This window comes from Solea senegalensis, linkage group LG11, assembly GCF_019176455.1.
Source record: "Solea senegalensis isolate Sse05_10M linkage group LG11, IFAPA_SoseM_1, whole genome shotgun sequence".
Taxonomy (NCBI): Eukaryota; Metazoa; Chordata; class Actinopteri; order Pleuronectiformes; family Soleidae; genus Solea; species Solea senegalensis.
The window spans coordinates 5749019-5872793 of NC_058031.1; the positions used below are offsets into that span (position 1 = coordinate 5749019).

At 40.8% G+C, this 123775-nt stretch overlaps 10 protein-coding genes across 15 annotated transcripts in view; 5 read left to right on the forward strand and 5 right to left on the reverse strand.

Moving 5' to 3' along the window:
- Positions 1–4946, forward strand: part of wdr13 (WD repeat domain 13) — a 10108-nt gene extending 5162 nt beyond the window's left edge. Inside the window, exons 8-10 of the mRNA XM_044037508.1 lie at positions 1183–1324; positions 1488–1606; positions 4062–4946. Of these exons, the coding sequence (XP_043893443.1) occupies positions 1183–1324; positions 1488–1606; positions 4062–4246 (446 nt within the window). The 3' untranslated portion in view covers positions 4247–4946. The remainder of the gene's footprint in view (positions 1–1182; positions 1325–1487; positions 1607–4061) is intronic.
- Positions 4947–10456: 5510 nt separating this feature from the next.
- Positions 10457–13559, reverse strand: LOC122777766 (probable G-protein coupled receptor 173). The gene is made up of 2 exons (XM_044039220.1): positions 13466–13559; positions 10457–12499 (listed from the first exon to the last, which is right to left on the reverse strand). Exon 2 carries the CDS (start codon positions 12333–12335, stop codon positions 11124–11126), a length of 1212 nt encoding a protein of 403 aa, XP_043895155.1. The 5' UTR covers positions 12336–12499; positions 13466–13559; the 3' UTR covers positions 10457–11123.
- Positions 13560–18258: 4699 nt separating this feature from the next.
- Positions 18259–29012, reverse strand: si:ch211-167b20.8 (protein phosphatase 1 regulatory subunit 3A). Its single transcript, XM_044038984.1, has 5 exons — positions 28938–29012; positions 27915–28762; positions 22988–23034; positions 22549–22628; positions 18259–20356 (listed from the first exon to the last, which is right to left on the reverse strand). The coding sequence occupies exons 1-5, from the start codon at positions 28947–28949 to the stop codon at positions 19421–19423; spliced, it is 1923 nt and encodes a 640-aa protein (XP_043894919.1). The 5' UTR covers positions 28950–29012; the 3' UTR covers positions 18259–19420.
- An 886-nt stretch (positions 29013–29898) lies between these two features.
- tspy (testis specific protein Y-linked) lies at positions 29899–36047 on the forward strand. 3 transcript variants are annotated; one of them, XM_044039131.1, is made up of 8 exons: positions 29899–31414; positions 32191–32277; positions 32384–32495; positions 32622–32776; positions 33574–33650; positions 33781–34034; positions 34211–34276; positions 34569–36047. In XM_044039131.1, exons 1-8 carry the CDS (start codon positions 30473–30475, stop codon positions 34643–34645), a joined length of 1770 nt encoding a protein of 589 aa, XP_043895066.1. In that variant the 5' UTR covers positions 29899–30472; the 3' UTR covers positions 34646–36047. The 3 variants fall into 3 exon arrangements, with proteins under 3 accessions (XP_043895066.1, XP_043895068.1, XP_043895067.1); XM_044039133.1 differs by having other exon boundaries at positions 34229–34276; XM_044039132.1 differs by having other exon boundaries at positions 29900–31414; positions 32191–32268.
- Positions 36048–43164: 7117 nt separating this feature from the next.
- On the forward strand, positions 43165–57746 carry LOC122777708 (semaphorin-3F-like). Its single transcript, XM_044039113.1, has 18 exons — positions 43165–43650; positions 46142–46278; positions 49841–50001; positions 50131–50193; positions 50317–50436; positions 50634–50727; positions 52138–52257; positions 52380–52525; positions 52635–52749; positions 52864–52933; positions 53517–53661; positions 53756–53978; positions 54063–54151; positions 54235–54276; positions 54373–54530; positions 54635–54702; positions 55999–56126; positions 56368–57746. The coding sequence occupies exons 2-18, from the start codon at positions 46167–46169 to the stop codon at positions 56743–56745; spliced, it is 2232 nt and encodes a 743-aa protein (XP_043895048.1). The 5' UTR covers positions 43165–43650; positions 46142–46166; the 3' UTR covers positions 56746–57746.
- Positions 57747–58074: 328 nt separating this feature from the next.
- On the reverse strand, positions 58075–62487 carry LOC122777001 (wiskott-Aldrich syndrome protein-like). 2 transcript variants are annotated; one of them, XM_044037869.1, is made up of 11 exons: positions 62273–62487; positions 61386–61526; positions 61122–61208; positions 60886–60982; positions 60636–60674; positions 60507–60542; positions 60192–60393; positions 59920–60098; positions 59235–59812; positions 59026–59137; positions 58075–58271 (listed from the first exon to the last, which is right to left on the reverse strand). In XM_044037869.1, the coding sequence occupies exons 1-11, from the start codon at positions 62372–62374 to the stop codon at positions 58213–58215; spliced, it is 1632 nt and encodes a 543-aa protein (XP_043893804.1). In that variant the 5' UTR covers positions 62375–62487; the 3' UTR covers positions 58075–58212. The 2 variants fall into 2 exon arrangements, with proteins under 2 accessions (XP_043893804.1, XP_043893805.1); XM_044037870.1 differs by having other exon boundaries at positions 62280–62344.
- Positions 62488–62695: 208 nt separating this feature from the next.
- LOC122777002 (sodium-coupled neutral amino acid transporter 3-like) lies at positions 62696–74586 on the reverse strand. Of its 3 annotated transcripts, none has more exons than XM_044037871.1 (17): positions 74436–74586; positions 72830–72962; positions 71052–71164; positions 70874–70958; positions 69401–69516; positions 68145–68218; positions 67958–68050; positions 67763–67844; positions 67570–67652; positions 67347–67405; positions 67099–67236; positions 66856–66935; positions 66662–66762; positions 66360–66484; positions 64309–64453; positions 64099–64202; positions 62696–64006 (listed from the first exon to the last, which is right to left on the reverse strand). In XM_044037871.1, the coding sequence occupies exons 3-17, from the start codon at positions 71090–71092 to the stop codon at positions 63902–63904; spliced, it is 1431 nt and encodes a 476-aa protein (XP_043893806.1). In that variant the 5' UTR covers positions 71093–71164; positions 72830–72962; positions 74436–74586; the 3' UTR covers positions 62696–63901. The 3 variants fall into 3 exon arrangements, with proteins under 3 accessions (XP_043893806.1, XP_043893807.1, XP_043893808.1); XM_044037872.1 differs by lacking the exon at positions 74436–74586 and adding an exon at positions 73109–73313; XM_044037873.1 differs by lacking the exons at positions 71052–71164; positions 72830–72962; positions 74436–74586 and adding an exon at positions 69605–69634 and having other exon boundaries at positions 70874–70909.
- Positions 74587–75498: 912 nt separating this feature from the next.
- On the reverse strand, positions 75499–79505 carry apex2 (APEX nuclease (apurinic/apyrimidinic endonuclease) 2). The gene is made up of 6 exons (XM_044037661.1): positions 79246–79505; positions 79040–79123; positions 77597–77777; positions 77203–77346; positions 76888–76957; positions 75499–76743 (listed from the first exon to the last, which is right to left on the reverse strand). The coding sequence occupies exons 1-6, from the start codon at positions 79358–79360 to the stop codon at positions 75616–75618; spliced, it is 1722 nt and encodes a 573-aa protein (XP_043893596.1). The 5' UTR covers positions 79361–79505; the 3' UTR covers positions 75499–75615.
- Positions 79506–79628: 123 nt separating this feature from the next.
- zgc:162200 (uncharacterized protein LOC558638 homolog) lies at positions 79629–96348 on the forward strand. The gene is made up of 10 exons (XM_044037660.1): positions 79629–79836; positions 81288–81620; positions 83502–83714; positions 83911–84063; positions 84862–85377; positions 86325–87176; positions 87794–87976; positions 88758–88909; positions 91388–91748; positions 93758–96348. Exons 2-10 carry the CDS (start codon positions 81369–81371, stop codon positions 93761–93763), a joined length of 2688 nt encoding a protein of 895 aa, XP_043893595.1. The 5' UTR covers positions 79629–79836; positions 81288–81368; the 3' UTR covers positions 93764–96348.
- Positions 96349–99076: 2728 nt separating this feature from the next.
- Positions 99077–108169, forward strand: nt5dc2 (5'-nucleotidase domain containing 2). Its single transcript, XM_044039164.1, has 14 exons — positions 99077–99497; positions 102104–102288; positions 102379–102453; positions 102546–102601; positions 102734–102827; positions 103501–103629; positions 104256–104316; positions 104411–104513; positions 104616–104717; positions 104796–104877; positions 105006–105092; positions 106039–106179; positions 106352–106416; positions 107565–108169. Exons 1-14 carry the CDS (start codon positions 99146–99148, stop codon positions 107824–107826), a joined length of 1794 nt encoding a protein of 597 aa, XP_043895099.1. The 5' UTR covers positions 99077–99145; the 3' UTR covers positions 107827–108169.
- The last annotated feature ends 15606 nt before the right edge of the window (positions 108170–123775 follow it).

Consider the following 123775-nt stretch of genomic DNA (forward strand, 5'->3'; position numbering starts at 1 on the left):
TTATTTAGCCGATATCCTTAATTTTCTGACTTATAACTCATTGATTGTTGCTTACAGGTTATAGCAATGGACACAATATTAAAGAAGCAACCCTCATTTATTGTCTTCAAACACAAGCTTTAAATTAAAAAACGTCCTTGATATAAATAAAATCCCCAATTTTCAGTCAAATGGAAAAGAATACTATCATTATATACTGTATGCATCTATTAGGACTGTCAGTTTTTCCAAGAATTAAGTTTGAACTCATTTATAATGACTCTTAATTTGTTCAATAAATTCAACACTGAATCCTGCTGCTGTGTTCACTGCTGCGAATGTGTGGAGTTTACGTGTGTGTCTCAATCGGCTTTTGTAAAGTCATTTATGTACTCGACATTGTCAATCTGCACATCGTTAAAACACAAATGACGATGCTACCGCAGACGATGTATATCGCACCACCTCTAGCCACACCACAGATACTAAGGCTCAATCCCATTTCACTCCTTGCAACCACTTAGCCCTTACCCCTGTTTTGTGTGTTGAGGCGGAGATTAAGCTAATGTGACGTTAGCATGTTGTTTAGGGTTAGACTTTTTATCAGACTCTCATACATGGCATAAACTGGTCCATCAGTATTCCCATTGGCTGAAGACTAATATTTTTAATAGTGCCCATAGTCCACAATAATGTTATAACAACAGATGACAGTGGCGTTTTTGTGATGATATTTAGCAAACACTCATATTGTGTTCTTGAAGGAGTAGATTTTAATCACCACCCCTTGTAACTAAGCCAGGGGTTAGGTGTAAGAAATAGAAATGGGATTGGACCTAATAGTCTACGTCTTTTTCCACTATGATCCCTGCATTATTCTGTGAGAAACTGTTAAAAAACGTTAAAGGAATTGTGAAGATAAAATCCTTGTATTCCCCAGAATTGAATCTCCTCCATAAGTTAATGGGCTCCTCCTTGGCTTTTACACTGTCCTCCCATTCATTTGGAAAAAAATCGCTTCAGTAGTTTTCGCGTAATCCCGCTAATGCATAGAGAGACTGATAAACGGCACCAAAAACATGACCTACTTTTGTGGATGTAATTATAAAGATGTAATTCTTTTTTGGTTTTTGCACTGAATGAGAGAGAAAGCTGTTGATGTGTCTCTGCCGGTCTCTGCTGTTTCTGCCCGCCCTCCCACAGGGAAGCTGACCAAAGCCAAGCGCCTGGTGGTGAACGAAGGCAGCTCCATCTGCAGCATATCTGCTCGGTCCTGGATCAGCCGAGAGGCCAGAGACCCCTCTCTGCTGGTCAACGCCTGTGTCAATAAGCTGCTTCTGTACAGGTCAGTCTGTAAAGTCACTGCTTATTAATAGGCATTTCTTGCCTTCAGCTGTGAAGAGATTTAGTTCAAACGCAAAACATTTTAATTCCTCTAATGTGTCTGTGGAGATGCGTTTACACCGCTGTCTTGAATTTAATCTCTTATGCCACATTTTCGCTGGCAGGGTGGTGGACAACGAGGGCACACTACAGCTAAAGAGAAGCTTCCCAATCCAACACGGTTCCCAGCTGGTTCACAGCATCTTCTGCCCCCTCATGTCTTTCAGACAGGGGGCTTGTGTGGGTAAGACTTTGCTCAGCGCTCCCGCTGTGGTATGTGAATAGAAAATTAGACCACAGTTCATTAATTGCAGGCTGCCCAGTGTGGCGAAAAAAGGAAATGTAGGAAAAAAAACCTTACTGCTGCTTTTGGATACAAAAAAAACATGACTAAATTCGAAAAACCTCCCAGCAACATTATTTTCCTACCCGGGTTTGAAGCGTGTGTTTATCTAACTAAGAGGTTGATACATTTTTCATAGATGTAATAAATTCTACGGCAAGTTGTTTACATGAGAGCAGTAATATTTGACATTACTCCATCCCAGAGCTCCAATTAACAGGGTTTTCCTACTCGTGAAAATAACCTTGCAGAATCTTCAGCACGGTTTCTTACGTTATGTTCAAAAAAAGACATGGAAGTGATGAATGACAAACAGGCAGCATGTCCACACTCTTTTAAAATATGTTAATAATATAAATCTTGTGTCCATAGATAAAAATGAGTGATTTTACCTAACGTCGCAGGGGAGTTATCAGTGCAGGGCTCCATTCATCAGCGAGAAAAAGCAGCAAACGTATAACATAAACTAATACAGGCATACACTTCAATAGGTCAGCCTTTTGTTAAATGGCTAAAATCTGTTTGTGCCTCTTTCCCTGCTGGCAGCCGCGTTAGTGACCGTGTCCAGGCTGGTTCACAGAAACGGCAGCATGCTCGGCAATGTCAGTGTCGATGGATGAGTCATTTTCGAAGGGAAAAAAACCCTAAACTATCCCTTTTAAAACCTACTGTCAGTGAAGTATTTGTTACAGTAAGACTTAAGTAGCTCTATATTCTTACATCTATCGCTGATCTTTTTGTGGTTCTCTCATTATTATTATTATTATAATAGAACTTTATCCATTCAGAAGCCAGAACTCCACAAACGGGTAGTCTTCTTTGCTTCATTGCTTTATTCGTCACCACTGTCACAATATTAAGTCGAATGAACACCTCATTTCTTTTTCTAATTGTTCAACACGAGTAGTGGAACTTTTTCTGCTCTTTTTCAGGCAAAATATAGTGGGAATAATGTGGCGTTTAGACCCAAGTCGCATTCGTCATAATCAGATTATTGTGTCCTATTGGAGCTTTGGCAGCGGCGAATTATCATTACTGGACTATGAATAACGTCTCATTCCAAATAAGGTTAGGTGTCAGATTACTGGTTTACATCGTCTTTGACTAGAGACGGCGAGATTTTCATTTTCAATACAAAATGAAATGACCAGTGAACCTTCAGTTATGTTTTCTTTTAACTTCTGGTCCTTTGAGTCAATAGACAATGACTGTAATTAACTACTGTGCCATAACCACTGTGCAATATGGACGTCCACTGTACTTGTGTGTTTATAACTTGGTACCTTCTGTACCATTGTTGCATACCTCCACACTTCTCTGTACATACCAGGTTATACACAGTTCACTGTGTATAACCTGAAAAATACTTTCTAACACTATTCATACACTGTGTATATGTAAGTATTTGTTCACTTCTTGTATATTTGACACAGAAGTATTCTTTTTAATATAATTTTTATTCTCTTTTTAGTATATCATACCTTACTTCACATACTGATGTCATAAAAACGAGAGAAAACGTAAATATTTTAGAAATCTTTTGTTATTTATTTGGCAAATAACAAACTGGATTCACCTTTTTATACCCAAGTTTGGGTATAACTGGGCTTCTTCTCTGAGAAATCAGAAATGTATCAAGCAAACATTCGACCACTAAAACTCATTTTCCTGTTCAGGAATGAAAGTAAGTAACTACACATTTTAACATCTTAATTGTTCTTTTTCCTGTTTTTTTTCGTGGATAACAATAATAATTATATTTTAGCATTAAAAATATCATTTTGATTAAAGAGCTTCTGCGCACTGGTGTAATAACCATTAGAAAAACGTAAAAAATGATTTTGATAATTACCAATGCTGTTAGGGCTGCCACCAACGATTATATTCATAATCGATTAATCTGTCGATTGTTTTTTCCTCGATTAATCGTTTGGTCCATAAAAAAGTCTGATCAGCCTTTTTCAAACCTAGAAAGGCTGATGTTCTTAAATGTCTTGTTTTGTTGGAAAACCAAAAAATGATTCAGTGTAAATGATTTCTTTGTTACTTGGAGCAAAGAAACCCAGGAAATATTCACATTGACGAAGCTAAAAAATCAGGAAACTTGTTTTAATTCCTTTAAAAACACTCAAACCGATTAATCGATTATCAAAACAGTTGACAATTAATTTAGTAATCGATTAATTGAGTAATTGTTTCAGCCCTAAATGCTATTAAGTTAGTGCAGCTGTGGCTTTGGGTGGTGGTCTTATACATGTGTTAACTGTATGTTAGTATAGGCTGTGAATCTCTGTTTCTTTGTAGTTCCTCGGGATCACTAAAGTATTTTCTGATTCTTCTTTACTGTCTGATACAGTGACGGGCAGCGAGGACGCCTGCGTCTACTTCTTTGACGTCGAGCGCAACACCAAGGCAATAGTGAACAAGTTGCAGGGTCACGGTGGACCGGTGCTGGACGTCAGCTTCAACTGTGACGAGAGTTTACTGGCGTCTGCCGATTCCACCGGTATGGTCATCATCTGGAGGCGGGAGCAAAAGTGATCCTTCCATCTCCCACACACACACACACACACACACAGACACAGAAAAAAAAGCCTGCTGTATCCGTCCAATACGACTTTCACTGGAATGTAAGAGGCGGCGTTAAATGTTTAATTTAATGATACTAAAGTGCAATCAGATATGCTGTGTAGGTGGTAGGGATTGTCTTAAAGAATGGGTGGGTAATGTGTGTGTGTGTACTTGTACAGCTGCAGCTGAGACATTGCTTTTAATCAAAATAAGACGGAAACACTTCTCCCATGCATGTGTCGTGGCTTCAACACTGACTCGCACAGAAATGACTGACTGACACGACGAGAACACAACACAACGCAACCTTCCTGAGAAAACTGTAGCACACCGACGGACGGACGGGCGGTCCCTCTGGCATAGATTCAGTTCACGATTTATGTAACTGTTACTCAAGCAGTGTAATCACGTGTTGTAAAAAAAAAAAAACGCCTTTATTTGCTCTCAGTTCTGCTATTTGCCTGTTTGCATAATTATCCATGTGCATGATATTCACGCCAGAGTCACTCATAGGCAAATCGGATTGATCCTAAAAATATACAAGTGGGGTTTTTAAGTATGCGTTTGTACTCATCTGTATGTGTGTGTGTGTGTGTGCGTGTGTGTTTTCGGGTTATGCTGATTCATATGTTATTTAATACACATACGGAATAAACTAACGTAACTGTCAGTCGCCTCGTGTGTGTGTGTGTCATTTCCTTTACGTTTTTAAAGATGGAAATACTAACGTGTGAAGAGCTCGATGTAGTATAGTGGTCAAATGTAGGAGAGTGTTAGTCATTGTGTGGCTCTTCATGATCCACACAGCAGGTGTGAATAAACGTGTCGCATTTGATGCCGCCAATATATAGTGCGATATAAGATGCACGTTTGTGTTTAAACATTGTGCGAGAGCTTCAGCGTAGTGATGTGGATATAATTTCAATCCTAAACCTCTTGCCTCAAACTCAAAATGAGCTGGGGGCCAGTGAACTTCTAGCCTGGTCAGGAGGCGTCCTGTCAAGTGAAAACAATTAACCGTTTTAGTGATTAGAAATTAAAAATAGTATCTTAATAATCCATTATGATGTTGATGTCTCAAGGGTCAGAACTGAATTAGGATAAAAGACTTGCCTGAAATGAGCTAGAGAAAAATTTGAAACTTAAAGACTTTGGTCTCACTGGATGTTTTTACGAGTGCTGGACGATTAGGATCGATGCCCTTGCTGATTTATGGTTTTTTTTATGATTGTGTTGGGTTTTATGATTATGATTGTGGTCCTGAAATGTGCTTATTTCATGTTTTTTATAGTATGTATGGCTGCTGACTGTTGTGTTGTACTATGTAACTGTGCTTCTGCTGCCTGTCATGGCCAGGACACACTTGAAAAAGAGATTTTTTATCTCAGTGTGTTTCTTCCAAAAATGATGAATATATAAATAACAAAAATGGACAGAGAAATAAAATAGAGTCAAAACAACATGTAGACAATTGTAATTAAAGCTCATACATACAATTCAATGTTGAATTTAAATTTTAATTTGCTAAACATATCCTAATGTATTATTTTTGTTATATTGTTCACTGTTAGTCAGTGTGGGCCAGTTTTCTTTATAATATTAAATTATGTGTAGGGCCCCCATTAGGCCTAAATTCTCCTAAACTCATTTGTCATGTTGTTTGGTTGAGAAACCTGCAAACATTCACCATCAAGAACTGCAGTTTGTGTTAAGTATTATACAAACATGTTGACACTTGTTTTCCATTTTAGGAGCAATCTGCAATCGAACCCACACCCAAATATCTCTTAAGCACTTTATCAATATCAAATACGTCATAATATGCAATAGCAATGTGATATTAAATAATATAATGTGAAATAACGATAAAACTTTGACGTTACAGTTCAGTAATAAGAAGCTAATTGTCTCATATTTCTAAAGGAATTTCCATGTAACGACTTGGTTGATGAGAATTAGTAGATTAATGCCTTCATATGAAAATACTAGTGAAAAGAATTGGTAATCATCATGTTATAATGTTGAAATTCAACATTACAACATGCTGTTCTGCTTATCTTTAATGCAGGGACTTTAACATGGGGTCGTTTCTGTGTAATAACTCTGTCATTTTAACACAATATTATGTTGTGACTAACTCGTCTTTTATAATTTTGCTTCCAGTTCTATTACCATGTTATTACTGGTGTGAAGTCACATCTGCTTTTAAAGATTGTTCATGGCAGAAGAATCCAGTGTTCTGCAAAAATAACATGTTGACCCCTCATTTTTTTTATCATTGGACCCTTTGAGTTTGTCCTGACCAACAGCAGTTAAATCTAAACATGTGGAAGTCGCTGCTTTGCAGTAAATCAGGATAACATGAAGGAATCTTGAGGCGAACAGTTTTAACAACATGGATGATTAATCCACAAATTCACTGGCTTGAATTTGGTGAGGTGACTCAGATGAGGGTGCTGTGATGTGAGCGAGTGAAAGCACAATGAATGGTTGCTGTCAGGACAGGGTCTTTGTCTGAAACAGGCAGGACAGAGCAACAGTAAACTATCGCCTCTCCTGTGAGAAACTCTCTGTCCCTCTCTACACAACGCGGTCTCTGCGTCTTCAGAACAAACGGTGGGCGAGCATATGTTTTCACAAATGAGTAAGACGGCCTTTGTTGTGGTGAATCTCGGCGAGAAAGGTGGGAAGAAAACTAAAAATAAGCACCTGGAGACGGAGAGAGAACCTAAAGCTAAACCTGGACAGTTAGAGAGCGATCACAGGCGATGCTTTTCACCGTGAAAACATCATTTTCAATCAGCGCACACAGACACACAATAGGAAATCATCTCATTCAAATTCATAATATAGGCTAAGTGTTGACGGGGAGAATAGACAATCGCACCCTCGCTGGGTTTCAGTCAGGTCCTAATTAAGACGAAACAAAATTTCTTTTTTTCCCGATTCTTCTTTATAATGTCAGAATAATTGTGCTAAGGTTGGCTGCACATGTGGAGGATTTGTTGCACCACTCGGGGGGATTGAGTATAAGAAGTGTTTTATTTATGTGCTTTATGTTTCTGATTCTGCAGAGGAGTTAACCCTCGGTGACATTTAAAAGTGCCTTCCATTACTTAAGAGTACATTATTGTTTTTTTTCTCCTTCAACGACTGCAATCCAGATACTTGCTTACTTATGAATTTGAAATGTGCTGTGTTTTTCTAGTCCCTTGTGTAAATAGACCCAGATTTCAGTTTGCACAAAAAGAAATCTTATTTTCATGCTTTTACAATCATCACCTCTAGATTTTATGTGGAATTATATTACTATAGTTCATATCTAAGATGAACACTTTCTCATAACCAATCTATTATGTGGATAATTATTTGGGAAAAAAAAGCATAGTATTACTGTAATATTATCCCTTTGTTACCACACTGTTACACTGTAATTACCATTCTACATAATATTTCCTCCCCATTACAAACTCATGATACTGTTACTGTGTTACTACTGTACTTTAATGTTGTACTGTAGTGTTTTAAATCATTTTCTTAATGTATTTGAAAGACCTCACAAAATGCTTGTCTTTGCTTCATAATTTTACACAAGCTGAGGAACATTTGAGGGATTTTTTTCAAAAAAATGAACTTTTACTTAAGTAATGGAAAGTTTAATTAGTCAGAAATTAAGTGCGTCATTTCTGTATCAAATAAAACAGTGGATACTTTGTTCCTACAGCCTTTAGCGATAATAGGACATATTACATAATTAGTTAAAGGTGCAGTATGTACATTTTACTAACATTTATTGGTCAAGTGGCATGTTGCCTCACAAGTGTGTTGGAGAACCTGTGTAGTCTTCAGTTACCATCAAAACAGCCATTCATACAATCAGGTGATTCTACACCAGTGGTCAGCAACTGGTGACCCGTGGGCCAAAACTGGCCCATCAGCATCAGTATCTGGCCCGGCAGATGATCGAACAAATCTGATCTTAAATGATTTGCTTGTCGTCACACAAAAAAATGAAGAATTCCGAGCTTTTATTCTGAAAAAAATATAAACTTATTCAAAGAGATTGTGTTGCTATAATTGACAGTTAACATAAACTAAATGTTTGGTTTGAAAAATAATAATAAAAACACTGCTATTGTCATGTTAACAGCCAGGTTTGGGAAGTAAATAAATTTACGATTATCAAATGTTAGGCTCAAAGAAGCAGCATTCTTAATTCTTAAAACTGAAATGATGCACAATATATATTAATGCGGCAAGCATGGGTTTTTGTTTGCGACTGAAGACATTTTAAATATGATGTTTTGGCCCAATATTCAATTACTTACAAAACAATTACATTTACTTGTATATATGTGACTATAATTCCCGCCAAATTGAAATCATTTCACCCAGATTTCACACACTGGATCTTTTGAAAACATTGTGTTGTTTAGTTATGTTCTTGACTTTATGACTCTTTTTTTGTTGGTGCTACTCTGTGACACTATAATTTAACAATTTCCATCATCCTGTACTTTTCATTCATGGTTAAATATATATATATATTTTTAAAAATACCCTACTTGTTGGTTTCAAGCACACTTTAGGTCCCTGAGTCCAATCATCGCTCTATTCTGTGTTTGTTCACCCGTCTCTTCAGATTTGACATGGTGGTTCTGGACAGAGAAATACAAAAAGAATCATTTTGACTCTGGAGTGTTTTGTTATTCAGTGCTTCCAGGAGATTAGTTCTTGATTTCACGAGGCAGAGTGTCTAAAATAAGACTGAGGTGTTAGAGAGAGAGAGAAAAAAAATCACTTAGGGATACACACAGGATGTAATTTGCGCTATGTGTGCCGATAGCAGTCTATTTCCCAGTGAAGTGTTCTCCAGGCCTTGTCAACATGCAGACAGGTCACAAAACTCCAAATGCATCAAAAGTAGAGTCTTTATTGATGAGTGGGCAAAAGAACCACCTCGGTTAAACTGTACACTTACAGGATATCGTCTCGCAAAAAGGAATGCCAGACGTAAAAATGATGGACCCCGGGTTCACTTTTTCACTTTTGTCCGTCCGCGTGTCGACATCTGTACAAGTTGTAATCCCTGTTTACTATGAAATGCAGTGGAATGCATGCTATAACAGTATGCTGTGCAAGTGTCCACATTTTAAAAAAAACTGACCGCACGAATATATCTATGCTTAAACATACTGTAAGTCGGACATTTTTCGTTTACATCAGTCTTAATTTGGGGAGACAGCTCCATGTAGTCTACGCCGGGTTTTCCGTACTGCCAAACCTCTCTCTCCGGAGTTCGCGCCCGGCTTTAAGACGCTTTTGATTCTCAACGTACCGCGATCCAGACACACAACTGTTGACATTAAGGTCGAGGAGGAATATCAAGAAGGGGCCTGGTAACATTCAAGTTTCCTTTCGCATTATTATTATTCGCATTATCATTTTTTCTTTTTTTTATTCTCATAATAGTATATTTGAAAAAAAAAAACATTCTCAAGATCATTTTGCAAATACATGTTCATTTGCTAACGATTTTTTCTTCTTTTTTTAAAAGTCTTAATTTACACATCACCGTTCAAGTCGCTGAAACCTACTGACTGTAATGTACAGACGTCGTTTTCTAATTCAGCGGTTCCCGTCTTTATTTTGTTTGCACGTATGTGTGTGCCTGTACATTACCATATGGAATACATCAGTTGTAGGTTTTCACTTAAAGGATACATTTCCATATGATGACCGTTCAATTTGGCGCGACTTGTGAGACCACAAGATGGTGGCCGTTTTTTTCGCATTGACTCAAATTTGTACTGGAACCTATTTTGCCATTGTTACTTATCGCCGTCTTTCTTTCCTTTCACCCTCCCCTCTTCTTTTCTTCCTCTCTCTCACTCTCACACACACACACACACACACACACACACACACACAAATGCTATATAAAAACACACAAGCAGGAATATACATTCCTGTACAGTCTATACAATATCAAATCAAGTCATATTTCAAAATAGTGTAATCTGCTTAACATGTATTGTTTACAAAGTAAAGGAAAAACAGGCAAGTTTTTTTTTTTTTTATGTTACAAAGAAACCCGACAGGCCCTAAAATCAAGTCCGAAAAAATCAAGCATGTTAGGGGCTTCTTAGGGTCACAACAGCTATTTAAATGTGTCCAAGGTTATTGGGTCCATTCAATGTTTCGCAGTCTCCTTTGAAATAGATGAAAAGACCAGAGTCCAGAGTGGTCTGTCAATCAAAAGCAGACCATTGATGTGTTCATTGATGTGTTTCAGAGTTAGTGTCACGTTCCGAGCAACATTCTCCATTCACAGTCCACAGCACATGTTTTGTCAAGGATCTGAACCCTTCCGTGTGTCCGCTCTGTGCCTCGTGTGACACAGGAAATATTCCTCAGTTGGAAACTCTGGGGCGTGTCCCTCTGAAATAAGGCAACATCAATTTAAAATGGCATCTGTCACACTCGAGTTGGAGCGGTGATTGTTGGTGATCTCTCCTACCTAGTTATCGCACGGTACATCATCAGAAATACACACCATCAAAGAGTTACCGGGGGAGGGAGGGGTGGGGGTGGGACGGGGATGGGGTGCTTTTCTTTTCAGCCCCCGCTCAAAAACCTTTGCACCCGCGACACATTGATTCAAACGTCAACATTCTTCATAAAGTAGCGCTGTGCCTGCATTTGTTGGCGAAAATGTTTTGGTTTTGTTGTGCAAAACAACAAAACAGACACTTCTACTGAAACCAAGGTGCATTACGTCACTTCTACTCGCCCACACGCTCCCTTAAAAAACCTGAAACATTCACGTCATTAAGCTGATGTCATATCACATGATGCAGTAGGCCTCATCCTGGGGCAGGTGTTGTTTAGTCCTCCAGTAGGTGGGCAGGTGAGCTCTCAGCACTTTCCTCAGGTCCTCGTTGAGCAGGAGACAGAAGATGGGGTTGACTCCAGCCTGGGCGAAGCTCATCCACACCGTGATGGACAGGTACCTGTGAGGGATGGTGCAGGACTTGACAAACACCCTCCAGAAACATGCCACGATGTAGGGAGCCCAGAGGACCAAGAAGAGCAGGGTGATGGTGTAGAACATCCTGCCCAGCCTCCGCTCTGACCTCACCTCTTCCATCCCGAGCAGCCGCCGGTGTTGATTGTGTAAATTTTGCCTGATGCCCAACAGAGTGGGTGGCATTGGACCACGACCGAACCCTGCAATCCAGTTAGCCGCGGCTTGACCCGTGGCACCGGGACCGTGGAAGGTCCAGTTCTGGCTGATGGCAGGCACCAGCTGGACGGGTTTCATCTTGCGGTGCCGATACTCGAAGAGCAGCAGCTTGGCATAGAAACCGTGCGTGGCCAGAACCACCACAGCCAGCATGAGCATGAAGCCCAGGGTGTCGTTGGTCTTCAGGTAGCGGTGTTCAAAAATACACTGATCCTCGTCGCGGATGAACTTGTATGTCCCCACGTCGAAGACCGGTGGGAACGCCATGGCGACGGCCAGTGTCCACACCATGCAAATGATGGCGGCACAGGTCCAGATGGTCATACGTTTGGCGTAGAATCGGTGGTGGGCGATGGCAAGGTAGCGCGTGACGGCCACGCAGAACAGCATGAAGGCAGCGTGAAAACAAAACAGCACGGCCATGAAAGCCACAACTTTACAGCTCAAGGCACTGTAAGTCCAGGCCGAGCTGTTGTGGACAGAGACCAGCACAAAGGGGAAGCAGGCGGCCGAGCGAACTGCATCGGCCAGGCACAAGTCCAGGAGAAAGAAGTAGGGAGCCTTGTGAAGTGTCCTGTCTCGTAGCACCAGCATGGAGACCAAGAGGTTGCCTACAAGACTGACACAGATGATCAGACCCAAGAAGACCAGCTTAAAGTAGGCAGACATATCTGTGGCAGAGACTCCTCCACTGTTGCTGCTGCCGTCACTGCTGCTGCTGCTGCTGCTTCCGCCTCTTGCTAGTCCGCTCTGTGAAGCCAGCACAGCCAGCAAACTGCCAGGGCCATCGATAGCAAAGCTCTGGTTCGCCATTCTTTCGCCCTGCCTCGCTCGACCCTGCACGATCTCAACTGATCCACCTACAGCCGCTGTCTCTTCCCTCCCTCCGCTCGCTCGCTCGTCTTTACAAGGAGAGGCTGCGAGGATCTTTTCTACCTGACAGACTCATCTTTCCTCTTTGTCCACAAGCACACCACCTGCGGACAGAAAGACACATTTTGAAGAAAAAACAAGATGTCTGACAAGCATTTTTAGCTGTGAAGCAGCACCCGCCGAACGGAAGTGGTGTTCAAATTCTTAACGGCATGGATGTAGAAGTGCTGTGTCGGGGGGAACACAGAGGAAATCTCTGCCTTCCTGTTTCTCTGAGGCTGGGATCAGATCAGCAGCTCTACAGCATGCCAGCTCCTTGGCTCTCTCAGTAATTACCTTGGCCGTTGCTAAGATACAACAGCTCACATACTTTGTGCAAGTGTGGGTGTTTGAGTGAATGCACGGGGGTGTACAGGGGGATGGAGCAGACACAGTACAACCAACACTGGCTATGTCCAACAAACAGAGATGTGGTAAATGAGCATTTTCTGCTTTCTCTCGGCTGCCGTGTGCGTGCATGTGTGTGTGAGGGTGTCATCTGTACCATTCACAGCACATAGCAAATGTGAGAATATAACGGCAGAGCAGGCAGCCATTTGGGTTTTTTTTTTATCTTTTTTTTTTATACCGTAGACTGTTGTGTGTGAAATGTGGAGGGAGGAAAAATCATCAATGTGATTACCAGGGCCTCGGAGCTGAAAGGAAAAACATGAACGTCTTTAAATGGTTACACCTCACTTGTGAGGATGCAGAGTCTGTGCTCACGATGAAATTTACAAGCACAAGGTGACAATAAAACATAGCTGTGCCTGTCTGGGTGGGCCTTGTCTATGTAGGCCATGATTTGCTGTGACTGTAGAGGCTCATTTTTATCAACACATACACAACAGCTCTGTGCCACTTTGACAAACCTGATTTCTCCTGATTTAGACGGCTGCTCGGGCCACAGACACAGAAAAAACACAGACAAACAGGTGTCAAAATCACCTCTGCTGGGTGTTTTTGTGTCGTTTGTGTGTGTGTGTGTGTGCATACACATGCATGTGTGTGTGTGTGTGATGATAACCTACCTTTCATATCCTCATCTTTGAAGAGATGTTGTCTTCTCTCACGATACAAAAAAAGAATCAACCCAGTAATCATAAAAAAAAGGATCCAAGTCTCTTTGTGTGTCACTGTTTGTTAAACCGAGAGGAAAACACATAATAATAAGAGTCATAATAATAAGGCTTCATGCTCTTGCTGTGCTCTCGGGCTCAAACAACACCTGTTATGCATAAATCCATCACAGGGAATGGATCGAATTGAGCAGCATAAAATAAACATAAGACGGAGGAGAGGCTGTGTAATGATGGAGGTGGAGAGCTGGACAAAAGATCTAAGATGAAGAAGCCACATTTAGGATGTAGGTATGAAGAGAAGAGAGGAGAGCAGAGGAGGGGGGCGAAAAAATCCACTGCCACCCTGTTTCACAGGGAGGGATGTTGTTCATTTAATCGGAATATCATCCGAGAAAACAGATTCTATGTTGCATCACGTCGAGGATGGTTTTTCCAGAGGGCGATGGAGAGAGGGAGGAAGAAAAAAAAACACGCACACACATCTTGTTCAGTTCATAAAATCCAAATGATGTCAGATTTTCAATGCTTGCAATAACCCACCCACCAAAAAAGAGAAGAAGAAGAAGAAGGCTCGCGCGTCCCCTTAAAAGAATCGCCTTGGCATCATCATCATCATCATCATGTATATTGGCTGGTGGCAGCAGAACAATTAGTCCACACAGACAGAAGCCTCGACGCGTCTCTTTTGCCCATCTTTCAGTCAGAAAAAGGGGGGCGATGTATTTACCCGGAGCTGTGGAAATATGCGGTCTTTGTTTTGCTGTCCAGCGACGGTGCGCTACATCTCAACAACCGTCCACAATAAAAAACGCCTCGGCGGCGAGAGAACACATGCATTATTGTTGTTATTATGATGATTATTATGATTATTACGATTATTATTAGTGTTGTTTTTTTTCTGCTAATCCAGGGATGAGGGAGGTCCACACTGCAAACGCGCTGCCGCGAGGCCACGTCTCGTACGTAGAGATGAATAAATGAAAAATAAACAATAATGGTAATAATAATAATAATGATAATTAAAAAGTGGGAACTACGACTAAAAAGGGAAAAAACAAAAGAAAAAACAAAAACAACGCTGCTGGATTAGGCGAATTATTCCCGAATAATCCCAATTATGGCTGCTTGCAGGGAGGCAGCTCGCACATTCGCGGAAACTGTCGGTTTTATTCGGAGAGAGAGATAGAGCGAGAGAGAGAGAGAGAGAGAGAGAGAGAGGTGTGCGGCATCATTTATGGGCCGTTCAACTAGAAAGGGATTTTTATTTATTGAATTAAATTATTTATCATGTATTCATGTATGTACTATTGTCTGTGATTCTAATGCTGTGTGTTTTGTGCAGTGTGTGTTTGTCTTCATCTGTCAACAGACTGTGTCGGTGTCTCATTGGTCTCCAGCCCTTAGTGACAGACTGAGCAGGCAAGACCCAGAATGACACAGGCTGGCCTGACAGGGCCGAAGCAAGGCATTCTGGGTCTTTATTTAAAGGAGAACAGGGATAAATACCACTTGAACCATCATCATCATCATCATCACACATGTATATGTCCTTTTCCTGTTGTGATGTGCAGCCTTTGTTACATGATAATCAAACACTTTTATTTGTACATTTACTAAAATCTGATTTACTGTTGTGTCAGTATATGGGTCAGGGACAGATCGTGAGCCGTGTTTCCAGTTTGGTTTGGTACAGTGCGGTACGGTTTGGAACGGTAAAGCCCTGACTCACCTTGCGCTTGCGTTTCAACTGAGAACAGTATATTTACTTAGTATTAAATTACATTACATGTCATTTAGCAGACGCTTTTATCCAAAGCGACTTACAAAAGTGCATTTAAACATTTGGGTACAAATAAGAGCTAGAAGTAAGTAAGAGCTTCAAGTAGATCAAACTATGAAGTGCTAGTCATAAGTGCGATGTACAAGTTCTTTTGTTTTTTTTGTTGTCGTCTTAGTCGAGGTAGCTTAGTAGCACGACACATAACGCGACGTTGTAACAAACAATGATATTGAAGCAAACACAACAGACAACAACAGAGGACGTCCATAGGTTGGTTTTCCACTATAAAAATAGTACCTACTCATCGTGGGCGGAGTCATCACTGCACGGCTGCATGAAACTGCGGTGACTTCGTTTTACACACAGACGAGTGACTTGTGACTTGTAAAGCAGCTGTTTTCAGTGTAACTCCATCATTAGAATCAGTTAATTTAAACTATTTGTTCAGTACTTCTTACATGACCGGAGCACAGTCACTGGATGGAAATACAGCGGCAGGGTTTGTGATCAGCAGTGCTGTCGCTAAATACACCAGACTCCTCTGTTAAATATTGAGATTGTCTGTTTGCAGTTTGCATTACCCAAATTATGCGGTGGTTTATGCTATAACGGTTTCTGAAAAGCTGAGTTGCACGTCAAAGCCAACATTTGGTTATTACGGTAATTTCACTCGCGCCGTTGCAGGAAGCCGGAGAATCAGAGTCTTTCAATCAATGGCTGCACCTGTTTTACACCATTCAAAATGAACATGCAAAATCTGGTGTTCGTGTAGTGTTGTTTCCATTTTAACATGCAGTAAATTGTGAATAACTGCCAGATATTGAAAGTTATTCTGGAAAATTGGGCAAAAGCACTTACTCACTTATGGTTAAAATAAGCAAATAAAAAGTCCAGACGGACATTTTGAAGCTTAAAGGGTTTATTAGACCCCAAACTGGCACAAGAGCTCTGCATGTGTGCCCTCCCCCCCCCACCCCCCAGGCTTTGACCTGGAATTTAAAGACAACATGGTGAAAATGATTTGGCTGACGAGGAAAAAAAATGCACTGCCGGCACAAAGAACTGAATATCTTAGAGGTCATGCATGGCAGTAAGACTCGGCATGCACCAACTAATGCTGTTTTGGTCTGTGACATCATAGGTCAACTGCCTAGTACCTGGACACTGGTACAAGGACGTACTGAGTGTAACTTTCCACATGTGTGTACAAGATCTGACGAGATCTGATTATACATTTACTACCACACAGAAGAGATGAGGCATTCAATGTGCTATATTTTCGCATTAAAAAATATCCTTTTCAGATTCTACAAAAAAACCCATTTAATAATCACCAGTGCTGTTAATTTAGGGCAGCTGTGTCTAATAAATGTGTTAAGCGCTGTATATATATAATATATATATAGCTGTTGCAGCTGCAGCTAAGCTTTTATATATATACTGTATAAAATTAACTTTTGCTGTGCAGATTTTTTTGGGGGTTGGTTTTGGCTTGAGGAATTAACTATGCAGAAAATGAGGTGATGGTGCAGATAAGCCTCGTTTATTCATGGACCATGGGAGATGGTTTCTTTGGGGAGAAGTTCCATGTTAAAGGAGGGCTATTACAGAAAGCAAGATTTGTCTTGTCTTGGTGGGGATTTCGCTGTCAAAGACGTTATTTAAGTGAAGGCTTGTTCTCATCGCTGCTTCAGCTCTTTCTCGTGATGAAATAGCTCCATTCCAACCAGCCAACTGTCCGTTAGAATGATGTCACTCTGGGCAAGAAAGGAAGACGATAACCCCCTTTAAATGCTGCTTTGCACGTCACAAGTAGCAAACAACAAAACCAAAAAAGGACATAAACGGTTTCGTCTGTTGTAGAAACTGATTTTCCTCTTTGAGTCATTTTTAAATCTGCCTAAATTTCTTTTTCCCCACACAAGCTACGTGACCGTCACACAGATTAGTCACTCCCTGTTCCTCTCTGTACAGAAGTGAAATAAGAAAATGTGCTGTATACAAATTCATAATTGTTTTAAGACCAAAAACAAAGACCTATAATAGCTTTAACCCTTAGTGCTCACGCGACACAGATCTTTGCCGCAGGTGCACCCATGGTAAATTGCTGTGGGGATAATACACAACTCCTTATGTGGGCATCGTGGAGGTGTGTGTTTACAGCTCACATATTCAGGCTTTAAAAAATGCAGGTTTTCTTATGCGTTGTTGACTCACGGTTATGATTCTTTATTAGTTATATGACGTAACAATGATTGTGTTTTTCTTTTCATTTTGTTCATAAAAACGAGCCAAAACTGGGACGTGTTTCCAAAATTTCACAAATTCAATCCAATTTTAAAAATTTTGAGTACTTTTTGCTTAGGTGTGTTTAAATAGTTGGTGAAAATTATCCCCCCCATCAGATTGCTTAGGTTGTGCTGAAAAAGAGCATATAAGCCACTCTATATTACACATTCTTATAACCTCTGTACAGTACTATACGTTTTAACATAGTCATGGAAAAAAGCAGCCGAATTGCTCTGCGTTCTAAGGTTTAAGGAGATACAGCAGCGTTGAATCACCTGGTAAACACAGACGTCTCATTCTGTAGCATCTGAGGCTTCCGAAAAATGGTCAGCTTTTTAAAAATGACCTCAGCTTACACATTGTACTCTATTGTGACACTATGACCTCAGAGCAATGCGTGGCCTTTGGCTGCTCTCCGCAGCTCATGTTACTTTTCCACAAGCAAAGCCATGTGTGTGTGTGTGTGTGTGTTCCAGAGTCACCTGCACCGGGGGCTCTGATGTTATTTTCGTGTGTGCCCCAGCATCGATTCTCTGAAAATGTCGTGTGCTCTTCTGCACTGACTGCAGTGTCATTGTTGTCCTTTTGCAGAAATTGAAGACAGGCAAGAAAAGAAAGAAAGAAAGAAAGAAAGAAAGAAAGAAAGAAAGAAAGAAACAGAGACACTTTGTGGTGCAGCGTATGAAACTCAGAGTTTAATGGCAACACACTGCAAAAGCTTTCATCACTTCAAACGTGTCGTTCCGTGCCTGACTGTGAGGTTGTCAGTGTTGTGCTGCAGAATTGCACACTGTGCAACAACAAGTGCTTGTTCACTGAGAAAGAATTAGCGAATGAGAGCTATCTACACTGTAAAAAAAAAAAGGTTGACAAACAAAAAGAAATACTGTTATTGTTATTAAGTTCCTTCAAAATAAAGTTAACAAGTTTTATGTAGACAATTTCACTCTCCATCTATAGTTTAGTTTAACTTAAATCATTGTGTTAAGTGAAATGGTTTTTTGTTTGTTAACTAGTTTCCTTTTTTCAGTCAAAGATAAATATTAAGCAGCATCTATTTCTATGTGACACTAATAGACACCTAACAACACCAAAATGTAATTATAAAGGTCCAGTGTGTAAGAATTAATAACATCTAATGGTGAGACAAGCATGGTCAGACATTACGGTGGCCTTCCCTTAACAGAAAGGATGTAATTATTTTTTTATTTGCATATAAGCCACAATTTCAAAATGCAAAACACGCACTCTGACTGGTTTGTCCATTGAGGCTTGCTGTAGAAACATGGCAGCCCTTGCATAAAGTGCATATAAACAGCTACACGGACCCAACAATTTTGATTTTAAAGCTTTTACACACTTACACAAACATACGTATGGGTAGAATATTACATTTCTGCCGATAAACCCCGCTAAATGTTACACACTGGACCTTTAAGGCACAAACCTCCATGTACTGTGGCCCAGTGTAATTCAGAAGAGTTTCATTTGTGGCAGTGGTTAAACAACGACCTCAGATACACACACACACACATTAATCAGAATACAACGCCACGTAAACTCATCTACAAGTGGAAAACAACACACACATGACAAACTGTTTTTTTGTTTTGTTTTAAAAATGGGTTGAATTGCTCTAATTCACACTTTGTGGCAAACTACATGAAAACATCTTCAGAATATGTATTGATTGTTTCTCCATTATATGGAACTACTCAGAAAATGTGAAGTTTGCAACTTCAACACACGCTTGCTTTGTGGCTTCTTTTGGAATCATTTAAAAAAAAAAGGCACTTGACTTGCAACCACATCACAGATCGACTCCTGTGGTGTGGTTACAAATGGTGCAGGACGAGGAGGAGTCCGATGAAGAAGAGGGCGCTGGGCTCCTGCATCACTATCGACAGGGAGACGACTCCGCTCAGAAAGATGATGGATGGCATCAGAGTCGCGTCCCCGCCGTGCTCAGACTGGAGCTCGGGAGCCTCTGACGGTGTGTTTGATGGGTTCTCTAATAATGTGTCAGGTGAAATCTTGGGGACATCTTCTTCCTCCCTGCCTCTGCAGTCTGAGTCAGACTGAAGAACTAAGTTTAGGCTCGTCTCACTTGCACCTGCGCTCGCCGAGGCGCTCTCTGTGAGTACGGGTGACGATGGAGCTTCACCTTCTGCTCCCAGAGACGCTTGACTGTCTGCCACAGGAGACAGGACAGCAGGTGCACTTTCTGCACAGTGTGCTGCCGACCGGGTGGAAGCTTCTGATAATCCTTCAACAAGTTCATTCAGTCCCAGTTCAAACTCTCCCTCAGTGCACTGAGCCACACTGGGAGCAGCCAGTTCAAGAGGAGGACGACTTTCAGTCGATCTGTCCTCTCCTGTTGGACACACATTTGTCTCTGTGGTAGGAAGATGCAAACGTGAGGCCTCCGAAGGTGGGACTTCCTCTCCGTGAAGCCGGGAGCTGTCTGACCTCGGCTCTTGTTGTGGAGAAGGCGGCGGCGGTGGAGGCGGCGGTGCAGAGGGACTGATGTTCATGGGCTGTGTTTGGTTGCCTAATTCACAATGGACTCTGGGTAAAGGCTGTGCCTTATTTGGCTCGACTGACTCACTAGCACAGAGTACAAACGACGAATCGGCCTGATGTGTGGTTTCGGAGGACATATACGGGGATTGTTCGGCTGGGGACACAGCATGAGTGGACAGCAGTGTGTCCTCAGCAGACGGAAGCTCTCGGTTGGGTGGGACAGAGGGGTCAAAAGGGTTAACTGCAATCTGTTGGGAGGTGAAACAGTGAGACAACATTGACGGAGAGCAGGAGAGCAGGAGAGCGGAGAAAGATTCACATTGTACAATGACATTTCACACAACCACATACCAATGCTTTTCTGTGAAATGATCCCACATGCTGACGTTGTAATTGTGAGGAAATGCAAACAAAACGGGAGCATTATGATGGGATAGTCACTGTCACTGTCACTGCCACAAGTGTCTCTTTCTCTACTTGATGGTCGTTTCTATTTCACTGACCATCCATTCCTAGAACTCTTAGAAAGCTTACAATGTTAAAAATGGTTTTGACGAATCCTCCCACCTTGAAGCTCTTTATAAATATTATCAACTCAATCTAGAGTGTGGAGACATTGACTTTTACACTGCGACTTCAAAAAGGAGAAAGGAGAGAAATACTGGGGGAAAAATGGGACTGCCACAAATCCAAAAACTCTTAATACTTGCTGTCTGTTTGTCTGAATATGTCTGGTATGCACTGTGGACTGCACCCATGTTGATTCTGCTCTGTTACAACTGTAGAGTGGTTTATTCTAAGAGATAATAATTGCTTTGTATATTTAAGGTCAGTAAGGTCAAGTAAGATCATAAAAAAACAGCACCCAGAAGAACAAGTGCAAGAGCAAGGCACATAAAACACAAATAACATAAATGCTCACATAGAAGAGAACATGGGGGTTAATGTAGGTAATGCCTTCACACTTTACACTTGTTACACATGGTCTCTGTTAATACTGATACATGTAAATTATATGCGTTCTTACTGGAGTCCCATGCTTTATAGATTTAAACTAGTCTTTATATTTTGACAGACATAATACGATGTACAGTTTTGCTCATTTCTTCAGACGCTCTCATTCAGAGAGATTTACAGCTGGGGGACAAATGTTTTGACAGCCCTTCACATGCTGATGATCAGGAGCTTCAGCTCCTTTAAGGACACTTCAACGCACTCTGGAGGAAGTAGAGTGGATCCTTGTGATTGTGACTACGCCACTGCTCTGCCTCCTGAGAAAACACCACTGGGTTTAAATTAGAAAAATAAAAGCTGAAGGGAAACCAAACGAATGCACATCTAAATGCTCGAGAAGTGAGCCATTAAAATGGTGGACACTTTGCAATTACGCTGACAAAATCGAACAGGAGAACGATCGCATAGACTTGGGGGAAATGCCTGACCGACGACAGGTGAATGAAAAGCACTGAAGTAGATTTTTTTGGGGGAGTAAGAGAATCAACATGGAAGGAGTCGATGTTCAGTTGAATTCAAGCTCGATCAAAGGGAAAACAACATGCACATACACATGAGCTGGATGAGAACATGCCTAACACATATGACTCAAGGACACATATAGACTAGCAGAGCCAGGAAATTCAACCCACAACCTTCCAGTTGAAAGACAACTTGCCCTACCACTGAGCCACCATGGCTCAATCCTTACTCCGCTCTTTTTTAATACTTTTACTTCTAAAACTTAAGTACATTTTATATCAGAAAATTACTTTTGATACCTAAGTACAGTAAATGTCATATACAATGGAATATAATATAATTATATTGTTATGTTATGCAATTATATTATGTTATGTTCCCGTGACTTTTCAAAATAAGAGTGCAAGTACACAGACAGCACAATGGAGTTCAGTGCAACGACCAAAAAGTAGCATACACATACAGGATATTATCGTTAGGGTGAATGAATAGTAGCATTAAAAAGAAAACATCACGGGGAGATAGAAATATGAGAGAGTACAGAGGCATGACGAGCATGCGTTTGTGGCGTGAAAGTACGATGAGTTGCTGAGGAGGAGAACGGCATACAGTGGTCGTGCTACAGCGGTGAGAAGCAGAACGTTACCTAAGTTGTTGCTGAAGCTTCAATGAGCTGTGAACAACATAAACAACCAACAAGCCAATGATGGTGAGCCTTAGAGGTTGAATTAAAATGTATTGTTATTTTGTTTTTGTTTTTATTGGACACATTTATTTTGCCTGCTTACCTGTTAAAAGGGGAATGTGTCATCAACAACAACAACATGCAAATAAAGACAATGTGAACTGAGTCTGAATCCTCTGCTGGTGAGCGAGCCAACCAGTTTCCAGTTATTCTGGACCGTTTAAACTTTAAAGAAGAGGTTATTTAACCAGTTATTCCTCGAATTCTGATTCTTCTTACCTCTATGTCAATCTCAGGCTGGATGATGGCGGGACACACAGGTAACGGTCTCAGGAGTTGGGTCCTGGAAGTCACGGCTTCTGTTCATGTAAAACATAAGCACTGTGACCTTGTCCAACAAAACACCATTCATCAACTTTACATAAATAATTAAAGGGACAACCCACCAAACTACTTAAGACTGTTAAAATGCTAAATAATGTTTGCCCCGAGAGTTGGACAAGTGTGTTTTTTCAGCTCAGCATTTATACCACTATTGATAATAATGATACTGAGGTGCATTGTGGGAAGAATGTAGGATACTTTAAATATACCACGTTGTTTCATGTGAATCATATAAATATTTAAAGACGTGTGTTTTCTTTTCTTTTCTTTTTTTCCCCCAGAGAGTGAAGAATACGTCCATGGGGGATTTTGTACGACGGCGACCATGATGTACCTTCTTGATTTTCCAGCTCATCTTCCAAGTCTAAATCATCATTTATACTAAGAGAAAAGAGAGAGATTGTGATTATAAGACAATGTAAACAACGACATACACAACACAACAGTCTCCATGAAATCATACCATTCAATACATGGCAACATGGAAAACACAGATCAATTGGTTTTCATAGCCTTAGAATAAGTCTTGTATATGGAATATGGACTTTAGGAAAGGGCCATATTTCTACAGCAGCCTGAACACATAAACCAGCCAGAGCTTGTGTTTCATGTTTTAAAAATAAGAAGAATGACATCCTTTCTGGTATGTGAAGGCCACCATAGTTCTCTGATGCAGATGGGAAAGGCGGGGGTGAGTGGAGGAGTGCTTTGTTTGCTGCATTTTGCATTCTCACCATTAGATGTCCCTTAGAGGAACTTTTCCACTAACAGTTCTAGCACTAGACTCGGCTCTGTTTTTATTGTTGTACTTTATCAATCCCTCTTAGGGAAATTCCTTCTCTGCATGTAACCCATAGTAACCTTCCCGGGTTAGCAGCCTGAGCACTGAGCAGCAGCCGGGGAGCAATGGAGGTTGGGTACCTTGCTTTGACCTGGTGGGGACTCAAACTGCCAACCCTCCAGTTCCCTTTCCACTTGGCCATGGGCTGCCTGGTCTGCCTCTATTTGTTTTAGTACCTGCTCTGACGAGGTTCTGATTGGTCAGAGCGTGTCGTCACAGGAAGGATCCGACACAAGAATCAAACCAAACAATGCCGAACTGTAGATCAGTTAAAACGACTTCAAAATCCTGAAAATGTGCGTTAATCTCCAACATTTAGTAAAGGAAATGTCTAAAATCTCATCATTTAACAGAGGAGACTGGTGTATTTGCTGCTGAAAGCCGGCGATCGTGTGCGTATTTTAGTTCAGAGACTGTGTCATGCAGGAAGTACTGAACTCATATTGTTAATAAAGTGATTCTAGTGATTCAGTTACACTGAAAACAACTGCTTTGCTCACAGAAGTTTCGTGCAGCCGTGCTTGATAATCCTTAAATAAAAAATAAAGGATAATCCTTACACACTGGACCTTCAAAGAGAAATACTGACTGTATGTATTTAATTTATAGCGAGCAGCAGGGTTCGTGTTCTTTAAAGTTTGTATTTGAACGTCTGATGCAACACCTGAAACAGCTGACAAATCCATCCGATCGTGTCTAAAAATAAACGCTGCCATTTTGGATCTCAAGAAGGAAAACATGGCAAGAGTGGCAGAAGGGAGTGGTCATGTGACATCACCATGAAGACCTTTTTTTTTTTTAATTAGCTGATGCAGTGCAGCTGCTGATGAGCTGAAAGGCCACTGCAGTCAAACAGTGTCGGACGTCCTTTTGTACTGAAGGCTGAAATCGTCGGTGATGACCCCATGACCTCATCGGACTGTTGGCGAGGTGGGACATTATTCAGATACAGTCCTTTAGCTCATGCCCACACAAAAGATTTTCATATGTGGCTACATCACATGCTAAATATTGAAGCACTTGATCTGATGTCGTTAAATGACTAATGAAATGATGGTGTAGAAATGTTTTCTGTAACAGGGCACTGGTGTTGAAAGAAGGGGAAGCCCACATGAAATAAAGGTCAAGATGTGTAACAAGCATGTGACAGCAGCTACACAAATAGAGCGGGAATAAACGAGCTGTTTGTGATCCCTGTGCTTAACGCTCCTCCATTTTAATATCAGATCTTTGTTTTTTTTTCTACACGTGTGGTGTAGAAAAAACATCAGTGATCTGATAAGTCATGGCGACTAAGCTCTGCACGCCCACTTCAAGTATATTGTCATTTTCCGGGGTAGAATGAAGTTGTGATTTTTTTTGTCAAGAGCAAAACATAAATGTTTACACATTTATTTTCATTTCATCATTTAAGTTTCATCAGGTGATAAAATCCCCCAGTCTGACTAGAGCCCGTTTTAGTTTTAACATTTTTAAAATCAGTTGATATGAATACTTATCGTAATAAATGTCAGATGATTTGAGACTGACTTTGTACTTTCACATTTCTTTATGAGCACAAAGCGAAATATTTCACACATCCGAGGTCAACCATTCAAAGTGTGTTACGCTTTACACGCCAAATTGTGTGTAAACATTAATATGATATATAGTGAACTATTGTTAGATTGTCACTGATGTTCTAATTTTATGATTGACCAGCCCTGGTTTTTGTGCCAATTGCACTTTGGTCTTCTTCCTCTTTGTTTGGTGTTTTACAAGAGTTGGAACTTGGCAGTTGTAATGTTGCATCAATAGGACTCTTTTTCTCTTGCACACCAAAGCTCGATGTGAGCATTTAATACCTGAGTGTGTTGTAAATCATTGTTTCCCAAACTTTTTAGACGACGACCTACTTTTTAAAACGCAAAAGCAAACGTGTCCACATAATGACATTTCTGATTATCTTCACTACAATTTCTGTAACGGAAACCTAACCATTGTTTGATAAATGAGCAACTTTATTTTATGCAAGTAAAATGCTTGAAAGAATTCTTCAAATGTATTTAGCAAACGCCCCAAAAATTCTTCTACTATCCATCCAACCATAGACTGTGTATAAAAATGGACCTAATGTTGTGATTTGACCAGCAAACATGTCAGCATTTGAAAACTGGAACTTCTGAAAACAGTCACCTGCAAACATGCACCTACTGGGCGTCTCTAGCTGTCAATCACATGATTTACAATTATGTGTGCTGCAATTTATCGTCTATATTCCTCTAAATGGAAACATCATTTATAAAACTAACAGCATGTGCTACTGAAGAAGACCTGAACTGAGTGATTGAGAACATTAACTCCTCAAGTAAATGTTAAGACTTCCATAAACCTTTGTTCAAACTACTACTGTCCTACTTCTGACGGCAGTATGTCCATTTTTGTCTACAGTGTATAGTCCTGACTGAGTCTCTGAGCTTCACTGTTCTAAATTCACCACCAGCACATGAATGTTTTATATCTATAGTTGCTTAGGTGGCGATACTGTAAATAAACTCAACCAGCGAGATTAAATCACAGCATAAAGAGAAGTGACTGTGTGTGATTTAGGTTTACATTCAGCGAGTAATACATCCCAGTGTCTACGCTTGTTTTACCCCGTAGTAACATTTACTCCCATCAGATGCCTTGGTAATGAGTTAAAATCCAATTATCAGGAAAAGTCAAAGCACCTAATGACTCTGTGCTGGTTGCTATGGCGGTGGCGGTGGTGCCAACACAGTCTCTGCTCCCCGAATTCCTCCTTTCCAGTTTGTGACTCGTCCATCCCTAACAAGCCATCTGCTCCATTCCCACTTCCAATGAGGAGCTACATGACAGCTACATCAGTCTAATCCCTGTTTGCTCCCTTACAGCTCGCGGGGACCTTTGCCGCTGTCCTCCGTCTGTGAGACACTGTGAGACAATTCATCAGAGGATTGTTGGAATTCATGGGGGGAAAAAATAACGAGGGAGAAAAGATATTTGTGCATCAGCCTCTCAAAAAACTACAAAGGGATCAAGGCTACACTGAATTTTCTCTGCTCCTCTGATAGAAAAGGTCAGAGGTAAAGTTTCATGCAGGCTGAAAGCGACACTTGCCCTTTGCCTATTTTCATCGTCCTCCAACACCACTGGTCGATTGGCATTCTGAAGGGGGGTGTGTCTGTCTTCCACTGCAGACGTTGAAGACACCAGGTTGTGTCGAGCAAAAGGAGGCACAAACAAACTCTGTGAACTCTTAAGTGGGGGAGATTATATAAATATAATACTCCTCTTGTCATCACTGTGCTCCTGTGTATATCAGCACCCTGCTTTGATTTAATTTAAACCCGAGTTCTGGATATGCTAAAGGCAGTCTCTAGGCAGAGTGTCTGAATAAGGCCAAAAGAGCACTGCAGCCACAGGAGCTCTGCAGCTGCTGCGCGGCGCCTCGTGTTTTTTAAATTTTTTTTTATTGTGTTTGTGACTTTGTTTACATGATATAATCGATGATGTGGATACTTTACACAGAGATTGGGCTGTTTCTTTAAATGAACTGAGCCAGAGAAGTGTTTATCATTCAGAAATGGTTGTGCATTTCACCAGCCTGCTCTTGCATTTAAAGGTGCAGTGTGTGAGAATTGGGGACATCTAAAGGTAGACCCAACACGCGTCATGCGCATGACACGATTTGCGTCATCAACACGCTAGGGCGGCCTTTGCACACCAGAAAGTTTATGCATCAGCTGGAGACTTTCTTTTTTTGTAGAGAAAGCCTCCATTCAGGGTTTGAATTATAATCTTATTCTATATAATCTTAGTCTCTAATAACGGACGCACCGTATTAGAGAGAGATTTGATTCATCCTAACGCTTCAACACAAAGAGCAGCGCACTCGTCTCTTGTTTATGCCATTGCCCAAAAGCACATACAAAAGACTAAGTCTAAGGCTATGAAAACCAAATGTTTTTGTATACACAAATTAGTTATTGTAAACATTTTATACCAAGTACCACCTGAGACAATATTGAGCTCTTGAACTAACAACATTATCGCCAACTTCAAAATACAGTCACGTAAACATTACATTTTTACATTACATGTCATTTAGCAGACATGAAGACATGTAAACAGACTTATAGGAGACTTATTTATTACCAATAAGATACTCTCATCATCCTCCTCTTCCTCACATGTACACTGGCATAGTGAAATGAGATTAAGATGGAGCGAGAGAAGTTTCCAGACTCATCCTTTAACATGATCTGGATAATAAACGATTTCATAGAACAACAAATACGTGTATTCCAACTTCGATGGGTCACTTTTTTAATCTAACAATCTATTGTGAAATTAGGAAAGGGGACCACATTGGGGGTTCATAGATTATATAAATATACACACGTGACAGTTATTTTACCTGAAAGCTTTTGGAGGTCTCAGGATGCTTCTAACGTGCTCCATTCTGACGTCAGTTTGAGGTGTATCTTCTTCATAGGAGAGGAGCAGAGTCACCACATAATTCTTAGAGGAATTATTGGCCCAGAAATCACCTTCAGACGTTTCATAGCGGACCACAAACTCGATGTGAGAGCCGTGCGTGACGTGAGGAGGTGCAAACGAGAGCTTAAAGGAGAACTGATCAGTGTCTCCATCGTGAGACCCGGGGACATACTCTGCAGGGTGGTCAAAGTAAGTCGCCCAGCTGTCCATGGTGGACCTAATGTAAACTGCTTTGTGGAAGGAGACATTCTGGACTCGTATTATCCCACTGAAGGCGAGCGGCTCGTTCTCCACTGGAGACATCTGCTCCACCTCCACCTTGTTGGTGCGCACAGCCTGCAGAAGATCAGTGCCGGCGGGTGCGCTGAACTCCGGCTGCACGTGATAGGTGGGCTCTCGCTGTTGCGTTCGGTACTTTTCCTCCTCTTCCTTCCACCTCGCGCTGTCCTCTTCCTCGTCCGAATCAAAGGCAACAAATTCCTTCACGTCCACCAGATCCCCGCCCGTGGTATCCGCGAATGACACTCTCTTCCCGGCTCCCAGCGCCAGGTGGATGCGCATGTACTCGGCGGTCTCGTCGTAGATGGACGAGCCTCGCTTCCTGGGCACCGGGGAGCATCTTGGGATGAGGCGGATGCTCTCGGGGTCATCTTCGTCGTCATCATCTTCATCATCATTGTTGTCGTCGTCCTCGTCGCCCGTGCAGGACCTGCGCTGCGCCTCCTCTCTTGACTTGCCAGATTTGATGGTGGTTAAAAGCCCCTCCTGACTTGGTATGGTTAAAAAAGACATGTTAGCAGAAGTGTGCATTCAGGGAAAGCTGCGCGCGGTGGAGACTGCATATGGCGTCTCCATAAAATAAATAAATAAACAATTGAAAGTGTAGAGATCCAGCGTTGTGCCCCCCCAGCGTTACGCGCACAGCCTTATCTCATCTCACCTCTGCCAGCATGTGACACGAAATGTCACCCGTGGAAAACTTGTCTTTGCTGCCGCTGCCAGCCTTGTGACAGAGTATCCCTCTGCTTTACATGACTTTAAGGATCGCCCTTTTAGTGCTGTGGCGGAAGGAGTCGCCGCTAATTTTAGATTTGACCTACCGGGATCTAAAGCTATGGTTGTGGAGGTGTTCCAGAAGGACACGTTACACCCCAAATGTAGCTCTTGAGTTGGTATAATCCTGCGTGTGTGTTTACCCTCACTCACCCCAACCCCGCTCCGTGAAGTTTGGTGCTGTCGTGCAGAAGACATCAGGAGGATATTATCATTATTATTTAAACATAACAATTGATCTTGCACTTTTAAATGTACAACCGACAAGGCACATTGTAATATTTGTGCAGAAATACAAAATAGCCTACATGGCATGTGCTGAGCATATCATATCAATCCAAAAATAATAATAACATAAACAAACAAATACAAAAACGATATGTAAAAACAGTAATTTTAGCTTTTTAACTTATAATATTCTATGTAATTTAGCAGGTTTTTGATGATTCATGAATCTAAAGAATTTACAGAACCAAGGAGCGTATCCATCACAAGCAATTCAAAAATAATAAGCTTGATTCAAAGGCTATTTATAATTGAGTGGACGAAAATAACATTACCATACTCTGTGCAGTAGCACCCAACACTGGCAACTGTTTATACACACATGCACATCAACATTTATTACTTCAGTTTTTATATCATTACAGTAATCATGAAATAACATATACATCATATCATAACATAATATGTATATATATGTATAGATATGTATGTATATCTCTCATTTTCTCATATATATATCTATATATATGAGAAAATGAGAGAGATATATACATATACATACATATATATGAGAAAAATTAAATATCAAACATTAAAATTGTAGATAAAAATGTTTTTTTTATTCAGGCTGTTGTGTTTCTTTGCTGCACTCTTTGCGCAGGCGCAGCTGCAGGCGCGTCGCCGCATGAACACACCCCTCGTGTCTGATTGGTCCAGAGGTTTTAGCGCGGCGTGCCGTGACCAATCAGAGGATTGTTTTCCTGTCACGTCGACGTACGGATAGTAAGCTAACGGATAATGCAAACTTAAACTACAATAAACAACAGGGATTGTCGCTAAAGACGAAACGGCACCGGGAGAGTTTACTGCTCGAACAGTTTCTTTCTACTTGGACTGTTTTTCGGGGGGATGTGATGCGGCCTGCACCGCGAGGACACAGGAACTGGGTGACGTGAGCTAACTAACGTTAGCAACAGAGCGCTAATTCTAACGTTCCACAAGGCCGCGGATACATGGGCTGCTTCCTGTTCTAGCTTAATTAGTGATGTAGTTAACTAAACTGTCCGCGGAATAACATCACACCTGCTGTATAAGCAGCTGCTACTCGACTGAATCAGTCAAATAACTGCATTTACACTTGTTTTGGTTGAGCTAACGGGCTACCTAGCTTGTTAGACATTTTCCTAGTCCGCTAGTATGAGCGAAGTGACGGACTCTAAACAGTCCGCTGACTCTGCGTCGAGGAAACGGTGTCCGCCGTCATCCGACCAGGATGAAGGCAGCGGGGTACCCAGCAAGTCCACGAAAGTGAGCAACGCGTTAAACGAGGCGGGGGTTTCATCGGAAAGCTCCAAAAGTAGCGAAGCTGAGAGTAAAGAAACAGCTGGAAACGAGGCAGAGAGGAGAGACGGGAGCGTGGTGGAAGCAGCTGCTCAGAGTTCAGACAGCGCTACACTGCCTGTCAACAAGTTCAGTGCTGGTGACAGCAGCACCAAAAAACCACAGTCCTCTGATGCTCGTGGATCTGCTGACGTAAAGCAAGTTGCAGAGAAGATAACAGGAGCGTTGCAAGCGCCCTCTGCTCCCCTGCACCAGTCCGACTCAGCAGCCATAGCAGCTGCTGAAGCACTCGCCAGTCTCACAGGAGGAGACGGAGAGGACAGTCAAGAGACTCCTTGCTCATCTGTAAAGGTGAAACAGGCGAAACAGGGGAGCAGATTCAAACAGCGCGGGGCCCAGCACCAGTCCTCCAGAGTGGGCTCTAAAACACAGGCAGCTGCAGCAGACAGCTCCACATCTGTGCACAGCACTGACAGAGAGGATGCAGATGATGTGGCCGAAGCAGAGGAAGGTGATGAGTCTATGTCTGGGTCTTCGTCTTCACAAAGCTCCTCTTTCCCATCAGAGAATGAGGACAATGATGATGGGGAGTGTGCAATTGTGTCAGTAAAGATGGCCCCAGAGATGAGACAGTCGGTGGCTCTCCTCGCACAGGTACAGATGAGACTGGAAGCCCTCGAGAAGAAAAGTGCCCGGCTTCACCAACGCCTGGACCTGAAGATAAATCGACAGAGACGGCCACATCTGGACCAGCGCAGCACCATAACAAAAACTATCCCTGGCTTTTGGGTGACAGCTGTATCCTTAAAATTAAGCATTATCAAAAGATGGTCACTGGTTTGAGTCCTGGTTCAACCAGGGGCCTTTCTTAAGTTAACCTCCGTGCAACCTGCCAATGTTTTTGTTTTTGTTTTTTTACACCATTTCATCTTTTATTTTTCTGTTTGATGGTTTGTGTTTTTGTAAGATTTAAATATGTTAACTTCAGTTCCTATGACATTATCTTCTAGAAGCTAGTAGGTAGCCCTACGGGATTCAGCATTGCCTAAAATCGCTATAGACCCTTGGTCATTTCTTCATCTTTGGACGACAGCTCACTGTCGGCTGGACTATTAAAAAAAAAGATGTTTTCATTAACATGACTTCAACTAGTTGAAGGTTAAAAATTACCTGTTGCTGAATTGCTATTCATGTAGATTGGACTTTTTTGGCACTTTTGGCAATAATTTCAGTGCCGTTGGAAATCAGCCTCAAATCCCAGGTTGTGTTATCCCTCTAAACTGAATCTTATCATCACATAGTATATGGAAACTATTTAAAATTATTGTGTTTTTATGTTGAAAATTGTGTTACTGGAAGGTGGAATTTCAATATTCAGTAGCAGTTTTTAGGGAATGTTAAGGTTGCATTACTGTGAAATAGTGACCACAGGAATTGTTTCTGAATGTCGGCCGTGTGACGGACTGGCCGTTCACTTGTCTGTTGCGATTGATGACCCTCAACAGGATAAGTTGTAGATAACAAATGAGTCATTTAAAATGAACACATGGTTTTTTTTAACTTCACTGTGCCAGCTGTTGAACCACCCTCATCTCTCAGCTCACATCGACGAGACAGATGAAGATGCTCTTAGTTACATGACTGATCTTGAGGTAGGAAGTGTGCGTGTCTTTGTCCTCACAAACTTTGGCTCTTTTTGGGGGGGTTACATCCATTCAACAGATGTTTTTGTAACAGACTTTTCCCTTTCTTTCTTTTTTTTCTCAGATTGAGACATTCAAAAATAACAAACTGGGCTACAGGATCCGCTTTCACTTCAGGCGTAACCCATATTTCCAGAATAACATAATCATGAAGGAGTTGCACCTTGGAATGGGAGGTAAAGAATTAGCATGTGCAGCCTCCTCTCCTCCCCGAACATCTGAGTAGTTACCATGACAGGGTTGCTGTTGCCTGCTTTTGTTGAATTCAGCAAACCCTAACCCTAAAAAAAAAATGTTTTCAGGGTCTCCCATGTCTTTCTCCAACCCCATCCTATGGCATCGTGGACAAAACCTGACGGCCAACAGCGAACCCCGGAAGTCGTCGCATGGCGTTTACCGGACATTTTTTAACTGGTTCAGCGACCATAGCAACCCAGGACAAGATGATGTAGCACAGGTACAGAAGACTGCACCCTCATAACATCATGGGTTCATGGTTATAGCACAAAGACATTAATTAGCAGGTTAACATTGTTCAATGAGTGAGTGCTTCCACCCCTTTTTCCAAGATAACTTTCACTTTCGATATCTGGCAGTTATTCAACTGTTTAGGAATACGGTTATAAGAAACTGAGGTCACACACTTGTGACGCGCTGGTGTATCTTGTCTGTGAATAGACGGTCGTTCCGTGGAAGTCCTGAGGGCTACCGTATTGACAAGTATATGGGCGCAAAGCTCTTATTTCTCTGCTTTGTGGCATCCATCCATCAGTCTTCTTCCACTGTATCCTCCACATGAGAGTCGCGCGGGGTGTTGTGCCAATCTCAGCTGACTGGGCAAAAGGCAGGGTACACCCTTTATAGGTCGCCAGTACATAGTTTTTTAGATATCACAAACGGTCTAGGAGTAACGGTAATGACAAGTATGCACGCGGTAACAGAAGGGTTATCCGTTCTTAATCTGTGTTTGCAACATTTATGTCACCGTACAACCAATAATTAAGCTCATGATGTATCATACGTGTGCCACGACAGAGTTAACGTCTGAATAGTTTTTGGGGAACAATTGTTCAGCTTCCATGTTAGTTTATGATTAACGTCACTGTTTCAGGAACATGCAGTTCTTCAAACTTCAAACACAAGTTAATAAGCTGAATTTGTCTCAGGGGAAGAGCAGTGTGAATGGAATAGAGAGAGAAAAAAACCCACGTCTGAATTAATATGGACTGAAATGATCTCTGTTGTGACGTTCAGATACTAAAGGATGACCTGTACAGAGACCCACTGAGATACTACCTCACTCCACTGTGGGAACCGCGGGAGAACGGCAGGTACAACAACACACTCACATACTGTAGCTGTGTACATAAGGAACTGAGAGTAGAAAAACACCCTTCTTTAGCTATAAATGCTCTCTGCTTCGTCTGTAAACTTGTTTTTTTCTTTATGGTTTTACTGCAGCAGTGGCAGTGGAGGCAGAACAGCTGGTAATGGTAATGGCGATGACTGTGTGGTGATCTCCGACTCGGATGATGACCCTGGTGAGGATGCCGGTGAGGCTGAACAAGGCCAGAGTAGAGACCAGGAAGAGGAAGAGGAACAGGATGAGGAGGACGAAGAGGAAGAAGCAGCAGCAGCAGCAGCAGCTGCAGAAGAAGAAGAAGAAGAAGAAGAAGAGGAGGAGGAGGAGGAGGAGAACAGAGGCCGCAGTGCAGGTCAGTGCAACAAAGGAGAATAAGAAAACCTGAAGATTTGATTAAATGTTCCCAATTTTTTAATAGAAATTAAATGTATGGATGTTGTTTGTGAATCCGTTGCTCTTGTAAATGAGGAGCCAAGCTTTTGTGGCTGAAATGTTTGAGTAATGCATCACGCCATCCCGGTAAAACAGGAAATATCTCCTCCTCAGACGAGAGCCCAGAAGAGGAAGATGAAGGTGGAGAAATAGTGATTGATGGTAAGACGCCACTTTTTATTTATTCTTTTACCAAATGTATTACTATAATAACTACAAATCACTTGGGTTTTGTGGAAAGTACGGGGTGACCGTTAATCTCGGTGGTCATCAGCGCTGTCTAGATGAACCATTAATCGATATTTAGTTTCTTGTTTGTCCTGGATTTCCTGAGCTTGTGTGAGTTAAGTTAATCCAGTTATTACAGATTTATCACAATATTTAAGTCACGCCACGTTTACTTTTCATATTCTTTTCATGCTTTTTTGATATTATACTTGTCTATCTGCTGTAGGCTCTGATGACAGTGACCAGGAGGAGGATGAAGAAGAAGAGGAGGAGGAGGAGGAGGAGGAGGAGGATGAGGCCTAAGCAAGAGGAAGATGAGGTGTTTCTCAAAGAAGTTGAGTCCTCAGTGGGACCAGAGGTGGAGAAGGTGAAGAGGAGGCTCAGGTCAACGAGAAGTAACCGGAATCCTTCTTCCTGATGTTAGTCATTATGCACAGAAAATTTCGTTGATGTGTTTTTTTTATACCTAAAATACACGAGACGCATTTTAAATCAGGGTTCACTTTAATAATGAAGCCAAGGCAGCATGTGCCCCTCCCCACAACCCCCTCCCGCCCTCTGATTTATATACAGTTGGTACTGTCCAGTCTGATGGACTCCGATTCACCTTTGTGCAAATACGACTTCATACAAGCAGAATTCTTCTATTTAATGAAGAACATTGTATGACAGCACACACACACACACACACACACACACACAGTGGTTAGATCGTTCGCCGCTGCTCGCTTGCATCTAATGAAATCCGAGGCATTACTTGTGGTTTAAGCCGTTTTTAGAACCGACGTGTGACAAGGCAAACATGCTGCAGGCTGAATTTGATAAAAATGATGACAGTACATTTCAGATGCAACCAGTACTGAACCAAAATTTGTACTCAGGGATGATGATGATGGTTTTATTGAAAGAACTTTACTGATTCTCACATATTTACTCTGGTTATTATTGTTGGCTTTGTATAACTAAACGTGTACTCTACTGTACTAAATAGAAACCAACACGATACCTGTGTTTTTTTCTCCCTCCTCTTCTATATGTTCAGTCTTGTCACACTGCACACATAAACCCCACGATTCTGTAGATTCCCACACACACTCCTACAATAAGTACATGCGTTTTTGTTTTTCTAAGATTGTTATTTGTTTTTTTCCCCCCTTTCTTTAGATGGTAACTTAATTTGAATTTTGCCTTCTTAAACATTTAAGGTTTGTTTTCACGTCGTATGTGTTAGGAATCATGCTATCTTCTGAAGAAAAGGTGGTATTTATTATGTTGTTTTTTTTCCCCACACATCTTGGCATGCCTGTGATCATGAAATGCAAGACAGGATGATTACTATATTTACAAGACTGTGTCAGAGGAAACGCACAGTGTCGGTAAATGTCGTTAACATCGCAGCGGGGGTGCACTGTTACAAAGCTAGTATTTGTATTTACTTACTTTTCTTAGCAGTGAACTTGTATATAAAATTTCAGCATTGTCTTTTGGATAAGACGGAACACGTGTTCAATGGATAAATTTATCAAATAATGCGGGGGTTTTTTCATAAACATGATCAGAAAGTTATATTTTGTGTGCCGTGTTTTCTAGAACACTGTAGTTTAAAGATGCCCATTTGTTTGTTGCTTTGGTTAGTTCATTATGTTTGCTTGAAGATAAATGTCCACCTTTTGACTCAGACTTAATAAAACAGGCAGTTGTTTTATCTTGCCGCGTGTTGGTGCTTTCACTGCAGCGTTTCCACAAACAACTGTTGTCCCTCATGAGAGCCACAAGATGGCAGTGTAGCTCAACTTATTCTCTCCTCTTTTTCAGGCGTTTGTTTTGGTTTTGTGTGAAGAGTGTCATAAAGAATTTAAACAACCACACGGATATCAAGAGAAGGATAACATATTTAATGTTATCCTTCTCTTGTTATCCGTGTGAAATAAAACGGGGAGCAATAACACGTGCGACACACTGACGTAAAAGTCACCTCTGATGTTCTTGGCGGTGACGTGTTCCTCTTTAAACGGAAGAGTTTAAGCAAATCCCTCTCAAAGTACAGCTGCTCATATAATGCACTCCCCGTCTTTGTAATGACAGCTTTGCGTAATATCAATGACGTTTTTTGTGAACGTAGCACTGCAAGTAGCCCCGGGCAACGCATTTTTTGGACAGGCCCAGACAAAGGAGCGGCAGTGGTGTTGCAATGGTACACTTAAACCCTTGATTCCACTTTTAATGCACAGCTATAAATATTCCACTAGCAAAAAACCTGTCCTGCTGTGGGCACCCACGGCATGCACTCTAGGATGGGCATATACTATTAATACAGATGATGCGAACACATTATACTCCATGTGGTCCCATGAGTTGGTCTCCTCTGTGAAGTGGCTTTATTCAGTCCCACCTCAGCACACAATGTTTTTACAACTATGAATTAATAATAGACCAGGCTTCCTACAATATTGATCCTGACAAACTAAGTACAGATTGCTGGGACAACAAAGCTGTCCTAAGGCTGCTTTGTGGTCTGAGCATTGTCTGTGAAGCCTCATTTGTGTGTGTGTGTGCGTATGTGTGGTAAATGGATTCCCCCTCTGTAAACTACACTCCGCCGGGCTGAGCTGGTGTTGCTACTGTACACAAATCATTTTGTTGTGCTGCCTCAAGCTTTGGTGGAGCCTGATCCAGACCCAACACAGCAGCTCATTCTTCACGTGCGTGTGTGATTGATGTTGGGAGTGTGTTCAAGACAAGAGAACTGCTCGTGGTGCCGTCTTTTGTGGGTAATTGGAGAAGTTGAGGCAGAATACCGAGTGAATACCAACTACCTGTGTACACTGTGTTTGTGTGTGTTGTTGCACGTGTCCACATGTATTTCTCCGAAGGCCTGCATTCTTTTGTGATATGATATGATTTTTGGTGATACAGGGGGAAAGCAAGTGCATATTTACGCATCCATTTCACACAATATTCTCCGATACAATCACGAACCAAAAAAAAAATGGAGTAGACTGAAGCACACGGTATACTCCTGCCTCTCCTGTGAGATATCCTAGAATATCAGCATTGAGAAGAAAATACAATTAGATAAGTATAGTTATTATATACTGTAATTGCTTTTATACATATATATACATATATACATATGTGTGTGTGTGTGTGAGATTTAGTGTTGAATGTAATAAATATATTAATAGGGTTGGGGGAAAAAAATTGATTTTCTGAGTTGATACAGTGAAATATTGCAATAATTTGCTTGGCAATATAAATACTTGTATTGTGACTTAAATATTGTGATAATATCGTATCATGACTTAAATATTGTGATAATATCGTATCATGACTTAAATATTGTGATAATATCGTATCATGACTTACATTTGTGATAATATTGTATCATGACTTAAATATTGTGATAATAGTGTATCGTATTGTTTCTTAAATATCATATTGTAATAATATCGTATCATGACAAATATCGTGAAATCATATTGTGACTTAATATCATGATATCATATCATGACTTAAATAGCCTGATAATATTGTACCGTATCATGACTTAAATAACGTGATAATATCTAATTGTGACTTAAATATTGTGATAATATCGTACTGTGACTTAAATATTGTGATAATATCATATCATGACTTACATTTGTTATAATAACTAATGACTTAAATATTGTGATAATATCGTATGTGACTTAAATATTGTGATAATATCATGAATTGTGATAATATCTGTGACATAAATATTGTGATAATATCATATCATGACTTACATTTGTGATAATATCGTATCATGACTTAAATATTGTGATAATATCATATCATGACTTACATTTGTGATAATATTGTATCATGACTTAAATATTGTGATAATATCGTATCATGACTTAGACATTGTGATAATATCGTATCATGACTTAGACATTGTGATAATATCATATCGTGGTGTCCCTGGCAATCCCCACCCCTACTATACTGTATATTTTCAGTATTATATTGTGTGTATATTCTATCACCTCGCTGGTGGCTGTCTCTCAGGTCAGAGGCCATGTTTCCATCATAACATGATATTAAGTGGTGGGCCGCATGTGCCCTGTGGGCCGCCAGTTTAACACTTCTGAGGTACTTAATTCTGTAGTTGGACTCTCAAACTGAAATACATTTATTTTACTTCACACGTTTCACAGTTATCTTAAATTTTACTTTCCTTTTCTTAATCTTCACATGTGCACACACACACGCACACAAATATGCAGAAGGGAAAACACAGCGAGAGAGAGGGGGGGATGAAGGGAGAGTAAGTATGATGGAGGGGAATGGATGAGTGCAGTGATAAGCAGAGCTGCCTGGGTCCTGACAGATACACACAGCAGATGGATGACTCTTATCTCGGAGATCACAGTGCATGCTCACGCCTCGGCCTGGTTACAGAGAGCCACGATCACACCAGACAGATGAATGGGTTCACCCCCCCACCAATCACTCACATACTGTACACACCCACACACACACACACAAACACTTGATAGAATGAACAGATTGCGATGTTACCTTCGCGTCTCTGACATTGAAATTCACCTGGAGTGTTGTGTCTCCAGGTTGTGTGCAATGAAAGGAGAGGGAATAGCAAGGGTGCGGAGAGCAAGATAAGAGAAATCAATTTCATTTTAATTCAAGCGGCAGAGCAAGTGCACGTGTGTGTGGGTGTGTGTGTGTGTGCGTGTGTCTGCACACGCACACACACACGCTGGAGGATTCTGGGAATGTATAAATGGAACAGGCGAGCAGGCGCGTGTGCCATTGATTGAATGATTGATGAACATGTTGCTCTTGAAACATTAAATTGGTGGACAAGATAATTGGACTCCGAAGCCACGCTGTGTTTATTTCATGTGTTTATTAGTATTCTACTTAACAAACATAGAACTTACATCAAAAGTTAACGTTTTCAATTGGCATTAGTGTGTTTAGCTTAAATGTGTTTGGAAATGAATGTTGACATGTTTTATATGACACGTAATGAGGTTGACTAAAAAGGTGAAATACAGTGGGGGTCAAAAATAACAACAGATGTTTAAAAACAGCATCCAAACTCGACTTTGACATAATACTAGACCAGTTTGTGATGATCTATGAGCACACATGAGCCTGATCGTCAGCTAGAGTCAGGATAATTGATGATTTCATTTATTTTTACTCAAAAACAAGGTAGACGTTTGTGTAATTGGCCTTAAATTCCAAATGGAATAAAGAAAAATGGTGTTAATTTGTTTGAATGAAGCTGGCATTAAAGGTGCAACACAGAATTGAACACAGAGGTTTCCACTTTTATTCTTTAAATCACAGTCAAACCAGCTTTGATAAGTCAAATAGTCAAAGTAATTAATTGTTTCATTTTATTTTAACTCAAAAACAAGGTATACTTTTATGTAAACAAGGTTTATGGGCCCTAAATTCAAAAACAAAAGACAATGATTTGTGCTAATGGGTTGGACTGAAGTATTTACTTTACTGTATACACATATGCTTAAAATAACAGTCCCCCAGAGGACAAAAGGTGTATGGCATCACAAGAGTTGTTAAAGCCTCAGTGTGTAACTTCTGTCGCCAAAACAATGCTAGAGTTGCTATCCCCCTCAAAAGCATAACCCTGTTCTCATTCCAACATTTGTTTTGGTATCTCACTCACGTTTCAGAGCTTCCTGCCTTCGCGCTCTCTCCGTCACTTGCGATGTCAAACCAGACACAAAACAAAACGCTGCTAATCCGAGAAACACAGAGAGAGATTTGTGTGGAGCTGACAGCAGCCCAAAGCAGTGTTGGTTTGAATGTAAACAACATTGGTTTCATGCTGAAAAGGTTACACACTGCAGCTTTGACTTCGATGTAGAGTTATAACAAGTTTACACTGGACACGACAGTGTTTCACTTTAAGGCAAGGAAAGGGGAAGTATGAATGCCAACTCCTGTAAACAACACCATTTCAAAAACATGTGTGTGCAAAGAACAATGGGGACTTCCACTGCTCTGATGATACACAACATGCATTCTTGCTACTTCATTGTGCAAAGTCCTTTATGGAATTTCAAGGGTCCTACATACCGAAGCCGTTCAAAGATTGTGACTTTGAGGTTCACCTACTGTATCGTAAACATGCGCTCTGCACGCACTCTGTTCTCACTTCACTTCTGACTCTCTGTGTGTTTGTGTCGATGAGGTTTGGATGCATTTCCCCCTCCTCTGACACTCATTAACTCTGCTGCTGCCGAACAACTTGTGCGAGGCGGCCGACTTGTGCTTTCACTCGTCCACCTCAAAGTATCCTCGCAAACACGCACCCTACGTCGTTATGGAAAGAGCTGCTCTTCAACAGCTGTTGATGCTCCCAGCTGCATTTTATAGCGAGGAAGAGTGCCAGTCTCGTCTTCTAGGCAGATGCTGGCTGGCTGGCCCGGCCCGGCAGACACGTGGCATGTTGGACGATGGCTCAGAGAAGCTGCACTTACAATGAGCCGTCACTGTGTTCTCTATAAAAAAACCTGCAATCACCACACTTCTAATATAGAGAGAGAGAGGGAGTGTGCGGCGTGCAGGCTGCGACTGGAATGTGTGCCACGTACATGTCAAAGATGTTTCTCAAAGTCGCTCTCCTTTGATAGTCATTGACGTGTGACGTTCACGGATGTCACACCAGCACCTGTTCCCTTATTTTGCATCGAGTTGTTTACATTCCCCCCCGACCTGTAAGATAATAATTAGGAGGGTTGTAAAGTTGCGTGAGAGACGCCGTGGTAGGAAACAGGGCAAACGATCATACTTAATATTACACCTTTATTTTCCCCCACCCTGTAATTTCCTTTCAAGGTCATGGCAGTCTGTGGTGTAGCAGGCGTGTTCAAACAGTCTTGAGTCCATCAATACACTTTAGGGAAGAGCATCAGTGGGTCAAATAATGGGTTGTTTTCCCTCAAGGGGACAAAGCTCTGCCCCTAGAATTGTTGTGATTGATGTGTCTGAGGACCAAGGATTCATCCTGAGCCTTCAGTTGGCCTCCGGGGATAAATGTCTTCTTCACATTTCACATTACCTGTCCTTCAGATGAGGAGATCGTCCCGACAGAGCTCTTTGTGGACTTGAAAAACAGACTCACGGTGTTTATTTTCTAATCCACACCGTCTGCCTCCGTGATAAAAAAGTCCATCCATCATACTGGAGGAGACAGGGCCTCTGCAAAAAAAAATGTCCATTCCAAGCGCCTGCCGCTATCTCCTCCTGCAAGTTGAGGCAGCAGTGGATGCATGCAGGTCAGATAAGACCACAGGATGGAGGATGGTCCAGAGAGAGAGATGCACGTGACGTTAATAGGTGCTTATGATGCGGTGGGAGTTGGTCAGTGTGTACCAGCGTTCATGGTCAAAGTTGAGAGCACACGGAAACCTGAACTCAGCACACGCTCATGACTCATATCCTCAGCTGGAAGCAGAGTGATGCCTCCTGTGGGGCGGGAAACAAAGACACATCACTGCCTGTACGTCACAGCTGGACGGTGCCCAACTTGAGAGAAGGTCACCGCTTTCAGTTCACACTCGTGTGTGACAGTGAATGGATTAAACTTAAGAATGTGCATTAAGATCCATCCATCCATTCATCCATCGTTTTATCCTTCACATGAGGGTCACGGGGGGCGGCGATAGGTGGGGTACACCCTGGACAGTTTGCCAGTCCATATATCCCACACATACCTACACTCAATTTAGTGTGTCTAATTTGCCTAATACCCGTATTGAAGACATAGAACCTGTAGAACTCGGAGAAAACATGCAAACGTCATGCAAAAAGGCCCTTGTTCCGACTGGGTCGTGAACCCGGGTCTTCTTGATGCAAAGGCAAGAGTGCTAACCACTTCATCAATACCTGGGCGATTGTAGCTCAGTGGTAGAGCGAGTCACCTTGCAACTCAAAGGTTGTGGGTTTGATTCCCGGCTCTGTCGAAGCAAGATAGCCCCACATTGCTCCTGAAGGCTGTGCCAGCATGTGAATGGGTGTGAATCGAAAAACTGTAGTGTAAAGCAGCTTTGAGTGGTCATCAGGACCAGAAAAGCAAAATACAGATCATGTGTGGCCCAAGATACGCTCTGAAAAAGTGTTGAAACTAAAGCTGTGAGAGAGAGGACTGTGGGTGCCCTCCTAAACACTGACACACTGACTGTGTTTATTTTACTTTACTGTCTCGCAGGCCGGGGCATTTGCTCTGAACACATTCACCGTCCGCCTTTGTGTCTTCAGTGCACCACGCCGCGTCACTGCTCCCCACAAAAGGCCAGCAAGAAGAAGAGATGCTCCAGAGGCTGGTTTAATTTCAAGCTCAAGGCTGTGGTAACTGACTGGGTGTCCCTTTGACGTCCAGACCCCCCACCACTCGGCCTGCTTTGTCACTGTTGTCACGGGCGCTGGAGAACAGCCACACAGGAATCTCAGGAATCTTTTTCGCCTGACCTGTCCCTTATGAGGAGCTGAAAAGTAATGGTGACATGGTCCAAGTAACAGACCTCCTCTGCTCCTGATCCTCTTTAAAAGTGAATCTCTGTGGTGCGTGGGAAAAAGGAACATGCATACGCCTCCATATAGGAGTGCAGCTGCCCGTCACTATTCAACTGAATTATTCAGGTTTAATAAAATCTTAACCAAAAGAGAGAGAAAGAGAGAGAGGGGGGAACAAAACTGTGGAGCAGTGTGCTGAACATAAAGGGTTAATCCTACCCATATGGTGAACCAAGAGGTTTGGTCCAGTGCTGCTGTGGGCCAACAGGAGTGGGAAGGGAAGGCTGGGTGGGGGCAGAACAGAAGGGAGAGGACAGCAGGACACACACACACACACACACTCTCCCACACACACCTGCACCTGCTCACTTGATTCACACTCAAAAACACGGACTTTAAAGGATCAACGCTCCAGCATCTCGTTCGCATCATGGTGACGTCTGCTGCCATCCAGCTTTAAACTTTTGGATCAAAGATCAGCTGTGACTTCTTCCTGTCTTTTATTGTTCCATGGAGGGAAGGCAGTCGACTGATTAGACAGTGGAGTCTCTGCTTTTTTCTCTCGCTCCCTCTCTCTCTGCCGTCAAGAGGAACTTGCAAACATATCGGATTATTTAAAGCCTGCGCTGCGCTCCTGAGACAGATTTCTCTCTTTTTATTCCTCTAATCCAGCTCCGAGGCGCAAAACGCGCGGAATGCGGCGGTAACAACGCGCAACTTTTGGATCTAAAAGACGCAACGTCTGCCACCGAGGCACCGAGGAATCAAAGGTAGGACATTTAACTTCCCTTCTGCGCGGTTTAACTTTTAACTCGTGTCCGGTTACTGTGTATAGTAGATGACTGAAGTACACACACATTTGTTCGGTTCCTATTTCTGGATGTTGAGTTCACAGGTAAGTGCGCACTCCTCCTCCTCCTCCTCCTTCTTCTTCTTCTTCTTCTTCTTCTTGTCCTCCTCAACGAAAAAAGAACTAGGTTATAGAAATCCTGTAATTATTTTGTTAAAAAAGGGGAACCCATATATTATTACAGCAGGGTTTAAATCTGTGCTGCAGTTACCACCCAACACAGAACACCAGCACAAATATCAGGGTGGTCATGTAAAATACCGCAAAGTACAATCTGGGAACACATGTTCCCTGTTCTCAGTCATAATGTAATCGTATTTATATCATATTTTGCCCTTGGATTCTTTTTATATCTTCTTTGAACTGACATAATAATTCATGGAAGTGTAGAGTGGAGAGGACACTGACAAAGATTCACCAAACATGGACATTTTGCTGCCTCACCGTTTATAAAAATGTTACCACTGATAATGAGCTCATTTATTATTGTTCATTCGTGTTTTCCTCCATTTCAAGGTGATTAAAACATGTGAAAACATGAATGCCATCAACAGCAGTGGTACAGTGTGTGATAAGGGGAGATCAAGCTTCCCTGGTGAGAAGATATCTGTTTGACTATGCCAGGAAATCTGTGAAGCGTTCACAAAGGCTTTTTTTTTTGTTGTTGTTGCAAATATTCACTTCACTTATGATGGATTTGGGTTTTTCATGTTTGTCTACACACTCGACTTGGCTCAACACCAATGTCCCCATCCCTTTTTTTTTTTACATCTTTTAAACTGCTGAGCTGTTTTTTCCCCCAAAAAAAATGCTGTGTTACAAATATTCCCCTCCCATGAAGAAGAAATAACAGCACAAAACATGTTTCCCTTAAAAGGCTGTGCCTGCTTTTCATTTTCATTTTTACAGTCTGTGCTCAGCGACGCATTTATGGTATTTGTGATTTTTGGACTGGATCACATTTTTTAGTTTTCCCCTTTTTTCCTGATATCAGTGATGTTGACTGATACTGACGAGGGGATGGGACGATACCACTTCTCTGGGTCCGATACTGATACCGATATTAGTCCGATACAGTCAGATGTTAGATCATTTATGAACACATTGGTGCTGGGTCATGTCAAAGATCTCCATCTGTGTCACAAATATGGTTCTCCCAAAAAGAAGAAATAAGCAGCCCAAACATGACTCAGCTGAAACGCTTATGCTGATTTGTATCTACATTTTTGGTGAAGCATGCGATATATCGATGTATGTGTATATATACGTATGTGTGTGTATATGTATGTATAGATGTATGTACATGTGTGTGTGTGTATATATATATATATATATGTATGTATATATATATATATATATATATATATGTGTGTATATATATGTATGTATATCTATGTGTGTGTGTGTATGTGTGTATATATATACATATATATATATATATATATATATATATATATATATATATATATATATATATATATATATATATATATATGTAGGATTTTGGGTCTTTTTTTTGAGATCGAGTGATTTTGACCGATACTGATACTGAACATCATATCGGCTCATCCCTAATCCATTGAAATAAATTGAAACATTTTGTAAAATCTTGCTAGTTCTCCCCCGCAGGAACGCTTCTCCATAAAAGCCCCGTTTTTTTTTGTCGAGGCTTGCCACCTGAGGTCCTGGCCACATGGATGTCATGAGAGAAAAAAAAAGAAAAAGGAAAAGCCCCTGGGATGGTTTATAGCCCAAGCAAAGCACACCTTCAGGGAGGCAATTTAATGGATGTTATGGACTCAGCTTTTAGTATTCATAATTTATATGGGATCCTCTCCAGCGAAGTGCAGATGCATAATGAATGCGGAGTTAAGGTCTAACGGTTAGACTACGCTCCGACACCCCTAAACTGTCAGAAAATGGTTTACCTGTTTCTCCCAACTGTCGTGTGTTTCACCCGTCAGCATTTCAAAGAGACAGGGGAATCACTGATGGGCATCAGGGTCCGGTTTTATACTTGTTATCTCTATAGAAAAAAAAAAAAATGTTTTAAGAAAATATGAACGTGCAAGTAGACTTCCATCTCATTTCCAACGTGACCGTACTCGCAAATCACGTTTTAACAGTCTTAACACATACCTGACTACATTTACACTTTAAATAAATAATAGGGCTGTCATATTTGCCAGCGCGGTTGTGAAGATCTGGACCTTGTTCTCTCTCTCTCTCTCTGCCAAACCTGTACCTGTCTCTGCAGGAGGCTGCAGGCCAAACTTCTGATCTGAGAGATCAGAGACAGAGAAAGAGAGAGTCTCTTGTCTGTCCTTCTTTTTTTTTTTTTTTTTCTGTCTCATATTTCTCATGGGGCACACTATAATAATAGTTCATTCCTCCTTTCTTTTTTCTTCCAGATTTAGATCTCTGCTGGCTACCTGCATGACTGTTACCATGACAGCATCTGGAGCCCAACTCCTCCTGTTAGCCTTATGTGTTTACAGAGGCTCAGGCCTGCAGCAGTCTGCGCCGCGGGTTCGCCTCTCCTTCAAAGGTGAGCTCATACAGATTAACTACAACTTCTGACTGCAGGGATTGTCCCATTAGTTTCTTCCACTCTGTGCATGTGTTCCACACCAGAGGTTCTGTTTCCTCTGCATACATATGTACAGAACGCATTTCCTGCCACATGTCAAACGGCACGGCACTGAAAACAAAAGGTGGATGTTACGTGTGCTCGAATTCTTGTAGTGCCCTTCAACAAGAGTTTCTCCCCCACACCCTGAAAACGACACGCACTCCAGAGTCCAAACCTGTCCGCTCGTCTTTTTCTCCATGTCAGACATGATGACGCTATAAAGGAAACACCTGAAATGTGATCACAAGTGTAGAAAATGATATTTTAGGCGGGTAAGGTTTTGGCCGCAAGGTGCAAATTCAACAAAAGCATGGGTCTTAAAGCTTTTTGGGGGGGGTTTTCCATTCAGTCTGCCCCCTTTAACTCTGTAATGACAGAGATTCAGGTTACAAATAAGCAGATGACACCTTTGATCAAAACAAAGCCGCATGATTACAGTCATTTCTGTGTGTGTGTGTCATAATTGTCACTTCGAGAGCATCTGCATGCAACTCACACGTCACAGTGAAGGCAGGTTGTTAGAGATGTGAATCAGATTTATAACATTCTTCAGTGCTCTGATGTAGAGATGAGTCAAAGTGCTCTGGTCCCATGTCCAGACCTGATCTTGGTGCGTCATCTCCAGTGAGAAAATGGTTGTGTGTTTCTTTTTAACCGTGACATGTGACACAGATTACAGGTAAGCAACTTGGTCGGGACTCGGACTGTGGTTTTGGGATTTTCTCCATTTAACCTTTATTTAACCAGAAAAAAGACCCACTGAGATCAAGGCCTCTTTCACAAGGGTGACCTGGCCAAGAAAGGCAGCAGCACACGATATAGTCAATAAAAATGGGGAGATAACAGTTACAAAATGAACATAAAGGTGCAAGTAAATAGACAAATAAAGGAGTAAAAGGAGTTATGGTTGCAGTAACAATTTATGAACACGGGCACTGCTCAATGGATTCCTGTTGTCTGTCTTTTAAGATGGAGTGGAAAGTGAAATAAATGTTTAGCATTTTAGCTAGAGCTGCAACTAATGATTAATCAATGAATCTATTAATCTTTTGGGCTATAAAGTACCAGAAAACCTTAAAAAATGTTGCTCGATGTTCGTCAAACCTGGAAATGATGATCTTAGATATGAGATATGAGGAAAATACTCACATTTAAGAAGCTTAAACAATCGGAAATCTGGTTTTAATCATGGAAAAAGCTTCAAGCTGATGAAACGATTATCAAATTAGTTGTCAATTAATTTAGTAATCGATTAATTTTAGCTCAGTTTGGAGAGAAACCGAAAGCTTTTTTTTCCCCCCATTTCGGTCCGAAAAGTGCATAAATAAGCAGGAACCAACCAGAGTCATCCAGTGTGTGTAGCGTCTTACATTCAAGGAAAGCATGGAAGCTTTAGCATACAGTTCGCAGTGGTGGGCGAGGCGGCAACAACCAGGACTGTAGTGGTTATTAACCACTGACGGCTACAGTCGCCGCGCGGCGTAGTTTTGTATCCGAGTGTGAACATCTGCTGTTTGTGGTTGTCCTATATGACGACGACGACAGGGACGGGAAGATAATTGCTGTGCGTTTATATGACCTTTAACACTAATCCCCACTTTCAGTAAACCTCAGCTTATACATGCTGCTGTGTTTTGTTTTTGTTTTGTTTTTTTGCAGCAGTGTGCAAAAAAAACGTAGTAGTCTTACCAATTATGACACAAGTTTGGTCTTGAACTTGATCATGTTCCTCCCTGTGTAAGAAGCAGGAGTCCACATCTGCACGGAGCTGCCTGTGACAAATTCTTACACGGGAGCTTGTTTAAAACAGCTGAGAGGTGTTGAATTATTTGACTGTCTGTAATTCTAAGAACTCGGTCACCCTCTTACCCTCTCCCCCCTAATACCAAACAAAAAGGAGAAAAGTTGGATTTACTTCCCAACTGTTTTCTGCCACTCCAAGGATTTATTGTTCATTGTGTGTGACAGCGTGTTTCTTTGTTCCCCGAGGCGCCTGTGGAGGAGGTATTGGAGCGGCTGGTAGACATGTGACTCTTGTGAGCGAAAGAGTTGGCCAGAATGACACTAGGGTATGGGAGGCCTGCAGGAGGACAGATATCTTGTATTGTTTCCTCCGTCGCTGGGCAGTTGTGTGTGTGTGTGTGTGTGTGTGTGTGTCACTTCAAACATTGAAAAAGGGAGTGACCGAGTGTCGTTTAACAGAGTTAGTCAGCATTGCTCGAGAGCAAGATGTGCAGTGTAATTGAAGCCATGTTTCAGGATCTCATGCCTTCACGGTGCTGTCACCAGTTTGTTCATACTGGAGATATAAGGCTGCGGGTTAAACGGCAGTGGTCATTAGTGCCTTAGTGACAATATGTTGTCAGGTTGTAACGTGAGAGCTCAGCGTGGCCCGGCTGTAGCTTTTAAACTGGAATCAAACGTCCTTCCCAGTGTTTCCCTATCAGTGTCAGAATGTTGTCAGGGGATAAGTGTTTGCTGAATGTTTACCAGATGATGGCAGTACATTGTTTGCTATTTTTGGAGAATGGAGACATGTATAGGGGTGTGGTGTATCCACATTTAGCCTCTTCACTGGATCCACTATGGCCCAGTGGAGTTTGGAGAGAGCGAGGATTTTTATCTCGCGTGTGTTTACCTCTCAGGAACACAGCCGGACATCGTCCCTCCAACCAAAGGACTCCATCCCGTGTTGTCCGGAGATCCGATTGCACCGCTTATTTTAGTGGCACCTTGACAGCATCCTGTTAACATTGACCTCAAAAGGAAGATGGCAGACCCTTTGATGTAAATAAAGATTGCGCTTCCTCTTCAATCCCCGTAAGCCAGCTTCGCAGGGTCTGTGCGACCATTTGTCATCATATAAGCCTGCTGTCTTCAACATGCCTTCATCATATCCCTGTCTGCACATATGCTTGTCAATATCTTGCACGTGTCACAAGTGTGTGTGTGTGTGTGTGTGTTGCTTTAAAGTGTGTTGTTGGAGGGAACATTGGAAAAAACATTCAGAGGAAGTGCTGTACAGAGTCCATTTGTCTAGCAGCAGATGAAAATTGTTTAATCAAAGCCTTCAGGAGAACAAAAAAAAAGAAAAGAGAAACATTTTCCACTGCAGCGTGTCTTAACAAGTCATGCTCTGCTGAACACAATCCTGATCTTAAGAATTAGCTGTTAGTTCCACTGACCGTGGTTCCCAACGGACGTTTCCGACCAACTCCACGAGGCAAAACTCAATCACACAGTCAGGACACATGAAATATTCAGATCTTAAAAGCCAACACGTTTCCTAAAAATGCTGTGAGTTGAGTTATATTTAATCTGTGGCACACATTTATCTGTAAAAAAAAAAAGAAAGTGACAACTTCAAGGGACCATGAGTTCAACCAAGTCAGTAATGAAGGATGTTAGAGGCTTGAAAGGGAATAAAGTGAACACAGTTATTCCCTGCTGAGACTTTTTTCTCCCGCCACACGGACAGAACTGATGGACACGCGAGCGGCACGACCCTTCAGTTTCTCCTTCAACACCAGCGACTACCGCATCCTCCTGATGGATCAGGACCAGGGCCGCCTTTACCTGGGCAGCCGCGAGTACCTGGTAGCCCTGGACATGCAGAACGTCAACAAGGAGCCACTTATAGTGCGTACAAACTCTGTCTCCCCCCTCTCAAATCCAGTCTGCTATTTGGAATGTGGCTTTAAGTCTCTAAGTACAGTGATCCTTAATAATCCAGTATTTCTGTGTAATTTAAAAAAACAACCCAAACAGATCCACTGGCCAGCGTCTGCTAAGAGAAAGGGAGAATGTCAGATGACGGGAAAGGGGAGACAGGTGGGATCTTCTTTTTTTTTTTTACGTCCTGCTCTTTCAAAAACATACGCCTCCCGCTTTTGTGCCGGGACAATGTCAACGATGATGTCAGAATTCAATTTGTCCCATTTCTCTTTTGTCCAGGGTGAATGTGCCAACTTTGTGAGACTCATAGAACCGTGGAACCGCACCCACCTCTACACCTGTGGAACCGGGGCGTACCAGCCTATCTGCACGTTCATCAACAGAGGCTGGAGGGCAGAGGTGAACCCAAAGACATTTACAGCGCCCTCAGTGGGATTTGCAGCAAACGTCCCTCTTCAGTGGGGCCCAGAATGCATTTGTCCTGTTAAATATTTCAGGACTACAAACTGGGACAGTGATTTGTTTATGATTTTCCCATGTGACGTCTTCAGCGGTCTATTTTTATGCATATCCACCCCCCTTTCTAATCTCTGCAGGACTACCTGTTTAGGCTGGTCCCTGGGTACGTGGATTCAGGGAAGGGAAAATGTTCCTATGATCCAACACAGGAGAACATTGCAGTTCTAATTGGTAAGACTTTCTTTATTTATACGCAGAGAAACATTTTTTAATTTATGCAGCTGAATCACAAAGTGTTAGCAGGAACACTTTAATATGAAGGTAGTAGTAATACCCTCAAATTTCTAAAGGAATTTCCATCTTGTTAAAAACCAGTGGTAATAAGGAGATAATATTCCATTAATACCATATTATTTCCAAAGTAATATTCAGGTAATGGCTTGATAATGAAAATGACTGTGTAATACCATCACATTTAAATGTGTGGGAATCAGAATAGATTATAGACGTGTGCAGACAGCACAGATTATAAGGTTTTTTATTGTTATTACCAAACTATAGGACTTATATGTGATTGTTGCCATAGTATTGTGAACCCTTAGATGTGTCTTCAAAAAATGTACGTTAACACACCTAGAGTTTTTATTGTTTAAACCAACATCAGTCCTTTCTATACATATCAAATATTAATACTTTTTCTTTTTTCTTTTTTTTTTATTTTAACCCTTAAATTTAAAGTTTTGTCATGATGCACCACCTTCATTTAATGGTCTAAAAACACAATAAATGAAGTATTTTCAATATAGTTCATCCAACATTTGTTTTTATGCATTATTTTATTTATGTCACATTTCATAAAATACTCATGTTAATACACATAGAGCACCAAAATGTGCATTTTGTCATGATGCATCAAAAAGAGTGATTTGAACAGGTTTCAATGAGCACGTTTTTGCGCTTAGGCGTGTTAGTGTGAGTGTTTTAGTTAACGTTGTTTCAATAGACTAAAAATGAAAAATAGGCTTCATTGAAAAAACTCAGAAATGCACAACCTACCATACGTTTTTAACAATTGCATGAAAAAATTATAAAATATTCTAGAAATTAAAAGCCAAAAACACAAAATTGTTTCTAGGTGTGTAACACCGAGTGTATCACAGACGTAAGCACACTTTGCATTACTGTAATTACGCGACAGTTTGTGTTATTGGAGAAATTCCAACGGTTTCTGAAAGCTGAGAAGTTGCACGTCAAAGTCGACATGTGGTTATTATGGTAATTTTACTCGCACTGTTGCAGGAAGCCGGCGAATCAGGCCTGTTTTTGGACAAAGACTCAAATGTTTTAAATATGCTTTATACTGTTCAAATTTAACACGCAAAATCTGGTTCATGTACAACTACAGTGTTTTTTTTCCTAAATAAAACCTTCTGTTTTTTCTTCACTTTAAATAGTTAAAACGCTACTTTAACATGTAAGTAAATTGTAAATATCTGCCAGATACTGAATGTTATTCTGGAAAAATGGGCAAAAGCACTTACTCACAGGACCATTTTCTGGCCCTTGTATGGTTAAAGATGTAAAGTGTCGCCATCTTGGCTCTTTAATGGCTCATCATCCCTCGCCTTCCTGTGTCTGCAGATGGTAACTTGTACGCAGGCGTTCACATCGACTTCATGAGCACAGACGCGGCTCTGTTTAGGACCATGGGAGGGAGAACGGTGATCAGGACAGAGCAGTATGACTCCAGGTGGCTCAACGGTGAGTAAGTGTGTAAGTGTGGGCAGGTAAACCTGACTGATTACAGGTTGCCGTTCCTCTCTTTTTATTTGACAAGCACTTGCCTCAATCCTCCTCTGGCTTATCTGTTTTTATCCCCCCAGAGCCCGTGTTTGTTCAGATCCAGCAGATCCCTGACAGTGCAGAAAAGAACGACGACAAACTCTACTTCTTCTTCCGTGAGAAGAGCCTAGACTCCAGCGGTGGGGCGAGTCCCACCGTGTTAGCCAGGGTTGGGAGAGTGTGTCTGGTGAGGCAAAGCACGTTGCATATGGAGTGAAATGGAAAGGGAGAGCTTATATTGTAATATGAGACAAACTGCACATATTGAATCATGACCCCATTTCCTTCCTGTCTAGAATGATGAAGGAGGGCAGAAGTCCCTGGTGAACCGCTGGACGACATTCCTGAAGGCCCGTCTTATCTGCTCCGTGATAGGCGAGGATGGCGTGGAGACGCGATTTGATGAACTACGTGAGCCCACAACATAAAACAACCACTCTGCCCAAAGCGACTGCAGTGTAATAGTAACTGCTTTTATACAGGCGTATAGTGTTATTGATTTGTGTTTCATTCTTCTTCTACCAGGGGATGTGTTTATTCAACGCACACAGGATGAACGGAACCCGATGGTGTATGCGCTCTTCACCACAGCGGGGTGAGTGGTTTTCACAAACTTTACACGTCACACAGTAACAAAGATGTTCAGAGACGAGAGTTTGTGTCAAGTGGCATCATCCATAAGAACCTGAATTTCTGTTTTGAAACCTCCAGAATTGTGATTTGTCCGGTCCCAAGTTGGGGCTCCACAACCGGAAGTTCAGCAACCTGCCTTCTACTGAACAATACTGAATAATTTGTACAAATACAAATACTGTACTTAAGTACAAACTTAAGTACGTTTTATATCAGAAAATTACTTTTGATTCTTAAGTACAGACTTTTACTTAAGTAATGTTATAAAAAAAGTCAAAAACTCTATACAAGACTGCTCATATGTGGGAGCATAATTTTTGCCGAATTGAAGAAAACCTGAAACCAGCCATTGAGACCATAAACTCTTCAGTAAACTCCTATTAACCAAGTAACAAGCTGGCTCATTCCTCCATAGATTGCCCTTTAAACGCAGTTGAATATATTCACATATCTTGGTTGCCTTCAAAATGAACCCTGAAGACTATGTTAAACAAATGTTAAGGTTTGCAAACTGTCTCCCTCTAATCATCTGTTTGTGTTTTAAGTTCTGTGTTCAAGGGCTCAGCTGTCTGCGTGTACTCAATGGCCGACATCCGCAACGTCTTCAACGGACCATTCGCCCACAAACATGGCCATAATTACCAATGGACAGAGTACACTGGCAAGATTCCATACCCGCGGCCTGGAACGGTATGTTTCAGTCATGCTTCAAAGTGATTCAGTCAAACACACATGTACATACTTCACTTAAACTCCTTAAATGTTTTAAATCTCTTCTTGTCAGTGTCCGGGAGGAACCTTCACACCAGGCATCCGCTCCTCCAAGAACTTCTCAGATGAAGCCGTGGACTTCATCCGGTCCCATCCCCTCATGTTCCATCCAGTTTATCCTATCCATCGCCGCCCCCTGGTGGTGAGAACGGGTGTAGACTACCGCTTCACTGCCATGGTGGTGGATCAGGTGGATGCTGTCGATGGACGCTACGAGGTGCTCTTCCTCGGCACAGGTGAGACAACTGCACAGCTACAAGCACTTCTCTGGCTGGAGGTTTAAACCAACGGAACTTGAATGAAACTTCTGTCCCTCTCAGACAGAGGCACTGTGCAGAAAGTCATTGTTTTGCCAAAGGATCCAATCAGCATGGAGGAACTCACACTAGAGGAAGTGGAGGTTTTTCGGGTATGTTTTAAATGTACTGCATGGCCTCGGAAGAATAAAATACAAAATGATTTATTAACTTCCTTTAATGACTTTTCTTACAGACCAGGGCTCCTGTGAAAACAATGAAGATATCTTCAAAAAGAGTAAGCACATTTCTTCTTGGAGACAAAACAGACATATGTGTGAGTGTCCTCACAGCCGGAGCTGTAATTGTCTTTGTTGCACTTGTGTCTCCGCAGCAACAGCTGTACGTGTCATCAGACGCGGGGCTGACGCAGGTGTCGCTGCACCGCTGCGGCGTGTACGGCCGGGCGTGCTCTGACTGCTGTCTCGCCCGGGACCCGTACTGTGCCTGGGACGGCGAGAGCTGCTCTGCCTTCACGCCGTCCACCAAAAGGTCAGAAATGTCTCACCGCGTCACAGTGAACTGGTTATATTATTAGACTATAAAGCCAGGATGTGTTGAGTCAACTTCTTTCTTAATTCCGACCTTTGTCTCAGGAGGAGCAGACGACAGGATGTGAAACACGGTGACCCGCTGAGGCAGTGCAGAGGCTTCAATGCCAAAGGTGTGGAAATGTTTTATCCACTTAAAGCTGCAGTGTGTAACTTTGGTGATGTTGTTGTTGTTGTTGACGATGTTATTATTCGGCCTCTGAACAGAAACAATGTAACGTTGTTTGTGTGCTGAAATACCTTCAGACCTGGTTGCCAGGTACGGTGGTCGTTAAGTCCAGCTTTTTTTCCAACTAAGGCTCATTGCCATGGTGACGGCCTATCTTCCATGCAAAGTCTTAGAGACACTGATCCATGCTTTCATAACATTTGGGCTGGATTACTGCAATTCTCTGTATTTAGATCAGTCGTCTGTCCAGCGAACGCTGCCGCTCACCTTCTGACAGGAACAAAGAAAAGAGACCACATCATACCGGTGTAGCTCCTCCCTCCACTGGCTTCCTGTTCATTATATATTTTATAATAATACCTGACAATACCTGATAATATTTTATTGTAAGTTCTTAATGGCTTGGCACCATCTTACCTCTTTGAACTCCTCCTTCACACCCCATCCCGATGTCTGAAGTCTTGCCAAAATCCCGACTAAAAACCCTCCCTTTTCTGTAGCTGCCCCTAAACTTTGGAACCATTTGCCCATGGAAAATAAATCTGCCCCCATCGTTATATAATATTTTAAATAACTTTTAAAGACTCACCTCTTCTCCTTGGCCTTCAGGATAAGAATAACCCCCGACACTTCTATGTAGTTGTTACCATTTTACTGTTTTACTGTTTTACTGACTGATGTTATGTTTTATACGTTGTATATTTGCGTTGCTGTGTCTTTAACTCTGTAAAGCACTTTGGTCAACCTTGGTTGTTTTTTTTTGTTTGTTTTTTTTTTTTAAATGCGCTCTAGAAATAACGTTGACTTGACTGTGAGTCTCCACCTGGTTAAAAAAGGGCTGCGGTGCCCCGAGCAACTTACCCAAACTCCAGTGCTTCCCGGGTGCCCACTGCTCCTAATTCTAGGAGGGTTTCTAACAGAGGATGGGTTAAATGCAGAGAAGGAATTTCACTTCGGGGAATAACAAAAAAATTGCTGAACGACCAGCGTTTTATGAGCAGTAGAATTCACTTCTGAAACTTTCTCGTGGTTGCTTTCCTTTTTAAGTCAAACTTGTTTGCAGCTTTCGCTGCAGTTTTATTGGCGTAATGTAGCTGCTGTTTCCACCTGTCTCGTCTTGAGAAACACAGTCAATGGACCATAGGCACTACATTTTTGACGTATCTTTTTATATCGGTAATATGCGGTAAATATTTTCATGTACAAATGGTTGCCATGACTTCCTCTGTTGTGTTTACAGTGGAGAAACGTCTCAGGGAAACCGTTCAGTTTGGAGTGGAGGGCAGCAGCACTTTCCTGGAGTGTCAGCCTCGCTCTCCACAGGCCACGGTCAAGTGGCTTTTCCAGAGGGAAGGAAAGAGAAAAGTGGTGAGCAGTGTTGTTACATTGTCAAGTTAAGGATGTTTAGTTTCATACTAAGCCAGACTAACCAGACACTGACTGCGACAGCGACATCAGAGTGGGTGGGTAATGCACTATTTATATACTCGTGTATAAAAACCCATGTAATCCATACATTCGATCACCGCTAATCTGACCGGTTTACACCTGAAAACAGTGCAGTTCTCTCACTGAGACCTCCCTGCTGCTTTTATTTGTTTTCCTATAGCTCAACCGTATGGGAGGTGTTCTGAAGACCAATCACGGCATCCTTCTGAAATCGCTGAACCAGTCAGACGCGGGCCTCTACCACTGCCTCGCCACGGAAAACAACTTTAAACACACGGTTGTCCGCGTGGCGCTGCGCATCCTGGATCGAGACATTGTTTTAGCCCTCACTGCTCAAGATGAGGACGAGGAGCCAAAAACCCGCAAGACGGGACACAGCCCACAGTCGTCCTTTGTCTCCACGCCGTTCCCACCCGAGATCAGACTGATTAACCAGTACTGCCAGTCCTACTGGGAACAGCTTAGTCCCAAACAGCAGCAGCAGCGCAAGCGCACCAGCCGCAGGCACACAGAGAGCCAGGACCAAGGCCTTGGTTAGAGGATGGGGACTGTGTGCCGTCCAACACTGGCCTGTCTGGACGTTATGGTGGACTTTTATGTTTGACATGCATGTTTGGTTGTTACCGCCGTCCATCCGGGCAGGTGATGCTCTCATGCTGTCGTTAAAGAACCGTATTTATGGTTTTGCTTGTCAGTCTAAATTATGATTGTGTATATTTGACATTACATTTGAATTTATTTTCAAAGAATACCATATAAATATCTATATTCAGGTTATTCGTGGTAGGAATTTGATTCGACCTTTCGTGGCATTTGGTGCCAAATACCAACAGGCTCTATTATTGGTCCTCTAGGTCACTCCCATGACGGTTTCTGCTGCTGATGGTTAAATGTCAGATGTTGGATGGTTTATAAAAGCCCAACCAAGTACAGGTTTTCAAAAACACAACAGCTTTACCCGGTTTACAAGTGTTACTATAACAAAAGCTAAACAACAGCCCCCACTGTTGATCTTTTGCATTCTTTTGGAAAATGTTTGACTGTGATGTGAAGTAAACACAGCAAGTGGCCGACTGGGCTACAACACGCAAAACCACAGCTATGGTCCTTTTTAAGTATCTTGAAACAAAAGTGTAATATATTGATTGTGAATATAATATATATGGTCATTGGATTATTCTTGTAAGAAGATAATATGACGATGTGTCGCATGCGTGTCTGTTGTCGTCTGTCGCAAGTTGTACATTTTACCGTTCTGTTTTCCACCTCGGTGTGTTATACGATGTTTGTACGGTGTAATTATTATCTTAAGCTAATTCCATTGGATGTTGTCATGTAATGACACCCTTACTGTCCCGCCTGTGCTCTCGTGACCTGCAGTATGTGAGTATTTAGCATACAGTGTTCTTCCAGTTATGGACTTTTGTTTGGTGGCAGTTTTAGATTGGGGATCTTTGCACAGAAAAAAGATACAGGAACATAGTTTTCATGTACAGAATGGTTATATATATATATGTATGTATATATGTATGTATGTATGTATATATATGTATATGTGTGTGTGTATATATACAGTATATACATATATATGTATGTGTGTGTGTATATATATATATATATATATATACATATATATATATATATTGGGAAAGAAACTGGCTTGGATTTAGTATTAATAGGTGGTGTTCTATTGTAGGCTGTATTTACTTATTTTTTAAAAAAACGACTCCTTTTTAATGGAAGCACAAGGAGCAATAATATTTCCCAGGCAGAGCCGCCATTCACCGTCATTGTGAGTGACGCAGTGACAGGTGCTGTCCTGCTGATCAATGCTACACTGGAAATGTTTGAACAAATACATGAAACATTTCAGAATCGTGGTCCTTTTATATTGAATGATGTGTTTTATTTATTCGTCTACGTCGTTTGTTTGTTTTTTTTCACAAGTCAATCGGGCATTCAGTCGTTCACAGGTTTAAGATCCACACAAAACGAGAACCTTTTATCAGTCGTCCCATTCGTCGTCGTCCTCGTCGTCGTCTCCGCCCTCGTCTTCGCTTTCATCTAAGAGGAGGACAAATGTTTCAGTGTTACACTTAGTTGGGCTTCTTCAACGCTCTTCGCTCTCTGTACGTGAATATCCACTTACTAGCCATTTTATTAGGCACACCTGTTCAACTGCTTGTTGCAAATATCTAATCAGCCAATCACGTGGCAGCAACATTTAGGCATGTAGACATGATTAAGACACAACTTTGCTGAAGTTTGAACTGGGCAACAGAATGAGGAAGATGGTTGTCGGTGTCAGATGGCATGGTCTATTTCAGAAACTGTTGGTCTACTGGGATTTGTAGTGAAAGAAACAACAAGGTGCTGGCTGTGATTCTCGCTCTGGAACCTTTCTGTGTGGAATTTGCATATTGTCTGCGTGGGTTTCCTCCGAGCACTCTGGTTTTCCCCCCACCGTCAAAACCAACCCTAACCCATGTAAGAATGTTTGAAGGTTGGTCCCTTGAGGGGGCGCGCTCAGTCGCAGAGGCTCTGATCAACCCTCTATCTGATCACGGAATTTTGTTGTGCACTTTCAGTTGTATCATGACAATAAAGATCCTTTTTTAAAAAAAATTAAAAAAAAAAAAATTGCCTTGTTAATGCCAGAGGTCATAGAGGTCAAAAAAAGTATAGAAAGGCCACTGCGATAAAGGTGGAGGAGGTGGTCTACAGCAGCCAAGACAACACCCTGTGCAACTCCTGCCACCTTATCAGGTGATCTGTGTACCTAATTAACAGACCAGTGAGTGTATGTTCTTGTATTTACCAGATGAATGGATGACTTTGCTCCTCTTCTGCATGACCATCATGAGAGCACCAACGATGCCCTCACCTGATGCTGGAGATGTAGGCGCTGCAGCATCCGTACTATCTGTCACCTGTAACACAAATACGCAGGTAAATGATAACAAGTTGCAGCATGTCGGATAAGATGTGAGTACATATAGAAAGCGTTCAGGAAATGCTTTGCTTTACATTTCTGAGTTTCTTCCCCAGTCGGATCTGATCCAGCAGGGCTCCTCTGCCGTCTCCTCCTCCAACGGATTCGGGGGCAGGTGGCGGTGGCCCACCTGATACAGAACGTGGTGGTGTTGGGAAATTTGAAGGCTGGGGAGGTGGAGGTGGTGGAGGGGGAGGGGGAGGAGGAGGTGGTGGGCCTCCACCCCCTCTGCTGGGTGTAGACAGGACAGGAGGAGATGGGAAGCCCATTGAGCAATGCTGGCTAGACGGTGGTGGCGGAGGAGGCATGTTGTGGGGGGCCAAAGGTGTTGAGGCGTGGGAGAAATGTGAGGTGGGAGGTGAGGGGACAGAGTGTACAGGTGGTGGTGGTGGTAGTGGAGGACCACCTCTGTTGGCTGGAGGCGGTGGGGGAGGCATCCCTCCACGTGCTGTGGCTGGATGAGCAGTCGGGGACCCTCGCTGTGGCTGGCCTGGGATGGGAGGCAGGGGTCCAGACCGGCCTCGATGAGGTGGGGGGGTCGGGGCGGAGGGACTGGAGCCTGGCAGAGGAGGCAGTGAGCCTCTGCTGGGTGGAGGGAGTGGAGGTCCAGAAGCTGTAATACAAGGAAACAAGGCATTCATTTTAAATCCACTCATGCTTGAGACCTTAACCCACACAGTGAGACTGGTGAATGGGGAGAATATGATGGAGGTGTCTAACCTTCTCTGCTCAGCTCCCTTTTTACCGCCTCCATGCCTCCAGACTGCTCGATGACATTATAGATAAGCTGAGCAGTCGCTTCATCTCTCATGTCAGCTTCACCGATCCCGGCTTTGGAGAGCACATTCAACAGATCAGGGTCAAGATTGTTGGGATCCCATCCAACATGAGAAACGTGTCTGACATGAAGGGAAACAAGCGAGAGTGTGTAAAACAACATCCTTTCAAGTTATAATTCTGCAGGCAACACCGACGTTGGTTCGCACACTCACTTAAATCCACTGGGTGCTCCTATGTCTGCTTTGGAAAGTTTGGGGCCCTTTTTATTCTTCTTCTTGTCCTTTTTCTTGTCTTTGCTGCTCAGAGGCGACAGAGTGGCGGGAGAAGGCATCGAGCGGTATCGTGAAGACTGGATATCTGGGTTCTGTATGTCCACAGTAGCCATGCGATAAGATCCAGGGCTACCAGATGATGCTTTTGGAGGAAAAAAAAACACAGAACATCAAAGTTGGAACTTCATTGCAGACGTCACTGCCTGGTAGTGGTAACAGTTACAGTTGAGATGTCGAGGTAAAGAAGGCACAGACCTTTTTCAGGTGGCAGTGGAGGCAGAGCACCTCTGTCTACAGTGTCAGGACACATAGTAAGTGTTACTCAGTTACGGTTTGGTACACATGAATGGCATATTGCACTGATGATCTTAAATGCTGTCTTACCACCAGGTGGCAGGGGGCGCTGTTTCCTCTCTGTCTTCTCTGAGGTGAGAGAAACTTTTTGCATCACTTTATTCAGCTAAAACACCCTTAAAACTATTATATTATTGTTTGAATTGATTTAAATTAACATGTAGTTGTTTGTTGTATTTGTAAGTATTATTTTCCATGTATTGCATCAAGACAAATATGGGCTATGAATCTTTGTTTCAAAATGTATTTGATGATAAATAATTTGACAAATGTCTCCAACCTTGGCGGGTGTTTCTTTGACTGATTTTGTCCCGGACAGCATTTTGGAAGGCCTCTGCTTCCTTCTCATCGGCAAAGTTCAGTCCCACGTGACAATCCTACGATGCAGAATAAATAAACAAATAACTAATAAACGTCATTTAAACAAAGGTTGTATGACGACAAAACTTTTGTTTGACTTGAACAAAAAGAACACACACACACAGAGGGTGTGGGGTGGTGGAACTGTGTGCTTACATCTGCAGGAAAGGTGTGAAAGAACGACCGTGGGGCGTAGTAAACTATTTGGTTGTAGATCTCCTGCTCCCAAATCTGCCTTCCTGTCTGTGGGGAAAAATAAAAATGCAAATATTTAATTTAGATATAAGGTTCATAAATGATAAGGATTGGAGTCAGTCAACATGTGAGCCACCTTGTGTCAGTGTGGTGGGTTAGGGTTATCAGTAAATGCTCTCATGCTTTATGTTCTTATGACACTTATATTGTTGTGCGGGAGGTTACCTTGACGTCAAACATGCGTATGAAGTAGGAGCGCTGAGGGTTGTCTTTGACGAAGCACACCACTCCAGTGTGCTGTAGGCTCCACACCGATGGACTGTGAGGCAGAGCCATGAACAGCTGTGCTACTGAAGTGACCAAGGACTAAACCAAAAAACAGGCAGTGAAAACACTTCATGAAAACTTGCCTCTATGGGCCTTCGCCACTGCCTATGTAGAAGTCATTACATCAATTCAGCAGTTAATCATACTCATATTAGATATTTGTACTGCCGTCACAGCTGTCAGCAGTGTTTACACAAATGAGTCAAGAGCAACTTCTGCTCTACAGCGAGATGACACCCAATGATAGCGCCGTCTAATTCTGACACAGAGGAAGAAATGCTTCAACCATCATTTCCTGTTACTGCTGCCTCCTTTTTGATGACCTAATGTCATCCACTCAATTTAAACCACATTTGCAACCATTTTACAGTACAGAAGATTATTTTTATGAAAATATGTGACTTTAACATTTACCTAAAAAAGATACTACAGAAGGCACAAGTAAATAAATAGAAGTATTTTTTTTAAAAAGCAAACGAAACTAGTGTCAAACTACACTATTTCCTGTTAAAGAGCGTTCAGTGTGACCATTCAAACAAAAAGAATGTGAAGTTTAACCACAAATGTCAAGAGAGAAGGAGACGGAGAGAGAAAGAGAGTCTTGAGGGCTGGAACAGTTTACATATTCATCTAGCAACCAGAATAACCAGTACAATCTTGAACACCATTTCTTCCTCGTGCTCTTACAACAGACAGCTCCACCAGCATAGATAAGAATCAAGAGAGACCCATCCCAGTATCATCCCACAGTGGGTGACCCCCTGTCTGGTCAGTTCACAACTTACAGCACACCTTCTGCCCAGCAGCTCCTCCAACTTCTCATTCTCCTGCAGGCTCAGCAGCAAGCTGTGGGCATTCTCTGACTTAGATTTAGATCCACGGCTCATGGCTGCCTGTTAAATCTTGCCGTTTATTCTAACTAAGTGCGAGCAGCATGAAAAGGTGTCTCCTCTTGACACTGTCACAACACTGAGCTCTATAAAGTGAAGGAAGTTTCTCTTCTCTGTTCTGTGCACACATCGTTTCAAAGCAGGAAACAGGCAACCGCACTTCTCTAACCCCCACTTTTCTTCTTTTTCTCAGAGGCAGTGCACAAACGAATGTGTTACTTCCATTTTCAGAGGTAAGCAGTGTACTCTTGCTCTTCCTCTGCTAAGATGAATTCTCCGGCTCTTTTTATTTCGTTATAAATGAAAGACGTAAAACACTTTGTTTGTACAAAGACATTTTATTGACAACATTCAAATTAACTTAACATTATAGAGGATTTAAAGCAAATCTTCAAGACAAAAAAAAAGATCACTAACTTAAATTCATGGGTCATTATTCACCATAAAAACACAGTGTGTGTTTAACCCTGAATTTGTAACTGGACTTTGCAGAACATGATTTTTTAAAAATAGTGTGGTTTTTACCCATTTTAATATGACACAATAAATATATTTGGTTTGCAGCTATGCTGTCCTTAGGGAAACATTTGAGACTTGGAAATTGTACAAACCACTTTGTTTGTCTTTGCTATGCATGTGATTTTCAGTAACTGTGTTTGACCTTCATTAATAGCAGCAAAACCTCCACAAACAGCACCGTATCTGTTGGATCACCCATAAAAGATCACCTCAGACCCAACTGTGATGACAATAACCTATACAATAGTTAAATGCCATAATATATTTCAAGAAAATATCACATTATAAACACATAAGTCAGTTCCATGTACAAGCTACTGTGAGTTGTATTTCGATAGACAGGAATGGTTAGTGTGGAGCTGCAGACTAACCCTCGCTGGCTGCATTTAGCTGAATCCGTGGAAGCTTAGGGAAATTTAGAATTTGGACATGCCTAATGTCATTTATATACATTGAAACAGCAACAGATAAAAAACCAAAACTAAAATGTCTCATTTTGTTTCATAAAAAAAGAAAAGAAAAAGCAAGCTCCTAAATCCCTCATCAAATTGCTATCATGAAAAATCTGAAATTGTAGGGAAGTAGACTGGAAGTAGTTTAGGAATGACTGAGCTTTTGTGGAAACTCTGTATACCCATACACTAAAGTGGGATTTCCAAACTCTAAAATGGGATTTCCATTTGAGTCACACAGTTCCCATTCATCCTTATTGCTGTTACTTCTTTCTGGGCTTTTACGTGACTCCAAATAGTATCCTTGCTGCAACCAGTGACACATTGTATTTGTATTCTCATGCATCTTTGTTCTCTCCTCCATTTCAGGACCTTACTGCCCTATCACTTTTATTTTTTTTTTAAAGTAGGCAACGGTCCTTCACATATCTTTCGTCACGTGCGGCCAAACCTGGCTTTGGATGAGAACTCAGCACATTCGGGGTAATTTAATGGCAGGGAGCTTTAGTTGACATTATTTTCCTCATTCAGTTTCTCTGTTCAGTCATGGGAGTTAGTGCCCACCTCCGCTTCTAGACTCTCCACTCACCCAGTCAGTGATGATAAATGACAAACTCATGACCATAAAGATGAATCCCAGCGCAGCAAAGCACGCAGCCTACAAGAGAAACAATACGTTAACAAAATACAAAGGCATTTAAATTCTCTAGATAGGTGTATTGTTTCCTTAAAGAAGAATCCATCTTGTACCTGAATCTTGGGTCTGGACATAAAAGGCTCCTGTTCATTCGGAACAATACGGACGTAGAAGATACCAGGTAGGATGAAGATGAGGGAAGGGGCAGATGTGGCTCCTGCAGATGTAGATAGGTGATGGTCATTTAACAGCTTACAGCTTATGATACAAAAGGCGGTGCATGAGCCAAGACCACACATTATTTTGTTTCCGCGTGTACGTACCAATGATGCCAAAGATGTCACGGATGCTGGGCACAAAGATAACAAGGAGGTTGACCAAGAAGATAAGACAAAACGCAATCAAGATGTGTCTGGCCCAGTGGAAAGGTTTGTCAGGGAACAAGATCTGCAGCAAAGCTCTGCGGATCTGCAGTAGGGAGACAGAAACGAAAGAAAATGTATTTTATTTTACAAAAACACAACGTCCAACAAGATGAATCAACAAAATTACACAGCTTTTTATCTTCACAGCTGTTGTTAAGTGGTCCATCCCAACTATTTTTTTGACACTTAAAAAAATATTTGCTATGCACATTATGCTATGTATTTAAGCAAGAGGTTCAAGATACACATGTGCACAATTATTAGGCAAGTAAGTATTTTGACGTGAGTGCTAATTGGATTTTTCAGGTGATGTGTATTTGTGTAATGAGGGAGGGTGTGGCCTAAAGTGATCAACACCCTATATCAAGGTGTGCACAATTATAAGGAAGCTTCTTTATCTCAGTGAGATGCAGCACTGAACACTCAACCGTTTTGTTGCAAATAGTCAGCGGAGTCGCAAGAAAAGTGTGGAGAGAAAAAGACGCAAATTAACTTCTTAAGACTTGAGAAGAATTAAATGTGAAACTACTAGGAACACAGTGCCAGTGCCGTCATATTCCAGCAATGCAGCCGACCTGAAGTGTCCCGACAAGTACAAGGTGTTCAGGGCTCAGAGACATGACACAGGTACGGAAGGCTGAAACACAACTTGTACGTTTACATGTTAAAGGTTCCAAGAGTGGCTCTTGACAGACCAGATGGGTGAGCCTATGACTGGACCATTCAAGTCAAAATTTAGAGTTTAATTGTTATTCTTACTGAGATGGGAACTTTTTGGTTTTTCATGTAGTTGTGTAAAAATACTTCACATTAACCACTGCCTGATAATTCTGCACAAATCGATATTATCATGAAAAAGCCAAAACTCACCCTTCCTTTGCTAAATATTCTGGTTTGAGGTTTATTTACATTTTGGATTGACTGAGAGCGCTGTATTTGTTCACACATAAAACAACGTTCAGGAAAACAACTTGCCTAATAATTTCACGCAGTGTACTTGAAAGTTGCAACAAAAATGAAATGTAGTACAGTAAACATTTCATGCTAATACTAAGTTATAGTTTATGGTTTAACTTTCTTTTAGGAAATACACTCACTCCCAGTAGAGTAGGCAACGCTAATTTGGCTGTCTTAGCTTAGCTTTTTGCTTTGCTTTGCTTTGCTTAGCTTAGCTTAGCCTAGAAACAGGATGTCTCTGTCCAAAGCTACACTAACGCTCCTCAAAGGACTCTCACACAGCCATTAAAAGTTTAAGGTCATGACACAAATTACATATAATGTGTATAATTGGTGAGGCTGGTAGATAGAGTTAGTCTATATGCTAAGCTAACCAACTTGTATACTCGGCTTCATACTGAATAAGCAGAGAGTAGAGTGGTAAAAAGTGAAGAGACATTGGTTTTAATTTCAACACTGCATTTCTCTAAATTGTAATTGATATTTATGATATATTTGACACTGAATTCTGAATAAAGTGGATGTTCTAAACATGAATATGAGTGAATATCTACATGAAACCTATAGATTTTTCTGTTGGCAATAAATGCTGAAATGTTTCCATACAGACTGAAACAGCTGCAAGAATCTCTCTGGTGGCATCAATGTGGTGTAGAGTGTGTTAGAACTAAATAAAGATATGAAAAGCTGAGGTTGTGAGTTTAGAGTGTACTTAGACATTGTTTTATTATGAAGCAAGAAAATAATCCTAAAAGGAACAGATCTCATGCCTAAATGTCAATATTGATGTTTGTCTATCAGAATGATGAACAAGTCATTCTCTACCACTAGAGGTCATCATTTGCTTGAATACAAATTATATGATGTCTCCAATCTCACTTAAAATCTATTACTAATACAAATATAACTAAATGTAATATTTTAAATGTATTCATTTAGGCCTTTTGAAATGATTTTTTTTTCTCACAAAACTGTTTCCATGAATGTCTTACCGGAAACAGAACCACGGGGACGGTCAGCGTGACGGCCACCAGCACAGCCAGACGCACACAGAGAATGAGGACATCCCGGGGGCCCAGGCGGCTGTAGGTGTGTAGCAGCTCTGACTCCACAGCACCTTTCCACAGAGAGACAGACAGACTGTATCACACATGGTCTCCTCCAGTGCCTCATTACCAACACTGGAAAATGCATATGAGCTCTAGGTACAAGTGGGTCATTCAATTGAAATCTTGCCACTCACAATATTAGCACAAAGTGACCTTTCATTCTGGCGGAGTAAACGGTGTCTTACCATAAAAGGTGAGGTAACCGAAGACGGCGGTCATTAGGTACATGACAAACATGGCCAAGATGGAGATGTTGGCAACACCCTGCATACGTTTCTTGGTGGCACTGGAGGGAAAAGGCAAGCAGAAATACTGTGTGAAATTTTAGTAAAACGTAAGCTTCCTACTGGTTAACACATGAGAAAAGGAGGTGTCTTACTCTCGTAATTCAGTGTAGATTGGCAGCACCTCTGGGTGGCAGACAAAAGCAAAGGCCAGAATTGGGATGGTGTAAGCGGTCTACAAGCCAAACACAACAAAGTTCAATGACAAACCTGTAATTAACTGTTCTTCAATGGCCAATACTGATGTTGACATAACACTCTGCACTGCTGCAGCCAAGATATGAAAATACAGCTGACATATCACAACACCAAAAGCTGAAAAATGATTTTCCTCCAACCTGTGAGTTGATGGTAAACATTTTAGCCTCGCAGACGTCGTCCGTCAAGTTTACGCCATGGTGGTGAGCATCAAAACCAGACGTGTTATTCTGCGTGTCCTCCAGCGGACACTCGATGTTGAACTTCTTGTAGATAACCTAAGGGTTTCACAGGTGGATTGGTGGTTAATTAGAGATATATGATAATGTTTAATGGCAGAACAGCTGGTAATGCTGTATGTATGTTTACAGGCTCTTCGATGACTCACCGAAATGAGGAAAAACACCATGCAAGAGAGGGAGAAGCCACTTGTATAGCCAAGGTAACCTGAATTATAGTGAGAACATGAATTATTTATGGTCACAGATCGGAAGTGATGATGACGCCATAACTTGAAAGTAAACACAACAAAAACTACTTGTCGAGACACGATGTATATGGGAGAAGAAAGGGTGATTAAAGAAAATGTGGCGACAGAATGGAAAACATACCAAGTTGTTTCATGAGTGCAAGAGGAAGGATGATGAAAGCGCTAACAATGATGATCAAGATGTTTCCATTCAAGTACCACTCTCTAAGAAATGATCAAACAAATAATAGATGAGAAAAAAATCAATATTCCACAAAATTAAAAATGATACTACTAAAAATGGAAAATCATAGGGAGAACATTTAAATACTCACCCACTGCTTTCTTCATTTTCAAGAAAAGCTTTGATAACGAGTGGGAGCTCAGATTTGATGATGAAGAGATAGCTGGACATTGCTAAAGGGAAAGAGAGAACCCAATTCATGTGTGCTTTATCTTAAATATACTTTCACTGACGGATTACAGGTATGAATATAACAATATAAGGTCATTTATTAGCATCAAAGTACCTCCAATATTGTGTATCGTAATAACAACGGCAGCAATAACTTTTCCTGGAGGGCCAAAAGCACGATTTCCCAGCTGCTCATAAGCCCGGATCCCTGAAAACACACAAGCATTATACGTGTGAGTGATGGCGTAAAGAGAATTAGCTACGTGGCTACACGTGTTAGGTTGAGTTTAGCTGTGATTTACCAACAACTCCAGCACTTCTCAACAGGAGGTGAATCGAATATGCAGAGAGAATGGCAATGAACACCAACAGGATACTGAAAGACAAAAAAAAATGAATGTACAAAATGAAAGAAACACATTTCTCTTTGAAACACTCTAGTAGAAATGACATAGTAAATGTGTCAATGGTGATTTGAAACTGGGCCCAAATCTAAACACATAAAGACAAAGGGGAATAGGCTGAAGCATGTGGCTTATTTTTGCCTATCGTGTACAACATTTCAAGCTTTTATTGAACCCCAGAAGAGTTTTACATAATTTCATTTCATCATTGAGTTCGTTCCATCACTTTACCCCCAAAACTGACACACATCTATATTTAATATTTGTTCTCACTTATAATCCTTGTATTATAATTCCCTTCTCTTAGTTTAAAGAATGTCTGAATGCAAACGGGAAGGGAGTTTTATTCACCGCACAAAAAAATATCTCTGGTGTTTTAGAATATATAATGTCTATACGTTTTAACATAAAAGATCCTATGAAAAACTGACTAGTGGATTCTACACGTATCTTTCTTTTTCATGCACACAAGAGAGTTTGGACAGGCTTTAGTAGACACACAAGCTGCACTGCCACACGGCAGAGGGCTGATCCAAGCAGGCGTGCCTTGGATCTGACCACCGCGGTCTAAATTTAACTGCTTAAATCTGATTTAGAGAAGCTGCATGTGTATGAGCTCTAATGTGACAGATCAGGCTTAGTACAGTAATGGTTGTCTACGCAGCTTTAACACTGACAGCTCACACAGGAGCCAGACAAACAGACCGAGGCAAGTAAAATCTTCACACACAAATACCTGTCCTAACACAAACACACAGTCAGATGAGAGAAACAGCCCTTAGGCCCTACTTGTAGCCTTTTATGGATCCTCTGCTGACTATTTCCACACTGTATCTACAAACACAAACTTCCTTAATACTTGACTCAAACTCATATTTTAAAATCATGAACCAAACTATAAAACTCATAAATATGGGATGTTGCATAAACCATCTTATGCCAAAACAGCTGAAATTCAGTAACTTCATTTTGCAGTTATCGTCACCAGCTCACACACCAGACCGTCATACTCCTGTCATCTTTGCATGGCAAGAAATAATGTGACAACTTAAAAGGGAAAGTGTGATGAGCAAATAGTGTGTGTATATACATATATACATACATAGAGTCAGGCACAAGGTTTCAGCAGAAATGGGGACTGGTTTCATACTCACATAAAGAGAATGAGTCCAGTGTTGGACATCGCAAAAGCCAATCCCAGAATTCCACTGCCCATAATGGCGTTACTGAGGTTGAAGACGGACATGCCAAATGAAGTCTTTCCCTCAAACTGGAAGACAACAGGAGACGTGCAACGTGGTCAGTACATAAGCAACAATTCCACAAACGGCATACAGTAGTTTGATTGCTGCACTTACTGCTGCATTAGTCCCAGAATGTTAACGTAACTTAGTTGTGCCAGCGAGCCCAGTTTCAGAACATGTACAAAGCACAACAGAGGGCCAGTAAAGACATGGACAGTAAAGATTATGGGTTGTTTTTTTGACCAGTGCATCCCCCACTGACCTGTGAAGTAAGTCAGTGGGATGTGTTTCACTGTGGGTCCTCGACCCCCTCAGCGACACTTTGTAAAGCAGCGCTCCTACTTGACCCATAACACAGCTACGTGACATTTCCACTCCGTCACCACTATAACTCTACTCTACTTTTAAAAGTGTTAACTGTTAACTGACTGTGAGTAGATCAGTAGTAGTAAGAGAATAGATTCATACAAAACAATACAATATTTTTGTAGAATCTTAAGATAAAATGTATTTAGACCTTCTGCAGTTTCAATCAAAAGATAAGTAACTATCACACGTGTGTGCTCAGCTACTCAACCTTTTAAATCCGATATTGCACTAATAGTTGGTGTCAATCCATCAATTTCATTTACATTAGTATACAACTGTTATAAAACCTGACTGAGATTCCACAACACTGTTTTAAAAATATCTGAGATAGTAGTGTTTTTTTTTTTAAAAAAGGAATAAAAAAGTAAACTAAAGTAAGTTTACACATATATAATTCCTACATACAGTCTATGACACATGTTTCAGACTGAAAGCTACATGAAAGGTAGAATAATTACATGTGGTTCAATGTGATCATATGAAAACATCGTGTGTCATGACAACAGGATGTTCCACTATTTGAAAGTCAACAGTAATAATACAACAATGTCCTTGTCGTCATTTTAAATGTACACTTTTTAAGAAATAGAATAACTAAGAAAAGCACACGCGTGTGCCGTACAATTCAGAAACATTTGGCATTTGAAATTCAGGTAAAATGCATTTGTCTCTCTCACACACAAACACACGCGTCTGTCTCGCGTTTTCGTCCGTTGCTCCCGCGAGGCACGCGGCGGAGAGAAGCTCCACAGACGCCACGCCCCGCGACCACGCACAGACGGCGAATCAACGGTTTCGAATTAGCAGCTAATTTTTAGTTTAAATTGGTCACTTTTCACAAAGTTTAGAGTAGAATAAGCAGCTGGAGATGATAAAAAGCGTGCGCCTTAGACCAAGTAGGCTACATATTCCTGGTTTGAGTCATACACGGTCGGTGGTATCGCTCTCTCTTACAGACACACACACACACACACACAGTTGTGTTACTAACAAACCAAACCAAAATCCACTTACATCTGTAAAGTGGAGTTCTTTCTTTGTGCCTTCTTTATGTGGCAGAAATTCTTCATGTTCTGCCATGGCATCAAGTCCGTCAAACCTACAACAATAACAACAAATGAGTGTCAACAGCACCTTTTTAATGTCAATTTCACATTATAGGCTATAACAACAGCTCATTCGTGAACCTCACCCGTCCTCCTTGACGTGACCATTAATCTTCTCAAGCTCCATTTTGGTTCCCGCTTGAGACGCTTTTAAATAACTGCCTTTTGCTGAATGGAAATAATCCTCTTCTTGTGTTTTCTGGAGGGAAAAAAGAGACAGAAACAGTTGAACTTACCAAACTCTGGAGGTTTGGTGTCGGCTGGGAGCTGCGTTTCCAACACACACCTCGGGCAAATACATTCAGCCAAATACCAACATGAGGACTGAACTCTCTGAACGTGTTTTAAAATATTTTACATGTGCATCACCTCTTGAAATCTTGTCTTAACTTGTCACAGATGGGACATGTATATGGTGAAAATTGTGATATACTTGTGCGATACGCTGTCGTTAATGTAACAGTGGGGAGGAAGCTATTTTAAAAACCTCTCAGCCATCTAAAGGTTAACACTGTGCTTTCACAGAGAAGCCACAGCACTTAGAGAACAGTGGAAACGACGAGCAACAAGACTCAAAAGGAAATGCCATGTAGCTTTAAAAGTTCTTTAACGCATCCCTGTAATTTATCCTGAGATAAATCCAAAGTATTTATGACATTTGTGTCTTCCAGCGATACAAAAATCCTTCTCCTCCCAACCGCAGATGGACACTTCCAGATGTTAAATAAATAAAATGATAATATCCCTATTATGATCTGACATGTTTGCGCGGAGATGCGAGTCCATTTAAAGCCCGTCTGATAAGAAAGGGCTTTAAATAACAAACGTTGTCAGAGGACACACTGTATGTTGATCTAATCTACCGTGGGCCAAACAAAGCTGGCATGGACATACTCTGGGAATGAGCGTAGGTCTGTGCTCCTGCCACAGGGTCATGGGATACTTCCCTTCACTGTGGGCCTCGACTGCCCTCAGGATTCTCACATCTGACCCCTAAACACACACGACACATTCATTGTGCCATTCCTTAAGAGTTTTACACACAACTTTTTCTTCACTATTCCTACGCTCAACGTTGAACGGGCCTGTTGAAGTAGAAGAATCCATACAACGTGGTACTTGATAGCAGTGGTTTGGCCACAGAGACAAACAAAGGCTTCCTGTGTAATGTGGTGTCATTTAGACAAGATACGTGGTTCTTGTCCCCCCCCCCGTGCACTGGCCTTGGGTCCAGTTTGGCGAAATTAAGCTCCTTTGGCGACATAACCCAAGACTTTCCCATGGCACATCGCCAACACAAACATTCAGCAACACAGTGACTAAAATGTCAGGAGGAACATTTTCAATGTGACTTTCAACAAGTAAGGAAAAAATGTCTGGATTGTATACTCTGGTTTCTCACACAGGAAAAGAAAGCCGTGCTTTTTTCAGTGAGGTGGAGCTGGAGAAACTAGACAAGCCAAGTTACCTCAACTTGTTCCACATACACTTTTTATTTTTACAGTTTCAGTGGCTGAGCTCTCAAGACTGTGGAAACAGTAAAGAAATTGAAAAACACACTAAAAGTACTTAGTACCTGTATTTTCATCTTAATTAAATCACAAATCTCTCCCCCAACAACCTATCCTAAGACATTAAATTAGACTTTCACAACAGTTTTATCAATGAAAAACACACGTTCAGTCAAACAGAGTGGATATAAAAGCAGCCTTTTCTTCCAGCAATACACACCACATGGCTCATGTCTGATGCAAGACCAGCTTACTATGACAGTTAGCCCTTCCCTTCTCCTCCTAACATGAACAATTTAAGCGCGCGCGCACACACACACACACACACACACACGTGTTATACACATACTTACCCTCTGTATAAAGAAAGGACCTTGTTGTCTGTTCTGGGGATTCTGGTAGAACAATTCCTTTTACAAATCAGCTCAAATTTTCTGACTCCAATGTTTGTATACAGCTGAGCTCTTAGTAGTCTCTTCAGAGATCCTTGGTAGAGAAGAAGGGAGAGAGAGTAAGAGAGATTAGAGGCTGGGAGGGAGCAAGAGGGAAATGGGTACACCCACACTTAACCCTTTGTTAAACCTGTTACAGGTAGTATCACAGTTACAAAGACACAGTAGGGCTGCACTCACCAGGTGTCTACATTATAAAAGGTGGAAACACAGAAGCCAACAATGGACAGGAATTGTCTGTAGTTTCCAGACAGTCTTAGCGACCAAATCAACAAGGATTCTGGGGAATCTTCTCAGAGGATAATTACCATGTCACTAGAAATTGTGAAAGTAAGAAGGAGGGGCAAAATTGTCGTCATCTGCAATTTGCATCCGGCTGAAGGCACAGTCATGTTAATTCATTTAGGAGGTAGGTGTGTTTTTAAGGATTACCAACATGTGATTGCACTCCAGAGAGAGAGAGAGAGTGTGTGCATGTTTGCAAGTTACATGTGCTTGATCCAAAACAAAGGTGAGCCGATGTAAGAGTGGGAATGAACTATACGCAGGTGTGTCAGACTCATTTTAAGTTCAGGGGAAACAACAACATTTTTTCCTTTTGTTCAACATCTACTTTTTCACAAATCCATCCTGGGGGCCGGACTGAACCCCCTGGTGGTCCGGTACTGGCCCACGGGCTGTATGTTTGACACCCCTAAATATTTCACATTATCATTAGAATCTAATCTTAATGAGAAATACTATATTTTTCAGTTCCAGATACCTATAAATGATTAACTTAAGATATGTAATATTGTTGAAATTGCACTTATTTTTCTTAAGAAGTTTCAGGTTGATCATAATGTGTTTTATAAAAACGATACTTCATCAAACGTAGAACAAAGGGAAAATGTTGTTCATAGGTTATTATGCTATTATTTTACTGGTCCACTTGAGATCAAATTGTGCTGTATGTGGCCCCTGAACTTAAAATGAGTTTGACGCCCCTGATGTTTGTATATCCTGTCTACAGCGGTGAAAACACATGGACACTCAGACCAGTCCACGACTCACACTCCTCCCCAGACGTCAAATCTTCTTGGGGACATTTCAGTTGGCTGATTAACTTCAACTTAAATGACATGGGCGTTGCTTGCCTGCAACCCACATGTTCTTTATCTCACCATGACACAATTCAGTTCCAGGAAATGATAATTTTGTCAACGACAATAATATGCGATCAAGATGATGTACCAATGAAGAAAAAGTAGCCTCAAACGGTCGTTCTAAAACTCTACAATAATGTAAATGATAAATACATTAAGTACATGTGCGAAAAAAAAGGAGAACTATATCTATATCTATATATATAGATATATATGTATATATATACTTTTAAAGGTTAAAGGAAAGGTATGATTTCAACTGCCAATATGCAGTACATTATCACTGAAGATGAGCCATTGTAACCCTAACTCTGAAGCCCAGAGTGTGAAGCAGATGTTTAGTGAGTCTATTATATACTCACCTCAGGCAACGTCCAGATAGACGGATGTTTTCAGTCTAGTCAGATGTCACAGGGTAAATGTTAAAAACCTGCTTGTTGATTCACGTCCACGTCATGAAGTTTTCTGCAGCCATGAGGACGGATAACAACGGAAGGAAACAGGCAGGTTGTAAATTGCGCGGGAGAAAGAAATTTACTGCCAAGCTCCTCCTCGTTGCTTTTAGCTGATCAAGCCACATATGGTGCACTGACTCCTCATGAAACATTTTTAATAGGCACTGTAATCCCTTTTTTATATTTATATTATGGAAACTTGAAGTGGACAAATAAAACCAACATTGTGATTAAATTACTCTGTTTACATACTTACATCAGAGGTTATTCTGTGGCTATGCAGCTGGTAGTGTCAATAAAATGTGTTGCAGTGGAAAGTTACTCGTCTTCTCTTCTGAGCTCACGTCACTGTCACCATCTAGTGGAATATTGACTTATTGGACGTCAGAGGCCAAAGTTTTGTAATTCATCTTTTTTGTGAGAAAGCTGTGGAAAAATTGACTCAGAAATTCCCAGGGTGAAAAGTTAAAAATCAAAATAAAGGCTCAAATAAAAACAAACACACACAATACAACTAGTGAAAGCACTTAGAGATCGCAAACCTCCAACTATGCTGTTCAGTTTCCCAGTGTCAGTACTCTCCCACACCTCGCGAGGATAACCACAAATTAAAAGAAAATACTTGAATCCAGATCCGTGTCTTGACAACCACCAAAATTAAATCCTATCATTCTTGGGCCCCAACAATCATCCACAGAACTTTTTTAGGTATGCTGCTCACAGACAAACACAACTGCCGGGGTGGAGGCAATGACCACTTATAACTTTTAAAATATTAATAAAAACAATAAATTGCCTGACTGTGAGCAGCATAACTTAAAAAGTAATGGACAGATTTGGATGAAAGATTTGGGGGATGTAGGTTGGATTTTAGTAGTGATCTGGATACCAATGGTATAGTTACCAAGTGCTTTAGTTTACTAAACAGTTTCAGCTCAAAAAGTAAATACAATGACACTCAAAGTTAAAGAACACTATTGTTTATTATTTATATCGCTAAGAAAAAAAACAATTATTCAACACTTAAAATCAGTGAAATGCTGAGACGTCTACTGTATGTAGTAGTCTTTTACATGACATGACAATGTCACTTCCCTTTGTCCACCCATGCAAAGAAATTACACCGTGCATCTGGGTTGGAGGCGTGGCCCTGAGGACGGGCACAAACAAAGAACTGCTTGCCCATGTTTGGCCCCTCCTTTTTCACCGTACGAAGCACACAGGCTTCGCCGTGGACCTTACAGGAGGGCGGTTGAGGTGGACCATGAAGAAGTGACTTCCAAAACCCAAGTGACGCCCCTGGGTTGGTGTTTGAGTTTCCCACCGTGGGCAGTGGGGTTGGATGTTTTGTCTTCACCTGTTTGTCACATTTGTCTGTCTGTGCAGGACGATCACAGAATGGCTCTGCCTGTTCAAGTACTCGGTCGCCGTCTGTGACCGAGGAAACGTTGCCTCTTGTTGCCGACAGTTTTGCTGAGGTAATTTCATCCAGGCTGGGCATTTTTTCACACTGTGAGACAGGCTCTTCAGCAGGGGGAACAACATTTGTGACTTTAGGTTTGAAAAAAGAAAGGAGACTGCCTTGGGGCTTTGATGTAGTCTTTACTGTCTTTGTCTTTTTCCCCTTTGGGACAACAGGATCGGATGTTAATACCCGCTTCTTACCAGATATGTTTCCACCTCTGATTGGGTGCAAATTCTCCCTCAGTTCCCCCTCCTCTTGAGATCCAGGTAATGTATCCCTCTGTTCAGCATGAACTGATTTCTGGTCCACTTTGACCAGGAAGCGGGAAAGTTTCTGCTGCTTGCCAGTAAACTCTGGAAGGTAGCGAGTACAAAGAGGAGGAGGTTTGACACTAGGCAGGGCAGAGCAGCTTAGTTGTCCCCATACTGGGCAGTGATCTGACCCCTCCACCTCTGGCATGATGTCTGCTGCCACAAACTGCTCCCTGGTCAACTGGCAATCAGCAAATATATAGTCAATGCGAGTGCCATAGTTGGTCTGCCGTGCGCCGGTGAGAGTGGACCAACACGTGAAGGCGTTTGTTCGAGTTGGGTGGAAATAGCGAAACGTGTCCACAAATTTTCCGCCATGGGTGGAATCTGTTATCTCACACTCTTCATTGGGTTCTTCTTCTTTTCTGTCTTTGTCTGGTCTGCCACTGTACAAAAAGCCATTCAGCCATTTCCTCCCAGGGTTTTCATCAAAATCATCCTAAGTAATGAGAAAAAGATTTGGCAGAAATAAAACATTGCTATTTTATTGTAATATTCAGTTACATTATAGGAATACTTGACAATCTTGACATCTAAGAGAGCACAATATTCCCTAAAAAGCTAACTGAAACCTCTTACTTACAATATCACTGGGGTCACAGTGATCTATTGGTCGGTGGGATGTATTTACATCTCCTAAAACAATCACATGGCTGAAAAATAATGGGAGAAAATTACTTTTTTAGCTTTTGAGTGCAGAACAATATACAGATTATATAAAATATGACATTTTCATTTTCATTTGTGTCAAAATTTTGTGCCACAATAAGTATCCATCTTTGGTTATAAATTATATTGATCTGTGTTAATAAAAGTAAATGAGCACATTTCCATTAGGACAATGTCTGAGATAAAAGCAGGATATACCTAGTTTGTGGAAACTTTAGTAAGTTCTCACCTGCCATTGTTCAGTAAAGCTTCAGCCCGAAACTGGAGCAACTTGTAGAACTGCAGTTTGAACAGTTTCCGCTCTGGCTTTTCAGGGTCAGCACGGGGACAGTACACATTTATCACAGTAACTGTGACCACTTTTTCTTGACACCTGTGAGGGAAATAATGAATAAATAAAGGTCGAAATCAGCTCTGACATGTATATAGCAGATGTTGTGGCAGAGGTATTTACAGATTAAAAGTACAAGCACAGTGGCACCTCTAAATCAGTCTCCCATTTGAACTGAAAATGATATATTTGTGACATTTTTGAAATGTAAAAATACAATTAGAGATAAACAGATAAATAAATATTTGTTAATGAAAAAAAAAAACTCCACAGGAAAATTATCAAATCTCACATGATGCTGTGCTTTGTGATGATGGCTCGTCCTTCATTATCTAAAAGCTGCAACTCCTCACTTGAAAACTCAGTGTGGTCACCGTAGCATCCCACCGCACCTTCATGGTTGGTCAGCAGACCTGTGAGACCCTCCTCAGCAGCAAAAGGAGTGGCACTGTCCTTACAGTAAGTGGCAACTCCTGTACACATTAGGAATAGGAAGTTAGTTTGTGTACTTCCCCTGCATAACCAGGCTAACTTTGAAGTGTTGCTGTGCTGTTTTTTTTGTCCGTGGGTAGTGCAGATGAAAAGGACCAACAGCAAGGTACCTCAAACAACAACAGCAGCAGTGAAATGGAAAGTATATTTCACAATTATACAAAGCCATTTTAGGATGTAGGTTAAAAGCGGTTTGTGCTAAACTGCTGTTAATGCTGACACGGTAAAAATGTTTGCTTTTTGTGTTGTCTTGTAGATGTTACAACACATTTAGTGATGATAGTAATGCTGTTAGACTTGTCTATTTTGAATTCTGCTCTTAGTGATGTAGAGAAGTGGATCTTCAATGGGTGTATACAAATACACCCATTGAAACCAGTTTTCTGTTTAAATGACGTGGCTGTCATACGTATGTACATAAATAAATATACTATATACACACGCCACATCATGTACTTATTGTGAAGACGCTGCAGCAGGAGCAAAGCTATTAAGAGTATGAATTGCATAGGCCCAGTATTGAACTTAACTGCTAACTTATCAGTATCACACAAAAACAAATGAAAACCACATTTTATCTGGTGGCTGGGAAGAAGGCCATTAATAAGAAGTGACTCAAGACTGATGCCCCAGCTGCAAACATTGGATGTCAATTATAGATGATATTCTTGTGATAGAACATCTTGTATATAAGTTGAAAATGAAAGAAGACCTCTTTGTAAAAAGGACATACAAAGAAAGATATGATTAATAAGAATGGTTAAACATAATAATGAAAATTGCACACAGGCGCTGTTCTTTTTGTTTTGTTTTTGTATTTCGTTGTTTTTTATTTATATGCCTCGATCCTCAAAGATTGTATGACAGTGTATTGATTTCACCTGATAACATTGTCAACTAAATAAATATAAGTTGTTAAAAATAAAAACATGTTTTACACAATCTCATTCATTACATGGAGTTCGGGATGCACTGATACATGTGCTATTGTCTTACACAGAAATAAACAAGGTATCAATACAAGTACATGCTTGCTTTTTCCCCCTATTTCCTTCTAAAGTATTCATAGTACAAAAATATAATATTACATTGAAAATGTAGATTCAAACTGCCTGGAACAATTAAGATTTAACTTAAGTGTAGTAGTTTTATTATTATTATTCGTGATAAATGAAAATTAGATTGGCTTTCTGCATAGGTAAACTGAATATAATTTAATAACTGTTGTGATTGTATAATTAACCTGAATAGCCGCTGCGTCCTCGGCTGTAGCTGAAATAGGAGTTGTAGCCCTCAACAATGGCCGTTCTTTCATCAAGCAGGTCCCCTGTAGGGAGACACATTTGTGGTTTACCTTATAAATACCTTTAACACCAGATATACATATGTATTATTGTAAGTGACGTAGGCCTACCTTCGTTTAACAACCCCCCTAAGCTAATCACTTACTTGTCACTTTTGTCTCCTGAACACAGATAATGTCTGCGTCTAGTGAATCAAGTGCATGTTTTATGCCTCGTCTGAAAGTCCTGATACCGTTTATATTCCAGGTTACGATCTTCATGACTGAAATGTGCCACCACGGAAGTAAAAAGGAAGTAGTGAAATGTTCGAGCGGAAGTGTATTTCGTTTTTAACTAATATGTTGCTTTTTGTTCCTATGTTTTGATAAAATGTATAATTTACGTGCGTGTTTGGTTTTCACGTTAGGTTAAATAACACACACTATACCCATATAAAACACAAAATAAGCTTCTTTTTTTGGGACTGCACTGCGCCGTTGCTTAGCTAGAGGGAGTAAACGTTCTTTCAGCATTTCGGCGGGATTTGGAGACACTCGACCTCCGGGTGATGAAACGAAAGAACCGGCGGTGGGAGGAAGGGAAGGAAAGTGGGAAGGAACACGGCTGTGTGCACACACTCATCCCTGGCTAATAGCATGACTGGTGGCCACCGCTCCACCCAGCTGCTCCCACAGGACGTCCAATGTCAAATTTGATGGCAACCGCGCACCACTATCTGTGAATTAGAACTAAAAAGGTGAGTAGCTGCTTTGTGGCTATATTAGCGTTAGCTAATTAGCTTGTCTCACAGAGCCCCAAAGCTGACGTTACGACAGGAGAACAACTACTGTGAGTGCGGTAGTGGATGTCTTCTACCATCACAAGGTCCATTTTAAACTTATTTAATGAAAATCTACCGAGTTAGTTGATATCTGTATTCGTACGGCCCGTGTTGCTAGGTGCGTTGTGCTGTCATTTTCTGCGTTCACAAGGCTCAAGCTACCTCCATTAGCCGGTCGGCCGTGTCACGTTCTTAAGTCCCGGTATCGTTTTATTTGACACGTTGTTGCTGTCAAGATATGCTTCACAAGTGTTATTAGCATAGCAGCCCACTTTGGGATGGAGATATACCTCTTTGTCTCTTTAAAGAGTCAGCTCTTAGTACGGATGTTAATTAATTTACTGCCATTTGATGCTGAGGAGGGAGTCGCCTGTGGGTTAGGAGACACTAATGCATCCGGGACATGCTATTTGGCACCGAGGAAACCGGCAGCTGCTGTTTCCATCTTCGGTCAGAGAAGAGAGGACACGAAACTCTGCCACACCTTAGTCAAAATGGGTGGTCAAAAGTAACGGTAATGCGTTGTGTTTTCACGGCACGGCTGCATCGTGCAGAGCACTTCATTATTATACAATAACACAATTGTGTAGATAACATTGTTAACTTAATATGACGTTACTGATGTTAATAAACAATAACTGAGCTTAATGAAATGGACACTCTAATCTAACAATGACAGTGTGACCAGTGCTAATAGCTATTGCATATAGTTAAATGTACATTGTACCACTAGATGATGAATATTGACATTCTTCAAATGTACCTGCTTAATACACTGGTTAATTTAAAGTTTTAACCTAACTGAACCTTTATTCTCCAGATTGAAATATTTGGTATTTTCAGCCATTCACTGTTGGTCTTTAGTTATCAGGGTTAAGTGAGTATGTGAGAACAAAATAGGCAAAAGCTGAGACAATAATCTAGACATGAAAGACTAGACTAATCTTATCTATAACCATGAGATTAGTACATCGTGACTGATATGCTGGTGAACAGTTTTATATAATTAATGTGACTTTGCAAACACATTGGTTAATAGATCTATCAAACATGGAGTGAAGGAAAGAGTACTATACTTCCCCCGAAGAGTTACTAAATCACAGAACTTGAGTCAAAGGACATCATTTCATTGCACCCTTATTTATAACTGCTTACATATACAAGCATGGCCAGCAGGTATTCACAAATAATGCACATTTGCTCATACCATCTATTAAGTAATTTGTGTCATTTTCCTGCATTTGGTTTTCTAAGCATAAGAAAATATGTTTCTGCCCCTTAATCAGTCTTAAAACTAATCTTACCCCTGGCAGCTTGGTCAATTCTGAGTTGTTTACCTAACAACCTTTGTGTTTTGTTGTTTTTAGAATGGAGTTATGAAAGTGGTGGAGTGAAGGAAGCAGGTGTCCCATTCGAACATTGGCAGACAAGTGGGAGGTCAGGAAAGGATGCTGGAAGCAGATGCAGACCCAGCAGGCACTATAGTGGAAGGAGAAGGGGAAGCAGATATGGGAAGTGTAGATTTGAATACGGAGGTGGTACGGCTCACCCTGGAGCTTCAGGAGGCTACAGAGGAGAAGCTTCAGGCAGCCCGCTATGGCCTGGTCGTGCTGGAGGAAAGTGCTGCTCTCAAGGTGAAACACAGGCAGCTGGAAGAAGAACATGAAGCCCTCAGATTGGAACTGCAGCAGCTCAAAGAGGTAGGAACACCACAGGCCCTGCAGTTACATTTATATATACATTGTTATAATATAATTAGTAGTTGACAACTCAACGGGCAGTATTTTTGGGCAGGTTTGTTGTTCAGCCCTGTATTTCCATACAAGATTGTATCACAGTTCAATTAGTTGTTACACCCCAATTTTTTAAAGGATGATTCATATGCCTACAAGTCTTAAATCTTCAACTGTTGTTATTTAAATGTTAAGTTTATTTAGGATGAACACAGCAGTGATGGTCAGTCTTTGTATATGTATGTAAGAAATATTAATAGATTTGATGCACTTTTGCATGATTCCAGCACATAAACAAAATGCAATGGGATGGAAAAACTCACTTTTGAACAGAAATCAATTAATTGTCAGGTTTTGACTTGAATGTAAATAGAGTCAACATTTAAATGCTCCTGGCGAGAGTATTTCTGCTTATTTTAATTGAAGAGCTAGGGAGCTGCCGTGTGTCATACATCTTATATACAATGTTGTCTTTATAAATTTCTGGATGTCACGTGGCTCAGCTTTGTGTATGCCGCCATGTTGGCAGGGAAAGCATTTGCTGGTATCTCTTTCAAGCTGTTGTAATCGAGCAGTACTTGACAGACTAAATATAAGCAAGTATGGAAGCGGCTGGAATGAGCGATTTGAACAGTGTGGCTTCCTGACAAAGTGGCATTGTTTTGCGAGTGTTGCATGAGGGGATAGCGTGACATCAGCTACTGGAACTCTATATTGCATCTATTAGTACATTGTAACGTGATATTGATTCGTTACCTCCTCACTGCTTCTTTGCCAACTCTGTTTTTCTACTACTGACCTCATATTTCTTCTTTTCTCATATCTTGTATGTGATGTGATGCTGATACATATTAGAAAGAATCGTGACTGGTCAGCAATTAGAGCAAACTCCACAGCATGTTCATTTTCTCTGTTTACCATAAGCTGATTTTAATACTTAACTGCATAGCATTATGGAGTTAAGTTTTGTTAGCACTGGATAGTCACGGTAAAAAGATTTGACCATATGTCAAATCCCAGATTATCATGTAATACAGGCCTGTTATTGTGAATTGTGACATTATATGGTTCTTATTGCCTTAATCCTTGAAACAAACTATGTGCTTCCCAGTATTTTCTTTAAGATTTGAAGGAATTTAGCATTGATAGAAAACTGGCTTATGTAACAGTGCAATGCCTTAAATTCCTCAATTTGGGCATTGCTCTACCCACCTTTTTAAACTAATGATGTTTAAAATCTGCTTATGGATAGTTGGATGGTTACCAAAAGATTCTTTTTGCTAGAGACAGAAATTGGTCTATCAACCTCAAGCAAAGCTCATTAGGCCTGAGTTTTATTTTCCACAGCCTTGTTAGGAGTTTAACAAAATGGTCTCATGTGGTCAATTAGCATCATTATATAATCACACTACATTGTTCAGTTGAGTGTAAGTATGTTGTAGCATGTTTGTTTCATTTAACATATCTCTGTAACTATTCTCATTGGTGTGTAATGTTTCAAGGTTACTAATTGTGGCAAGCTGTGAAGATGCAAGCTACAGTATTGAGTGTTCTGTATGTAGTAGCCTAGGCTGATATTATCCAATTGGCTTGATTAAAAACACACTGGTGTCTTATTACAGAACCATAACAGCAATGTCCTCACTGTGGTCAGGTTACAACTAATGGTTTCAATGCCATTCATTCTCATATTACCTTGTCTTTGACACAGATGCCTTCATTTGTAGTCTTCACATGAGGTGCACGTTTGTCTTTCAGCACTATAAATGTTCCAATATATAATGTACATAGCTTGCAAGACTCTGCAAGTATTTTGCCCTTTCCTTAACCCTTTTTGTTTTTGTTCAGGCATTTGCAGATTCTGTGAGCAGCCAGAAGCGCGCAGCTGCTGATGGAGAATGCCGGGAGGAGAATCTGCTGCAGGAGACTGCCACGAAGGAGGCTGCCATGGCAACCCGCATGGAGGAAGTTCAAGCAGAGCTCAAGCAATCCCGCCTTGCTCTAAGCAATTCCCATGCAGAGATCGATAGACTTGGGGTGGTGTCTAACCAGTTAAAGAAGGTATTATACACCCACTAGTGTACTTGTATCATGCCCCATTGTTTCATGACAACATCAGAGTGAAGCCCTGAATTACTGGAGGATAAATTATCTGTGTGGTCTCATCCCCAGTGTATAATTAGCCACACTTGGTATGTGTAGTATGCAGTTAAAATCCTCAGCTTACACTGATTTGATATTCGGTTGTGTTCTACAGGAATGCGAGTGTCTGGAGGCAGAGAAGGGTCATCTGAGAGATGAGATGAAGGAATATAAAGTACGTGAGCTACGCCTGTTGCAGGACAATGGCGAGCTCGAAGAAGAAAATATATCTTTGCAAAAACAGGTGTCTGTGCTCAAGGAAAACCAGGTCAGCTATTACAACTACAACATTACACATCACATTCATAATCTACCTTTAAAACAAGCCCAGAGATTTATAGAACAGTATTATCATGCTAGATTTCTATAAACTTTAGTAAGTACTTTGTACTGTGTACCTTTTATTGATATGACTCTCTCTGGTCATTTTCTTAGTGCACTGCCTTTTACCTTTCCTGTAATAGAGTAAAACTGCTCTACATGCCCTTTACACTCTCTAAAGTACTTATGAAAAACAGTTTTAATTCCTTAAGGTGTGCGACAAGAACCAAATGTAGATTGGCCGTCTGTGGCTCTTCTGTGTATATTGTAGCTCTGCCAAGTCAAGTTGTACTTGATAAGTTCCAGATGTATCACAGTCTTGTTTATGTGTACATGACCTTTTAATCGACTCTGAGATAAAACCTAGCCTTGTCTCTACAGTCTCTGGTGTCAGAAATAGATGTACAACAGTTTTACCATACTAACTAACCGGGCCAACTGAACTGATGAGAAAATGAACAAAAGAGCTGATTTATAGCAACGTTATAGGAAATATAACGAGAATTGTGCTGTGGTAATAAGTTTGGAAATGGAAATTATAACTGGTGGAGATAATTTCATGATAATCGCCAATTATAATTTCCATTGTTGCTTATTGTATGCTTAAGCCTCAAGGTATATGTCTGTAACACTGTTGTACTGAATGCATTAGTATATTTACATGACAGGGCCCCACATTGCACCCATTATCTATTTTTAAGCACTTATGGACTTTAATGTAGTTATACATCTTATCACTTTGCAGGTTGAGTTTGAATCAATAAAGCTAGAACTGACCCAGAAGAATGAGGAGCAGGATGAGCTGCGAGCTCAGATGGAGGAGGCAGCAAGGCTGAGGCAGATTGCAGAGATGCAGCTGGATGAGGCCCTGGAAGCCCTGAAGGAGGAGAGGGAGCAGAAGAACAGTCTGCGGCGAGAGCTCTCTTCCCTGACCCTTCACCCCTTTGATGGTGTGGGGAACCTGGAGCTCCACTTGCAGCAGTTGGATGACAGCCAGGAACAGGGACAGAGGGGAGAGGGAGTAGGTGGAGGTGAGGGAGAGGACCAGGACAGTGGCTATAACAATGGTCCTGAGTCCGCTCCCAATTCTGCTCACCCTCCTCACTTGGGAGGCTCCAAAAGTAACGGCCTCATCCATTGCTGCTCTACGCCTCGCAACAACAATGTATTCCTGCGTGCTCCAGCATCTGGGCTGGTTTCGGACCTGCTGAGTGAGCTTCATTTTTCAGACAGTCAGAAACTGAAACAGCAACTCCTACAGGTAGGCATGATGATCATTTTATGTTTCATTTAAATTATGGAAGTACATGTAAGAGATATTATGAAAAATTAAGCCAGGTTTACACATCATTAGAAAAATATTTATGAAAGATTTATGAATGGTTGGTCCTCTTTGGTGTATAAACATTCCCTTAATTCAAATAATTACTACAATCACAAGGGAAGAGAAGTCAACACGAAGCATATGCAGACTGCAGTATTATTTATCTAACCTAACCTGAAACCTGAGAGCTTTAGATGCTGTATTAAATGAGCATAAATTATGCAACTAGTGATTTAAAAAATACCTATGAGGGAACAGTGTTTGTTAGAAAATGTACCATTTAAATTGCTTCTCCTCCAACTAAAGTTAATATTATGTGACATTTTAGTCAAGTTTAATAATGAGGTTCCTGCAGGTTTGTTTCACATAACTATTGACACAACGTCGCCTGCTTCCTGCTTTAGACCACATCCGCTGTGTGTTGGCCTCTGTCTCTCTATAAATGAAATCAACTAGCACCACATTGCATCAGCTACTCCAGTAGTAGTTATTTAGTCAGCTACCACATGATACAGCCATGACTCTCAAATTAAGGGTACTCAGGAAAATCAAGGATGTCTTGGAACTGTCATCCCTCTGTGTATAAAGAAAATATATTATTTATGATGCACTTAAATTGGGGGAGGGTAACCCTACCCACCAGATGTTGTGAATGTGGGGTGGATTGGGGTCAGCCTCTCTTTTACATTAAAAATGCGTCGTGTGTAAAGTGGTTGGGTGAAAGATTTGAAATTCAGAGAACTGTCCCATTGGCTTAAAAACTAAAATGATGATAATTATTAAACTAATAGTCACCTTTTTTTAAGTGTTTTGTTATTTTAAAACCAAATCAGCATGAACCAGATCTTCATTCCTCATAAGCGTTTCATCTTGTGCACACTCAGGCAGAACGAGAAAAGTCCTCTCTGGTCAGCAAAGTAGAGGAACTTCAGATGCAGTTGATGATGTCCAAGCAGGCACTCAGTCAGCAAGAAGACAAAGTTGGCTCTCTAACTCAACAACTGGAGACTGTGCATAGCCAGCACAACCAGGAGGCAGAGGACAGGGGAGATGAAGAGACGGAGATTGGAGAAGGTGATACTGGTGTCTTTGACTACGAGGTAGACACCAAGAGCAAAGAGGTGCTGGAGGCCCGTATGCGTTCCGCCAGCGAAGAGCTTCTGAAGCTGCGTGATGAACTGTCTCAGGCAGGGACTCGCTATAACTCTCTGGAACAGCGATACAAGCAGGAGAAGGATCACTGGAGAGCAGAGGCCCAGGAGCTGGCCGACAAGATCCGTCAATGCATCAAGTCTAGCAAACAGGACCAGGAGCGCATCGGTGAGCTGGAGAAGGAGATCGGTGCCACACGAAAAGTGGCAGTTGATTCAGAAGGGCACTTGAGCGTGGCCCAGGAAGAGCTGCTGGCCTTCTCCGAGGAGCTGTCCAACCTCTATCACCACATCTGTGTGTGCAACAACCTGACACCCAAACGGGTCACCCTTGACTATTACCGTGATGGTAATAGTGCAAGAAGACCACATGTCTACCCCCAGCACAATTCCCAGAAGAAGCCTCGAGCCAATGACATGTTCATATCCAAAGCTGCAGCATTGCAGTTAATGGGGGAGGTGGACAGTTCAGGAGCCAGTGTAGACTCTCCCAATTGCCCTGGGTCACCCACCCTGGATTTCCGGGACCCATCCAATGTTTGCAACTTGGTAGCGGTCATCCGTTGCCAGATCAAACACCTCCGGGTAAGACACATTTTTTTTCTCATTATAGCATTTCCTCCTGCACTAAATTCTCACTGAACCTAATGCAAAGCTCAGACTGTTAAATGTAGCTGAGTAGCTGCCATGTCTGTATACATCCAAGGCCTGCTGTGGGCCTCATTGACACGTGTGTTTGGGTTTGAATGGATTGGATTATCGGGGTGAAAGTTAAGTTGTGGCTTATACTACAGAAAATCCTTTTAGAACATACCACTGTCTGGAACGTCGTAAACCTGTCCTCGGGACTGAAGATATAGGCAACTGTACTTGCTTGAGTTGTCTTGAGGAGGTTTCATTTCATTAAAGAAGCTTCTACAGAAGTGAAGAAGTCTGAGATGAGATGGAAGAAAACTATTGCATATCGCATAAGTCCACTGGCATATATCTGGATGGTGGAACCTTCACAAGCATTGGAAACATGTTTTTAATCAGTGAAACACTGTAACCTACATAATTTATATCTAAATATGTATTTCACTGGTGTGATGTTGAAACTAGTATTACAAAATTTATGTCAAATTTTGGAACGTTAAAAAACTTTCTTTGTCAATGACATCATGCTTTTATATTTATTTATAAGCATCTTAATACTCTCTTAGGTGGCAGTGGACCTATGTCGTCAGAGAGGTGCAATGCCTTACTCGGGGCTCAGCAGCAGCAGTGGAGAATCAGAGCGGGATGCTGAGAGCCTCTTGGAGGAAGTCCTAAAACTCAAGTCCCTTCTCAGCACCAAGAGGGAGCAGATTGCTACCCTCAGAACTGTCCTCAAGGCCAACAAACAGGTAGGTCACAGCAAGGACTGCTTTGGCTAAAATGTCCCCATTTGTTTTCTTTGTATTGATTTAAAATAGTTAAGGAACAGTCTAGTTTTCCAGTGTATGGGTTCCTATTTTTCAACATGATCACTCAAGGACTTTCCCTTGAAAAGCAGTACTCTCCCACATTTCACCTCTTTGGTTTAAACTGAGAGGCCTTGGTCATTTGATTATTTCTTTCAGTGTTCATAAAATCCAGAGAACAGCTACCTTGGAAAGTGGATGCTGTTTTTTGTGTATAAACCTGTATAATCGGTGTATTGGCAAGGCAAAGTCCCATGGGTCTACTGCACCTTCAGTACAGTAAGGGGATGAACTCTTTCCCCTTTGTTTTCCTGCCTTAAACATAGCATAACCTGCTCCTTTCCATGAGCTGACACTCTCCCTTTTACACTGCCTGTCCAGGCCATGCGTGCATATCCTCTACCCTCTCAACTCAACCGAACAGCGCTGACCCAGGCTTTGGCTGTGATGTGTAAATATGGTGTTTACACAATAGATCTTTACTGTGTTCAGTTCCCTCAAGTTCAAAACACGACAAAGATATTTTATTCGATGGAAACCTGTTCTTAAATTTCCATTATTGTTAACCTTAATAATGATACTATATAATAAGAATGTAATACTTTTCATGTGTCATAGGGAATAGGACATGAATTATTAATTTGCATTATCACTGCACTTTGAAAAATTTATGGTATATTGGCATATGGTTAAGTACAGTTGTATATTTTTTTTATCATTGCAGACAGCAGAGTTGGCCTTGTCCAATCTGAAAACCAAGTATGAGACCGAGAAGAGCATGGTGTCGGAGACGATGATGAAACTGCGGAATGAGCTCAAAGCCCTCAAGGAGGATGCTGCTACTTTCTCATCACTCCGAGTCATGTTTGCCAGTCGGTAAGGTTTCCCTTTTTTGTGTGTAAGAAAATGTTGTTTTTTGCTGCAGCATTATGACATAAAAAATGTTTTTGTTGTGTAAACAAGATATTTGATTACTTATTTTTCTGAAATTGTCTGTGATTGTCTTGTCTTTACTAGCATTCTTCATGACTAGTAATGGTACATTTGTTGTTGTATAGCTTTTGCTACCACTGACTATAATAAGCTTACTGTGCTTATTACACCTGTGGACAGTCTGCTGGTTCTCATGAGGATTACCAATCACATGCTCTGCCCTGTGCCGACAGGGGAAGAGGGAAGGACAGATTTGTCGCATCAAGCCAGGTCACCTTAGGGAAGAAAAAGAGGTGGAATGTTGGTGGGAGATTGTTGGGACGTTGGATAGAGTGGGACTGTGCTTTTGAGGGTTAATGTCTCACTAATTACTAACCTCCTCTGAGGCTACATCCATATTACCGTGTTTTCATTTAAAAACAGCATTTACAGATGGAGCTAATCCAAACGAGTGATTTTAAGTGATCTGCATTTATACTAATTTGGCTAAAAACACATGTCACGTTACCATCGAGGTAGGGCCGCAACGATTATGTTGGTAGTTGATTAATCAGTGGTTAGAATTCAGAATAAAACATTAGCATAACTGACTGATTACACGGCTTGGTTCAATACTTGATTGCAATTGGTCTATAGCAACATCCACTGGTCCGTTATTTGTATATAACGGACTGTTAAGTGTAACGGACTGCTGTTCGACGGTATCGACAAATACTGGATATAAAATGTATTTTAGGAAACACGGCAATTTGACTAATTACTTCTATGCTACCACCCTCTCCAACTATTGTTTTTTTCTTTATTTTGCACAATGAAGAAAATCTCTGCTGCAACATGAGTAAAAAAATATGCTAATTTCACTGCAGAAAAAACGAAATGACCTCTGGAGTTGAGCGCAGGTTGTTATTGGTTATCAGCCCAAGCTCTCCCGATATAAAGTGACATGTAAAATATCGGCAAAAAGTCCAGTAAAAATCTTTTTGTGCTGGTGTAAAGCTATGTTAGGATGACTTAGCCTCAGCATTAGCTTTACGTCAGAGCACCATTGTTCTCATTGTTTACTTGCGATGATTCATTAAACAGGTTGACGATGCGTCACCACTTAAGTTCTGTATCGGCGTCATTGATTATGTTGACTTTACCCGAACCTGTTGCAGCCCTACATTGAGGTACTCTGGCCATGCACAGGAAAATAACCGAAGTTGTTTGCCTAGTTTCCAGTACTTCTCACAAGAATCAACAAACTGAAAATTAATGCAGTTAACGTAATCATGGTTTCCAAAGATCTCGGTCTTTGCCTGTCCAAACCAAGTCGCAGCCCTGGAGTTTACACAGAAATTCAGCAAACAGAATATATAAATGTAAAAATAGAAACATAGTGTGGATGGATCCTGAGAATCAGTTGGCATGATTGTTTTGAGGACTGTTTTGGGTTGGGTTGAGTGACTAAACTATTTATTTTTCTACTTTTTGCTATGGACAGCATAGATGTTTGTATTGGTTTAGTTACTAAATAGCAGACAATCTTCTTGGTCATGCATTAGTCTGTCTAGTCCCTCTCCAGACAATTATGAGCTTGTATTTGCTTATCCTTAAGAAGGATAAGAGAACAGGCAGTCATCAAGGGCTACTACCTCTTGCAACAAGCTTACAGAGATCTCCTTGCTTGTAATGAAGTTGAATAGTGCCATCATGTGGATAGCTGCAGTGACTGCATTTATATAGTATACTGTATGATGAGAACAGAGTATTCATATTAATCTCTTGGTCTTGTCAAATTACTGTATGTTCCCGATGTTGACATCATCCCCTATTTCAGCTCTCAAAGGTTATTACTAGTAATTTATGATTTAACATTAATTACTTGCTCATATAATTGTTCTTATTTCACTTTTTGGGTGCTTGGAAAGTTTGCTGTCATTCATAACTTGTGATGTAGAGGTTGACTTATGGGCTTTTCTATGGCTGGTGCTCATCCTTACAAATCAGTGCATCCGATGGCTGATATATGATGCCAATGTTTCTTGGCTGATATGTTTTTTCTCCATCTGATACACATAACATAGCAGTTAAATCATAATAAATGACACAAGGAATTGTTTAAATAATCATTACATAACACATTTGGTCAGATTTGGTGATTTAATACATAGAAATGTGTAGACTTGTAAAAAGTAATAATTGGCCATTGGAGTACATTCATTCATCCATTCATTAAAAAAATGGCGCATTAATCAGTCTACCTCTGTATTTGAGAGTAATCCATTAATTTACAAAAAAAATCCTCACTCAGTTGAGATAATGTTTAGCTGCCATTTTACATACTACAACTAACCTTTGTGTTATATGTCTCTGGCTTTGTGCTTGCATTTGGTTTTGCCTGTGCATGTTGCAACTTTTCACCTTGTGTGCGTCTCTCAGGTGTGACCAGTATGTCACTCAGCTGGATGAGATGCAGAGGCAGCTGGCAGCAGCCGAAGATGAGAAGAAGACCCTGAACTCTCTCCTGCGTATGGCCATCCAGCAGAAACTGGCTCTTACTCAGCGTTTGGAGGATCTCGAGGCCCCTCTGTCTCCCCACAGCCTGAGCAGCAGTCCCCGACGCTCTAGGGCTAAAGAACTAGCCACCAAGTCAGGCAGGGCCCCTCGGAGCCCCCGAAGCAGTCCTGCACGGCCGCCACTGAGGAGCAGCCCACGGGCTAGCCCGGTTCTTGGCAGCAGTGTTCCCGCTATGGCCACACACCACCTGCGAGCTCTAACCCGAAGTCTCCACACAAGCCCCGTAAGAACCCCTCTCTCAGTTTGTCCTAAAAAAAGCATTTCAACAAGCAGCCAGTCACGCAGTGGCAAGGCTCTCCCACGAGATGCCACTTTCATTAGAAGTCATAGTGTGGGTGATATTTTTAACACAGAGTCACGTTCTGGCCGTTCTCTCTCAAGTAAAGACTCCACCAGTTCTGTGGACAGTGACGTTATGGTCAAAACGCAAGTCAGAGATCCAACAAAGGGTGCATCAAGGCGTAGGGCTTCAGCCCCTGCGCGCCAGAACACCTTCATTACAACTCGTCCTGTACAAACCTCTTCCAGCAGGCCAAAATCTTCTTTATTCTCGTCGCCCGTAGAAAATCTAACCTCTTCCAACGCTTTGTGTGTGTATCCTAACAAATCTGCAGCATGGTGTGAAAGCAAGAAAAAGCCTGAACTAAAACTAAACTTGGACATGTCTGTGCGTAGAAAACAACCCGTGTCTCACAGGTCTAATTTAGCCCAAGCAGCAGCCGCATACTCTAACACATTTCAGTCAGAATCGCCGGTGGGCTCCTCTCAGTCGAATGCTAAGTCTTCAGGCTCACCGACACCCACTTCTCTCTCTGTTCAAAATTCAGCTGGTAGGACCAGGAAGACTGAGGTCTGTAGAGAGTCTAGACGTAGATCATCCAAATCTACAAGCAGAACCACTGAGGAATTATATAATAATGTTAGTAAGAGCTCTAATGTTAGTAATAAAGCTCCAGTTATGTCTGCCAGGGCCCGGAGCTCACACTCTAGATCATTTCCAAGGCGGTGAAATTAAGTAGCCAGATGATTTGTGCTCTACACTAAACTATATTATGTTAGAATATTAACTTTTTGCATTTTGCACAAATGCTCACTTATTTCTATAACATTTTTTACCCTAAAGTGACACATTGTAAGGTTTCAACCTTAAATCTGTCTCCAACATTATTTTGATAACTTCTGGTTTCGGGTCTGTGCCCTTTATGGCATACGTCACAGACCTGCCACAGTTTCTTGTATTGAAAAATGATGTTGTAACGTAGGCTACTGTACCTGGTCTGAAGACATGGTTGTTTGCACATTAGAAGTCCTGCTTCAGAGTTCACCGGTATCATCGGCTTGTCAACAAATGCACCTTACTGCAACCTGTATTTTACGATGGTTGTAAGAAACAATACCGTTAACCAACTGTGGGGGGGACTTGAGAGCAAGTCTTGTTACTTTAAATGTCCAGTGTCTAAGAACTGGTGGCATTTATTGGTGAGACTCCTCCACTCACCTAAAGCAAGTACATATAAAAGGCATATTCTAATACTACAAAAACAACTTTTATTATTCACCTATACAAACATACTTAAGAATAGTATATTAAATATAGCTTGTATATTATGCCCCTGTGCTAAAGTCTTAGCTTTGTTGTTTTTATGTCTGTCAAATTCTCATTCTCGTAATACTAAAGCATGTCTTGACTAAACCTGATGTAACAGATCCGTTTCACAGCAGATATTTCTCGACATGAAACAGTAGAACAAACACTGACTTTACCAATAACATAAATAAGAGTTCCACTCCAGTTTTAAGAAAGTCTTGGTCGTGCTATTGTTCATTTGTGGAGTTAGGTCACACCAAATACCTGTAGACGTTTTCTTTCTTGCATTTAAAAGCTGCATACATGTTTCTCATATTTATTCTGGGCGTGTTCTAATCCAACTTTATTTATAAAGCACTTTAAAAAAACAACAACAGCTGAAACAAAGTGCTGTACATCAGAGATAAATAAAACAAATAAAGTTCCCGTAATTATACTGTAGGGTCATTATAGCATGTGAACATTATACAAAAGTATATTATATGTGCACATATACACATTAATTTTCTGCCAATGAACTCTCCTAAATGTTATACACTGGTCCTTTATATGTGTGTTGATCCTGATAAATTACCCCCACATTTTTAAGTGTTTGGCTTGATTTTAATGTTTTCTCTTGTCTCTGTCTCATCCTGTCTCTGTAGCGCTGAAACACTCTTTCCATTACTCCAAACCCCCTCTTCTCCATAAGGACCTGTCTCCGTGTTGACTCCCCCGGCTCCCTCCTCCTCCCCTGACTCAAGACATCATGTTCATCCCAGATATGATGCTACATTCCTCACGCTACCCACCAGAACCATGGATAAAAAAAGAAAAGAAAAACAAACAAAAAAAATAATCTCATCCTGCCCTTTTTGGTGGTCTTTGCTCGGAGCTTTGCTCGGAGCAGAGAACCCTGCATGCAGCCTGGAGGAGGATGAAGAGACTTATGTGCTGCTCATTGCTTTGTGAAGTCATTGACTCTGTCCCGTCCAAAGTGGCTCCACGTTCATGTAGTCTTGGTCAAGGCTGTGTGTTGTGGTGAACCGCCGATGACAGTATTTATTCCAGAATGAAACTCTTATCATGTGCAGTATTACTGTCTTTAGCCTTCAAGACCACGATTTGTTTTAAGGCTTTGTTACACTCTTGCCTGTCATGTTGTCTGTTGTCACCCTGGCCAGATCTGTCTGGCGTCCTTTTGTGTCTGTGAGCTTCGGATCATCTGTCTGTGATCTCCCAGGTAGTGATTTTAGAGAGCAAATTTAGCTTATTGGAATAAGTTCTATCCTAAACGTAGACAGTTTGCAATAGTCTGGAGCAGTCTCCCCTTTACTGGTGGTATAGTCACATGTCTTTTTTATAATCCAGTGACGTGTCTCAGCCGTGCCCTTAAACTAGAGGTTAGTAAACTTGCCGTGTCATTGATGGTAATGGGTCTGCCATAAGTTCACCACCTCAGGTCAAACAGTGTCATCAGAAGCATGATTCGGGAGATCTTAAATGTACATCTCATTTATTGCAATCTATGCAGACCTGGTCAGCCTGTGCACTCCTGCTGTTCTTTATGACCAGGGATTGGGTTTTGAAATTTAACTTAGCAGTGGCTGGCGGTGTGTGCGCAGCCCCTTCTTACTAAAGCCATATAGCATCTCTGTCAATAATCAGCTTCTGGAATTCATCTGGAGGGGCATCATGGCACAAATGCAAGCATCCCATTGGCTAATCATGTACTGTTCTGGCTGTATTGAGCTGTGTAACATCACTCCCCCCCCCCAAAAAAATGAATGCTAACGTGTTGGGCCATAAGTCATGTTAACGGAATTTCTGCATCTGCTTTTTTCCACTCCAGCTAAACCATGGTCTTTGTGTTTTTGTATTCTTTTAGTCACTATACTACGAAAGTATGCATTTTGGAATGTAGTAGTGTTAACCAACAGCACGTTCATGTTCCTTCTCCTGTGGCTATAACATCCATTGCTTTCAGTTGGTAATGCTGCTCGTAGGTTTGCTGCTTATAGAAAAATGGAATAATAATGTCCCATTGTTACTAAAAGCGTTATATATTTAGCAGCTCATCGTGACTCGAAGCCGCACTGTGTAACTTTCAAACATAAACAAATTAATTCAAACCACTGTCAAATTAGTTTACACAATGCTGAATAACCTCGGCTCCACATGACTCTCTGTGTTTCTCAGTAAAGGAGTGCTTTGTTTTCGTGTCTCGTGACACAGAGGGATGCGTGTTAGATCCTGACTGATGGAGGGAAGGCAGAGGTGTGACAGCTACTCCAATGAAGCGATACCTAAACTTAGTGTTTTGCAATCAGAAGTAAAACAATGGAGCATTAAAACAAATCCAAATGTTTCGGAATTAAAAAGTAAAAAGAAAAGAAGGGAAAACAGTTACCATGGAAATGTACAAATACAGTTAACATTAGTTAACAAGGCAGGACATGGGTGACTGATGTGGCATTCGATGACAGCGTTGTGTATGTCGACATAAATGAGAAGTGAATACAAAAACAAATTACACCAATTCTTCAAGTACGACTGTCCTTTGATTTTTGTAAAAGAGGCCACATCCTGCTGATTGTGTTTTTTTATATTATTTTAGTGCCTTGGTTTTGATTTTGTCTTCTTGTTTTTAGACCACATCACATTATCGGACAGAGGGCACGAACTAACACTGTAGTTGTATTTTTATTTTTTTTCCCTCGTCTTAATGAAGGATTTTATCTGCTTATGTGAATCAAAAGAATTTGTTAAATCATTTTCACTTTTTAGCAAGCATGCCTTGCATCAGGTCATTAGTAATAACTAAGTAATAATGTGACATCGAGTTTCCCCTTAATTAAATAGCTCGCCATTGTTTTAGAACGGTCTGTTACAGTGAAACAAGTGCTGGAAACAAAAGCATACAATATTGCAAGGCTTTGAAAGTAATACACAGTTTTTGGCATGGATTGTTTAAAAAGTGAAAATACTTTAACAAAAATGTAGCTCACTTTGAAGGTTGTAAATTGCTGATTCTATTTAATTCACTCTGTGCAGATGTTTGTTTTAATTTAAGTACCATTGCTGTATAATAATTTTTAATTGTATTTATGTGTTCAGCATTCTGTGTAAATGGACACACGCTCCCTCCGCAGAACACATTTAGTGGACCCCGACTTTTTATGTGAATGCAAGGAGACGCTGTCATTAACCTGTTAACTGCTTTTGTCATGACAAATAAAAGCAAGCCAACACTGAATATCGATTCTTGTCTTTTGAGTTGAAACAAAATGAGTGATTGTTGTTAAAACCTAGATCATTTTTTCCTAATACACATCCTGCGTATTTGATTTGATTCTACTTTTCAGTGACGATGTTGAGTCTGAAGTCAGAGCTTACTCAGCTCAGCGGTTTGGCTAATAGCAGGATTCCTGTTCAAAAGAATGAGTAATGAGCCAAGTGTGACGGCAGAGAAGCCAATCTGGTGGTTAATGTTGAGCAACAGTCCCCTCAGTGATTCAGCAGTTTGCACTGCAAATAATCTCACCTAAAAATGCTGAATTATAAGATAACAAAAAAAAAACATCCTGTTCAAGGTGCTAGAGCCAGAGATTACCATTAAGACATACACACAAAAAAAGCTAACGATTAACCACGTCCATCAAAGAAGAGTTAACCATGTGTCACTCTGGACTACTAATCGGCTGTATAAAGACATCAGATTGTCATGCGCCGTAATCTGTTGCAAAATATTTACACGAGTATGGAAAACTTCTATTCACTTTACAAGTTGAGTAATTGCTGTTCAAACATCAGAGTGAGGCCTTAATTAAAAAACAGTTTGATAAGATCCACATCTCCCTGTGTGAAGTGACAAGTAAACAGGAGTCTGTTTGGAGAACTTTAATAGTAAAACAATAGACAATAGTCAATATTCTCATATAATCATGAGACTTTTTTTTAAGTTACAAAAAAGCCTTAACACTGGTCCTCTTTATATGTGTATATGTATATAAATAAATAAATAAATAAATATATATATATACATATCTATTGCAGCTCTGTCCCTTGTGATGTAGTTAATTTTTTTACAGTGTGGTGTTGCTCATAAATTATAATAATCTACATTCTATGAAGGAAGGGATTGGTTGGATTACAATTAGAGTCAAATACTGTTGTTTTCACTTCATTACATTTATAGCTCACAACTGATTACTTTGCAAATTAAATTAAAAACTTCATAAAGTTACAACATTTATGTGTCTTTATTATTATTATTATTATTATCAATAATACTAATTATAACAATAATAATAATAATAATAACAATAATAATAGTTGCATTTACAATATTAATAATTATAATACAAGATGCTGTAATTGTGTGAATGTCCAGAAGGTTATGTTTTGAGTTGTGTTTATCTCTTTGTTGTAAAAGCACAACTCAAAATGTAAAGGAAAAATTATTTGTGAAACTTTGGGAATGTACAGAGTTTCAACAAATGCATTTGGTAGACACTCAATGTGAGCATTGGAAATTATCAGAATTATGTTTTATGTTTCTGTAATGGTTAATAGACCAGTATCTAGAAGCTCTTTAACCAGAAATTGTATTTTTAATTCTAAAATATAATTATTACTGTTACGCATGTATTCCCATATTTACTGTACAAAAAACCTGAAAAATAGTAAAAGCACATTATTATTTCTTGATTAAGACGTCAACTTATAGTTATGTACTTATTCCTGAACAGAAAATGCTATGCTTAATTCATTTTTGACTTCTCAGATAATTTGGGTATAAACCGGCAAATTCAGTTTATTTGCTGAATAAATAACAATGATGTTTCTTTAGAGATATTTCTAAAATATGTATGTTTTCTGGTTTTTATGACAGGTGGTCTCATAGATTTGTTAAGCACTGTAGGTTATAAGCTTAAGATAATTTTTGGTAATTTTTAGTGGTGACCTGGATTTACGATCTAGATTCTTCAATTCAATTCATTTTTTTGTATAGTGCTGAATGACAACATACAACATACAAGGCACTGCACATAGACAACAGAAACCCAACAATTCACACAATGAGCAAGAAAGAAAACTCAAAGAAAGAGAGAAGAAATCTCTGACAGAACCAGACTCAAAGACGTGCAGCATCTGCCTAAACCTGTTGGGGTGAAAGGAAAGATGGAAAAATGGGGGACGGAGGAGAGGTGGGAGACAGAAAGAGGGGAGAGAAAGGACAAGAGGGAGGTGAGTTAGAGACAGAGGGGAGACCAGGAACAGATAAACAACAAGTTATAAGTTTAGACATTAGACAAATTAGACATTTCTGAGTCAGTGGTGACATGTTTATAGAACTACAATGTTATTTATATGTAATTATAGCATAATAATAATAATAATAATAATGATAATAATAATAATAATAAAGATCTGGATTAGAATCAGTTGTTAACCTTGGAAATGTAAGGGATTTTTTAACATTTTTGTAGTGTAGATAACTCTGTTGTCAGCGTTGCTTTGAAACTAATATATACTATACAGTATAAACAGTGTTTTATTACAACTAATAGAACACTGTGTTTGTTCACTGTGGTAAACTTTCAGTATAATCGTGTGTGTAACACTCAGAGGACTTGGCTTGCACCAAGTACTTTTTGATATTTGATACTTTTCTCACATTCATTTAACATTTATGATGCAGCTCATTTGTAATGGATGTTTTACAGTGTGTTGTCGCTAAACAGTGGCTCATTAAAGCTAAAACATCTCATTACGTGTCAGAATTATCTGCACCTCCACACGTTCTTTCGAAGCTTGAAATACAGAGAAAACAACATGCATGTACAGCACCCGCCCAATTTTGTGATCATAGATACAGCGGCATATCTGCTTCTGATTGGCTGCGGGGGACTAGAACGCCCCGCCCTCGGTGACGTATGGGCCCCCTCTCCACGGGGCGGGGCTTACAAGCGGGGGCATGTTTTGATCTGCTGGTTTGCAGGAGCAGTAACAGATAGAGATAGAGACGTGTTTACACCGCTGATAGAAACATGTCTGTGAAGACACTGGGCACAGCGTTGACCCGCACACTGTGGACCACGGGGAACCAGAGGGCTCCTCCTGTTGTCAGGTCCACCAAATTGAGCAGACTGTCCAGCACATGCAGTGCGTCCGGACGGGGCATACAAAGTTGCGGCTCAGACTCGGACAGGCCGAGGTCCGACGTGCCTTCGTCCTGCAGCAGCGAGCCTCCCCCCGGCGCAAAGAAGCGACCCAAGAAGCCCGTGGGCGCCCCCGGCGTCGGTGCCGAGAGAGGACGGCGCTACACCTCTACGGCAGCGCCCATGGACCAGAGGTCTTACCTGTGGTCGCGGTACAATGACATGAAACGGCTAGTTCAAGGTAAGCACATAGGCTCCCTCCAGGAAAACACTCACTCAGACCACTTTTTCACCCAGAGTGTGTCTCATGTGACCACGTCAGCACGTCCACGATATTCGGCTACAAGTGGAGAAGACATTTTGTTCAGTGAGGGAGGGGAGACAGTCGCCCCCCTTCTCCACCCCTCCCTCTGTCTCTCTCTCTCTCCAAATATCCAGTTTTGGGCAGACTGTTGTCGGAGCTGCTACTGCTGCTGCTACTGCTGTTGCTACTTTCTTCGTCTTTAATCGCATTATTGGTTTCATTTGACACTTAAAAACCGCAGTTGTAGACGAATCAGAACGTGAGGCGAACACTGGGACTATTTGTTCTCATGCAAGTTCCTCTATTTCGTCTGAAAACAGCCCCGAATCCTGACAACAGTGAACAAAGAACACACATGCTACACATACATACATCCAGATGGATCCTGTTATTCCTAATAAACTTAACACTGTGTGAAAATAAGTGTGAAAATAAATATTGCATATGAAAAATAAACAGTTGAGCATTGCAGTGCTATTATGTATAATATATACTACAGTGATTTTTTTGTGTTGTTTTATTGATCAAAACAAGAGGATAATACACACTGCAGCAACAATAAACATGACAAATATAAATACTGCATGTGTAGTTAAGCACAGCAAATGCATTTCTCAGTGTAGATAAACGAGTAAAAGTTTGAAGTTACTACTGTTTTATCAAAAACAAACAGTGCTGGAAAACTTAAGCATGAAAAATATAGATTTTGTGTGTGAACCATGAATAATCAAGCACTGCAATGTGTTATTGTATTGTATTGCATATGTAGTGTATGTATTTGCAATAAGACCTGCTAACAGTGAACATAGAGGGTAATACACACTGCAACAACAACAAACACGGCGAATATAGATACTGATGTGTTGTTAAGCACAGCAAATGCATTTCTCAGTGTAGATAAATAAGTAAAAGCTTAAAGTTACTGTTGTTTTAGCTGACAAAACAAAAGATAAATAAAAGCAGTGCGGTAAAAATTTAGCATGAAAAATATAGATTTGTGAACCATGAATTTCATGAAAGCATTGCAATGTGTTATTATTAATCCAAATGTATTTTTATCTAATTTGCAATAAGAACTGCTAACAGTGAACATGGCTGATTTATTAAGGCAAGAGATGAAATGCAAATAAAATATTAATATGTACTTTAGCTTGTGTTATTATTCACGTAGTTTACTTTTTTGTCACTCAAAATGAATGATAGATAGTATTAAGACTAAAAGATAATATACAGACTATTTTTTATAAATATTGCAATAATGTTGCATGAAGTGAAAAAGGTTCAATAAATAAAATAGTTCACAGAAAAAGTTCACTGAAAACAAAGCAGTGCTTCCAAAATAAAGCATTATAAACACAGATCTTGTGTGTGTGACGCATGTACACATTAAACTTCATACCACCAAGAAGATAAACATCGCAAAACAAAATATTTACTTTTCTGTGTTCCACCTGGTTCCATTTTTAGAGCTTCATTTGGTATTAGAAACATTCACCAGAATAATGATAATAAACGATAAATGCTCAGTTTCAAAAAGCCCCGTCTTGAAAAAGTATATGAGAAAATATGGACAAGCAAAATGTGCTTTAAAGTAACAAAACAAAAGTACTTTCTTGTGGATTTCTTCTTTTTATTGCTGGTATATTATATATATTATCATGACAAGTCCGTGTCAAATACATGTACAGTGGAATATGAAATAGTTTGAAATGGTGACACACAAACTGGTTATGTTGAATTGATTTTCTTCTCTCCTCAGTAATCAGTAGCGCTTTTAGTGCAGGTGTTTACCTGTTGATATTTCTTTCCGTCAGTGTCTGCATTTGTGTAAAAGCAGGGAAATTAGTAAAGTCATACACTAGCACTTTTGAAATATGCTTGTAGAGGCTGGTTTGGTTGGTACATGTCGGCTTGCCCTAGCTTCTGTCATCGAACCTAACTTAAACTCCCTCAGGACAAAACGCCAACATGTTCCACTTGCTGCTGTTGACTCTCCAGCCTGGGCATCAGAGGCACTTTCAGGCACAGATTGTAAACAGTTTTGTTTGGTTTGTGTCCATGTGGCAGTTGCATGGCTTTTCTGCTTATCAAAAATAGCGCTTGGTAAAACCGACAGGGCGGGAAAAAAAAATGGAACAACAAACCAATGCCCTTTAACTCCCATTCGGCAATGCAGAAAAAAAAATACTCAGCTCTGACTCTGTATGGACTGCAATGAACACAATGTTCTGTGTGGAACAACTCAGCAACAGTAACGAGCCAGTTGACATCTTAGAAGCACAGATTATGCAACGCGCAGTGAGGCTGCCAACTTCACTAAAGCGAAAACAGCAGCAGAGTCACTTCTGTCTTTCCTGCAGAAGTGCATGCTCATTCAGCTTTGTAATATAAGAGTTCACAGATTTTCTTTCACAGGCGAATTTGCAGACCCACGACCCAGTTCTATCTTCCGCCAAATAAACGTTTATTTTGTCTGATTTGATGTGTGTTTTTACTCTGAATCACTAAACCTGAGAAAAGGTCATGTGTTTTCCCCGGGTCAGAACTGCTCCCACCAGGTGCGTGTAAGACCCTCAACTCCTCGGCCATCTACGCAAACAACGAGGTGAGCCTGGGCGAGGTGGACATCTACGGCTTTGACTATGACTACACACTGGCTCTGTACTCCAACGCTCTCAACACAATGATCTACAACACGGCAAAAGACTTTCTCATTGAGCACTTCAAGGTGTGTTCCATCGTCCGCACTGCTGTCACAGCTGTGTTATATTCACATGAATTCACAGATTATTTATTTTACCCCTTCCTCTCCTGACAGTACCCTGAAGGCATCCGCAAATATGATTACATTTCCAACTTTGCCGCTCGAGGTCTTCACTACGACATCCAAAAGGTAGATTATTTAAAATCACTACTTGCAAGTCTATACATTTTGCTTTAAATATAGTCAGTCATGATGGAGAAATCTTTGTTTTTTTAAAACAGGGCCTTCTGATGAAGATTGATGCCTTCCATTATATCCAGCCAGGAACTGTGTATCGGTGAGTTTCCACATGCTTCTTAATTGCTGGCTTTGGTGCATAAACTGCATGCTACATTAACTTTATTTAACATTTGGGTTAACGTCACTGCAGAGCAAACCCACTATTTGTTGTCTTGTTTCGTTTTGCCAGCGGACTGAGTCCACTCTCGGACGAGGAGGTCCTTCAGCTCTTCGGGGGAACGTTCCATGTCCCCCTGCAGCAGGACAGTGGCTTTTATGGAAAGGTGAGGACGGTATTTTTCTTTCCTTGCAGAGTATAAATACTGGCTGTGGATGTTTTGTCCTAACAGTAAACAAAAGTTTTGGTGGAGGGAGAACATTTGACATTTTATGAATGTTTCTTTTTGGCTCAGTAAAAACCTGCTCATAACATTGTTGGCTCAGTTTATCTGTGGTAATCTCATCATGTCGCTGATCGAGAAGCATCAGCATTTAATCTGTTTCTGTCCACAGTGCCCACTCTATTGCACAAGACCTGAGCGTGACTTTTGTAATCTCATTGCAATCTTGAGCTTCTGTCCCCTTCAATGTTGATGACAGGAACTCTGTATTATTGCTGTTTCTTTTACAAGTTGTAAATCAGTGAAGAAAAGTAGAAAATCTGTAATGAGCGTGCAGTGTAGTCTAATCTGTTTCCTGATTAGGGAGCAGTTTGTGTTCAGATGTTTGGTACAGTTTGGTACATCAGGACTTTTAAATGGTTTCCTGCAACAGGAAGTTTGTTTGCCCCTCCATTGTTTAGTCCTCATTGAAGCAGTCTTATCAAAATAGTCTTGTGTGGTGGGTCTCGTTTGGAAGCCTGGCAGTCTCTCGGTGAGCAGAGATGACTGTGGAAATGGTTCAAATGTGATTGTAAACAAGCAGTTAACATGCAATACAAATGATTTTCTTTCACAGGGTCCGAGAGTAAAGCAGTACATGGACATCTTCTCCATCCCCGAGATGACTTTAATGGCTGTGGCAAACGATTTTTTCGTCACCAATGACATTGACTATGATCCAGTTCACCTCTTCAAAGATGTTTCTGTGAGTGTTTCCTCGTGACTCTCTCACGGTATTTAATACTACACTCACACGCTTTCACTTACGCTCTCACACTAAGAAACACGCACAGGTCCAATTTGATCCGTGGTTCTCACACACTGTGATAGTTCTGCTGGAAGCTCAGGAATCTGCTGATCAGTGGGAAAAAAACAACTCCAACAGTCTCTCATCAGTGAAAGAAGGAACAATGGCTGCCTTTTTCCGTCATGTTTTTGCAGAGGTTTCCAGTTACTGCGCTCTGCACACGGTCCGTTTCTTCGTAAGAGATCGAACCCGGCTGGAAATGTATCCAGAGATGTTGTCATCAAAACACAGCATGACTTTACAATTGCACCATAAACCTTTTTCATAAACTACTACTTCTACTACTTACAGCAATGTAAATGTGTCTAAAAAAAGGTGCATTCCGTCAGTTGCACAGTTTTTAGTACCATAATAATAGTAATAATGCAATTTAAATAGTAAATTTGAAACAAGATCTTAAACGCTTTCACATAATGAACCATTTGCTTCTGTCCTACTTGGAGAGTTCTTTCTACTTTATGCAAAATTTAAATTTTGAGTACCACAGATCTGTAACAAACATCCATCACTCATTTACTCCACAGGAAGCAATCGGCATGGTTCACCTCAAAGGCTTCATGTACAAATGGATCATGCAAGATCTGGGTAAGAAGTCACATTTGTTATTCATTCAAGTGTTTTTGCCGCTGATGCCCGCAACACTTCTAACCTTCCAAGATTTCCCCCTCTTTCGTCATAGACAAGTACATTCTGAGAGGAGAAGAGACGGATGCCGTTTTGCACCGGCTGGTCAGTCAGGGAAAGAAACTCTTCCTCATCACCAACAGCCCGTTCAGCTTTGTGTAAGCGTCATTGTGTCTGATTCCTCGCATGTTCACGACGAGAGCTGGCAGTTTTGTGGCGTTCTGTTGTACCATCTGTGTTTTTTCTTGTCCTGTCTCCAGTGATAAAGGAATGATACACATGGTGGGAAAAGACTGGAGAGACTTCTTTGATGTTATCATTGTACAGGCGGACAAACCTCATTTCTTCACTGATTGTATCAAGTGAGTTACATATTTGGAAACAATTTCATGTCGCATTATAACAAAGAAGTGCTCAACAAGTGCTTCTCCTCGTGACAGGCCTTTCAGGCGCTTGGATAGCAACGGAGACCTTCGATGGGAGAAGATCAAGAGTTTGGACAAAGGACAGATCTACAAACAGGTCCGTGTTTTTATTCAGATCACCTGCGTGAACAGCTGTGTTTGTACATGCTGTACTCTGTGTACTCCGTGTACTTGAATGTGCTAAACAGAAGAGCTTGTGGTTTGTGGTTTTGCTTTGTGTTGCAGGGAAACCTGGTTGACTTTCTCAAGCTGACAGGCTGGCGCGGGTCAAAGGTGCTTTACTTTGGAGATCACCTTTACAGTGACTTGGCCGTAAGTTTCAAACAACAATCTATATAACGATGGATGAATCTGCTGTCAGGCTTGAGTTTATACTTAACCTGCCTTTTTTTCCAGTGTATTCAATACATTTCACTTTTCATCATTGCATTCCATGTGGGATTTATAGTTATGTTTTATTATGTATTCATTCATTCATTTATTTATTTATAAACTCCAGTCGTAATTCCTCCTCACACGCACACTGCTGCCAAATGCTCACTGTCTCCACCTATTGCACAATTCAGAAAGCTTCCATTGTGGCACTCTGGGTGCGGCCTGCAAAGAAAACATTTCGAACACCAGAGGGAAGCACAGACTGTGTGTTATTGTTTCAGACATGCTGGACGTGCAACACGTACACAAACACATGCTCAGCTTAAAAACACAACCTTTGTGTAAAGAAAGCAAGGAAGCAATCAAGGACACAAAATCCTTTACACAAGACATGCACAGGGGAAAGAAAAAGCACAAATGCATTTTTGCACAGGATTGTTAAGTGAATCATAAACCAAAAGTAACACAGTTACCAGTTTCAAGTCTCATGTAGACACAGAATTAAATATGCAGTCTAAAGGGCGGAATGATTTTGCAGCACACGTTCATGAAGCTGTAGATAAAAATACTGTGTGTTAACATGAACTGAATTAACCCGGTCACTGCACATCACCTTTATTTTGGAACTGGAGTTAACTCAAGTGGAACAAAACAGGCTGCACTATCTGCACTGTCTGTCATCTTTAGTCAGGCTCGTGCAAACTTCTGATTCTCTTCAGAACTCGGGACATTCTGAATCTGATTAAAAGCCTGGTGAAACCTGTATGCGTGTGGGGTTTTCCTGGGATGTTAAGGCTTTTCTGAAGATGTCACCTTCTTACAAGATATTCAGAGAACGATTGTACGATTAAATTGACCGAAGCAATGTCATACTTTGTTGCAGGACCTGACGTTGCGACACGGCTGGCGTACTGGGGCTATCGTACCTGAGCTGGAGGTGGAAACCAAAGTGGTATGCACGGAGCGGTATGCGCTGAACCTCACCTGGCTTCAGGCTCTCACCGGCCTGCTGGAGCAACTACAGGTGAGGATTTAATCCCAGCAGTGTTTAAATAACAAACATGACATAGCAAATACAAAACTGGTGTTTGAGGGTTATAAGAAAACAGACGTTGACCTTAAGTTAAGGATCATGTTAAAGGAGGTGTGGTATAGTAGACCTCGGTTTGTTCATTGTGTTCTCCTCATTATTGTAGACACACCGAGACCCAGACTCCAAACAAGTTTTTCAGGAATGGCAGAACGAGCGAGAAGAACTCAGGTGAGTGCCTCACCTAATCCTCACCTCCACCCAGTGAACCCTGTGGCCCTGCATCTGTTTTAGAACATGTACAGCGTTACCACGGGTCCTTCTGTTTGTGAATTCACCCTCAATAGACATTGGGGTCATGGGGTACTTTTTTAATTCTGTGCAGTAAAGAAGTTAAGTTGACGTGTAGGTAAATGTTTGTGACGTTGCACCTACTGTTTCATGTGCCCTGCATTCCTTGATGTACGTACTGTAGACCTACCAGGCCAAACTGTCATGATTGACATAAAACAACAATGAGCGCGCAACATTAAGCAAGAGAGAGCAAATGACGTGATGTCTGGGAATGCAAATTCCAAGAAAAACGTGCTGCAAATCAATACAAGTGTACGATTCAAGTCGCCGTCCCTTCTTAAGCACATTTGGCCCTTTAATTTTGAGGGAATTTGTCCTGGAAAGTCCTTGAAAATTACTTGTATTTGATATCAACCAAGGTGTGGGAACCTTGGATCCTGGTATCGTTGGACTATTAAGTGTAAATAGTTTGCTTATTGTCCATATCTAGTGTGTTTGAACTTGCTATGTGTCAGGCCTTGTAATTACAGTAACCTCTCCCCTTACGAATGAGCAAATAAGTTATATAACCCGGGGTGAAAACGCGAGCTATGCAATTAAAAGCACCATTGTTCTTTTGTCATTTTTGACGTCGAATAAAACAATGTAATCTGTAATATTTATTTAAAATGCTGTAACATAGGTTACTGTACCTGCATCTGAAGACATTGTTATTTGCACATTAGAAGCTTCAAAGTTCCCAGGTGCACGTTATGGTGCCGTATATTTTACAATACTGTTTGTCAACTGTGGGGGGAACCTGTCCAGTGTGCAGGAATGGCAAGACTTTAAAGTGCCACAAATTGAAGTCTCTATCACTCACCCTTCACTTTACCAAGTGTATCTACAGTGGCCTTTGCATCCACAACGGACATGAACACAACCCTCTGCTTCCTCTGTCATTTCCTCCTTCTACTTTATTGGTTTAGACATCGGGTCTATGCGATGGCAGTACCTGGAGTTGTTCTATTTTGGCATAGTAAGCTTCCACTTACTGTGTTACTTTAAATCACATCACCTTTGACCCAAATGTTTTTCTATTCCAGGATAATGACGAAGAACCTGTTCAACCCTCAGTTTGGCAGCATCTTCAGAACATGCCACAACCCCACCTACTTCTCCAGGCGTCTGTGTCGCTTCTCAGACATCTACATGGCTTCACTGAGCTGTCTTTTGAATTACGACCCCGAGTTTACGTTCTACCCACGCCGCACCCCACTGCAGCACGAGGCTCCTCTGTGGATGGACCAGCTTTGCACAGGCTGCAGGAAGACGCCATTCCTGGAAGAGATGTCTCAGATACGGTGAGAGCTGAGCTCTCCTCTGATACTGACCGATAAGGAATTCAGAATTTTAGGCCTGGTGAACACTTGAGCTATATGGAGGATTTTTTTTTTCATGTGCCATTTTTAAGCCAAGATGGTGCAACTCAACTCTCTCTACACAAATGCTGCACTACAAAGTGACCCATTTACATAGGGAATTCACTAGAGGGTGCTGTAGGTCTTCTGTTACCCAAAGAGTATGCAAATCAGTTTTAACGTGTTGTGGTACAAGATGGACATACTCTCTGATTTTTGCCTCAATGTATTATGGATTAGGCTGCAAACGCACAAATATAACAAATAAATAAAATGATATATGACAGAAATCTGTGTTCTCTTATTTTCCTCTTTTCTTTTTTTTTACACTGTACATGAATGAATTACTACGTTATACATCGCTAGTAATGTGATGACTGACCAATTATGCAGTAACATTTCTGAACATTAAAGTAATCTTTTGTCCATAATTTCAGGTGATATGAGATATTTCATCCAAACTGTTTCTATTATCTCATGCATTAAATGTTGCAATACAATATTGATATAGTTAATTATGGGTCTGCCAAAGAAAATACAAGAGTTATTTTAATATAGCTACATATATTGTGCATGACTGTATTTAAATAGCTAGAAATGTCATTTTGGCAACTGTAGATTTGGGAATTATACAATAATATACAATATTTTTATTTTATTGGTACTCACAAAAGGACAATCATGGTAGTATATGTATGTATTTTCTTTATGTGTATACAATTCAGCCAAAATTGGAAAACAATTGGAATCAATATAAAAAAGATTAATTACTTTTTTCTATTCTGACTTTTTTTCTTAAAATGTTGACTTTCCTCAGAATTGTGAAATTGAAGTCAGAATTCTGACTTTTTTTAATTCTGACATTTTTTTCCACAAATTCTAACTTTTTTCGCCTCAAAATACTGACTTTTTCCCGAGATTCAGAAATTAAAGTCAGAATTCTGACTTTTTTAATTCTGACCTTTTTTTTCTCAAATTCTGACTTTTCCCCCCTCAAAATTCTGAAACTAAAGTCAGAATTCTGACTTTTGTCTCAGAATTATTTTTTTATTTTTTTCAATTTTGTTTACAAAAAACAATCATATGTGGCCCTAATCCTCATTCGTGTAAAAAAAATCACTACAGGCAACAGTAACACAGTGGTAGAGCTTTCAACTAGAAGGATGTGTGTTAGATTCTCAGCTCCGCTAGTCTACATGCCAATGTGTCCTTGGGCAAGACACTTAACCAACGTTGCTCTTGACACCGGGTGAATGGGAGAATGGCAAAACTGTAGAGTAAACCAGCTTTGAGTGGTCACCAAGACTAGAAAAGCCCTATATAAATATAGACCATTTACCAAGATGGACACCAAATCAACATGGCTGACTTCCGGTTTGGTCAAAAATTGTCCCGAAAAAAAAATCACGGAGGCATTTTAGATTGAAGGCAACAAATTCAGCAAGTTTCGTCAAAATTGAAGCAAATGAGAAGAATTTTAATGTATAATAATGATAATAATATTTTGAAGAAAAACAATAGGTTTGTTTCTGCCCTGTCACTTTGGTGCTCGGGCCCTAACTATTGCTCGTAGTTGCTACACGGGCACATTCTCGCAGTCGGTTTACGGTCGTGTGGTTGCTAGGCTGCGCAGCATCCATTCATTCACCACCGCTGCTACACACACACACACACCCACACAGCAGTAGCAGTAGCAGCAGCAGCAGCAGCAGCATCACAAAGTCATTCACTTCGAGACGCTCGCCTGAAGACAACAACAGAGAAGGTAGTGTACTCTAACAACACATGTTTCCTTCAGCACAGGCTTTGGCGCCTCGTTCACTGACTCTGTCTGAGGTTTAACTGCGTCAATTCTTTAAAAACCGCCGCAGGAAGAAGAGTGAGATTTGAGAGGTTTCTTTGGCGAAGTTTTTCGTCCTGTACTATAATCATTTCTGGAGAGAAAAAAAGGACCAAAACGCGAATGTGCACTTTCCTGCACTGACTGACTGACCGACGTGTGTGATGTTCAGGGTGTCGAAAGTGTAAAAAAACGGGACTAGTAGACCTCATGGAGACCAAAACCTGGTCCCAATGAGGCAGAATTATATTTCCGTGTATTGTGGTTATGGTTAAGAAGGTTAATGTTTGGCATTAACTGGTTATGGTTAAGAGTGTATGAAAGTCAGTGCAGAGTAAGTGTGTTTTTACATATCTCACTTTTCACTCTATCTTGGAGTTGACATCATACATGTAATCGTATAATCAGAAATATTATGTTATTGTCATTGAATGTAAATACAACAGAACGAGTTGTGGACCTCATAAGATGTTTCTCTGTTCTAGTGCTTTATTCAAGACCTCACTAACAAGACCAAGACAAGACTAGGGCATGCAGGGCATATAGAAAATGTACATAGAAACTGTGGACTTGTCCAGGTCTTGGTCTTGTCTCAATCCTTAAAAGTCTTGGTCTCAGATCAAACTTGTCCTTGTCTCATTAGCGAGGGTTTTACTACTACACTGTTGGAAATAAGTATTTTCTTCAATTTAGGTTTTGGAGCATTTAATATTTAATATGAAATGCGAGACTTAATGGAATGTATGAATCATAAAGAAAAGAAGTAAAACTGTCATTTCATAATAGGATTCTCTTCTTTCTTCTTTGCTTTTTTTCACCCTGTAATTTCCTGAAACGTCGCCTTATATTTAACGTTTCGCTGTTTCCATCTCCTGCAGCTTTACCTCCTGTCCTGTGACACCTCCGTCTGTTTCTGACACCTTCTTTAATGCAGAAAGTGGTTGTTTTTTTTTGTCTTTCATTACTGAGATATCGCAATCTACAGTCACGTGTCAGTGTTGGTCTTCTTTACACTTTTACTGAACACTACAGCACATTTCTTGGTGTTTGAATTCAGCAATTGTTGAACTTCCCCTCGCTATTGATGTCTCATGTCATGACTGATGGTGATTTAACACTTGGTCACAGCTGACAATGTTCCTGCAGGAGCGACTGGTGTGTCCATGGTGTGTTTCACGGCTCTGAGCCTTCAGTGAATGAGCACTTGAGTATCTGTAGACCACTAAAAATATTTTAAAAAACCACTATAGTGAGGATTGAAGATTTTTCCTTCCCATTATGGGTTGTAATTGTGTTCTGGTGAGGTAGTAGTTTTGCTTTATAGAGAAAAGAGGAGCCTCCTTTTCTGAAACAGTCGGTTGTTGACTTTCATCATTCAGTGCCTCCTTGATTTTATGTAGAGCTGCAAGTAACGATTATTTTCATAATCGATTCATCTGCTGATTAATCAATTAAAGGTTTGGTCCATAAAATAGCAGAAAACCTTAAAAAATGTTCAGTGTTTGTCAAACCTCGAATGTCTTGTTTTGTCCTCAAACCAAAATGATTCAGTTTTAATGATTTCCTTGTTATATGGGGCAAAGAAACCAGAAAATATTCACATTTAAGAAGCTAAAACAATCAGAAATCTTGTTTCAATCATGAAAAAACCCTCAAACTGATTAATCAATTATCAAAATAGTTGACCATTACTCTGGTAATCTTTTAATAATCAATTAATCGAGTATGTGTTTCAGCTCTAATTTGATTTAATGATCACTGTTCACTATGCACACACTGTAAAAATGTAAATAAAAAATCATTTAAAAGCATTTTTAGCTGAGTCGTGTTTGGGCTGTTTATTTCCCCTTTTCAGGAGAACAATATTTTGTGAGACTGATGTCTTTGAAATGACTCAGCAGAAATGTGTTGTTAACAGCTTCATATGTTCATAAATGGTTTAAATGACTGTATCAGGCTGATATCGGTATCAGACACAGAAAAGTGGTATTGTCCCATCCCCAATTACTGTGTGATATTTCTGCGGATGAGTGAGTAAAAAAGAGTCTGTAGAATAAGATGTGTGTAGGTCAGGACAATATTTCATCTAACAGTTCTTTGCGCACCCTGCGATTTGAAAATTGCAGTAGACCGTATTGCGATTTTGATGAAACACTCTTTCCTTCTTCATCCTTTTCATCCCACACATCCTTTCCCTCTAAATCTCTTCCCTCCCATGCACATGCAGAGTATTTCTTTCCTTAATTTCTCTGCTTTCGGTTGAGAAACTCCCCCCCCCCCACCATTTCTGTCACTGTGCTGCACGATGACGGGAGGCTGTGCACTCTGAGCACTGTGTGCTGTGTTCCTCCTTATACTCTTCTATTATTAAATGTGATGGGACTTTCACTTTTGCAGCTGTGCGGGGAAGGATCTCTGCTCAGTGTGGGAGGATTTCTATGTTGCAGCTCCTTCAACCAGCTTTAAAAAAACAACAAAGCAAGAGACCCCCACGGAGAAAACACTGACTTAACTTGTTGCTATTTCTTGTTATTCGGCCAAAGCATTATAAATTCACTACACATTTGTTTATTTATGACGTTTGTACTGCATTTGGCCACTGAATGATGAAGGGAAAACGCTCAAACACACACAGAGAGGGAACGGTCAGTGATGAGCAGCGGAGCGAGGCCTCAAGACAGGAAGTAATTGGCCACAGCATTCTATTGGACTGGGGCAGTTAAGTGTGATCATGAGTCCACTCTCACATGATGTGAGCAATTACTCTGTGCGTAAGATCACCAGTCACACACATTTTTGTTTGTTGCTATTTTAGGGCTACATCAAATCCTGTGAGATGAGTTGCGAGTGCAAAGAATGTGAATGAATTAGTCCTGTGTTCAAATCAAATCATTTATAGTCATAACGTGACATTTGATGTCCTTTTCGTAAGTCACGATAAACTCCCAGCTAATTATATTGACTTTAAATGTTACATAAATAAATCTGTTCATTATATACCGTCTCGAGCACATCGCTGCAACCAATCATGTTGTGCATTTTGTTGACATAAAGTGAGATATAGACGTGATAATCCTCCTTAGACCTTGTACACTACTTTGTGTCATGTTGTCTGTGAAATGCAGCCGCGTGTCTGTAACCAAAAACAAAACACAACACCGTTTTTAGAAAAATGTCAACACCACTAATTGGCTCTTTTTTTAGAGGTCACCTTCTAGTTTAATTACCTCCAGGTATGAGCCTTTGACTTTTCCTTTAACCCTTAGAACACAGAGCATTTCCATTGTTTCCCTTACCATGTGAAAACATACAGTATACTGTATATAGAAGCTATTAGCTTATATCCTTTTTTTCATTTTCACAAACTATATAAACACGCTTGAGCAAAAAGTCCTCAAAATGTTTAAAATCAGATTGAATTTGTGAAATTTGGAAACACGCCACAGATCAAAGTTCGCTTGGCTCGTTTTTTATAAACAAAAAGTAAAGAATAAACAGTCTAATTTTGTGACTTCTGGGCAATTATTGCTACTTTATATCACTACTAAACATAAGAAGACGTGTATATGTGACCATAAACACACACCCATTATTCTCATTTTCATTTGAATAACATATTTAAAAGAATTACTAAAAAGTAATTAGGGCTGAAAGTGAATCGTCGACTATTTTGATACTCAATTTATCAGTTTGAGGGTTTTTTTCATTATTAAAAAAGATTTCTGATTGTTTTTGCTTATTAAATATGAATATGTTCTGGTTTCTTTGCTCCATAGAACAGAGAAATCATTAAAACTGAATAATTTTGGTTGACATTCTATGGACCAAATGATTACTTGATTAATCGAGAAAATACTGGCCAGATTCATCGATTATGAATGTAATCGTTAGCTGCAGCTCTAAAAGTGATATTTGTGCAAATTTGAAAATTCCAGTATTGGCCATATTCCAGGTTTCGATAGCATTTCGATGAATTGTTCAGCCCTAGTTTTAATATAAAGACATACTCAGGTTTACTTTCCCCTCATTGTTCCAGTCAGCGTCTACACAGTCTCTTAACATGGATTATTTATGTGCAGCTTCACTTCGTCTTTCATTGTTCTACACACACAGAGGCTCCCTCCTGCACTCTTGCCCACTCGCGCTGTAGTTTTGACGTGCAATAATGTTATTTCTCCGTAAATTACAACCCTGTCTGCGATTGTCTGAAACACAAGCAGCCCGTGCTGTAATTAACAGAGTCACCGGGCAAAAGGATGAGACGCTGCATGAGATGAAGGCACTGTGATGACTGACAGGGACATGGAGAGGGCACAATTCACGTGATTTGACTGCAGTGATATTTTCAAATTTTCCCCCTAATCTTTATTAAACCTCCGTGTTGCACAGTTACATGTGAAATCTTAATTATAGAGCTGTTCTTGTGCCGTAGTGAACACAACTCAGGAAACAATATTTAAAGCTTCATGTTGATACTTAAATGCTCCTTTTTTTTCTTTTTTTTTAATAAGTTGGAAGCATCGTTTCCCCCCTGTTGACTTATTCATGTGCAGGCTGTATTTATGTGCATTCTCTGCTCAGAGGAGGATGACAGCTGGACCACTGCAAACGGCTTATTAAAGCAAAAGTGTGCTGTCTCTTTGATAGTCTTTGAATGAGTCACCCACTCTATCTCTCTGTGAGGCTTCTATATTTGTTCTTTATTTTCATTTCGAGTTGCCTTTGTACCGTTTCCCATGTATTACTTGCCCTGCTGCGCACGGACGCCGCCGCTGAGTCGTACTACTTACATCCACACTTGTCCTTATTATTAAGAAGTCTCGTCACCTGTCATTTTGTTTGACTAATTGGACAAACAAACAAAAAAATGCTCAGTTAATAGCCCCGCTGTACAACAGAGTCATCTTTTAACCAAAGTTCTTTAGTTGTAGTATTGTATCACTGTTAGTCTATTTCAAGGAAAGTATTTGCTTTAGCAGGAAGCCAGCGAATCAGCGTCTTTGTCGCTGTACATAGTTTCCATTTTGTTGGCCTGTTTTTGGACATTGAGACAAAGACTCAAACAGATGTTATTTTAAATATGTTTTAAACTGTAAAAATGTCTAATTTTACACGCCAAATCCGGTGTTTGTGTACAACTGCAGTGTTTTTTCTTGCAGTAAATTGTTTTTTTACATGCACTAAATTGTAAATAACTATTCTGGAAAAATGGGCAAAAGCACTGACTCACAGGATTATTTTCTGGCCCTTTCATGGTTAAAATAAGAAAAAAAACTTGACATTTTAAAGCTTAGGTGTTAAAGGGTTAATGTAATTGCAACCAATGATTATTTTCATAATCGATTAATCTGCCGATTATTCTCTAGAATTAGTCGAGTAATCGTTTGGTCCACGTTAACCGTTAGTTTATTTATTTGTTATATAGAGCAAAGAAACCAAAAACCACTCACAGAGGAAGAAAGAAAATAATCAAAAAACTTAAAAAAATTCTAAATCGATTACTAACCGATTCATCGAGTAATTGCTGCAGCCCTGGTTTAATGGCGTGTTTTTGGGGGAATTCATTAGAAAAGGAAGTGTGACTGACAGATTTTTTATCAAATAACTTTCTCTGGACTTAAAAAGATAAAAAAAAAAGATCACATGTAGCGCTCAGAACATCCTATGGTATAGATTTCATCAACTTGCCTCTACTTAGCATCCACTCATCATCTGTAAATAATGGCCCGCCCTACTTCAGATGGCGTGAATATTCATGATTCATCATGAGAAGGTTGTCTTCGCCTAAGCGTGAAGTTGACATAAATTACCCACACTATATGCTCTTCCTCTCTCCATAATGATTTCATATCATTTCCTCTCTGCTCCACTGAGCTGGATGACAGGATGACAGAGAATTATAAATACCAGGGAGGAGACTCCACACGATCTGCTATATTAGACCCACAGTATGATGATGTTTTTCCTTTAACTTGTAACTACCTGTGTTGCAGATACAGATGAGCTCAGCATGACTCATATGGGGGTGCATGTTGCAGCACATTTCCTGACTCATCAACTCGATACTGCCCTCTATAGTCTCACTTCCTGTCTCTATTTGCCCCACACACACAGACACACACACACTCTCTGTTCACTCCATCAGCTCTACATTTATCTGACGGGCTAAAAAAACAAAAACAAAACCAGCCATTGTGCCAGGGCTTCATTGATTTCATTACATTAAGTCCAACTAATTAATGAAAGAACCAACATTACAGAGACACTTTAGAGTTTTCTCTTGAAGGGTTTTAGTGAAATGAAGTGTTGTTTTAACCCTTCTGTTACAATCCTGTCACAGCTGGCAGGACTTCTCATTACCTTAACCCCAAGAGATGTGATATCTATAAAATTCAATAATTAGAAAGCAGAGAAATAAAGACAGTCATCACCAACCATCCAATCGCAGGCAAGAGTCACCAGCACGTCACACATTTGTGACGTCAGCTGCCAGCTATTGAAAGTGAAAATTATCTCAGAAAAAGAAAAAGCAGAAGCACTCACTCAACAAATTCTGCAATTCTGCAGCCATAAAATCAAAATAAATCCAGGCATAAGAGGGTTAAATGCTACTCTTGATCGTTGGTCTTTTCTCCTGGAAACTTTCAAATGATACAATTTAAAAATTTTCAAAATTGAGTTTTAAGCGTGTCATTTACATGTTTTTTATTTTATTTTGGAGGCTTTGAGAATGTGTTTACATGCTGCGATGTTTTACATATGCATTGTTTGTCACATTCTGTAGATTACTGTCTGAAACCGATCACTTCCTAGTCTTATTCAGAGGCTTGCTCATCAGCGTAAACACACGTAGAAAAGCTTAAAAACAAAACATGCTTTTGATTGTTGAAATATTTTAATCACAACAATGTAAAGCATAGCCGACCATAGTCAAAATAGAGTAGAAGTTTAAAAATACCGACTTTAATCAGCAGATGTGCAAATTGTGACAGGGTCATTTTTTATCTTATGTGACATAGTATTAGTTGTCCAGGAGAGGGCACCATTTTTCTGCATTCTCATGAGCATTAATTACAGTTGCAGTAACTCATGCACCATTAAACACATCAGAAAATTGTCCACCCTCTCACATTCTCTCCGATTCCCCACAAACAGTTAATACTGAATGTGTTAGTTCTGCAGTATAGTGGGATGAATAAGCTAAATTAACTTCATTCAAACTTGCCCTTTGGCTTTTGTGACATTTCTCTCCCAGACGGAGGCTTGAAAGTTGAACGTGTCAGGCTCTCACAGTCTGTGTCCCACGGTGAGTCATGTATTGATCACCTGACGTGAAGACGATGGTTCTTCTTCCTTCACGGAGGAACATTCATCACTGAGCTGCCACGAGCGCGACACTGTGGGTTCATTATATGTGAAATAGATCTTTCACTTTCAAGATCAATGAGCAACATGGCACTGGAGCTGCTGCCTTCAACCCGCATCACGACTCCCGTGACTGATTGATCTCGACGATGTGAAGACGCCCCTCCGTTATTGTGTTATTGTGCTATTGATATCTCCCCAGAAAACACGAGATGAGTTGTGATGAATTCAAAATGAGCCACTGTCAAAAGCAATGGTTTTGTCACCTGATGATAGCTGACCATTCGCTGATCGTATAAAAAACATGTGCACAATATTGATGAATGCATTCAAACCCCAACACAGAGGGAAGTGAAATATAGGTACAGAGCTTAGTTTATTTCATTTCATTCACAATTAATAAAAAAACGGTTTAACATAAACACAAAAGTCTTGAATGAAAAGGTGCAGAAAGAAGAACAATCTTATTTACTCTGCCCCTTTATCCCAAGTAATCAATTTACATAGTTTATAAAACAAGTAAATAAAATAGTCATAGTCCAACACAGCCACTTACTTTCCTGATCTTAAGACAAGCAAGCACATTAAAAAACTTCAAAGGAAAAAGCCATTTATTATGCAAGTTATTCAAGTTTAACACATTGTTCCATCAATTGATTCCTTTCACAGAAATGCAATGGTCCATCAGTTTGGTCATGCATCTTGTTTTTTGTTTTTTTAAAGCTCTCTGTTCCTTTTAATAAATTATACTTTATTATGTTTTTTCAAATCTCTACTAATTCATACAATTTCACAAAATTATTAGACCATCTGTCATATAAGTGAGAAAACAAATATTTTATGAATCTTTCAAAAACTTTAAATACTGGGAAATGAATCAAGCATCATATTCAAACACTAAAACTAACGTTTCTGTTCAGGAATGCAAGTCAATAACAAGAAATAATAATAATAATAATAATGTGAAACAGTACATTTGAACCATCATATGCTAACAATAATAATAATTTCTGTATCATGAATAATGATTTTGATCATTACTAATGCTGTTCATTTAGAGCAGCTGAGGCATAAACCTTACATTGTCCAATAAACTTGTTAAGCACTGTACAAAGATTTTCTTTCAGTTTGAGCACATTGCAACAACTCTTTCCCTTTTGTCCAATTTAATATCCTGGTTCTCTGATGAGAAGCTATGAAAGACCACTGTGTCCCTGTGTGTGTGTGTGTGTGTGTGCTCCCACGGGGCCAAGGGGCCATGTACTGTAACCTCACTGGGAGGAGACACAGTCAGTCAGTCAGTCAACAACCTTCACTGTAACCTCTTGTCACCTGTGTTATTTTCGGACACATGCTGCCCCACGTGTGTCTAAAAAGAATCCACAACTCATGTAAATGTTTTGCATAAAAGTAAGAGGGAGCATGTCACTGAAGCAAATATTAAATAGTTCCCTTGAAGAAACAGCTAAGTTTATTGTTTATTGTGATGTGACAGGCGAACTGAGCCCATCCTAAACCAAACAAATGGCTTTTTAAGTAATTACACTGACTGCGGCGCATTCAGTCTCGCATTCTTACACCGAAGTTGGAAGAAGTGTACTGGAAATGAAAATGCTCAAAGAGATAAGCCTCGGCTTATTTCCCTCCGCTTCAAAGCACAATTGCCCTTTGAATATTCACTCCCTTCAAATATTTGTGTGGAAACCCCTTCCTCTGCAAACTCGGCCTCCCGAAATAGCCAATCGTATGTGCGCTCCTTGTCCGGCCAAGTATCCGAAAAATATTTACAATATACTTACAGCGCCCAAGAGCAGTGTGTTCATCGTGATACAGTGAAGTAAAGTAAATATTGATGAATGATTAACCTCCTTCTTTAGGGGCTGTGTTCACATAACTTTACTTTTTAAAGTGGAGGTTCTCTACACTTCACCTGAAATACATTACAATACCTACTAAATAACACCTTAATCATGTGCTTGATTAATTGATAATGGAAATATGTGGTACTGTACTGTTTTACTACAACCTCAGTTGAAACTGCGTTTAATTGATTACGTGTATGATTTGGGGCATGGTGACATTCTCCTGTTTTTGATTTACATTAATCTGCCACTTTCTGTTTAACTTCCCTCTCCAGACTATTTAATAACTAACATTTCAGTGGAAACAATGATGAAAACAGAGCAGGGTTAAACTTAGATGGCCTATGACAGATTAGTAATTAGTAATCCATAATTGTTGCAGCCCCAATATTTACCTTAGAGGAAAAAAATGTTAATGAGACTAAACATGACGCATATAATTGTATTCTCTATTTGAACATAGCCTTTGTTGAGGCACAAAGCCCATGCCCATGTGTCTGAACGTCACATTTCTTTGTAGAAAAGATGAATTATGACGTTTGTCCAGCTACAAACACGTTAAACTCCTTCACATAGAGGATTCAATTCCTTTTTTAAGAAGAAACAAGAAAAGATAAACTGCACCGTGCCTCCGTCACAAAGGCCTTTGCACGTGTTTAATCAACATCTACGTTTCTCTTTTAGTTTATTCTTCGGGGGCAAATTTCCTGTCCCATGAAAGCTGAGCTGAGGATGAATGAATGACATTCGCCTCCGTCTGCACCACGCGTCGACTCTGCCTCCACATCCCTTTCCTTTAATGTGGCTGTGCCCATTCACAGATTTCTCACACATGTTAGTACTTATAAATAAGAAACCTTCACCCAGTTAACACGACATAAACAATATTATACTTAACATATTTTGGAGTGTCTGTGCCATGTTTTGCTTCTCGTCCGAGTTGATATTTCGTTGATGTTGCAGTATCAGCAGTTGTCAGTCTGACGACATGATATCGGGGAGGGATCTCCATTTCTTTTGTCCTTTTGAGGGTCTTCCTGCCCGCTCACTTCCTTTAAGACAAAAGAGGAGCCAGGAGCTCCTCAGAGGACTGAGACTTGTTCCCAAGGTGATATGATTAAAGGCCTTTTGTCTGCACCGGACACATTCAAATGCCTCACACACACACACACACACACACACACACCGCACAGCTACTTTACTTTACTTTAATTGAATTGTCAGGAAGGCTGACAGGACTGAGGGTACAACCAGGACTGATAGACCGGATCATTAGAGTGGTGCTTAAATGAAGTTGGCCTGCAGTTGTGCCAAGGAGCTGAAGAGTTTTCAAAGACTTTCTGATTTCAGCTAATTAAAAGTAATTGAATTGGTTGAAGATTTCTTTCCATGATGGATAAGATACAAACAGTATCAGTTTTCACATTTATGTGAGATTGTGACATTTTCTGTCAGTGGCTATTAGTGACATTGTATTCATTCAGTTCTTATTTTCATGGTGTCATGATGTCAGCATTTTCTGTCCCAGTTTGACGATCAATAAGCATCATCACTGTCATATAAACTCAGTACACAGCCGTATAGTCGGCGTCTGAGAGGCTGCACGTTGTCCCAGTGCTGCTTTGAGCAAAGTGGTATCATCAGCATGGCAACAAATGCATGACAATAAAATGGATGATACAGTTCCTCCTTCATTTCCTAACAATAGTGGGATTGGTCCCATGGGCTTTTGGCAAGCTAATCAGGTATTTTTGGTGTCTCAACTGAAGTGTTGTTGACTCTCTAATCTAACCAGTCAATGAGTAAAAAGTGAGAACAATCTAATCATGGGACTCATTGTTTGACTGACTGTTTAGCTCCAGCTGTCAGTAGATGAGAAGAAACACAGAAGAAACAAAACAAGCAAACAACTATGACGACTTACTTCTTCCACAAGTGAAGCACCAAAGCCTGATAACACCAGGACTGTTTCCATCTAATTCCAAGAGATGTTGAAGCTTAAGTTGTTGTCTTATCATGAGCCTGTCAGTCTGTTTGCTGGCCAAGGGACACAATAGACACACTTTACACTTTACATGCAACCCTCTCTCCTCACTAGCATAATTATGCTGATCTATGCTGATCATTATGCTGGTCTATGCTGGCCCATCAGTATCATTAAGGTGGTCTATGCTGGTCTATGATGGGTCACCAACATCATTAAGATGGTCTATGCTGGTCTGAGTCTATACTGGTCTATGCTGGCCCTTCAGCATCATTAAGATGGTCTATGCTGGTCTATGATGGCCACCAGCATCATTAAGCTGGTCTATGCTGGTCTATGATGGGTCACCAACATCATTGCTGGTCTATGCTGGTCTATGATGGGCCACCAGCATCATTAAGCTGGTCTATGCTGGTCTATGATGGGTCACCAACATCATTAAGCTGGTCTATGCTGGTCTATGATGGGTCACCAACATCATTAAACTGGTCTATGCTGGTATGATGGGTCACCATCATTAAACTGGTCTATGCTGGTCTATGATGGGTCACCAACATCATTAAACTGGTCTATGCTGGTTATGATGGGTCACCAACATTATTATGCTGGTCTATGCTAGTCTATGATGGGTCACCCAACATTATTATGCTGGTCTATGCTGGTCTATGATGGGTCACCAACATCATTAAACTGGTCTATGCTGGTCTATGATGGGTCACCAACATTAAACTGGTCTATGCTGGTATATGACCAACATTATTATGCTGGTCTATGCTGGTCTATGATGGGTCACCATATCATTAAGCTGGTCATTCACCAACATTAAACTGGTCTATGCTGGTCTGTGATTGGTCACCAATATCATTAAGCTGGTCTATGCTGGTCTGTGCTGGTCTGATCACCAATATCATTGCTGGTCTATATGGGTCACCAACATCATTAAACTGGTCTATGCTTGTCTATGATGGGTCATCAGCATCATTAAACTGGTCTATGCTGGTCTATGCTGGGCCGTCAGCATTATTAAACTGGTCTATGCTGGTCTGTGCTGGTCTATGATGGGTCACCAGCATCATTAAACTGGTCTATGCTGGTCTATGATGGGTCACCAACATTATTATGCTGGTCTATGCTGGTCTGGATCGGTCACCAATATCATTGCTGGTCTATGATGGGTCACCAACATCATTAAACTGGTCTATGCTGGTCTGTGATTGGTCACCAATATCATTAAGCTGGTCTATGCTGGTCTATGATGGGTCACCAACATCATTAAACTGGTCTATGCTGGTCTATGATGGGTCATCAGCATCATTAAACTGGTCTATGCTGGTCTATACTGGACTGTGCTGGCCCACCAGCATATACCAGACTAAAGCCACCTGCTGTTAAAGAAACAGGTGCAGAATGCATTTACTAGTTGCACATGACTGTAGTCAGTGTGGGTGTGCAAGTGTCATTCTTTCTCCTGACACATGCTAATCTCAAGCAGTGTCATGGTTGGTTGTCTCTCTTTGTCAGGATCATGTGTCCTGAGCAAAAATTATTGTAACCTAAACATAACCAAACAGTGAAAGACAAAGACAAAAACAGTGCCACTATAAAATAGCTTCATTGCTTCATTCTTTCCACAGGAGCTACATTCTTAGCATGTTCTTCAGGGCTGTTGTTTACACACCTCCGTAGTGACAGTGCTGACACATACCCAACATATTTATCATGGTCACTATCTTAGTCAAAGGTTACCATGTTTGCTTCCACCAGCGTTTGAAGTGTTTCAGTCTGGACAAATCTTTGGGCTGACTGGCTGACAGACAGACAGACAGGCAGACAGACAGAGATCACAATTAGTAGACACATGCTGCTGTCAAGGCTTCAAACTAACCCGTCAAATCAAATCAATAACCAATGGAGCCACTGTCATCCAGACATGTGCTCAGCAAGATAAACCACCACGTGGCCAAGAGACAGAGTGTAATCCATTACCAACACATTCAGCCAGGACTGCAATGCTGCTGTGAGATGTTTTTAAGACATTGCAGTCTCAAAGGAAATGGGTGATGTAATTGTGGAGAGATGATGTAATGGTCTCTCACCATGATTGTGCTTGTTAGTGTGATGAGGACATTATGGTTGGTCCTCTGCTTGGTGGGATTTTATTTATTCATGATTGTGAGTAAAAATGTATTGTTGCAAACTCAAGACTGTTAGTCCTGCCTAACACGGACTCTGATAAACAGGAGTCTCTTTCATCCAACACAGTGCAAATGCCTTGGAGGCGGACGTCTTATCAGATAGCTGGCTGACACTCAAGACCATGACATTTCTTTATTTAATGCTCCACGGTATCTTTTTTAATGCATCGCGGCCAATGCTGCCAGGTCCTTAAACCTGACAACCTGCTCTACCGTGGCCAGACATTTACTCAGTTTAATCAATGCAGCTAAAACCCTCAGTGCTGCATTCACTTTGTTTGTTTCTGTGTGCATGCCACAGCTGATAGACGTATGAAAGAAAGAATTAGGAGGGAGACGATTGAGCAGATTAGGAAGTTGTTCAGAGGTCATCACTTACAGTATGCAGGAGTGGAGCTGTCTCTGTGATTAGGACATTTGTGAAGAATGTGTTTGCCTGATGACTGCAGCTTGTTTGACCAGCTGTCTTCCAGTGACAACTAGTGTCGCAAGACTTGTTCCAAGATAATTGTCTGTGTTTTGCCTCTAGCCGTTCAAAAAAAAGAAAATGTAACCGAGAATGTAACAGTGCTGTTTGGATGATGGATTACGGTAAATTTTAAGGGCAACACATGGCAGTGTGTGTTCACAATGAACTTGATGCTTGAGAG

Coding starts and splice junctions, on each gene's coding strand:
- LOC122777766 (XM_044039220.1), bottom strand. CDS start 12,335: ATGGCGAACCAGAGCTTTGCTATCGATGGCCCTGGCAGTTTGCTGGCT.
- si:ch211-167b20.8 (XM_044038984.1), bottom strand. Junction 22,629..22,987: donor TGAGCTGGAAAATCAAGAAG/GTACATCATGGT, acceptor TTACATGAACAG/AAGCCGTGACTTCCAGGACC. Junction 20,357..22,548: donor AGCCTGAGATTGACATAGAG/GTAAGAAGAATC, acceptor ACCTCCCAACAG/ATTGCAGTTAACCCTTTTGA.
- tspy (XM_044039131.1), top strand. CDS start 30,473: ATGAGCGAAGTGACGGACTCTAAACAGTCCGCTGACTCTGCGTCGAGG. Junction 32,278..32,383: donor CTGATCTTGAGGTAGGAAGT/GTGCGTGTCTTT, acceptor TTTTTTTCTCAG/ATTGAGACATTCAAAAATAA. Junction 34,035..34,210: donor GAACAGAGGCCGCAGTGCAG/GTCAGTGCAACA, acceptor CCGGTAAAACAG/GAAATATCTCCTCCTCAGAC.
- LOC122777708 (XM_044039113.1), top strand. CDS start 46,167: ATGACTGTTACCATGACAGCATCTGGAGCCCAACTCCTCCTGTTAGCC. Junction 50,002..50,130: donor TCAACAAGGAGCCACTTATA/GTGCGTACAAAC, acceptor CAACCCAAACAG/ATCCACTGGCCAGCGTCTGC. Junction 53,979..54,062: donor GGTGCTCTTCCTCGGCACAG/GTGAGACAACTG, acceptor TGTCCCTCTCAG/ACAGAGGCACTGTGCAGAAA.
- LOC122777001 (XM_044037869.1), bottom strand. CDS start 62,374: ATGAGCCGTGGATCTAAATCTAAGTCAGAGAATGCCCACAGCTTGCTG. Junction 61,527..62,272: donor TGCTGGGCAGAAGGTGTGCT/GTAAGTTGTGAA, acceptor TTTTTGGTTTAG/TCCTTGGTCACTTCAGTAGC. Junction 60,099..60,191: donor GGAGCACCCAGTGGATTTAA/GTGAGTGTGCGA, acceptor CCTTCATGTCAG/ACACGTTTCTCATGTTGGAT.
- LOC122777002 (XM_044037871.1), bottom strand. CDS start 71,092: ATGGAGCTTGAGAAGATTAATGGTCACGTCAAGGAGGACGG. Junction 67,653..67,762: donor GAAAATGAAGAAAGCAGTGG/GTGAGTATTTAA, acceptor ATCATTTCTTAG/AGAGTGGTACTTGAATGGAA. Junction 64,203..64,308: donor TGACATCTTTGGCATCATTG/GTACGTACACGC, acceptor CTACATCTGCAG/GAGCCACATCTGCCCCTTCC.
- apex2 (XM_044037661.1), bottom strand. CDS start 79,360: ATGAAGATCGTAACCTGGAATATAAACGGTATCAGGACTTTCAGACGA. Junction 79,124..79,245: donor TCAGGAGACAAAAGTGACAA/GTAAGTGATTAG, acceptor GTCTCCCTACAG/GGGACCTGCTTGATGAAAGA. Junction 77,347..77,596: donor ATCACAAAGCACAGCATCAT/GTGAGATTTGAT, acceptor TTTCCCTCACAG/GTGTCAAGAAAAAGTGGTCA.
- zgc:162200 (XM_044037660.1), top strand. CDS start 81,369: ATGCTGGAAGCAGATGCAGACCCAGCAGGCACTATAGTGGAAGGAGAA. Junction 83,715..83,910: donor TGTCTAACCAGTTAAAGAAG/GTATTATACACC, acceptor TGTGTTCTACAG/GAATGCGAGTGTCTGGAGGC. Junction 88,910..91,387: donor CGAGTCATGTTTGCCAGTCG/GTAAGGTTTCCC, acceptor TGCGTCTCTCAG/GTGTGACCAGTATGTCACTC.
- nt5dc2 (XM_044039164.1), top strand. CDS start 99,146: ATGTCTGTGAAGACACTGGGCACAGCGTTGACCCGCACACTGTGGACC. Junction 104,317..104,410: donor ATGGATCATGCAAGATCTGG/GTAAGAAGTCAC, acceptor CTTTCGTCATAG/ACAAGTACATTCTGAGAGGA. Junction 104,718..104,795: donor TTCTTCACTGATTGTATCAA/GTGAGTTACATA, acceptor TCCTCGTGACAG/GCCTTTCAGGCGCTTGGATA.